Source organism: Lethenteron reissneri, chromosome 61 (assembly GCF_015708825.2).
Source record: "Lethenteron reissneri isolate LAM-NWPU_2019-01 chromosome 61, ASM1570882v1, whole genome shotgun sequence".
NCBI classification, from domain to species: Eukaryota; Metazoa; Chordata; class Hyperoartia; order Petromyzontiformes; family Petromyzontidae; genus Lethenteron; species Lethenteron reissneri.
Window position 1 is genome coordinate 2,405,826 of NC_083839.1, and position 142,719 is coordinate 2,548,544.

Sequence of the window (142,719 nt, forward strand, 5' to 3'; positions counted from 1 at the left end):
CCCCCCTCCTTGATGGTGTCACGCCGCTGCATGGAATAATCAGCTTCCGATAATTAAACTTTTAGTTAATTTAGTAAATGGAATTATAAATTATTTTAATGCTGATTGTCTTCTGCTGCTGCTGTGACCTGTACAGGGCTTTGAGATCCTAATTTAAAAGCGCTTTTGTCAATGGAATTATTATTATCATTTTTGAACGAATTACATTTTCTGGATGACGTCAAACCGCGGTTCGGGAACGATTTTGTTTTTAGCGAAATGACGTCATTCCTCGTTGTGCTACAAATGTCCAAATGATGGGCAACTTTGTTGAGCCGTCATTTGTGTCCAGGTCGTTTGAAAAAAAAAATTCATAGTGGACCTTGCCCCAAACGTTGCCTATTGTAGACTTTACCCATGAAATTCAAGGCAGCGTTATTGATGAACGTTTTGAACTGAGCTCATGTCCAGGTTTGCAACTTTGTAGAACGAAGCTTTCATCCAGCAGTGGATAAAACGCGGCTACGTACGGTGCCAAAGAAGTCCAACGCACAGCGATTTTATTGCTTGAAATAAGATGCGAAGGGAGATTCGAAATGACTCAGAGTGAGACAATAACGAACGGGTGTAACGCCCTTACATGGCAATGGTAGTGAATTGGAATGCCGGTCTCGATTGGCTTCCACCTGCATGGTGATAAAGGTTATCTATTTAAAGTGCTGGTTGTAGCATACTATATCCAAACAGAACATGCACTATATAGCCCTGCCGCTTAATCCTAACCACGTGCGCTCATATATTAGCAAACGATTATCATGGAGCGTCATTGTGGAGAATATAAGTAACACATAAGCAGAGCATACGCTTCATTATAAACTAAACTATAAGCAATTTTTATTAATATTACCAAGTGAGGCTCACTGAACTACATAGCTCTCTTTCAGAACCAACCTGACTATAAATACTAGTCTTTAGTTTTTTTGGAAAAGTCACTTTACCGAAAAAACAAAGACTAGTATAAAGTCTTCTTGGTTCTTTCGGTAAAGTCACGTAGAAGGGAATAAAATAATAAAAATAAAACATACTAAAATAATTCTCACGAAGTTTCGGCCACAACGCAAGCAGCCATCCTCAGGTGAAGAACAGGTCTGTCGAGGCGACGTGACTTTGCCGAAAAAACCAAGAAGATGAATCCCTGCAGTCACGAAAGCTTTAAATCGAAATTTAGTATAAAGTCACTTTACCGAAAAAACCTAAGAGTATGAATCCTTGCAGTCACGAAAGCTTCAAATCTCGAATTATAAATAATAGCTCAACGAAGTAGCTTATCACGTGGAATTTTATTGCAGCCATACTCTAAACGCAAATTTCTAAACGCGGGGTGAAAAACTTTAACACATCTCATCAGCCACACGGCCTTTTAGGCTTATCACTAACCCTAAAAAAAACTTCAGACACTAACACAAGCCCCTACCTCAGATTCTATCCACGTTATCTAAAATAATAACTTTCATCTAACTCTCCCCTCCCCACCCAAAAAAAAACGGCCGTCGTTAATCATCAACTCTATCCCTGTCCTTGGCACACGAGCCAACCAAATTATGTCGCTACCTTCTTCTTGGTTCTTTCGGTACAGTCACGTAGAAGGGAAGTAATAAAATAATAAAAATAAAACATAATAAAATAATGCTCACGACGTTTCGGCCACAACGCAAGCAGCCGTCCTCAGGTGAAGAATGAAACACCACCAAGCTTGGAGCGTATATTTAAGCTGGGTTGGAGGGGGGAAGAAGAGCGCCTTGACAAAAGAATTTGCATATCAAGAGGAATTTAGCATATTTATGGTAAATGCGTAGGAGGTGGGCGGGGGGTTTCATTTTATTATGTTTTATTTTTATCATTTTATTACTTCCCTTCTACGTGACTTTACCGAAAGAACCAAGAAGATAAATCCCTGCAGTCACGAAAGCTTTAAATCGAAATTTATGTCGCTACCCTTAACCCGAACTATCCAACAGTCGTCGTTGGCAGTCCCTCGGAGTTTGAGGATGACGCCCATCAGGTTTGCTGGTGGCTCTTGAGGTGGCCGAGGAGTCCAATTCTGGATCCGCAGATCTTCGGGGCATTGGAGGCACCACGCGGTGGTCCCAGGTGGAAGTGGAATCCGCAGTGCCGGGTCGGCTTCCTTTTCCTTTCTCTTTCGGGGCGGCGATTCGCTTCGGCGTCGAGACGTTGGGTCTCGAAATGGGCCCACGGGCCTGGTGGATGCAGCCATCGCCTGGTGGATTTCGCATCAACCGGAGCAACATATTTGTTCGGTTTAAGCACGTGACTGGTAATACACATTTCCAACAAAAACAATGTAGAACTGTTTTTAAGATTATTAATTTGGGCTTAAGGGAACATCAATGAGTTATTAATTCAGGTCAAAATCTCAGGTGCGCAATTAATCCGCAAATCGGATAAACCGCACACGGATAATCGAGACTACTGTACCTATGTTGTTGATACAGCGTTGTTATTGAACCATTGCATTCGGCCTGCAGTCGCTTTTCTCACGTGGCGCAGCCTAAACAGACTGAGAGTGGGTCTCGGCAGATGCAACTCTCTCAAGAAATCATGGGGGAAAAAACTTCAACACAACCGACCAATGTGCTTGTTAGAAGAAGCAGACCACGTGGATCATCTCCCAAGATGCCCCGCAGCACCACAATGCCACTCCTCAAGACTTGGCAATGTCAACACCAGAAGTGGCGGCCTGTGCAGACTATTGGGGGGGAAAGACCTATAGGTTGGTAAGGAGACGCAGCGAAGACTTTCCTTCGGAATAATAATCTCAAATACCACCCCCTCCCCCTTGTTCCGACAGCTTGAGATATACCGCGTGGAGAGTTCCCACCTGCCCTGGCCATCTCACAGGATCATCGTGTTCGTTGAGGAACGCCGTCCTGGAAAAAGGTGCAAGTCCCCCCTGGACATTAGGTGGCGAGATGTTAACTCCCTCGCCCGGTACACAGGAGTGCATGGATTCGATCCCGGTCCTGACGCTTGCTGTATATTGGAGTTTGCGGTGTCTCTCTCTCTCATCATCATAATCACGGTGGCTGGGAGATGTTAAATACCTCGCCTGGTATACAGGAGGTCGTGGGTTCGATCCTGAACCGGACGCCTGCTTTATATTTGGAGTTTGCGGTGTCTGTCTCTCTCTCATCATCATAATCACGGTGGCTGGGAGATGTTAAATACCTCGCCTGGTATACATGAGGTCGTGGGTTCGATCCTGAACCGGACGCCTGCTGCTGTATATTTGGAGTTTGCGGTGTCTGTCTCCTCGTGGTCGTGTGGATTTTTTACGAGCCCACCGAGTTTTTACCTCCACATTTAGCAACATGCGTTCAGAGTATTTGGCTGCGATAAATTTCCACATAAACCACTTCGCTGAACTATAATTTGTGATGGCGAAGTCGCTTCTGAAAAAGAGCTATAGAGCTCAGTGGAGCCTTCCCTGGTCAAATAAAAATAATAATAATAAAAAAAAATAAGAGCGTGGGTTTTCGTCATAATGTGCCACACAAGACAATGCTTTTGTATGTAATGTATGTTGAACTTCTTTCACACCGTACGTAGCTAACCGTGTTAATCAGAAGTGCAGTGTATGTAGCGTAGCCCTTCCCTCCACGTTTTACCAGATATTCTTTCCATAATTGTCCTGCCTTTTTGCACCTCGGCGGTAGATACAAAGGCGTGATTAAATGTAAAAAATGCATTCAAACTATACATTTGCCCTAGTTCAGTATGGCTTTCGCAGAGGCCATGTGCGCGAGCAGCGATCTGCAGAGAGGACAAAGCAATAACCCGTGCACGCGAAGCAGCCGCCCCGGCTGCAGAGAGAACACGAATCCGCGATCCAAACAGCTGTTCCAAAACATAACCCGTCAGGAGTTGTGCAACGCAGACGAGCTGCGGCCAAGGCGATGCAAGGAAACACTCTGCCAGAGATGTCCGTGCCAACGCGAGCCGCCTCCAGCTATGCGAAACACGGCAGACATTGACGGCGGCGTACGGGCAAGAAATGACAGCTGCTTCTTGTTTATTTTATTTTTTTTGACGGTATCCAAAAATATCTGGACCTTTCATCCGATGGTGCGTGCCAAGGGTTTCGAGTGACAGCGGGGTGGGTGGGATGGAGGGGGGAGGTTTAAAGAGGGACATCTAAAGGGAACGGCCCATAACCGGCAGCTAATATTCACGGGCCAATCTCAGGTCCCTTCTCTTAGCTGGGCCATCTATGCCCCCCCTCCTGCCCCACACTCTCCCGGGCCCCCCTCTCTGCGATGCGTGACGCACGTAAAAAAAAATCCAAACGGACGTAAACAGAAGTCTTGAAACAGCGTGACCGGCCGTGCCCCTGGGAATATATGTTGAAAAGCAGATCTCACGCCAGGACTAGTTTGGCATGCCGTACTCGAAGCCAGCTCAGCTGTTCGTGTCACAAAACGGAATCACGCGAAGGCGACGGTTATTTATTTATTTTACTTGTCCAGCGATGAGGGAATGGATGGAGGAGGGGCCGCAAAAGTACCGTTCATCTCCGTCGTATTTTATTTCAGGCAAGTCATGGCATGACTACGTGGCTATGGCAGGCCTGGCTTTTATTTTTTTTTAGCGCCTGCCCATGGCTAGGTAGGGTTCATGCGCAGGAAGTTGAGCACGCGTTGAACTATTGTCAGGACAGCGTAAACACCGAAGATCATTTAGGCGTGAAAAACAACATTTCTCGTGTGCACGTTACAGGCGTGTAACGATTCACTCTCAAATTTGACGTAACGTTGCGATTCTGGGTCGCGATTATATTAAGCAGATTTGCAGCTTAATTATACTACGAATGGTTTTAGAATTAATGTCCTTTCCGGCATGACTGCAAAATACAAATATATTTTTTTAACATTTTATATTAATTCATATTCTTTGTTCTTTCGGTAAAGTCACGTAGGTAAATAAATAATAAATAAAAATACAATACACATAAAGGATATAAATAACACAAATAAATACATTTTAATCACAAATAAATAACATTCATGTTTGTGCAGTATTAAAATTTTTTTAGAATCAAATGGTCTTTAACTACTCAGCTTTATATTTGGAGTAATCAGCTGCTACAATTTCCACGTGATGATATGCATACTTTGTGGAGCTACGATTTGTGATATAGTCAGATCGCTCCTGAAAAAAATAGAGCTATGCAGCTCACTGGACCTTGCCTGGCAAAACAAAGTTTAGTTTAAGTTCAATTTGCTTCGTTGTTGGATTTGTCTTTTATATTTCTTTTATCATTTCAGGGACCCTGGGTCACTGTTGAAAATTACACCATCCTGGTTAAACAGATTAAATGAATGACAAGCCAAAGTGCCACTGTCGTCATACAACCCAAACTATACGGACCACAAGTGAAACCCGTTGCAGCAGGCCTCGACATTGGCAGAGCTCCTGAACCCACTGCCACGCGCAAGAGTACATCGGCGTCGAAATTAAAATAAAACAACCCCAACCAGGCAGATTCATAACCGTCGGAGATAAATAAAAAAATGCAATTTAAGATCACGGCGTTTGTTCAAAGCACCAGTATGCACGAGTCTAAAAAAACACACAAAACTAACTTTTGGGGAGGTTTGCACGCACGGATTTGAAGTACCAAAGCACACGCACGGAGCCAACCTCCTGAAGGCATCTTTCATTGGTTCCTCGCGTCCAGAACGTACCACGGGGTCCAACGAGTGGGCCTAGAAAAGTAAAAAAGGACAAGACAGATCCCCCCCCATATAGCCTGAACAGACTATAGGGGCAAGTGCTGATTAGCGAGCACCTATGAAGGCCGGCACGGCACACGAGGGGGTGGGTGGCCAGCACCACGCCCGGCCGCCTTCGTCTCCCTAGCGGCGATGTTTACGCCACACCAAGGCACTCATTGAGGCCGAGTCGACCTAAGGGAGGCCCAGGACCGGTTCATAGAATCGGTCACCGATGTTGGCCGTGAGCGAGAATCGAACCCGGGTCGCCGTGAGCGGGAATCGAACCCGGGTCGCCGGGTTCGTAGCGCAGCGTAGCACTAACCGCTTGAAAAGTGACACCGATGGTGCGGTGCGCGCCGCACATAGCCAGCGTGCGCCAGCGTGGGTCAGTGTACCCTTGCCCGCTCGTGCTCCGTGTGCTTCTCCTCCCATGAAGGGAAGATCCAAGGTCTGGTGGCTTTGGCGCGCCAGCCACTCGCAGCAGCAGGACGACGCACCAGGCGAAAGCTGTCTGGACGTCGCGCATCGTGGCGGAGGCAGCGGTGCTGCTCCAAACATGGTTTGTGGGGGGTAGATTTGAAGCTTTCGTGACTGCAAGGATTCATATTCTTTACCGAAAAAACCTAAGAATATGGTTTGGGGGGTTGTCACAAGCAGGAATGCTGCTCCCCAAAATAAAATAAAAACATTTACAGAAGATTCCCACGGAAACGGGGAAAAAAATGTTCACTTTCAAATTACTGGAGTAATGTAATGTCGAAGGGCATGACACCAATCGGCTCAGTCTTGCGTGCTTCAGGACGCAAAACACAGACCACTCTACACAGCTCGATTCCCTTCCTTCACTCCCCTTCATTTCCTCGTGAGGTCACAAAACGCAGCTTACTTGCACGTGTGCCAGAGGTGGCAAACGGGTTTTGATTCCTTATCCGTACCCGGCCAAACCAGGGTCGCAAACAGGTACCCCTACCCGTACCCGGCCGGGTACGGGTAGCCGAGTATCGGGTAGGGTACGGATACCCGGTTGCGACCTCTGAAGTGTGCCCGTTCTGTCGCCACTTGGCTCACATTATACTTGCACGAGTCATGTTTGCATAGACCACAATACCTGCAGCCATAATGCAAACAAAAAACATAACTCTGATAATATATGCACTGTCCTTGAAGTTGATTGGTCCACACCCGAGGGTAAAAACCAATTATCATATTTTTTACTGGCAAATGAGGTTCCAATGGTGGAACCAATACTTCGTCAAAAGCACAATATTTTTGTGGAAAGAATAAAATACGCAAAAGCCAAATTAAATATGGTTGCTTACAAGCTCTATTTTTATTGGACATTTTCCACAAAGGGATTTTTTATGTTAGCCATTTCCAGAGTCCCACCACTTTAATAGTCCATGGACCTGACCGCACTCCGTTAGAAAAGACCGAGATTTGCTTAAAAGTCAATGAATGCCGACGATACAGAAAAGGATGAATTTACGAACAATTATGATGATAGTCGTGTGTGTGTGTGTCTGCAGACATTCAAGCTCACCGTTCCCAAGTCACTATTTTTCAGAGATTTCGTCACCGTAAGAGTGATTAACAGACATCACGAAATCTGTGCATTGCACAGGTACAATGGACTACCACCAAGACCAATATATACTTTCTCTAAGTGCAAATTGTCTATTATCTGTAACAGTGCCAATATTGCATTATAACATTATCACGAGAAAGTTCACCACAACTATTTTGACCAGTTATTTCACGAAATTTTCAGACAATGGATGGTGGTTTTCATCTGCTGCACAAAACACTGGAGCTGGATTTCAATGCCTGGAGCGTGTATCACGGCAACTCGACATTACATGGAACATGACGAGACAACGGATTTAAATTTGGATTTAAAGCTTTCGTGACTGCAGGGATTCATATTCTTGGTTCTTTCGGTAAAGTCACGTAGAAGGGAATAAAATAAAAAAAGATAAAACAATACAATCATTACTATTGTTTAAGATTTTTATTATTTTATTATTTCCCTTCTACGTGACTTTACCGAAAGAACCAAGAATATGAGACAATGGATGTTTGAAAAAGCCTTAAGAGACAGCCGGACGATATCACACAACGATAAAGCTCATCTAAAGCCAGGTCCACATCCAAGGAATCGCTCTCGAAATCTGACAACTTAAATCATCATCCCCACAACTGCTTTGTCCACGTCTGAAGGAGCAGTTGCACAACAAGGAAAATAAATTGGCTTGTTCAAGATAGTAACTACCAATCGTAGTTGATAAATGTCCACGTGACGAAATTCGTCCTTGCAAACTGTTGAGCAGATCGCTCGAAAGCGGTCCTCCAATGTAAGCAACGTGTTGCACAATTGCTCACAACTGGGGATTGCAGAACCGTAATTACAAGAGATTGTGTTGCGTGCAAACAAGAGTCGCGCAACCGATCACTCCGGTGTGGACCTGTGCCTTTAGTAGCACCCACATTAAACAAGCACACGGCACCAAATATCCCCACTTCCTGAAACAGAACGGTTTTACAAAAAATGCACATGAAACTAGTCTCAATAATTTTCCGTGCTTGGTTTGTGAAACGAGCACAAGCCGACTATGCCCTTCTTGGACACCAACACGAAGGATTTGTGAACAGCAAATGGGAATGTTAGCCTATTTATCTTATTCGTAACAAACTCTCTCAAAAGTGAATTCAAAAGAAGCCAGCAAAGCCACTCAAACCCAAAACAACAGTGCCAACAAAAAAAACACAAATAACAAGCAATCGTGCAAAAAGGCCGACAAAACATCAAACGTCAAACCGATCCGCGTCAAGCGTCATGCTTTCCACGTTGCCGACTCGAGTGGTCACCACGGGAGGAGCTGCGAACCTTGCTGCTGTTCCGGATGAAACCTTGGAACAACAACAACAACAATTCAAGTTAATACAAATCTCCTTTCCATGGAGGGGCCATTTCCCAAAGTATCACCACCCCCCCCCCCCCAAATACATTTAATTCCTTTTTCGAGCAGTTTTTATTCGTATTTCTCTTGCGCACACGATGGCAATATGTGCAGGAGCCAAATGAGAATATCAAAGTGTACTAGCCACGACGCAAGGGCTTCAGGAGAGCATTAGTGAGGTTTTACTATTCCTCCTCCATTGGAGGAGCGCAGGCTATGGTGGTTTACCATGCGCAGTCCATAGTTTGGGTTGCGTGGCCACAACATCGCAGGGCTGTGGTTTCTTTTTATTTTTCCATTTGTGAAGGAGATGTGGCGCATCAGCCCGTTGATGTTCCGATGCCATGTCATGGTTACACCGGTGTCTTTGAGGAATGGTTAAAGCCAAGAGGGGTACGATGATCTGTCGGTCTCTAAAATGAAGGCATTCATCTGTTGAGTCTGTGTTGTTTCCACGGTTATCCAGCAGTGTTCTTCTGGATCTGGGCGAGATTCAATCTAGGATGGTGAGAGGATCATCTCAGATTGGGGGGAGGGGGGTGGAATCAGGACTTGAGTTGGTGGCAAGGTACATTGTTGACGTCTTGGTTAATGGATGAATGTCAACAATGTACATCGCCACAGTCTTAGGGCAGTGTTATTGATCACAACAAAATTGTTCATACGCATGCTGAACGTCTTTTGCACCGTACGTAGCCAACCATGCTCATCGCAGGTGCGAGAAAGGAGAAACTCAACACAAAAAGCAGTTCTACAGAAACGAGCTTTCAATTTAGAATTTAAAAAGTGCATAGCTCCAGTGGCTTTCTAATAATTGGAAGAGCATTCCAAATGGCCACAGGAGCGCATCTGAAAGTGATTCATAATAAACGTTTTTGGGTTAGATCGCGTTATTTATAAATGTGTCGTAACCCTCCACCACCCGACACGGCCAATCGGCAAAAAAGTGTCACGTTGACAAAAGACAAATAGTTCACTACTTTAGCCCACCGGTGTGTTGAAGAGTGAATGCACAGCATTAACAATTTTTGAGTACGACGTTTCGCTGGTAATTACATCCGGCATCATCGAGCGATTCACCAGAATTGTGAAACCCTCACTTGAAAGTGTGCAATGCAGTGGCCATCTTTGTCCGATGGCCAGCCAAAAGGTCGCTGCGAGGATGCCTGGAGTTCATATGAAATCAGCAAGGCATTGCGATTCAATTGTGGCAAACACTTTGTGTGTAATGAGTGACCTTGCAACCAGTGGCGGCTCCTGCAAAATCTCTCAGGGGGGGGGCAAATGTTTGGATGATTGATAAGGATAAGGTCCACCCATGCAATGGATAAATTAACAGCTTAAGCATATAAAGGCAACTTCACTTCTTTAATATTAATGAAAAATAAAGTGACTCTTACAATACATCTTGTTTGTTTCTATACTCACTATTATTGCAATCCACTCAGTATCTTTTATTAAAGATTCCACTATGTAGCGACAAATAATATTGTTGACTGAAACGTGCTTACGTATGATGACGTAAGCACGTTAGGGCGAGCCCTCCCGGAAGCCATAGAGAATGCATTTCAGCGCCCGCCGTTCGAAAAAAAACATCTTTGAATGTAAGTCTATGGGAACACTCTGGGCGATTCTCAGCCGGAGTGAAATCGCCCAAAAAGAGGCGGTACTCCACAGAACGTGACATGACGCTGATTGGACTATATCCAGAGGCACAGTAACGGCTGAGATTGGTGGTGCGTCGCCCAATCGCCCTAATGAAGAAACCGCCCCTGCTTGCAACGTATTCGTTCAGCAACCGGATAGCACTGGACCACTGGATGGAATAAAAGTACTTTTGCAAACACTTTACCTACTGTATAAAATAAGCAGACTTTTTTTTTTATAATCGGCACAAAGCTTAATACTTTGTGTCTACACCTGTAATGTTTGCCAGTGAGAGAAGCTCTTTGGCCAGACTTTCATCTCAGAACACCGTTATGGTATTGATAATAAGCCCATAATAATTCAGCTGTATCGCCATTTGATAGATTGGCATTACTCGGAAACGCGATGATTCAAGGGATAATTCCAAGAACATTACGATGCAATGTAGCGCCTGCAGTGGTTAAAGGGTTCACGTATAATCAAGTCATAAGTACTTCTCCTGCTAAGCATTGAGGCAGTTCAAGTCCTGTTTACACCGCTGAATTGGTCACGGAAATTCCACATTCCTATGACAGTGGCAATTCTCTCCAAAGGACAACCACTGACGACTTCCCACAAAGCAGTGCTAATTTTATTGACACCGGGAGGGATGATGGGCTTAATGAAGCCCCAACCGGGAGTTAAACTCTCAACTTTGTGATTACGAGGCACTCACCTAAAGCGCGAAGCCACCTGGCCAATTTTTTTGCGAAGTTTTTTCAACATTGTCAACAGCGCTACACATCTGCCAGTCTCACAACCATAACCGTTTAACACAATTTAAGTAGTATTTCTGCCTGCAATTCATCTCTCAAAGTTGAAAATATGCACCCCCCCCCCCCCCCCCCAATTCATTTCCAGCTTTGACAACCCTCTACTTGACGAAGGCCTCTCCATCCCGCGTCAATCAAAGGGATTATTGAACCACACTTGGCAACATTGGCAAGCGAGGGTTGGAGAAAGATAACAAGCTAAAAAAAAGTACAGCAAAACCTTGGATTGCGAGTAACTTGGTCTTAGAGTGTTTTGCAAGACGAGCAATTTTTTTAAAATAAATATTAATTTGATAAACGAGCGAGGTCTTGCAATACAAGCAGTACGTGTACACGCTTTGTCTGCCGAGCGTCACGTGATCGCAACTGATATGCGAGTGCTTTGGATTACAAGCACGTTTCCGGGAAGAATTATGCTCGCAATCCAAGGTTTTACTGTATTTAAATTTGACCAGGTATGGCCCACTGAGCTATGCAGCTCTTTCTTTCAGAAGCGACCCGGCCACCAAAAATGATAGCTAAACGAAAAGGCGGCTTATGTGGAAATGTATAGCAGCCAAATACGTAACGTTTCTAAATGTGGAGGGAAAGACCAGAGGACCTGGTAAACAGAGATAAACAAACATACACATCGTACGTTCATGCTAAAATGTGGCGGGAAAAAGTGGAGGACATGGAGAAAAATCCAAGCGGCCACGGGGAGAACGTGCAAACTCAAAATATACAGACATCACGGTTGGGATCGAACCCAAGACCTCCTGTACACCAGGTGAGACAATTAACATTGCCACCACGGCGCCTATAATATAACTGCCCCGCCCTGCCAACTGCCACAAGTGGTTCAGACATCAAATGATCAAATTGCATGTCGTAGAATCCCAGAGCTTGTGGACAGGACTATAAATAATCCGACCCAATGAATGACAGTAGAATATTTGTCTTACTTCGGCGCGAGTATGTGCGTCTTGGCTCTGGAACGTGCTCGTAAGCCGTGGCGATGTCCTGCAGTCCGTCAGGCGACCCTTGCCGCGAGCAGCAACCTCCCCGCGCGCCCCCCCTCTCCTCGCCCCCACCAGCGCTCTCCACTGCTCGCCTGACGGCCAGCAAGCCTGAGCAAACACCACGCAGTACGTCAAGGGTGCCAGCCCTGCAACCGCTTGCTCCGGGCCATTGCTGGCAGGAGGACCGCCATATTTTAATACAGGGACTCTTCTACTTAAGAACATTCCACTTACGAACTTTCAGAGATACGAACAGCCCTGTCCGCAGAGGTTGCAAACAGGTTTTGATTTCTTACCCGTACCCGGCCGCACCATGTTCGCAAACGGGTACCCGTACCCGGCCGGGTACGGGTACCCGGTTGCAATCTCTGCCTTTCCGTATGTTCAGTTGCCCGTTCGGACCTGAGAGTCATAAGTTCAACCGTCGCGCAATAGATGGGCGGTGGTGGCATCTACATCTGCAGAACGTGAAGAAACAGTGGCATTTACGTCTACAGGAGATTACACAACTTTTCAAGCCATTCCCCGTGTTTAGTGTACATATCGTACAACATGTTTGGAATCGACAGGAGTAAAGTTGGACTTGCAAACAAATCGACTGGCGAACAGACCTCTGGAACCCAACTCATTCCTAAGTAGAGTCCCTATATTGTAAAACGGTGGGGAGGGGTGGTACACATACAGATATATTGCCAAAACAGTCTGGCAAATGGATTTAGTTTCAATACAACGCCAATTATTTTAGTAAAGGTAGGTACAGTATAAAGGTACACAGCCTTAATTGTTTGCTCACACCACCGCTAGGAGGAAGGAATGCAACCAAACAAAGCTCTGGAGGGAGCTCTAAATCACCTTTGAATGACACTGGCCTATTCTACCACGTTGGCGAGACATCTTGAAAGAGGCGAGAGGTACCACCCATACTTGATCCCTTGGGATCTGATGGACCGATGAGCAAAGCTTCATCATCAAGTTATACTGTAGGTTCCACCAGCACAACAGGGGATTATTGTGTCCGTCCGTCGTGCATCCAAAAATGGGAGGGGTGGGGCTGGGTGGAGAGGGGAGGGTGGGGAGGGGCTGGGTGGGAGGGGTGGGGCTGGGTGGGGAGGGGCTGGTCACCCCGTGGTGCCCTTATAAAACTGAACGTTGACCTACTCACGCCGGCGTGTGCCCGCCCTCACAGTCGGGCATATTTGCGGAATACACCATGCCGCCATTGACCCTGGCAATTGACCGAGCAACCCAACGTTCCTACCAGCTCCCTCTGCAGGAATGTGTTTAACAAGTAAGAGATAAATAGCACGATAGATTGTTTCTCTTCTCTCCTTTGTGAGCAAAGGGGAACTTTGAGCACGCGCACAAAAACTAATGAACGGCATTTGCCAATGGGGAAAGTGTGGTGAGCAACAAATCGTGTTATTGACATGTCAAGAGACTAAGTGTGGCTGTACCCCTGGGACACAGAGCTTCATTCAGCTGTGGATAGACCACGACCGACACTTACGACAAAGAGCAATGTGCGGAGATTTATCGCTCCAGCTCTGGCTTCGTCGTACCGGGCACAGACGTCGTGCTGCCCAGTGTTGCTCGCGCCAAGTGCCGCTGGCAGAAATGAGGTTTCACCGCCGCGATATCGTCGTCATTCTGGTCCTGCCCGTCGATATCGGTCTCCGCCTGGCCTGAAAAGAGAGACAGCAAGACACGAGTGTGTGTGTTGCGCAAGCATTCCAACCCTGTAACAGCGACCTAATTCAAAAAAGGGATGGGGAGATTTAGAAAAAGTCCGCTTAAAATTGGCAAACATTCCAGATATTTCTATCCCATTTTGACCATGCGCTCTCGACAGCATGTTCAGAGACAGAAACTAGCCCGTCTTTTTAACTGACATGCAGTAACGAATAAGGTCAACCAACCATCAAGCTTGGCACGTGACCTTCCCACGGACAATAAGCGCCTACCATCTCCCGTTAAGCCGTATTTGAATGCTGGGAAAACCACCATCAGAGAGCGCCTATCAAGGTCGGCATGGCGTACACACAACGGCGGTGCAACCCCTTGCAGTGTACCACGTTTCTAACGAGGAGGTATACAAAGAGGAGTGTTGATAACAAATGAAGGGTAACGCAAATTTCCCATGGCACTCAACGCGCATTCAACTACTGCACGAAAATCACACGAGTATTTCGTGGCCTTAAGACTGCATAGTTGTGTGGACAACGTCAGAGGCCTGTTATAAGGGTTTATTGACCACCATCCCACCCTCCCCCCCCCAACTGCATTCTTCCAGTACCATCAGCCAAGCCGCCCGGGTTTCTGTGCGGAGCACCGGCGGGGAAGCAAAGCTGCTTTTTCTGCCGGGCGTTTCCGCTGTTGGAACCACGCCGGCCCCGGCGCCTTCCGCCGTTGCCCTGGATGGCGGAGAGTTCGACAACGGACTCTGGCAGAGTGCCCGGCTCTATCAGGGCCTCGCGGTGCGCCGTGGGAAGGCCCGTACTGGGAGAGCGGCGGGTGGCCGACGTGCCACGGACCGACACATCGTCCATGTCCTTCTGCGCGTGACGGGGCACCTTAGAACGCCGCTCCTGAAATCGCGAAAAACAAAAAGCACGTCGAACGTGCGACCATCAACAGACCCACCTTGAGGGTGGGTGGAGCCCATCACTCTGCGCTCACGAATCTGAGATTTTGCACAAAAACTGATGTATTCTTAATCTCGTATAGAGCTACCTCCAAGAGCCCTTTCAGTGACTACTGGTCCACAAGGTGGATGAAAAGCACCTGCTCTACATAAGAGATTAATGTTCATCACATGACAATAAATCCGAAATTTCATTCATCAAGCTGGATTGAAACCAAATCAAGTGCATGACCAAATTTCATTCGTTTTTTCGTGTAGTTATTGGGACCTGGGCCATCAACACGTGACACTCAAGACCCGTTTAACCACGGGCGGCCGAAACCTGGAGGCCCTCATCCAGCAGTGGATTGAAAAAGGGCTACACAGGACATTATTCTTGAACAATTACAGGCATTCATTTTTAGAGTGAGCTTAGAGACTTAAAAAACTATCGAAAAGGTGTGCAAATGTGCGGAACATTATTACCAACTACAGCATTATATTCGTTCACACTTGCCTGAACGAATGGCGTCTTTGGGAACTGCTTCGCTGCAATTTTCTTAAGCACTGCGCCGGGCTTCCGATGTCTACGTGCCTCTTGTGGCAAGGCGCGAGTGGAGGCGCACGGGCTGGTCTGAACATTATCCCGGTGCTTCCGGCTCGCTGGCTCGTCCCCCCTCGTGTGCGATGGTACCACGCTTCCACAATTGCTCGGCAAGACCTGGCGCAATGGCGGCAGCGGCACCCTGCTCTCCGTTCGCGCGCTGGCCGCTTCCATCCGTGCAAAGTGGCGCTCGTCTGCACCAGCGACCGCCGGGCCTGCCTGCTTGTCCGCGTCGGCGCAGTGGTGAGAGGGGCGACGAGACTGCAACTGCGGTGGCGGCGAGGCAAGCTGCTGCATCGGTTGTTCGTAGCCTCCGCTTGCTCGCACTGGGCTGCTGGACGTGGCCACGTCACGATTTCGGACGATCGATGACCTTCGTCGAGTGAAGACTGCGGGGGACCAGGTTGGCAACTCCTGCCGAGGGCAGGGGGTGGCCTTCTGCTGCTGGCGGTCGTTCGCGATGCAGACGTTACCTCCCAAGTACGGCAACGCGCCCCTCATTCCATCGTAGTGCAGATGACCATGGTGGTGCTGAGAAATTTTCGGCAAAGGGACCAGTGCATCCATGCCATTGTAATTGCTGCCACTGTCCAATGAGAGCGAGAGGATGCTGGTTCTCTCCTTGCCAGTCCGATGCATATACTCGTCATCCATTCTGTCCAACCAGGCCCACGTGTTCACGTCCGCAGTCGATATGGCAGGCAACGGCTCTTCTGTGGACATGGAGTGAGTGGAGCTCTCTTCGTCGCCTGTGCAGCAGTTATCCCGGGACGGCTCCGGCCGTTGCTGTACGCCATGGCAACAATGCTCACGTGGACGTGGAGGTCTGTGGCAGCGTGGACAACCGTGAGAGCACACGGTACAAGTGCCCTCAGCGTGGCAACGCGGCTTGTCGCTCTCCAGTCCACCTCTTTCTTCTCCAGTCTGCGCACATCCTACATCCCGCGCCGTGATAGGCTTCTGGATGGCACGCGCCGCTACCATGTTTTCCGCTTCGTTACCCTCCAACGCAGCGTTGCGCGGCAGCAGGCGCTCGTCAATTAACTCGAGGTGAGCGAGAGTTGTCGAGGACGGCATGTACTCGTCATAGGTTAAGGACCATAGCTCGTGGGAGGAGACGTCGTTCTGGGAATTTCCTTGCATTCGCACACTGCCCTCCTGGCACACGTCGGCAGCCGGCAAAATCTCGATGCGCACAGGAATTTTGCTGGAGGCTTTGGCATCGTAAATTGGCACCGTGGAATGTGGGATGGGCCACACCGTGTGGATGGAACTTTCTTCGCAATTCTGCAAGCACGGGGTGATCCGTGGCCCACACAGTATCCTTCGTCACCGCTGCACCAGTGGTCGTACTTTTGGATGGCCGGCTCCCATCATGGTTTCTTTCCTCATCGCGGTTGCAATCGTTACCCATCCCACCGTCTCGACCGCCCTTTTTCAAAAGGTCGCCCTTGGCCGTTACAGGATTGACGACACCTGCTGCTGGTTGAGACGAGTCTGTATTATCTGGGACCTCCAGTAAAGTAGAGCTGGAGTGCATCTGCTCCTCTTGATCGGACGGCTCGGTGCTGGCTGGAAGGGAACCGATTCCGGATGACTGTTTTTTGGACATCGCGGCTCCGCAAATTGCATTTTCCCAGTGTCCTGGTGGCATCAGCCGCTGCGAATCCTGCTCCCGATCGCCCCCCGTCGCCGCCGCTTTCGACACAACCGGAACAATATCCAGGTCATCGGTGGACGTCTGAACCTCCCTTGTGATCACCGCAACTTTTTCTGCCGCCGATGCAGTGGTGGCAGCCGGTGCGGCGGCGGCGGCGGCTTTGTTGACAGGTGGCTTTTCAGAAGCAGCGTTGGCCGTGCGTTGTGCGCGGCGCTGGTAGGGGACAGGAGGGAACCCGTACGGATTTCTAAAATGCCTGTAGTAAGGGTGCATGATGGGCTGTTGATAGAAATTACGCCGTGCATCCTGCTGCGCAATGACATAAGGCGGCATGTATGGGAGGCCACCTCCAACGAAGCCTGCAAGGTACAACAAAAACAAGGTCAAGCGATCATAATGGGCCAATGTACTTGATGCCAAAGCACCACCTTGGCTCAACGTGTCAATCACCTAAAGGGCCCACTTAGTTCCTCTAACACCCCCCCCCCCCCCACGTAGCCTCAGACGTGCCTCTCTTATTCGGCGTAGAGGGCGTCCATAAATGACGTCACGCGATTTTGGACGATTTTTGACCCCCCCCCCCCTTCGTCACACGACGTCACAAAAAGTTAGACCCCGCCCCTCAAATATGACGTCACAAAGCTCTGCCCCTCTCCCAAAAAAACATGCTTCTAATCGCTTTAAACTATTGTCATTGTAGTGCGTATTCAATGTGGCGCTGCACTCTGATGTTGTAGGAGAAAGCATTTATTAAAAAGTCTATTTAATTAAGTAGAACGTGTTGTCTATATTTATTTAAAGTTACGCATTTTGATGTGAAGTCACATTTCTCTAACCCCCCCCCCCTCGTCACACATCGTCACAAATGTCTGACCCCCCCCCCCCCATGTGCGTGACGTCATTTATGGACGGCCCCGTAGTTGCTCCACGTGTCTGGCATCCCCTCGCAGCTCATCCACAGCTTTATTTCCTCCCTTCGCAACAACCCCCATCCCCCCCAAGTCCATATCAGAACCAGAATGTATATACTAGAGGAATCCGATGATCTATAAAGCTCTTGTCCACAAATTAAACCGAAGCAGAGCCTGTACCCGACTTCTGGCATGCCTTGCTCATACACACACTTTACACTTTTTCGATTTCGTGTTTACGTTTGTGTAGCACGAACAAACACGACAATGATGATACAAGCTTAGATATACATGCTTGGAATTAATATACAGCACACAGGAGGGGTAGGAAGAACACCGCATTGAAAGGCTTATATCAATTCTAGATTTGAAGCTTTCGTGACTGCAAGGATTCATACTCTTAGTTCTTTCGGTAAAGTCACGTAGGTAAAATTAAGTAATAAATATAGAAATAAAATAATTATATTAGGCAACACACACCGAATCAGGGACGGGTGTGTGGGTCTTCATCCAACAGCGAATAGACAATGGTTGACGAAAATTAGAGGACTTTCGACGGCTGACCCCCCCCACCCACCCCGGTCTAGTAGATTCCCTTGCCCGGAGAGGCTCGAGAATTGTGGCAGGGGAAATAGGCGAGGAAGGTCGTCCCGGTACTGGGGGGTCACAAGGCCTCGCATATACATGTCCTGTTGTTGAAATATAATCATCAAGTAAATGTCTTTATCAAGTTGTTTCAAGTTAATTGTGACCAATATTAAGTATCTCGTCATGAGATTACACCACAAGTAATAATTATTAATTAATAATTATTATACACAGTTGAGGCCTAGTGCACACAACCGCCCCCCGCATCACCTCCTGGATTCCCTACCCAAGGCCCCACGTCTCCCCGGGTAGGATAATCTAGGCAAGACCGGCGTCACGAAGTGGTCGATGAGGCCCACCACGTAATTAACTCCCGAGCGAGTTCAGCAAATCTCGCTGTCCCCCCCCGCCTGTTGTAATTACTGGCGAAACGTCGTACTCAAGATTGTAAATCCGTAATAGGGTGTTGTTGTTGTGAGATCGCGTAAATATAAATGTGTCGTTAAACCCGCCACCACCCGACACAGCAAAGGTTTGTCACGTAAACAGAACGTGGCCAATTCGTCACTAGTACAGCACCACCGGTTGTGTGTTGGAGAGCAAATCCACAACATTTACAATCAGAGTACGACGTTTCGCTAGTAATAACTAGCATCATCAGGGCGGGCAGCCAGATTTGTGACAAATCTTACTAATTAGCTGCGTCGGGAGGTGGCGGGTTTAACGACACATTTATAGATTTACGCGATCTAACACACGCACACAAACACGTCTATTATGGACGTTGAGCTTCTTTCGCACCCGTATGGCCAATCCGTGAAAAATCGGAGTGCGTGGGTGAAGGACAAACAAACTAAACGCACAATAAAAGCACTTCCTAAGAAATTCGTTTCCAAGATGGACACTGCGTGGTGAGGAATTCATCGAGCAGTGGATTGCGAATTGAAATGCATTCTCTACCAACTGAAGAATTACCATGTATGTGCATCGCCATCGTCAGCCATGGTCAATCAACTGCTGGATGATGGCCTCCATCACCATCAGCCATGGTCAATTCACTGCTGGATGAAGGCCTCCATCAGCCATGGTCAATCAACTGCTGGATGATGGCCTCCAAGCCTCCACCAGCCATGGTCAATCAACTGCTGGATGATGGCCTCCATCACCATCAGCCATGGTCAATTCACTGCTGGATGAAGGCCTCCATCAGCCATGGTCAATCAACTGCTGGATGATGGCCTCCAAGCCTCCACCAGCCATGGTCAATCAACTGCTGGATGATGGCCTCCATCACCATCAGCCATGGTCAATTCACTGCTGGATGAAGGCCTCCATCAGCCATGGTCAATCAACTGCTGGATGATGGCCTCAAAGCCTCCACCAGCCATGGTCAATCAACTGCTGGATGATGGCCTCAACCTCCACCAGCCATGGTCAATCAACTGCTGGATGATGGCCTCCAAGCCTCCATCAACCATGGTCAATCAACTGCTGGATGAAAGCCTCCATCACCATCAGCAATGGTCAATTCACTGCTGGATGAATGCCTCCCCAAGCCTCCATCAGCCATGGTCAACCCACTTCTGGATGAAGGCCTCCCCCCAAGCCTCCACCAGTCATGGTCAATCAACTGCTGGATGAAAACTTCTCCCCTCCAGCCCCAAGTCACTGCCACCACCTCTTACGATCCTGCGATGCAATGTATCCGCCTAGCACCCGAACCAACGTAAATCGTTACATCTCTCTCGGTAGAAGGTCCTCTCGGCCACGTTATAGTACACGTACTAACTTTAAAAGCTAATTATAAGTATTGTAATCCGTCATCTACATTATCGGCATTTCTAAAATTACAATACTGTACTCCAAACCGTGTTATCCAAACCTCTCATTTCGCTACACCTGTAATGTTTCCCTCGCTACAATACTTCAAACAGTGTTATCCAAACCTCCATTTCACTACACCTGGAATGTTTCTCTCGCTACAACACTCCAAACCGCGTGATCCACACCTCATTTCGCTACACCTGTAATGTGTCTCTCGCTACAATACTCCAAACCGCGTTATCCAAACCTCAATTTCACCACACCTGTAATGTTTTTCTCGCTACAATACTCCAAACCGCGTGATCCAAACCTCTCATTTCGCTACACCTCGATCCAAGGCCTTAATGATTATATATATATTGGGGGGGGGCGTACATCCCCCCCCCCCCAATATTCAGATATGCTCAAAATGTCCCCCCCAAATATATTGCTATAAAATATATTTCTGTTTATAGGATTGTGGTTATGGTTGTACTTTATTAATCCCTAATCTCTGCCATTAACATACAATGTAACAAGAAAAGGTAAAAAAAAGAAAAAACAACAATGTAATACAATACACTATTAGACATTGTAACAAAAAAGTCCATCCCATGTGTTAGCGAATTTTTTTATATTTTAGGCAAGAAATTCGTTTTAAAATTTAGATTTTTGGGGGGGGGACGACGACCCCTAGACCCCCTGAAAGATTTGGTCCCCCCAATATTGACTCCATGGCTACGGCCTTGCCTGGATCGCTTCCCTCATCCGACCTCATAGCAATCTCATTGCCCCCCCCCCCTCCCACACACACAGAGAAGTATTATGTCTGTTTGGCGCCCCATCACCAACACTGTTGGGGCCGAGTGTCGGTCCAGGTGACGCCACCCAGAAGCAGAGGAGCAGGGGGGGGGGGTGCCCAGCTGTTCCCCCGCCTCGGGGCCTCTACGGACCTTTGTGACGATCTGGCACGATCCTGGACCCCACGCCACACCGCCACCCTCACCACTACCACCAAATGTATCGATCTTCTCTCACCGGGCATGTAGTACGGGGCGTGGGGCATCTGTGCCCAGGGCGCCATGTAGCAGGTCTGGTAGACGGGCATCGGTGCGACCGGTGGGCCAGGCATGGCTGGAGGTGGTCCTCCACCGGGCTGCCACTCGCCCGGCGGTGGAGGTGGAGGTGGCGATGGAGGAGGAGCAGGAGGAGGCGGTCGAGGAGGTTGGGGGCCATAGCCGCTCATGGTCGGTGCCGCCAACGCACGAAGTTGGGAGAGAGGGAATGAAAACCGATGCGGCGGTGATACAATTTTTGGCAGACGGTCCCGTGCGATAAATGGGGCATTTGGCTTAGAACGAGTAGTTGGTGATGACGATGGTGGTGGTGTGTCTGTGAGCCAAACAGCGAGGATGAGGTAGTGGTGGTATCCAGGTAGGCGGCATTGGGAGTCGTGATGGCCCCAGGGGAAGGGACCCTGGGTCCTGAGATTGCCCAGAAGGGTTCCACGCAGCCAATAAATGAACTCGCGGCGAAGCTGAGCGAGACTGTGAAGCCACTCCCTGCCCCGTGGCAAGAACACCTGCCTAGCACCCCCCCCCCCCCATAACGTCACTCATCATCAACTTCATTAATTAATGGCGCCCTCCATTGTTCTCCAGATTGACTCAGATTTAAACAACAATAGAGGGTGGTCGGGGTGGGGTTGCTTGAGCGGTGGCGCAGCGGTTCGCGCACCCGAGTGAGATATGAACCGCGGACACCTGAGTCTGATTGCTGAGTGCGATTCCCCGCTCCTCCAACCTGCCCCCACCCACCAATCCCCCCCACCCACCAATCCCCCCCACCCACCAATCCCCCCCACCCACCAATCCCCCCCACCCACCAATCCCCCCCACCCCCAATGACCAGCGTGGTGAAGTCTGGTAAAGCAGCTATGAACAACAGAATGCACTGACAATGGGCTGTAAATTCATATGAGCGTATTCCTCCAATGATAAGGCGCACTGCACCTCCCCCCTCCCTGTATTTAAGAGAACACTTTGGTAGTGTGTCTTATAAATCCGGTAGGTGTGTGCGTGAAGGACGCTGCTGCTACTGGGCAGTTTTGACGCAGTCGCTCTCCAGCAACAACGGAGGGCAGAGGAGCGACGCTCACAACAACGAGCGGAGCGCCAGGTGGATAAAATACAGCAAGTTGGCACAGTCGGGGGTACAGCTTGGTGGTGCATCTACCGGTCATCTCAGTCAGCCAACCCATGGCACCTGCAGGGTCTGTCTCGAGACCTCCTCCTGCACCTAGTCTGGCACAGTAGGGGGTAGAGCTGGTGGTGCATCTACCGGTCATCTCAGTCAGCCAACCCATGGCACCTGCAGGGTCTGTTTCGAGACTTCCTGTTAGCGAGCCTTCCACACTTCACGTGGTAGCCTCAAAGTACACCTAGCCTGGCACAGGCGTCGTGGTGACGTCACCGTCGCTTAGTGGTGAATGGCGGTTGTTGGTGTTGGTGAGAGCGAGACCAGATCTGTGTGCCTATTTACACCGGGCACAATTTTCTGGGTTCATCTTACTTTCCCGAACCTCTTATGATCCAGAGAATGGGGTAGAATGGTTATTAGTGCATTAGTTAAAATGATTAATGTGGGAAGTAATCATCTGCTGATATGCGTTAATGAAATTAACCGCAATATCTGATGCAAGTCGCTGGCTGCAGTTGTTTAACAATTGCCAATTAAACAATGGGGTTTATTTTTATCCCAATTTTTAGCTCGAATAACTGGTTTGGTTTTTAATAGAAATATTTAAATGGAATTGTTTGAAAGAACAAAAAAGCATCCCTTGATTAAATTAACACGTGTAATTCCACTCTTGGCCCAAACCATTAACATTGAAACCAATTTGGAATTAATTTGTCACATTTAATGAATAATCCGAAAAAACATATTTTTGCAATTCCTATCAAATAATGGAAAATGTCCGAGTAGGCGTACTATTACGACTGTTTTATTTTTATTTTACCAGGTAAGGCCCACTGAGCTGTATAGCTCTTTTTCAGAAGCGACCTGGCCACAAATTATAGCTCAACCAAGTGGACTTATAATCATCGCGTGGAAGTGTATGGCAGCCAAATACTCTAAACGCGCGACGTCGATTCTAAATGTGGAGGGAATAAGTATAACCCGTAAAAACAAAGTTTTTCACTATAAATCCTTTATATGCGTGGCGGCTCGAGTCCTCTCGTCCTCTGGCTTGAGATGGCTTCCACCTATGGGTCAGATGATTGTCTGCCAGTATTAAGCAATTGGTAATTAAATATTTAATGAGTTTTCCCTAAACAGTGTAAAATTTTGGAAAAAAATTTTCACGAACATTAATTTTCTCGCACAACGAGTCTGTGTGCAAAATGTCAGCTCGATTGGATCACGGGAAGTGGGTTAAAAAACGACCGAAAGATTTGCACGGTCGTAAGCAAGCAAGCAAGCACGCAAGCGAACTTAATATAAAGAATTTTAAAAAACCGGAGGACCCGGAGAAAAATCCACGCAACCACGGAGATAGAGAGGCACGCAAACTCCAAATATACAGCAGCAGGCGTCAGGGTTTAGATCGAACCCACGACCTCCTTCATACCAAGCGAGGTAGTTAACAACTCCTAGCCACCGTGATGATGGTGATGATGAGAGAGAGAGAGACACCGCAAACTCCAAATATACAGCAGCAGGCGTCAGGGTCGGGATCGAACTCCCGACCACCTGCATTCCGGGCGAGGTAGTTAACATCTCCGAGCCACCGTGATGATGAGAGAGAGATACGCAAACTCCAAATATGCATCGCGCCAGGAGACTGAATTCTTGATTTCGAGTCATATTCAGCGAACCATTGCTCAAGCGCGCCTTTTGTGACATAATGATGACGCAAATCCCAGATGCGAAAAGGAAAAATGACAAATGAAATTCGCAAACACAAAATAATCTCATAATGGTTTATTTATACAAAAGATATGCCACAGCTTTTTGTTGTTGTTGTTGTTGTTGCAAACAGCAGCTACGGGTAAGGTACAGTGGATATTTAACGGGAGGACACGAAAAATGACATTTTTTTATTAACATCACATTTGCCTCACAACACCAACTTCGCTTTAGATAACGTCATCATCGATGCTGGTGGTTTAAGGCCGCAAAAACTAACGCACGTCAACTCCCACCCTGCATAGGAAAGTCGAGGCTTTACAAAGCACCGGACTAATATAAGTTTAGAAAAGAAACACAAGCTTCGTTATGCCGTCACATCACGACTAACATAGACCCACGTTTAACACAGTCGCTATCTTCAACGGGCAGGTAACAATATTAGCCCCAACAGTGTTCTGAGAGCAGAGGTCGCAACCGGGTACCCGATACCCGTACCCTACACGATACCCGGCTACCCGTACCCGGCCGGGTACGGGTACCCGTTTGCGACCCTGGTGCGGCCGGGTACGGGTACGGGTCTGCCGTGAGTCACTGGTGAGTAACTGTTTGTCACTCATTTCCCAACGTCTTGTCTCTTCTCACAATTCAAGTTCCTAGAATCAACCCACCCGCGCCTGCAACATGGCTTCATCCCAGAGGTCGCAATCAGGTACCCGATACCCGTACCGTACCGTACCCGTACCCGGCCGGGTACGCGTAGGGTACGGGTACAGCCGGGTACGGGTACGGGTACCCGTTTGAGACCTTGGTGCGGCTGGGTACGGGTACGGGTAAGGAATCAAAACCCGTTTGCGACCTCTGTCTGAGAGTTATTTTTGAACCTGCCACATAAGCCACATTAAATAATCGCGCCACGTTTTCCATCGAATTTTCTTTGTTTTATGAACGTGTTCATAGGATTATAGTCAAATAGGGTACAACAATATGGGACGGTATTATGATTACGGATGGACGTACGTTCTAGTCTAGTGGTAGTGCCTTACCCCGCAATCCCAACTGAAAACCAGCCTCGTGGCCAACAGCAGCGGCGTGAGATAACAATTGCAGAGCTGCGCCTTGACCTGTTAAGAGGTTTACGAACGACTGGCAGCGTGCCTTTCCCGCTTTCTATCAGGCATTCGTGTCACAGATTTGAGGCTTTCGTGACTGCAAGGATCCATACTCTTTGGCTGTTTTCGGTAAAGTCACGTAGGGCATGCTTTCCCACCTGATGACGGACGCTTGTGTTGCGCCCGAAACGTCGTGATTTAATTTAGTTGTTTTCTTTTAGTTTATTAAATTGTTTACCTACGTGACTTTACCGAAACAACCCAAAGAGCATTCGTGTCACACTGCGGTTATTTACGAACGAAGCAAGCGCCACTTCGGGACGGCGAGGAAGACTCTCTCGCAACTGCCGGAGGGCCCCCCCCCCCCCTGGGGGGCCATGCGAGGCTCGCTGGCACAGCAGTGGTGGTGGTGGCGCGTTCCCAAATAATTGCCGATGGGTAGAACGGCGTTCCCGAATAGTCGTGGCCGAAATCGAGCACCTTGGTCATGCGGAGCCCCGGTGGGGCACGACGGCTGCCACGTGTTGCAATTCGTGGATCGTGAGCCAAGGGAAGGGTGGTCAATTTTCGAGCCGACGCGATTTGCTCAGTCTCGGGTCATCGTCGTTGTCACCTTCGGTGCAAATGCTGTTGTACAATTATCACCCTTCCGACCCACCCCTGGCATTGCCATCGGGTCGTGGCCGTATCGAGTTTGCGTGGCTCCGCAATCTATTTTGATGCGTACATAAAAACAAATGTCGCCCTTTTCATTTGTGTCTTGGGATGTGGATGGGTCGCAGGGTCAGAGCTGGCATCGCTGAGATCCTCGAGACAAATCCTGTATGCGGGTTTCCGCTGCTTCATGTTTAAACCGGATACTCAAGTGCAGCCAGTCACCAATGATCGCTCCAAAAAAAAAACACATTTACTTCATTTGACAAGAATCCCAGCTTTTGACAATAAAACGATTAAGTTATCGTGGTGGCAGCAGTGTGATATCTCCGCAGCAAGGTGTATCGGCAAAGTGCTTTGTCCCTAGCGTGGACAAGCGGTCACTTGAAAGGATCCTGGAAGCAGTTCTGTGATATCAACTTCCGCGGGCCATCCTGTTAACACGGGGCGTCACGCTGCTCTGCGGCAGTTCCCCAAGGGACACTTCGTCTCAATGACGTTGACGACGGTCGGACAAGTGCCAAGAACACTGGGAAAAAGACAAAAAACCCCCCCACCCCCGTTTGTTTGGAGTTGAGTTTTGTGCTTATACATTGAGCTGTGGTGTGGATTAAATTAATGCAATGGCATTTCTGTGGTCTGAAAATGAATTCGTTGGCCTCCTGACCACCGACCCTACTTACTTAAAGCCGTACTCAATGAACGAACAGACGAATGATCAATCTGGCTTCATGAAGCATTATAGCATCTTCTTGGTTCTTTCGGGAAAGTCACGTAGAAGGGAAATAATAAAATAATAAAAATAAAACATAATTCTCACGACGTTTCAGCCACAACGCAAGCAGACGCTGTCTTTCCGACAGCCCTGTTCTTCACCTGAGGACGGCTGCTTGCGTTGTGGCCGAAACGTCGTGAGAATTATTTTATTATGTTTTATATTTTATTATTATATTATTTCCCTTCTAAGTGACTTTTCCGAAATAACCAAGAAGATGAATCCGTGCAGTCACGAAAGCTTTAAATCATTATAGCATCCTCGTCATCATCAGATAAAACACTCGGATTAACGTTACAAGCGTCACCTTATTTTACCGCTCAACTTATTCTTGTTCGCTCCGTTTCCTTTCAGGCCTCTCCGGATTCTTGCTGTAACCCGTGCCGCTCCCACAAGCCCTCCCTGTTGCACCGATGCTTTTGTGCCACCTGTTCCGCCAAGCCTCTACCCAGCGTTACGTGACAGGCAAGAGAGCCGAACAGTGGGAACGGGTGTACAAAAAGCGCCACGTGTTTGCAGAGGGCAGCTACAATCCCAGACGCTCAGCAGTGCAACCACACCAGGCACCAGGGACTGGAAGAGAGTCGGGCACCGGACCGCGAAGAGGAATCGGACAGAATGCCCCCCCTCCCTCATTTAAATTCCTTGCACTAGAATCAGATATTTTAAAAAAATTATCCTGGGGAAATCCGATGAGCTATGAAGCTATTTTCTTTTCTACAGAGAGCCCAGTAAGGGGACAGGTCAGAAAGTTACAACAACAACAAAAAAACGATAGGAGTGCAATGAATCTTTGAGCAAGAGAGTCCTAACAGGTTCTAGCAACAGGGGGCGATGTTGCTGCCGCTGTGTGTGCGTGTGTGGTCCCAATCGAGTTTTTTGTTTGTTATGTTACCAGATAAGGCCCCACTGAGCTACGTAGCTCTTTTTCAGATGCGACCTGGCCATCACAAGTGACAGCTCAACGAAGTGGCTTATCGTCGCGTGGAAATTTATAGCAGCCAAATAGTCGAAACGCACGTTTGATTCTAAACGTGGAGGGAAAAACCGGAGGATCTGGAGAAAAATCCACGCGGCCACGGGGAGAACGTGCAAACTTCGAATATACAGCAGCAGGCATCAGGGTCAGGATCGGGATTGAACACACGACCTCCTATATACTGGGCGAGGTCGTTAACATCTCGCCACCGCGGCGTGTAAATACAGTCACACCCCAAATTATGGTAATACCCCAAGAGGGACCGTGCCAACCACACTATACCACTGGCCCAACCGCATCCTGCGTTGGAAGTTCAGTTTGGAATGCACAGCATCTTATAAAGTAAAACAGAGGGGCGAGGAATGACTTTGAAACCAGGATGGGGGGTGGGGGGGGGAACATAGGGTGAGAACGGGGCATATTCCTTGCCAATCAAGACCACTCACGTACATTTTCGGTTAAATTATCCCCGCTGTGAAAACAAAGTAGAACGGCGAACTGTAAACACAAATAACCAAGCGGACGCGAAAGGCTCCTTGAACTAACACGCAACGTGGCACTAGCGCGGACCAGGTTCACCTTTCGCCGAACGGAATATACTCGTGGCGCGCAAAGAGGCCGCAGGGCGCCCACCGCCCCTTTCGCGCCGGTGTCGTCGGCGGAGCATTTTCTCGCGACGAAACCGAGCGCCGCGCGTAGCCGCAAATAAAAAAAAGAAAAGACGCGGCGGAGTCGAGAAAGCTTCCAGACGGCTGCGAGCGCGAGAAGGAAGGCCGCACGCAGGCCGGGAAAGGCCCCACTGCTGCCTCGCAAAAAAGGTCTTCTCTCACCAACGCCAATCCACAGCTCCCTCCCCCACCCCCTCGTCTCCTCCCCCGGCGTGTCCATCATCAGCACTGAAACGTGCATTTGTTCGGCTGGGAACACAGAGGGGAGAAGATGGTCAGCGGTCAGTCGTTCGCATCATCGATTCGCCCATCGATTCTTCCACCTCGTGGAGAGGACTCGGGTCTAAACCAAACCGACCGTTACGTCTCATCCGCGCTGTTTAGCCGCCTCTCCCATCGCCGCTCCCCACGGCTACTGATCCCGGGAGCTTCACTCGTTTGTTTAGATTGCTTCACTCACGTTGAGGGCTCAATCTAAACTGTTTCGTCTCACCCAGCGTCACACGTGCTGTGTTCATCTATGAGGCCCTATTTTTGTTATGTTTGCCAGTATCGAAAATAATAGATGTGTACCCTTTCCGGCAAATAATACAGGAGGTGTTAAGATGTGCCAAAACACCAAAGAGACGACACCCCCACCTCTAGCAAGGCATCATCCAGTCTGCACTGACCAGATGTCAAGCTCACGGTAAGTTATGCAAACAAACATGCTCTGATAATAAATGCAAACTAGTTGGCCTACATCAGAGACAGCCTTCTTCACGACCTTGTCTCACCAATGTTAGACGACCAAAGAACGACCAAAACGATAGTTAAGTCTATAAACCTATTATTGTTTTCATAATACTGTGTTCAACCACCCACACTGCAGGTCAAATAACTTCTCTTTATGCTTTTAGAAATAAAGTAGTAATAGGTTTGTTCTGTGTTTCCCGCCTATCTGATTACAATGCATAAACTCGACTATATTTGAACCACATTTCAACTTTCCAGCCCTTGTAAAAAATGATACTTCACATCGGTCACTCACGTTGGTCCCTAGCATCATGCCTTAACTAGGCCGCCCCTCCAGGCCTGTGTGCCCTGGTGCGGCTCCACCACCCGCACACTCTCAGTAGCGAGTCAAACGCAAAGTGGAAGAAGAGCAAGATAATGGGACGGTATTTGAGCGCGCGCTTTGAGGCTAACAACTAAAACACATTCCTGCGGAGGGAGCTGGTAGGAACGTTGAGTTGCTCGGTCAATGGCCAGGGTCAACGGCGGCGTGGTGTATTCCGCAAATATGGCCTACTGTGAGGGCGGGCACAAGCCGGCGTGAGTAGGTTCAACGTTGAGTTTTATAAGGGCACCATGGGGTGACCAGCCCCTCCCCACCCAGCCCCACCCCTCCCACCCCCCACCCAGCCCCACCCTCCCCACCCAGCCCCTCCCCACCCTCCCCACCCAGCCCCTCCCCACCCTCCCCACCCAGCCCCTCTCCACCCTCCCCTCTCCACCCAGCCCCACCCCTTCCATTTTTGGATGCATGACGGACGGACGGACACAATAATCCCCTGTGGGCTGGTGGAACCAGGTGGTTCCTACCAGTAATATCAACAACAAGGGCGTGAACGCAAGGCGCTTACAAATGGGCGGCGGAGGAGCTGGTTGCGGATTTGATGGAGAGTGTGTCCCTGGGCCAAACTGGACGCCACGTTCTGCACGGCACCGCAGTCGCAACGGTAGCCCTGGACACAGCACACACACACAGCGCACGCATCATCAGTCATCGTCGTTGTCATCGTCATCACCACTGTCAAGTTCAACGCACGTACACATCTCTTTGCTTTTATAATTGCTTTCCACAAGTGCCCAGGCATCGTGACTCACCCTGCGTCCTCCGTAGCACGTGCAGGTGCAGTCAAGGCCGCGGTTCTTGCGCATCCACTTCTGTCCCACGGTGTACTCCTTCCCACCCTCGTAGCACGTGTTCTCATCTGCGCGCAGAGCGTAGGTCAAAGCAATTTTATTTCGTGACACCTGACGTCGAGGGGGTTGATTGCAACTTTGTAACGCTGCGCCGCCACACCGCGTTCGACCCCCCCCCCGGCCCCTCCCCCTCGCCCCGCTCTCGTGGAGCGAGAGGGCGATGGCTCAGAGGCGCGAGGAAACGCGGACCAGCAGGAGGGCGTCCACACGATAGCCGGTGCCAACAACTGCCCAAGCTCTGCGGTCCCCTAAGCGTTGAGGTCTCATCGGCCGATTCATTCGTCTTTATACGTGAGAGGAAACGGAACAGGTGAAGTTATGTAACGCTGGTACAACCTGTGACCCCAGTGCGACCTGTGACCCCTGGACAACCCGTGACCCCAGTGTGACATATTAACCCGGCACAACCTGTGATGCCGGTTATGAACTGTAACCCCAGGTGCGACCTGTGACCCCAGTGCGACCTGTGACCCCTGGACAACCCGTGACCCCGGTGCGATCTGTGAACCCGGCACAAACCTGTGACGCCGGTCACGAACTGTGACCCCGGGTACGACCTGTGACCCCGGGTTCGACCTGTGACACCGTGACGGCGTACTTCCAGTCGGAATGTACCAACGTGTCACCACCCACCCGCCCCCCCCCCCCCCGCTGCAAACGGGGCTGATGGGACCCCCCCCCCCCCCGCGGCATCATTGCGCCCACCCACCTGGTTCACACTTGAACTGCCCGAGGTCGTTCCCCAGGCAGGTGCAGCTCATGCGGCGCCCCGTGGCTGTGGTGGTGCTCCACTGCTCGCCGATGCGGTAGTTCTGGCCGTTGTCATGGCACCATTCTGTGGGGGGGGGGGGGGTGGGGGTGGTGGGTGATACCAAAAAGAGAGGGGGGGTAGAGTGGGGGTAAAGAGAGAGAGGGGGGGGGGGGGGTAGAGAGAGTGGGTAGAGAGAGAGTGGGTAGAGAGAGAGGGGGTAGAGAGAGAGGGGGTAGAGAGAGAGGGGGTAGAGAGGAGGGGGTAGAGAGAGAGGGGGTAGAGAGAGAGGGGGTAGAGAGAGAGGGGGTAAGAGAGAGGGGTAGAGAGAGCGAGGGGGTAGAGAGAGAGGGGTAGAGAGAGAGAGGGGTAGAGAGAGAGGGGGTAGAGAGAGAGGGGGTAGAGAGAGAGAGGGGGTAAGAGAGATGGGGGTAGAGAGAGAGTGGGGTAGAGAGAGAGAGGGGGTAGAGAGAGAGGGGGTAGAGAGAGGGGGGTAGAGATACGGGTAGAGAGAGACGGTTATAGATAGGGTGGTAAGAGAGGGGTAGAGAGAGAGAGGGGGGTATAGAAGAGAGAGAGAGAGGGGGGTATGAGAGAGAGGGGTAGAGTGGTGAGACTGGTAGAGAGAGGGGGGTACGAGGAGAGACGAGGGGGTAGAGAGAGAGAGGGGGTAGAGAGAGAGGGGGTTTAGAGAGAGAGAGGGGTAGTAGAGAGAGGGGGTAGAGAGAGGGTGGTAGCAGAGAGATGAGGGGGGTGGTAGAGAGAGAGGGGGTAGAGAGAGAGAGTAGTAGAGAGGGGCTAGAGGGTTAGAGAGAGAGAGGGGGTTAGCGAGAGGGGGGGTAGAAGAGGACGGGGTAGAGAGGGAGGAGGGGGTAGAGAGAGAGGGGGGTGGTAGAGAGAGAGGAGGGTGGTGGTAGAGAGAGAGGGGGGTAGAGAGAGAGAGGGGGTAGAGAGAGAGAGGGGGTAGAGAGAGAGAGGGGGTAGAGAGAGAGGGGGTAGAGAGAGAGAGGGGGTAGAGAGAGAGGGGAGTGGTAGGGAGGAGAATCAGAGCATGCTTCTTCGTGTTGATGTTTGTGTCTATGAAGAAAGTAGCACAAATTGATTTTGTTTCACAATGGGAAAATACGTAAAATCTTTCATTTCCCATTGCTTTGCATATAAATCGAAACAATGGAAAAAAACTAAAAGAAAAACTAAATGATGAACGAAGCAAAGTGGCGACTAAACCGAGCATCTTCTTGCTTCCTCTGATCGTAAAAAAAAGAGAGAGAGACAGAAAAGAGAGAAAGCGTGCCCTAACTGCAAAAGAGAGAGATACAGAGATAATGTGGAATCACAGGACGAGAGAGAGAGTGAGAGAAAGAGAGAGCGTGGCCTCACTGGAAGAGAGAGAGAGATACAGAGATAATGTGGCATCACAGGACGAGAGAGAGTGAGAGAAAGAGAGAGCGTGGCCTCACTGGAAGAGAGATACAGAGAGATACAGAGATAATGTGGCATCACAGGACGAGAGAGAGTGAGAGAAAGGGAGAGCGTGGCCCTCACTGCAAGAGAGAGAGAGATACAGAGATAATGTGGCATCACAGGATGAGAGAGAGTGAGAGAAAGAGAGAGCCTGGCCTCACTGGAAGAGTCGCAGCGGATGTGCCCACTGCCGTGTCCCAGGCAACGACACAGGAACAAGAATCCGGTGTTGGAGGGGCGCTCCCACTCCTCGCCCACCGCGTAATCACGCCCCGTGTCCTCGTCCATGCAGCGGTCTTCCGTCGCGTCGCCCGTCAAGTTCATCGGCACTGTTGCGGGCGACAGCACGCGATAGATTCACGCCGTCACATCACTGCCACATCACCGTCACATCGCTGGCACACCGTCACATGACCGCCACATCACCGTCACACCGCCGTCACATTACTGGCACAGTGTCGCACGCGGCCCATCTGTTAACTGTCTCATCGCAGGACTTACGGGGGCGTCACGGTGGCGAGCTGTTAACTCCCTCGCCTGGTGTGCAGGAGGTCGTGGCTTCGATCCAGACCCTGATGCCTGCTGCTGTATATTTGGAGTTTGCGTGTCTCTCTCTGTGGCCACGTGGATTTTTCTCCGGCTCCTCTGGTTTTTCCCCTCGACATGTAGAATCATCGTCACGCGTTTAAGAGTATTTGGCTGCTTATAAATTTCGACGCGATGGTGATGAGCCCATTCCGTTGCGCTCTCATTTGTGGCCAGGTCACTCCTGAAAAAGGGCTACACAGCTCAATGGGCCTTACGCTTCACCCCGTTTGAAAAACGCCGATCTAGTCCATCACAGAGGCACTCGGCGAACAGCACTTGCCCCAACGCTCTGTTCGAAGCTACACGGGGGACCTTTGTAATTGTCCGACGAGAGCGGGCCCAGGACCAGCGGAGGGAGGAGGGGGCGGTGCGCGTACCGGTGTTGAGCAGGGTGATGAACTCCTCCAGCACCTTGTCTCGACGCGAGCCGTGCAGCGCCTCCACCACCACGCTGTACTGCGTGCCCGTCATGAGCCCCGTCAGCGTGGTGCTGCTCAGGCTGCCTGGCAGCCGCATCTGCGACGGGGGGGGGGGAGGGGGCCGGGGGGGGGGCAGATCCGTCACGGTTGCGTTCGGGCGACCGATCCTTCCGCTGTTTTCTCCGACCTCTCAACGCCTCCCGACCGATGGCGTCGTGACGCCGTGGGACCGTAGCCGTCAACCCATCACGGTTGGCCCCGTATTCTTGTGCAGGGCGTACAGCCGTTTCAATACGGGCAACAACAACTATATTTGTCTCTTTGTTTGTGTTTCTCCCGTGTGATGGGACTTTGTAGGATGAACGTTGGGATTTATAAGGTGCACGGGGTGACCAATAGGATCTGAATTGGTCTGTAGTAAGGTAGAGGCACGGATAAGGGGTTGACAGGTATGGATATATCTCCTCCAAGTCCCTCGGTCCATCAAGCCTGCAGCGTGCCGGGGTCGCGGTGATTCTCGTAACTATTACATTTGAGTTTCGAAAAGAACGAAATTTGAGTTTCAGGCTGTGGGCGGACGCTGCGCGGTTGACCCCAATGCGCCGTCGCCGCGTTTGGAAAGCCGGGAAATAAATTAGAACTTGCCGGGGGACACAGCCAGAAGTAAGTGGGGAGTGGAGGCCAATTTAAAGAGGCGAGTTTTACAAGACGGAGGACTTCTTCTTCATTCGTATGGATTTCATAGCAGCAGATTTAAGATGCAATTTTAGTCGATTGCCTGTTTAGAAGCAGAGTGGGATCTCGTCTGTCCCTCATCTAAAGGGGCGAAGACGGTGGCGGCGGAGTGTTTACGATGTGGCTGACGGTTTGGGATTCCGTGGCCGCACCGCTCGCAGGGCCGCCGAATCTTTGACGGCGCCATTCGTGGCAACGGGTGGCCCCATCGGCCACGCGGCCCCGGTCCCAATTCAGGTGACGATCGGCCTCTGGCGGCGTGGAAGGTTGTAAACCGGGAGGGTTCGACGGTAGGGACTCCTGTGTGAGATGTTTTATTATTTTTTGACAGGACTTAAACAGCCCTAACGACTCCGATTAGGCGCATTAACGAAGGGCAAAAGCGTCGTTCCAAAGCCTAGGAGCAGCAGGGCACAGTGCAGGCGAAAAGGCCGATCAGCCCAGGGACAGAGAGGGGCCTTGACCTTGGGAGTCCTTCGGAAGAAGTGCGATTCGAACATCTCGGGGACCTCGTTGGAGAACACAAACACGGATCGGTACATTTTTATGTTCTCCCCCCTGCTTGTTGTTCCCCACCTGGGTGGGGGCAGTGAGCCCAGTTTCCTCCCCCCCCCACACACCCCCCGTTTACTAAGGCCCTGTCGTGCCGACACCACCCCCCCCCCCTTCCCTGCCTTCGTTCAGTGACCGGCGGCTTCGTATTGGACTCACGTTGAGTTGGGATTTAAAAAAAAAAGAAAAAATATTATGAAAAAAAAAATACAGGGATTACTCTACTTACGAACATTCGACTTACGAACTTTCAGAGATACGAACAAAGCTGTCCATATGTGCATTTGCCTGTTCGGGCCGAGAGTCGTAAGTTCAGGCGGTGGTGGCATCTACATCTGCAGAACGTGAAGAACCAGTGGCATCTACATCTGCAGAACGTGAAGAACCAGTGGCATCTACATCTGCAGAACGTGAAGAACCAGTGGCATCTACATCTGCAGAACGTAAAGAACCAGTGGCATCTACATCTGCAGAACGTGAAGAACCAGTGACATCTACATCTGCAGAACGTGTTGAACCAGTGGCATCTACATCTGCAGAACGTGAAGAACCAGTGACATCTACATCTGCAGAACGTGAAGAACCAGTGACATCTACATCTGCAGAACGTGTTGAACCAGTGGCATCTACATCTGCAGAACGTGAAGAACCAGTGGTATTTACATCTGTAGAACGTGAAGAACCAGAGGCAACTATATCTACAGGAGATCACAAAACGTTTAAACCCTTTCCCCGTGTTTAGCGTACACGCCGCACGACGCGTTTGGAATTGACAGGAGTAAAGTTTGACTTACGAACAAATCGATTTACGAACAGACCTCTGCAACCTAACTCGTTCGTACGTAGAGGAATCCCTGTAACATTTCTATATTTTTTACCGATCGGTTCCTGTAAATATTGCCACGGGGCTAACAGGATGCGGCGCGCAGCGAGGGCCTTGGCGTTTGTTTTGGTCACCTGTATGGGCGCGGTGCCGTCGGCGGCGCCGACGGGGATGCACGACACCAGGTACTCCGAGGCCTGGTGGCGCGGCACCCACGTCACCTCCGTTTCGGTGAGGTGCTGCTCGAGATGAACCTCGGGGGCGAGGACAGCGGGCGCCACCAGGGCCACGCCATCCACCTGCAGCTGCATGCCGGCCTGATGGGACGGCAGCGATGCGCTGCGGGAGCGCAAGGCGGGGAGGTTGGGGGGAGGAGGTGAAGGAATGTAAGGGGGGAGGCATGGGGGGGGGGGGAGATCAACAATGCGCTTGACGAACACGTCCGGGGACGGTGAACGCTCAACGCGGGGTTGCGCGAGAGGTGACATTCCGTATGGGAAAAAAGAACGAGAATAGGGTTTTGTACCCTTTCTGATGATAAAACAGGAGTTGTGTTACGATGTTCGAACACCAAATCGGTACGTTTTGCAAGGAATGAAGTACTGCGTAAACCACACGTACTTGTGGTAACATGCAAATATATTATCAGAGCACGTTTGTCAGCTTAACGCTGTCGGCTTTCGCGACCAATATTATTCATGATAAAGGCTTATTTGGGGGGGGGGTTTGGATCTCGTAAACATAAATGCGCGTCTTTAACCCGCCACCAGCCGACACAGCCTGACGTCAGTAAGGTTCGTCACGCGAGCAAAACGTGCACAATTAGTTAGCGCTTCAGCTCTACCGGTGTTGTCAGGAGAGTAAAACCACAACGTTTCCAATCTGAGCACTGCGAAGACATTTCGCCGTTAATTCCATTCGGGCCTCTGCCGGGCCAAATTTTTCTTCGCCAGAATTGCAAAGAGATCCACCCGCGTCCCCGGTCTTAAATAATAGCAAACGAGGTGACCTCGTCTTCTTGGTTCTTTCGGTAAAGTCACGTAGAATGGAAATAATGAAATAATAAAAATAAAACATAATAAAATAATTATATGCAAATTCTTTTGTCAAGGCGCTCTTCCTCCTCCCTCCCAGCTTAAATAGACGCTTCAAGCCTAGGACGTGTCATTCAGACTCTGTCTTATCGACAGACCTGTTCTTCACCTGAGGATGGCTGCTTGCGTTGTCCCCGAAACGTCGTGAGAATTATTTTATTATGTTTATTTTTATTATTTTATTATTTCCCTTCTACGTGACTTTACTGAAAGAACCAAGAAGATGAATCCCTGCAGTCACGAAAGCTTTAAATCGAAATTTACGAGGTGACGTCGCTTTTACCCGGGGCGGAGTTCTGTCACGATCGTTTCCACGTGCCGCTGGCCGGCCCACGGTCCCATCTCGCGTCCTTCGAAGCGCGTTTCCGACGACAGGGGCGAGGTGTCCCCTCGCCGGGACGGGAGTTCCCGGCCCGCGGGAACCTTCGCGGGAGCGATGGGCGGCCGGGGTGCTGGCGTCGCCAGCAGTTCCGGCCTCACAGCCTCAGCTGCAAACCAGCGGCGTCGTGAGCAGGGCAGCAACTTGCACGTCATCATTAGCGCCGACGAGTCGAGACGATACAAACGTCCGGTCGCCGCCACGCGTCTGCACTATCGACATCAACCGATGTCGATTCCTAATTCTCGTCACCTTTTTCCAGCGGCATTCGGCGTTCTTTTGCGCCGTACGTAGCCAACTGTGCTAATTGGAGGTGCGGGGGAATGACAACAAACTAAACACCAAAAGCAGTTCTAAAGAAATTAGGTATCAATGTTAATTATCTCAAAGTGCATAGCTCGATCGGCTTCCGAATATCGGAAGGAAGAGCGTTCCAGACGGCCGCAGATGCACATCTGAAAATGCGCGATGCGGTAACCGTCTTTATTCGATGGCCAGCCAAAAAGCTGCTCCTCCTGCGAGGATGACCGGAGCTCGTGTAATGGTTTGTGCTCCTTGGGGCCAAGCAGGGCCAGGTACGGGGACGACGACACGTTGACAGCGCCAACCGTGCCATCTGTGCGCGTCTTGAATCGTTCACCGCGCGCTCGCGTGGATGTGGCAGTGGAAACGAGGATGCCGCTGGCTCACCGGTGCGGAAGGAGCCACGCAGAGGCTGGCTTCTCACGGTGTCCTGCACTGCCACGAGGCTGAACACGTACTCCGTGTTCGACTGCAGATCTGCAACGCGGATGTCAGCATACCTGTTAACCCCTTGTCAGTGCCTACCTTACTAAAAACCGGAGGACCCTGGTTTTTCTCTCCACACTAAGAATCAAGGCTGTACATTTCCACGTGATAAGCCACTTCGTTGCGCTATCATCTGTCACTTCTGAAAAAGAAGCGAATGGCTCAGTGGGCTTTAAGCTGGTAAGATAGCCCAATGACGTGGCTTGTCATGTGGACATTTCTAGCAGCCAAATACTCGAAACGCTCTAAATGAGGAGGGAAACACCAGAGGACCCAGAAAAAAAATCCACGCGGCCATGGGGAGAGAGAGAGAGACACCCAAACTCCAAATATACAGCAGGCGTCAGGGGCAGGATCGAACCCACGACCACCTGTAAACCAGGCGAGGTAGTCAACATCTAACAGCCACCGTGGCGAGATGATGGGGGGGGGGGGGTGGAGGGAATTGCAAGTAGAGCAGTGCGAGGGATACGGCAGAAGGAGAGGTTTGTTTTGTCGCTGTGACGTTGGGCATGAGCACCGCACTCGAGAACCGGGCAAATGAAAACCAGATGCCAAGCGGGTGTCTGATCCTGTGACTGAACTATGGTGACATCACCCCTAAGCACGAGAGCTGGGACCATCGTTGAATGACGCTTGAGTACCAATTTCAATCACACAGATTCGAACCCTGCATCTCGGCGGTGGTGGCGAGGGTGGTGGTGGTAATGGTGGTGGTGGTAATGGTGGCGGCGGTGGTGGTTGCTCGCTAACAGCACTTGCCTCAACAGTCTGTTAAGGCTATACGGGGGATCTTTATCTTTGTCTTTGTTTTCGGTGGCGGTGGTGGTGGCAGTGGCGGCTGTGGTGGTAATGGTGGCGGTAGTGGTGAAGGTGACGACGGTGGAGGCGGTGATGGTGGCACACCGCGCTCTGTGTACCGGTGATGGTGTACTGGGTCGCGCTGACGTCAGGCCTGTGCTCCCTGCGCGGGCCCTCCTCGGGCTGCCTGGCAGGTGAGCAGGTAGCCGGTGATGGAGGCCCTCGGGCGCGTCCAGCCCAGGGTCAAGCTGTCCTCCGAGGAGGTGACGCGCTTCAGGCCTGTGGGCGAGTCCACGGCTGGCAGGCCCCCGGAGCGCCGGAGAGAGAGAGAAACAGAGCGAGAAAGCGTCAGCACTCCCTCGCCTAATGGACAAGGGTTCCCCCTACGCGTGCCTTCCCCGTGTCTTGCGATGACTCGTGCCGATGGACGTTGCACCCATCAGTCACCCTCATTCCTCCTTCCCAAGCCCCTGCAACATCACGTGGCTCCTTTTCCAGCCCCTGTCCCTCCATCCCTTCCGTCACCTCCCTCACTGACAGCCGCTCCATCCCACACCGCCGCTCCCCCTTTGCCCATTTGTGTAACCCCCTACGTGACTTTACCGAAACAACCAAGAAGATGAATCTCTGCAGTCACGAAAGCTTTAAATCGAAACCCCCGTCGGTTTGCGTTGTAAAACGCCCTGGAAAGGGCGCTAGATATGAATTATAAATAGAATATAATCTATGTGCGTTGAACCTCTTTCACGGCGTATGTCGCCAACCGCGCTAATCAGAGGTGCGGTGGGAAGGACAACAAAACTAAACGCATAGATCTATTGTAAAGAAATTCGTTTTCAATTCAGATTTCAAAGTGCATAGGTGACAGTGGCTTCCAAATGAGGCCTGAGGCCTAGGCTATGATTTTGGCAAGCTAGGTTTTTACGTAAAGATTCATGGCTGAACTAAACAATTGTAATATTTCACCAGGTTAGGTCCCACGGAGTTGCAGCATTTTTTCAGAAGCGACCTGGCCACCCCAAGTGATCGCTCAACAAAGTGGCCCGTCATCATCATTGTTACGTGGCCATTGACAGCAGTAGCCAAATAATCGAAGTTGTCTCAACGCATGGGGGAGGGAAAAAATAATCCACGCGATAAAAACGCAAATCCACAACAACCGTTTCAATGTCGCGGTAGTGCTCAACTACCGGTGGCGGTGGTGACTGTGACGGGTTGACTTCTCCTGCCCCCACGCACGGCGTAGATAGAGATGACGTAGCGCACTCCAGGCTGCAACCCTGTCGACACGGGACACAACGTTCGTATCGCACGGGCTTCAATGGGGCAATCTAAGCAGGAGACGAATACCGCCCGCCAGCGCACGGATACTTCGCCTTATCGGTACCACGAGATGCGGCGCACGCCTCTTAGCGGTTCCGACACCTCCTCGCGTGACCAATCAGCGGCTAAGTCGTGTCACAACCGTTCGAGACAAGAGCTGTTGTCGAGAAATTCACCCTCGTCCGCCGTACAGATCGATCGGTACGGCTCAAAGGTGTGGCGCCGCCTTAGCTGGAACCAATCTCTGCCCTGGCCGTGGACTGTCACAGCGGTCGGCAATCTTACGGCTCCTGAGCCGCACGTGGCTCGTTAAGGACTCACGGTGTTCATCTTCTTGGTTCTTTTGGTAAAGTCACGTAGAAGGGAAGTAATAAAATAATAAAATAAAACATAATAAAATAATTCTCACGACGTTTCGGCCACAACGTAAGCAGCCGTCCTCAGGTGAAGACCAGGTCTGTCGGGGAGACAGCGTCTGACGGGGAGACAGCGTCTGACGGGGAGACAGCGTCTGACGGGGAGACAGCGTCTGACGGGGAGACAGCGTCTGACGCTGTCTCCCCGACAGACCTGGTCTTCACCTGAGGACGGCTGCTTGCGTTGTGGCCGAAACTTCATGAGAATTATTTTATTATGTTTAATTTTTATTATTTTATTATTTCCCTTCTACGTGACTTTACCGAAAGAACCAAGAAGATGAATCCCTGCAGTCACGAAAGCTTTAAATCGAAATTTGACTCCCGGTGTTATTTATCGATGACCGCCGCCTCCTATCCGCCACCACAGTGCACCGCTGCTCTTGAAATATTTGAGGTTTTGTTTTTTACCAAATTCGAACGAAAAAAATTGTCCCTTCCTTGTTGTTTCGGTTGCCGGCCCCTACTCTGGCACGGCGCGTGTGCCCGTTACCGGTGACGGTGAAGGTGCGCGCGCCAGGCGGCACCGTGTGCTCCGCGGGGCGCCCCCCGGCGCCCGCCGCCGCCGGCTGCACGACGATCAGGAAGCCGGTCAGCGGGTCGGGGCGCGAGCGCCACTCCAGCGTCACCGAGCCGGCGTGCGTCTCCGTCACCGACACCTTGGACGGCGCGGGGATGCCTGTGGGGGGGGGAGGGGGGGGGGTGACGATGGACGTATATACGTGTGTTGAACTTCTTTCATACTGCACGTAACCAACCATGCTCATTGTAGGTGCGGTGTATGTACGTGTGTTGAACTTCTTTCACACCGTACGTAGCCAACCATGCTAGTTGTAGGTGCGGTGTATATACGTGTGTTGAACTTCTTTCACACTGCACGTAGCCAACCGTGCTCATTGGAGGTGCGGTGTATGTACGTGTGTTGAACTTCTTTCACACCGTACGTAGCCAGCTATGCTAATTTTAGGTGCGGTGTATGTACGTGTGTTGAACTTCTTTCACACTGCACGTAGCCAACCATGCTAATTTTAGGTGCGGTGTATGTACGTGTGTTGAACTTCTTTCACACTGCACGTAGCCAACCGTGCTCATTGTAGGTGCGGGGGAAGGACAACAAACTAAGCACAAAAAGCCGCAACTTTGAATCGTAACTCTGGATAATTCCACGATTTCGGGCAGGTCATTGTTCGTAAAACACCACGCAGTGGATTTCTTTTACGTGGGCGGAGTGTGTCAGCCAATGAGGGCTGCAATCCGGGTAGGAGTAATGAATGGGTCCACCTCCGTTGATAAGGGAGAAACGGTCATGCGGACACTTAAGGTCAACCTCAGCGTGCCTCGAGGCGAGCTGACAGTGGCTCCTGACAGTGGCACTCTGCTTCTGGCATTGCGAGGCTCAGGAGGTGAAGCCCTCACCAAGGGGCGGTGCGGTGGACACGTGGTAGTGCAGGTCCAGACTTACTCTCCACGGTGCGCACGGTGCCCTGCAGGGGCTTGCTTGTCAGGGCGTCCTTGACGGCGTAGACGGACACGGCGTAGTCCACTCCTGCCTGCACCGTCGACGACGACACGGGGAACACCCTTCAAGAAAATGCTCTCATGCTCTCTCTCCGTCTCTCTCTGGGTCTCTCTCTCTCTGGTCTTTCTCTGTCTCTCGCTCTCTCTCGGTCTCTCTCCATGCGCGCACGCGACACACGCACGTGGGCGACGCTAGCGACGACGCACCGTGAGCCCCGTGACGGTGGTGGCGGTCGCGCGGGGCCCCTCGGAGATCTCCTTGCGCGAGGCCTTGCGGGAGCGCGGCTCGAACACGACACGGACGCCCGTGAGGCCGGCGTCGGGCCGCGGCGCGCTCCAGCGCACCGCCACCGAGTCCGCGCCCACCTCCGGGAACTCCAGCGCCGTCGGCGGCGGGATGGCTGAGCCAAGCGGGGGGCGGGGGGGCGCGTCAGGGTTAGAATCAAGAGGCACTGATCCCGATAGTTGCGGAGAAATAATACCGAGCAGCGAGAGCCATTCTCATCGTCGTGAGCGTCATCATCGGCCAAGTTTCAACCACGTTATGAGCTCTCTCTCTCTCTCTATACACACACACATATATATCTGAATAAGAATATTTATTTATACTGCAGGAGGAATCCGATGAGCTATGAAACTCTTTTTAAACAGGTGTCCAGTCGGGGCCACGGGGTCAGAACTTTAAAACGACAAATGAATACGTAAAACACGATAGCAGTGCAGAGTATAGGAAAGGTAATCAAACATGTGCAACTAAAACGGAACGGTTTTTATTCGCGCGTGCATCGCGGCGAGGAGCGGAGGTGGGTGGCGGTGAGCGACGCCGAGTTGGTGGCGAGCGGGCGCGGCAGTGAGTCGCGGCGATGAGCCCTCACCCGTGATCTGCGTGCCGGTGAGCGGCACGCTCTCGCGGTGCCCGTTCAGCGCGAACACGCGCACCGTGTACTCCTGGCCCGGCCGCAGCCCGCCGACGATCACCGAATCGGCGCCAGGTCCCGGCGCGGGCAGCACTTCGCGCGAGAATCCCCCGTCCTCGTCTCCCGCGCCCTGGAAGGTGACCCGGTAGCCCGTGACGCGGCCCTCCGGCGCTTGCCACGAGGCGACCATCGAGTCCACGCCGACGTCCCGGAACGTGAGGCCCCGGGGGCGGTCCACGCCTGCGATGGACGCGCGTTGGAATCGGAAATCGGAATCGTGGGTGTCGTGGGTGTCTTGGGCGTCGTGGTGTCGTGGGTGTCGTGGGTGTCGTGGTTGTGGTGCCGTGGGTGTCGTGGGTGTTGTGGTGTCGTGGGTGTCGTATCGTGGGTGTCGTGGTGTCGTGGTTGTGGTGCCGTGGTGCCGTGGGTGTTGTGGTGTCGTGGGTGTCGTATCGTGGGTGTTGTGGTGTCGTGGTTGTGGTGCCGTGGGTGTCGTGGTGTCGTGGGTGTCGTGGTTGTGGTGCCGTGGGTGTCGTGGGTGTTGTGGTGTCGTGGTTGTGGTGTCGTGGGTGTCGTGGGTGTTGTGGTGTCGTGGGTGTCGTGGTTGTGGATGTCGTGGTTGTGGTGTCGTGGGTGTCGTGGGTGTTGTGGTGTCGTGGGTGTCGCGGTGTCGCGGTGTGAGATGCGATGGCACCTCCGGTGCACACGCAGGGCTCTGGGCGTACCGGTCTGCACCGTGATGCTCGTCGCCTCGCTGTTTTGCGCGAATCCCAGGGCGACCACCTGGATGAGATACTCCGTGGTCGGAGACAGCGAGTCGATCGTAACCTCTGACTGACCTACGCGCGCACGCACACAGGAACGTGAACCAACACGAATGGACAGTGGATGGACTATGATTACAGGTGTGGTCGTATTAGCTCAGGTGTGGGTTGTACCGCCGTATTCTTCGCGTTGTAAGACTCCTCCGGAAAGATACGATGCATACCAAACGTGTGCCCGGTGTCTCATATTCATACAAATCTGATCGCACGCGACACCCAGCTACCGCACTGCAAGATGCGCTGGGAAACACGGCAGGGGGAAAGTGCAACTGCTAATCCGGAGGAGCGGCAACATCTGGGTACGGGTGGCCACATGTTCCAGGTTGCACGTGTGTTGAACTTCGTTCTCACCGTACGTGGCCAACCTGTGCTTATCGCAGGTGACGGAGGTTTTAAGGCACACGGAAGGAGTCCATGCTGTCGTTCACAACTTGGTATTTTTTTTTGCGCCGCCGTTTCCCGCTTTCCCGGTAACATGTAGCGGTTTCCGGATCGAATTTAGTCAAAGCCCCCTCTAAGTTTGAAAGAAAGGGGGGTGTGGGGGGGGGGGTGCGGTGCATGGCATCCCAGTTTCTGGAGCGTCTTATAATCCGCAGAATCCGGAACTCGTTCTTGGCTGTGTACCCTCCCCCTTTCCCGCTGGTGAGATGAATTTCCCAGATCCGGCGGTCACACCGCCGCCGTGCGTGCGATCTTTACCCCTGGAGAGGGTTTTGGCGATGGGGGCCCCGCCGTGACCCCCCGTGGGGGAGCAGGAGACCCGGTAGCCCTGGACGGGGGCGCGGGGGGCGGCCCAGCGCAGGAGGATGCTCGTGTCGCGCACCTCCACCGCTTCCACGTCCGTGGGACCGTCGATACCTGCGGGGCGGCACGGATACGGTGACCCCTCCCCCACCGGGCATGCCACGTCGTCACCAATGACTGGCCCACCCACCGGATAAGGCGTCACCGTGTCGGCGAGATGTTAACTACCTCGCCTGGTATACAAAAGGTCGTGGGTTCCATCCCGGCCCTGACGCCTGCTGTATATTTCACTGGCGTAGCTAGGATATTTTGCGCCCGGGGACGAACTATAAAATTGGCGCCCCCCCCCCCCCGTTTAATCACATATCAAAATGTAATGACATGACATGTAGGCTGTGTGTGGCGGGATATATAAACTTTAGGTTGAGGTGTAGATGTGTGCAGTAGTTTCAGGCTGCCGCGCCCGCCGCAACAAGTTATAATGTAACGTTGTAAGCCTCATTTTGGCGCCCCTTTTCCTTGGCGCCCGGGGACACGTGTACCCCCCTGCCCCCCCCCCTAGCTACGCCTCTGGTATATTTGGAGTTTGCGTGTCTCTCTCTCTCCCCATGGCCGTGTGGATTTTTTTCTGGGTCCTCTGGTGTTTCCCTTCTCATTTAGAGCGTTTCGAGTATTTGGCTGCTAGAAATGTCCACGTGACAAGCCACTTCATTGGGCTATCTTACCAGCTTAAAGCCCACTGAGCCATTCGCTTCTTTTTCAACGAAGTGGCTTATCACGTGACAATGCATAGCCTTGATTCTTAGTGTGGAGAGATAAATGAGAGAAGACCCTGGAGAAAAATCCATATGACCACAGGGAGGGAGACATGCAAACTCCGAATAAACAACAGGCATCAGGGTCAGGATCGAACCCACGACCTCATGTGTACCAGGCACCACCGTGGTGCACTCATGGAGGGAACCAATGGGTACAATTTCGACGTGACGTGTCACACGGGCCGAAGGGGGCCAGTGGCCCGTGCTATTCCCTTCGTCGTCATCGAAAAAGGAACCGCCTGACCGTCCAAACTGAACAAATTTGAAATGTCTTAACACATACCAGTTCAGCGTGAATTTCACCTACAGATGAAAACTAACTTGATTCTGTTTAACACGAAGCCTTTCGCGACAAATATTATCCATAAGAGGTGTATTCGGGTTAGACCACATATTCTAGATTTGAAGCTTTCGTGACTGCAAGGATTCATATTCTTAGGTTTTTTTTGTAAAGTCACGTAGGTAAAACATTTAAATTAATAAAAGTAAAATAAAAATTAAATAAAAATCACGACGTTTCGGAGGCAACACAAGCTTCCGTCTTCAGGTGGAACCGTCACAGCACGACTGCTGTATCAAGTGAGAGAAATTCCAAGAAAACAGTCCTTGTATATATACTGGTTGAGGGTGGGAGGAGCCTGTTTTCTTGGAATTTCTCTCACTTGATACAGCTATCGTGCTGTGACGGTTCCACCTGAAGACGGAAGCTTGTGTTGCCGCCGAAACGTCGTGATTTTTATTTTACTTTTATTAGACCACATATGTATGTTGATTACGCTATGAACAACCCATCCGGTAATGGATATCCATTGTTATGCATACGCATACATTACCCCTTCCCACACCCTCTGGCTGTTGCACACTGATTGGCTCACAAGTGATGACGTCACATTTATGCCCTCCGTCTATTTGAGACCGAGACGAGAGGAGGATTTCTCCACAACTCTGTGGCTGATGATGCTGCTTGCTGCTGTTTGTAATTACCGGTGAAACGTCGCGGTACTGGAATTGTAAATGTCGTAGTGGGTTTACTCTCCAACACACAACCGGTTTAGCGCTGTATTAGTAACGAATTGGCCACGTTTTGTTGACGTGACAAACCCTACTATAATTGGCTGCGTCGGGTGGTGGCGGGTTTAACGACACAGATTCATATTTACGCGATCTAACCTAAAAAAAAAAACCTCCTCTGTAGAACTTAATGTGACGGAAATGTACGGTTTCCGATCTACCGAATGAGCATTTTAAGGATGATTATGCGTATAGGGAAGGCGGGGGGGGGGGAGGGCAAAATTGTTCAAGAAATTTTTTTTTCAAATGTTATTGATCGATTGAGAGGTTCGAGTAAAGTTGGCCAGGGAATGCGGTCTCCCTTCACCGGGGGCGGTTACCCGTGGCGTGCGTGGTGGTGAGGGCTTCTCCCGCGGGCTGGTCTCCTCTCTCCGTGACCGCGCGTAGGCTGACCGAATACTCCGCGCCCGGCTGCAGGTCTTCGACGAGCACGGAGCTCTCCCGCCCAGACACGGTCACCTGACGCTCCGGCTGCCTCCCTGCGCCGAGGCCCGCCAACCAGGGTCAGGATATTTGATTCATTGCCGGAGGAGGAAAACGATGGGCTGTGAGGCTCGTTTGACACAACGACAAAGGAAATACAAACACGATAGGAGGGCAAAGTAGAGTAGAACCCATGCTAACGACCGTCCCTGTTAACGACTAATCGCTTCACGGCGGCCCTCCATAGAGCCAAATTTGTAGTGTATAGCGTAGTGTATAGTAGTGTAGTTTATATTGTAGTGTATAGTGTAGTGTGTATAGTAGTGTCGTGTATAGTAGTGTAGTGTAAAGTAGTGTAGTGTATAGTAGTGTAGTGTATAGTGTAGTGTATAGTAGTGTATAGTGCAGTGTATAGTAGTGTAGTGTATAGTGTAGTGTATATTAGTGTAGTGTATAGAGTAGTGTAGTGCCTCCATAGAGCCCAATGTGTTCACTTACCGACCATTCCCCTGTTAGGTACATTAACTATTAATTAATACATTGATTAACCACGATTATTTTAATGATACGGCAATGCTTCGCTGGCGATGTCAACAACGGCATCGTCAGGTGATTTCCGGAAATGTATTGCATTCTGGGAAAAAAATCGCGGATAATCTGGAATAATAGGAAGAAGCAGAGATGCGGATAACAGGGGTTCTGCTTCCCCCGCACCTGCGATTAGCACGGTTGTCTACGTACGGTGCGAAAGAAGTTCAACATACGTACACATATATAAATGCAAACGAAGAGGTCGCCTACCGTAGTGGTAGCTCACGATGTAGTTGGACACGTAGGTGGTGGGCGGAGTCCAGCTGACGAGGAAGCTGGTGGCCGATTGGCTGGTGACCTGGAGATTGGTGGGGCTGTCCACGGCTGTGGGAAGAGACGTCACGTGATCTACCGGTGTCTCGAATGGGCGGAAGGCGATGGTGGTGGTGGTGGTGGCTGTGGTGGAGATGGTGGTGGTGGTGGCGGTAGTGGTGGAGGTGGTGGTGGTGGCAGTGGTAGTGGAGGTGGCGGTGGTGGTGGGGGTGGTAGCGGTGGTAGAGGTAGTGGAAGTGGCGGTGGTGGTAGTGGTGGCGGCGGTGGTGGCGGTGGTGGTGGTGATGGAGGTTGCAGTGGTGGAGGTGGCGGCGGCGGCGGTGGTGGAGGTGGTGTTGGTGGTGGCGGTGGTGGTGGAGGTGGCAGGGGTGGTAGAGGTAGTGACGGCGTTGTTGATGGTGATGGTAGTGGTGGCGGCGGTGGTGTGTCAGCGGTGGTGGTGGAGGTGGCAGCAGCGGCGGTGGCAGCGGCGGAGGCGGTGGTGGTGATAGCGGCGGTGGTGATAGCGGCGGTGGTGGCGGCGGTGGTTTACGTGTGATCTGGCGACCGGTGAGCGGCCGCGACTCCAGGCGGCTGCTGGACAGCGCGTAGACGGCCACCGTGTACTGCTCGCCGGGCGCGAGGCCGCTGAGGCTTGCGGAGTGCCCGGGCGTCGGGACCCACTCCTCCCGGGGATCGGTGTGGCCCTCGCGGCCGAACCGCACGCGGTAGCCCTCCACGGGGGCGAGCGACGCCCGCCACTCGACGGTGAAGGCCGTCGGCGTCACGTGCGAGAACTGCAGGCCCGTCGGAGCGTCGGGCGCTGAGGCAGCGACGGCGAATCGCACGCACGCACACACACGCACGTGCACACACACATGCACACACGCACGCATGCAAACGCACGCACGCACACACGCATGCAAACACACACGCACGCACGCACACACAGACACGCGCACACACACATGCACGCAGGGTTTCATTTCAGCTCGCTCTGTCCACATCGGTGATGCACAAAATATTTGTGCGCCCGGCACACCACATCCAGGATGCCTCTCCTCTCAGTGGCTACTACTCATCACGTGCGGCACCTACTTCCAAATCGAACCAGCGACCTGGAAAGTACGTCCGCACTGGGCATACCACTTCGTCACCAATGACATCCCACCCAACGGACAAGGTGCAGGGGTGCCACGGTGGCTAGGAGATGTTAACTACCTCGCCTGGTATACAGGAGGTCGTGGCCCTGACGCCTGCTGTATATTTGGAGTTTGCGTCTCTCTCTCCCCGTGGTCGCGTGGATTTTTCTCCGGGTCCTCCAGGTTTTTCCCCTCCACATTTAGAATGGACGTCACCACGCGTTTAGAGTATTTGGCTGCTACAATAAATGTTCACGCGATGATGATGATGATGAGCCCACCTCGTTGAGCCATCATTTGTGATGATGGCCAGGTCGCTTCTGAAAAATAACTGCACAGCAGCTTAGTTGGACCTCGCCTGTTCGAGTAACAAAAAATGAACCCGTAAAAACAAAGTTTTTCACTATAAATCCTTTATATACGTGGCGGCCAGAGTCTTCTCGTCCTCTGGCTTGAGATGGCTGCCACCTATGGGTCAGATGATTGTCTGCCAGTATTAAGCAATTGGTAATTAAATATTTAATTTGTTTTCCCTAAACAGTGTAAAATTTTGGAAATTTTTTTTCACGAAAATTAATTGTCTGGCACAACGAATCTGTGTGGAAAATCTCTGCTCGATTGGATCACGGGGAAGTGGGTTAAAAAACGAGCGAAAGATTTGCACGGTCGTAAGCAAGCAAGCAAGCACACAAGCACGCAAGCAAGCAAGCAAGCGAACTTAATATAAAGGATTAAAAAATGTTTTGAGTCTTGTAGGTGCATGCTAGCAGGGATAAACACAAGAGGGGAATTGTGGCATGGTGGTTCTCGCCTGTGTACTGAGTGCCGGTGAGAGCCACGCTCTCCTGCCCGTCCAGGAGGGTGTGAACGAACACCTGGTACTCCGTGCCAGCCTGCAAACCTGTGAGACATGAGCAGAAGAGAAGAGACACCGGGAGATTAACGAGCAATTGACGACGGACCGCGCCGTTGCGAGCGCGTCGCTGGATATCGTACAGAAACCAGAATCTTTGTTTAGCCTGGAGGAATCCGATGAGCTATGAAGCTCTTTGTTAGAGATGCCCAGTAGGGGCGAGTGAGAAAGTCGGTGTTGCAGCTGCTACTACTGCTGCTACTTCTTCTGCAGCTGCTGCTACTGCTGCTGTTGCTACTGATGCTGCTTTTGCAGCTGCTGCTACTGTTGCTGTTGCTACTGATACTGCTGCTGCTGTTACTACTGATACTGCTGCTACTGTTGTTGTTGCTACTGATGCTGCTACTGCTGCTGCTACTATTACTGATACTACTGATACTGCTGCTACTGTTGCTGTTGCTACTGATGCTGCTGCTACTGCTGCTGCTACTGTTACTGATACTACTGATACTGCTGCTGCTGTAGCTGATACTACTGCTGCTACTGCTGCTGCCGCTGCTTCCCCTATTGTTGCTGCCGCTACCGCTGCTACTCCTGCAGCAGCTACGACCGCTGCTACCGCTGCAATCTGCCAGCGCGGAAGGCCGTCGATCGCAACCCCCCCCCCCCCCCACGCTGCTCCCGGCCCTCTCGGCGCGTCTCACCGCTCAGCACCGCCGTGCTGCTGCCGGCGGCGACGTCCACGTCGGCGCGGTCCCCGCCGTGGCCGCGGCAGCGCACCAGGAACTTGGCGGGCGTCGTCAGCGTCCCCGGGGGCGACCAGCTGAGTCGGAAGCCGTCCTCGCGCACGTGCGAGAAGCGCAGGCTCGTGGGGGGCGGCACGGCTGCGTCGCGGCACGGAGGCGTGGAGGAGGAGGAGGAAGGAGGAGGAGGAGGGAGGGGGGCGATTTTTAAAACCGGCGGCCGCTACGCTGCGCGACGGCGATTTTATTCCGCCGACGATCGTCGCTCCGACGGGTCGTCGCGGTCGAGCCGCGAAGCCGCCGCGCGCTGTTCGGTCACGCCGGGTGGCGGAAGGTTTAAAAAAAAAAAACTGCCCGAGCCGAAATAAACGAATGACGAGCCGCACCCGGGCGCGAAGTCATTCGTTCGAAAAACCGCGACGCCGACCGGCACGACCGCGAGAGAGACGCCTCACCCGTGCTGTGCCACTGCGCGGCCGGCAGGCTCTGGCCCTGCTCCGTGACCGTGGCCAGGGAGAAGTGGTAGTCGATGCCGGGCTCCAGGCCGTTCACCGTGTACCGCTCCGCGTCGGGCCCCAGCTGCAGACTCAGCAGGGGCTCTCCTCCTGCCGCTCCTCCGTGCTGCGGGCGGCGACCGGACGCGACGGGGCGGCCGGCGCTGTCCACGTGCGGCGAGCCGTGGTCCGAGCTGGAGCTTGGGGCGGCCACCGTGAGGCGGTACCCCGCCACGTTGGGCAGGTTGGGGTGCTGCCACTGCATCGTGACGCTGGTGTCGGACTCCTCTGAAAAGCGCAGCCCCTTGGGCGGCGGGATTTCTGAGGAATCGGAGCGAGAATGTTTCGCGCGCGGCCCTTTTCAAGGAACGGAACAAGGTGGAACTTTTTCACGAATCTGGTTGCCGTCCGCCCGATGAAGCCGGTTGCAGTTACCGGCGAAACGTCGTGCTCGCATTGTAAATGTTGTGGCTTGGCTCTCCCACACACTGTACTAGTACTAGGTGGTGCTGTACTAGTATACTACACACTACACTATACACTACTATACACTATACTATACACTACACTATACACTACACTATACACTACACAATACACTACACTATACACTATACACTACACTACTATACACTACACTATACACTACACAATACACTACACTATACACTACACTATACACTACACTATACACTACACAATACACTACACTATACACTACACTACTATACACTACACAATACACTACACAATACTATACACTACACAATACACCAGAGGTGGGACAAAGTCATTGTTATGCAAGTCCAAGTCGAGTCTGAAGTCATCAAATTCATGACTCGAGTCTGACTCGAGTCCAAGTCACATGACTCGAGTCCACACCTCAGAGGTGGGACAAAGTCATTGTTATGCAAGTCCAAGTCGAGTCTGAAGTCATCAAATTCATGACTCGAGTCTGACTCGAGTCCAAGTCACATGACTCGAGTCCACACCTCTGCAATACACTACACTGTACACTACACAATACACTACACTATACACTACACACTAGTGCTGTACTAGTGACGAATTGGCCACGTTCTGTTTACGTGACAACCCCTTAACTAGTTGGCTGTGTCGGGTGGTGGCGGGCTTGTTGAAGCCTCTCGGCACAAAGACAAAGATCCCCCGCATAGCCTCAACACAGGCTGTTGGTGCGAGTGCTGTTCGCGAGCACCTATGAAGGCCGGCATGGCATGACACACGAGGGGGTGCGTGGCCAACACCACGCCCGGCCGCCTTTGTCTCCCGAGTGGTGATGTTTACACACTGCACCAGGTACTCATTTGAGGCTGAGTGGACCTAGGGGCGGAGGCCCTGGACCCGTTCAGATAATCGTCACCGGTGTCGGCCGTGAGCGGGAATCGAACTGGGGATGCCAGGTTTGTAGCGCAGCGCGCTAACCCCCGCCGTCACGGCACACACACATACATACAGACACAAACATACACACACATGCACACAGACACGCGCACACACACGCATGCACACAGACACACATAGACACACACACACATGCACACAGACACGCACACGCGCAGGCATGCGCACACACACACACGCACACACACGCACGCACACACATACAAAGAACAAAGAACCTCCGTGTAGCCTTTAACAGACTGTTGGGGCAAGTGCTGTTAGCGAGCACCTATGAAGGCCGGAACGGTACACGAGGGGGTGGGTGGCCAGCACCACGCCCGACCGCCTTTGTCTCCCTAGTGACAATGTTTACACACCGCACCAAGTACTCATTTGAGGCTGAGTCGACCTAGGGGAGGCCCAGTTCAGATAATCGTCACTGGTGTTGGCCGTGAGCGGGAATCGAACTCGTGTCGCTGGGTTCATAGCGCAGCGCGCTAACCGCTGCACTATCGCTCCCCACATACACACACGCACACATACACACGTGCATACACACACGCACACATACACACGCACACATACACACACGCACACATACACACGGTCTGTCTGAATTGGCACCGTTGCTCGAACGCACCCCCCCCTCCCCCCACAATCAGCACCATCATCACCATCACCCCCATCATCTACATTTGAAGTTTTCGTGACTGCAGGGATCCATACTCTTTGGTTCTTTCGGAGGTCCATGGGGCTCCATGGTAGTCCATACTCTTTCAGCAAAGAGTATGGTCCCCCATCATCATCACCACCATCCCCCCCCCATCCGCACCCTCCGCCGCCTGGGTCCACGTACCCGGCACGACTGACGGTGGACGTAGGAAAGCTCTCGGCGTCCATCCCCACGGCGTAGACGCTCACGTTGTACTGCACTCCGGGCAGCAGGTGCTCGAACACGGTGTAGTTGTGTTGCGGTGACACCACCTCCTCCAGCACCTGCCGCGAGCCGCCGTGGCCGTCCGCCACGCAGGTCACGCGGTACGCCGTGATGGCTGCGGAGAGAGCGAGACACGGGGCCAGCAACGGAATATCGTGAGTAGCAAGTAAGTAGCACAGCGGTCGGGAACCTATGGCTCGCGAGCCATATATGGCTCTTCTGGTGATGGCATATGGCTCCCAGACAATTTTGAGTTGAAAAAAAATACAAAAATCAGTTTGGAACTGATTTTAAAATACTTGTGATATTGCTTAATAATACTGTGTCATTTTAAAGTAAACAGAAATTAGTTTTGAAGATAAATTTCACGGGTCACGGGGCCTCAACGCCTGCATGAAGCTCAACCTCACCACGTACGAACCAGACTACAAGGCCATCAGCAAAACCATGCAGCACCAGAAAGTCGCATTAAAAGTGATACATATTTAATGTATTATACGTTAAAAATACTATATGGCTCTCAATGCAATATATTTAGAAATATTTGGCTTTTATGGCTCTCCCAGTCAAAAAGGTCCCGACCCCTGAAGTAGCACAATATGACTTTGAGACCCCCCCCACCACCGACACCTACACATTCCACAAGTAGTGACTAATCCCATATCTGGATTTTCCATAAACATGCTAAATTCATCTGTTGATATGTCTGACTTTTTGTGACGCCATGTGACGACGGAGGGGGGGGGGGGTCAAAAATCGTCAAAAATCGCGTGACGTCATTTATGGACGGCCCCTTAACTTTCTGAGCCGCGTGACCGCTACTGGGCAAGCGTGCAAAAGAGCTTAATAGCTCATCGGATTCCTCCAGTATAAATACATATTCTTGTTTCATTTTATGTCACCGCTCGCTCGGTGGGCAAGAGGATTACTGCGAAATGTTTTTCTCTCTTCCCGTTCTTCTCTCGACGAGTCCGTATTTTTTTAAATTAAATTACTTAGCGCCAATCTGTTGCGAATTAACTCTCAAAACCATTTAGAACTCCGTTTTTAAAGGGGAGAGGGGGGGGGGGTCTGCCTCGTGGCAACACACAAAAAAACATCAATCTTAATTTGGAGCTTTCGTGACTGCAGGAATTACTCTTTGGTTCTTTCGGTAAAGTCACGTGTAAAGATAAAATAATAAATTAAATAATAGCATACTACGACGTTTCGATTGCAACACAAGCAATCATCATCAGGTATAAAAGAAATAGCAACAAAAATCTAACCAGAAAACTATAGACAGACATATAAGCAGGCAGATATCACAAAGATACATAGAGAGATCTGCCTGCTTATATGTCTGTCTGTAGTTTTCTGGTGAGATTTTTGTTGCCTATTTCTTTTATACCTGATGATGACGATTGCTTGTGTTGCAATCGAAACGTCGGAGTATGCTATTATTACATTTATTATTTTATCTTTATATACGTGACTTTTCCGAAAGAACCAAAGAGTAAAAAAAAACATCGTTCACGGTTGGACAGAGTGCTCCAAACGTTTAAACTAATCGTCCGTCCGTGCGTGCGTGCGGGTCCCACGTGGGTCGCGACGATTATTTTTGTTCCTGGCCTCTCGCATCGCTGGGCGCGTTTCCGAGTTGGATGTTTATTTATTTACGACAATCATTATTTTCGTCTTTTTTCAACAACAACAACATTGTTGATGACGAGTTCGAGGAGAGTAGGGCACCAGGGAAACGGCAGCGATCAGCAGTTTTGCTACTGCTGATCATGCTGATCCTGCTGCTGCTGCTCCTCCATCTGCTATTGCTGCTGTTGCTACTGCTACTGTTGCTACTGCTGCTCCTGCTGCTGCTATTGCAGCTGCTACGAGTGTTCCTGCTGCTGCTGCTCCTTCGTCTGCTATTGCTGCTGTTGCTACTGCTGCTCCTGCTGCTGCTATTGCAGCTGCTACTGCTGCTGATACTGCTGCTACTGCTGCTGATACGTCTTCTGCTACTGCTGCTGCTACTGCTCCTGCTGCTGCTATTGCAGCTGCTACTGCTGCTCCTGCTGCTACTATTGCAGCTGCCACTGCTGCTCCTGCTGTTGCTACTGCTGCTCCTGCTGCTGCTATTGCAGCTGCTACTAGTGTTCCTGTTGCTGCTGCTCCTTCGTCTGCTATTGCTGATGTTAATGCTGCTGATACGTCTTCTGCTACTGCTGCTGCTCCTGCTGCTGCTATTGCAACTGCCACTGCTGCTCCTGCTCCTGCTGTTGCTACTGCTGCTCTTGCTGCTGCTATTGCAGCTGCTACTAGTGTTCCTGTTGCTGCTGCTCATTCGTCTGCTATTGCTGCTGCTGCTGCTGATACGTCTTCTGCTATTGCTGCTGCTACTGCTGATCCTGCTGCCGCTATTGCAGCTGCTACTGCTGCTGATACTGCTGCTACTTCTGCTTTTGCTGCTGCTGCTGCTGCTACTGCAGCTGATACCGTTGCTACTGCTGCTATTGCTGCTACTGTTGTTATTGCAGCTACTACTGCTATTGCTACTGCTGCTACTGTTGCTATTGCTACTGCTGCTACTGCAGCTGATACCGCTGCTGCTGCTGCTGATACCGCTGCTGCTGCTGCTGTCAGCGAGCAGGGCACGCGAACTTCTGCGAGCTGGGGTGATGTGTCCGGGTCATGTTTTGGTATCGCATCCCTCGTGCGTCAGAGGAAGAGGCCGTTTACGTCGTTGGCAGCGTAGTGCGAGCACGCCGTGCACACAGCGGCGGCGGCTGGCGGGGGAGGGATAGGAGAGGGAAGGGCATTCCGGGGAGACGTGGGGTTCTTTGTGTTACGCTGAATTTCTTTCGCACCGTTACGAAGCCAACCGCAACGGTCGGACATGCGGGGGGTGGAGGGCGGGGGTAAGGACAACAAACTGAACACACGGAAAAGCACTTCCAGGGATAGTTTTCCATCTAGATGTATGGAGGCGTAGCTACAGCGGCTTCCTAATATCCCCAAGGAGAGCGTTCCAGACGGCCGCGGAAGCGCATTTGAAAGCAATAGTAGCAGCTGCAGTAGCAGCAATAGCAGAAGAAGTAGCAGCAGTAGTAGCAGCAGTAGTAGCAGCTGCAGCAGCAATAGCAGAAGTAGCAACAGCAGTAGTAGCAGCAGTAGTAGCAGCAGTAGTAGCGGCAGTAGTAGCGGTAGTAGTAGCAGTAGTAGCAGCTGCAGCAGCAATAACAGAAGAAGTAGCAGCAGTAGTAGCAGCAGTAGTAGCAGCTGCAGCAGCAGCGATAGCAGAAGAAGTAGCAGCAGTAGCAGTGGCAGTAGTAGCCGCAGTAGGAGCAGCAATAGCAAAAGAAGTAGCAGCAGCTTCAGCAGCAGCGATAGCAGAAGAAGTAGCAGCAGCAGTAGCAGCAGCTGTAGCATCAGTAGCAGCAATAGCAGAAGAAGTAGCAGCAGTAGCAGTGGCAGTAGTAGCCGCAGTAGGAGCAGCAATAGCAAAAGAAGTAGCAGCAGCAGTAGCAGCAGCTTCAGCAGCAGCAATAGCAGAAGAAGTAGCAGCAGCAGTAGCAGCAGCTTCAGCAGCAGCAATAGCAGAAGAAGTAGCAGCAGCAGTAGCAGCAGCTTCAGCAGCAGCGATAGCAGAAGAAGTAGCAGCAGCAGTAGCAGCAGCTTCAGCAGCAGCAATAGCAGAAGAAGTAGCAGTAGCAGGAGCTTGTGCGTGTACGAGCGTGTGCGCGTGCGTGTATGCGTGTGCGTGCACGTGCGTGTATGCATGCGCGTGCGTGCACGTGTAGGGTGCGCGTGCGTGCACGTGCGTGTATGCATGCGCGTGCGTGCACGTGCGTGTACGCATGCGCGTGCGTGCACGTGCGTGTACGCATGCGCGTGCGTGCACGTGCGTGTATGCATGCGCGTGCGTGCACGTGCGTGTATGCATGCGCGTGCGTGCACGTGCGTGTACGCATGCGCGTGCGTGCACGTGCGGTGCGTGTGCGTGCACGTGCGTGTACGCATGCGCGTGCGTGCACGTGCGTGTATGCATGCGCGTGCGTGCACGTGCGTGTATGCATGCGTGTGCGTGCACGTGCGTGTATGCATGCACGTGCGTACACGTGCGGTGCGCGTGCGTGCACGTGCGTGTATGCATGCGCGTGCGTGCACGTGCGTGTATGCATGCGTGTGCGTGCACGTGCGTGTATGCATGCACGTGCGTACACGTGCGGTGCGCGTGCGTGCACGTGCGTGTATGCATGCGCGTGCGTGCACGTGCGGTGTATGCATGCGCGTGCGTGCACGTGCGTGTACGCATGCGCGTGCGTGCACGTGCGTGTGTGTGTCGCCGTCACTCACCCTGCACCTCGCTGCTCTCCCAGGAGACCTGCAGCTCCCCGGGATTTCCGTTGGTCTCCACTTTGATCTCAGTGGGGGGAGGCAAGGCTGGGAGGGGGGGGGGCGAAGGGGAATGGTTCAGTGCCAGTGACCCACACGGTGGGGGGGGGGGGGGGGGCTCTCTCTCGATCGCCTTGGCGAGGGGGCTTGCGGCCCCCCCAGCAGCCCCTCACCGTGTGCGATGCCACACCGCGACATCGAAAACCGGTGCCACGCGGTGCGTGAAGCTGCGAGCGCGCAAAACGAGACTCGACGCGTTTGTCAATAACATTGTGTTTTTGTCCGTGTGTGTGTGTGTTGGACTTCTTTCGCGCCGTACGTAGCCAACCGTGGCTATTCGGAGGTGCGGGGAGGGGGGGAAGGACAAACTAAACACGCAAAAAGATTGAAAGAAATTAGTTTTCAATCTATTTGAGGATTTCAAAGTGCATAGCTCCAGTGGATCCCTAATATCGTAAGGAAGAAAGTGGGTGGGTGAGTGAGTGGGTGGGTGAGTGGGTCAGTAAGTGAGTGAGTGGGTCAGTAGGTGAGTGAGTGGGTCAGTAGGTGAGTGAGTGGGTAGGTGAGCGAACAGCAACCGAGGCAGTAGCAGTAGAACAGTGATTGAGTGGGTGGGTGAGCGAGAGAGTGAGTGCGTGAGTCAAAGGTTGAGTGACTGAGTGGATGGGTGGATGGGTAAGTGAGTGGGCTAATGGGTGAGTGATGGAGTGAGAGTGTGAGTGGGCGAGTGTGTGTGGGCCAATGAGTGAGTGATTGAGTGCATAAGTGAGAGAGTGAGTGGGTGAGTGAGTGTGTGGGTTAATGAGTGAGTGAGTGGGTCAATGAGTAAATGAGTGATTGGGTGGGTCAATGAGTGAGTGGGTGGGTCAATGAGTGAGTGTGTGAGTGAGTGGGTCAATTAGTGAGTGTGTGAGTGAGTGGGTGGGTCAATGAGTAAGTGGGTGAGTGAGTGGGTGAGTGAGTGAGTGGGTGGGTGGGTCAATGAGTGAGTGGGTGAGTGAGTGGGTGGGTGGGTCAATGGGTGAGTGAGTGGGTGGCACAATGAGTCAGCGGGTGAGTAAGTGAGTGGGTGAGTGAGTGAACAGTAACCGTGGTGGCGACGCCGGCCAGCGAGCGGTGGACGCGCGATCTCACCGGTCGTGACGTGGCGCTGGATTGGCTGCCCGCGCGGCTGCCCGTCGACAAGCACGCGGATGGTGACGGTGTAGTCCACGCCGGGCGTGAGGTCCTCGATGAGCAGGCGGCCCGAGTCCGACTCGAACTCCCGAGCGTCGCCACCTCCCTCCACGGGAGCCACTCTCACCTGCGCGAGCAAAAGCCCTGGTCGTCATTATCCACACCCCTAGCTGCCAGTGCTATTCAGTGGGCTAAAATAAAATGTTTCGCTCTGGATGATCGCTGCAAAGTATGACCTGCGTTTTGATTTAGTGTGCTGATCTTAAAGGTGCATTGAAAAATTATGATACTCCGACTGATGCTCCCTGCTGCTGTTGTGGAGTGACTCATGCAGCCAGCTATGGCTGCAGGGTTTTGGTGGTACATGTTGTTTATGTCGTTTATTGTGAAAATTCCGTCACAGTTCCTACGGTCACTGTTTCATTGCTTTCATGGCTTTATTTTGGTGATTTCGAAACGTTTTTTGGTTTGGCCATGTTTGTTTGTTGTAGTACGGAGTAAGACTGATGGCCTTAATCGAAGTTGTCTTGTGGTTGTTGTTGTTGTTTGACTTGCATCCCACTGGTATTTTTGCACACAGCGTTGATGACGACGACGATGACAACGTTGATGACGACGACGATGACGACGTTGATGATGACGACGATGACGACGTTGATGATGACGACGATGACGACGTTGATGACGACAACGCACCTTGATGGAGAGCCGGGGCACGCTGTTCCACGACACTACGATGGTGGACTCGGTCACCTCGATCACAAACTCCGACATCTCCCTCACCGACTCTATGAAGACAAGAAATTTAAATCGGCGGTCAACACGCCTCTTCTCCCTCCTCCCCCCTCCACCCCTCCCCCCACTCCCCACTCCCTCCTCCACATATATGCGTTGATATGGTGAGGGAGTGGGGGGAAGGGGGGCTGGGTATCAAGACCCCGTATCCGATCATCCACGGGGCTATCCACGATTTCTCACTTCTCTCGCCCAAGTAGAAAATAAATTTCGATTTAAAGCTTTCGTGACTGCAGACCTGCTCTCCACCTGAGGACGGCTGCTTGCGTTGTGGCCGAAACGTCGTGAGAATTATTTTATTGTGTTTTATTTTTATTATTTTATTATTTCCATTCTACGTGACTTTACCGAAAGAACCAAGAGGTAGAAAATTATCACGGACAATAGGAAGATTTTTCCACAACGCTCCTCGTATCCGCGAAAAAAAATTGCGAGGATTATAAAGCAATTTTACTTTGCATTATGGGTAAATGGCACGTGACATTTGCGCTAATACGGACTGGACTTCATGGACATGCACTCACCAGGGCGGTGAAGTATGGTCAACCCCCCCGCTGGTGGCTGACTTCGATTTAAAGCTTTCGTGACGGCAGGGATTCATCTTCTTGGTTCTTTCGGTAAAGTCACGTAGAAGGGAAGTAATAAAATAATAAAAATAAAACACAATAAAATAATTCTCACGACGTTTCGGCCACAACGCAAGCAGCCGTCCTCCGACAGAGACTCTGTCGCCTCGACGGACCTGGTTTTCACCTGAGGACGGCTGCTTGCGTTGTGGCCGAAACGTCGTGAGAATTATTTTATTATGTTTTATTATTTCCCTTCTACGTGACTTTACCGAAAGAACCAAGAAGATGGTGTCTGACTGTTGAGAATCCAGCAACATTTATTTCGCAACTCTAAGTCCGCTGACGAGACCCGGCATATTGAAATCGGAGCAGAGTGTGCCCACTTAAATGCTGCTTGGATCATACTGATCTGGAGAAATACCGATCCTGTTATATAAATACTATTTTATCTAAACGATTATTATTATTATTTACGAGTGTCGACCCGAACTGAGTTCTGCTCACGTTCCCTTTTCAGCTCGAGGCAAAATACTTTCACTTAACTTTTTTAAATATAAAAAAAATGCTACATGGTTGCGGTCTAGATCACAGAGGACCGGCTCGCCACGTGGGAGCGTTTAAATCCGGCGGCCGCCAGCAAACGACGCTTGTTTTTGACAGCCCAGAATGCCGCAATGCTCCACGAAATGTGGCCCCATTTTTGAGTTGTTGTTGTTGTTGTGGTGCGTGCGTTAGAACCAGAGGTCGCAAACGGGTTTTGATTCCTTACCCGTACCCGTACCCGGCCGCACCAGGGTCGCAAACGGGTTTTGATTCCTTACCCGTACCCATACCCGGCCGCACCAAGGTCGCAAATGGGTACCCGTACCCGGCCAGGTACGGGTTCCCGTTCCCTACCCGTACCCTACCCGAAATGAGTGACAAACGGTTACTCACCAGTGACTCACGCTCTACCCGTACCCGTACCCGGCCGCACCAGGGTCGCAAACGGGTATTGGGTAGGGTACAGGTATCGGGTACCCGGTTGCGACCTCTGGTTGGAACGCAGGCAAACTTTTGCCCTAAAAAGGACCACCCCCCCAACCCTGAACAATCGTAGCCACAGTGTGTGCGGCGTTAATCCTGAAAAGCGGAACTTGGGGAGTTGGTGAAAACAACCAACCTTTTTATTCACGTCTTTCCTTTTTCAATTTATCCAAGGAAACCTGAGAGCGAAGTTTAAATTGGCGTTGATTCGACCTCCGGCTACGACAGCATGAATGTATCACTAATCACCCATTGGAACGCACGTGGAGGATTTGTGCACTAAGGGCGGCAAGCACTATTGACACGAGGCTGCACCATCGTCTCTACAACAACGGTGGCACGGGCTTTTGTTTATAATTCCTCGTTTAACCACCTTTATATATTTTTTAATTACTGAAACATTATAGACTGCCAGTATGCTCACTCAGGTTAAGAACCAGGCTACAGTCTACATTATAGACTGCCAGTACGCTCACTCGGGTGGAGAACCAGGCTACAGTCTACATTATAGACTGCTAGTACACTCACCGAGGTTAATAACCAGGCTACAGTCTACATTATAGACTGCCAGTACACTCACCCAACAATAATCATTGCTTCAGTCTACATTATAGACTACCAGTACACTCACCGAGGTTAAGGACCAGGCTACAGTCTACATTATAGACTGCCAGTACACTCACTGAGGTTAAGAACCAGGCTACAGCCTACATTATAGACTGTCAGTACGCTCGTTCAGCTTAATAACCAGGCTACAATCTACATTATAGACTGTCAGTACACTCACCCAGCTTAATAACTAGGCTACAGTCTACATTATAGACTGCCAGTACACTCACCCAACTTAATAACCATTGCTACAGTCTACATTATAGACTGTCAGTACACTCACCCAGAGAAGAGTGGGGAGGGGGGGCAGGGGATGGGGGGAGAGGAGAGTGGGGAGGGTGGGTAGGGGAGGGGGAGCGAGGGAAGAGGAGAGTGGGGAGGGGGGGCAGGGGAAAAATGTAAAAAAAAAAATTACGAAATGATGATCGTAAAAAAAATAAAAAGGAGGGGGGAGCGGGAAGGGGGGGGGGGGGGGGTTTGGGGGGGGCCTGCAGGTGGAGGGGGGGGGGCACGTGAACGACGCTCGACTCACGCGTGGAGACGATTCCGCTGACCCCGGGGCTGCGCTCCTGGTCCCCGCGTGCGAGCGCGTACACCGTGACCACGTACTCGCTGCCCGCCCGCAGTCCGTCCACCGTGAAGCTCGCCACGTCGGCGCCCAGCTGGCGCTCCAGGGGCTCGCCGCCGTCCGTGGGCTCGCAGCGCACCAGGTAGCCAGCGATGGGCCCGCGCGGCGCTCGCCACGCCGCCGTCACGCTCGTCTCGCCCACCTCCACGAAGCGGACGTCCCGCGGAGCGTCCAGTTCTGGGGAGGGCCAGGGCCGGGGGTAAGGGGGGATCGAGACGACAGGGCCGTGAGGCAGGGATCGATCGACGCTGCCAATGGCGAAGCTGCCAACGCACTGCGCCTCTCTGCCGGGTCCTGCTGGACGTGCTCAGCTAATCTCGGTGCGGCAGATGGAACGGATGGAACGGAAGAGAGGAACTCCTGCAAACCAATTGCTTCAGCCGCTGGACGCCACGTGTACCGCGACGGACTCTAAATTAATGATAAATATTAGCAAACATTAAAAAATAAAGGATTTTATCTCGCCAGGTAAGGTCCACTCGAGTTATGTAGCTCTCTTTCAGAAGCGAACCGGCTATCACAAACGATGTCTCAGCGCAGCGGCGTAGCTGCCATGTGGACATTTAGAGCAGCCAGACGCTCTAGACGCGTGGCGATGCCGATTCTAAATGTGGAGGAACAAAACCGGAAGACCCGGAGAAAAATCCACGCGACCACGCGGAGAGAGAGACACGCAAACTCCAAATATACAGCAGGTGTCAGGGTCTCAACGTCACTTTTCCTTGTCGTGGCCCAAAGAGCACTTTCAATTTCCTTTTGGGCGAGGCCACGTGTTAACACGCGGGCCGCCGTCACTTCTGTCAAGAAATATAGTCGTGGGCCATGTGACATTCAATTTATGGGCCGCACGAAATAGAATCCGCGTTTCGTGTCTGTCCCTCGGACCGCGTGAAATACGGTTACTGGAGCCATATGAATGACGTCACAAGCTGTAACCCTTCCCACTGGCCATATGAAATGAAGTCTCAATTCCCGAGCTGTGTGCATCTTGTGGGCCATATGAAATGAGGTTAAAGGACCGTAAGAAATAATAATAATGATACGAAAAAAATTGGGCCATATGGAATGAAGTTGTGGGTTCTATCCGTCCCTTGGCATCCATCTCCGTGGGCCATATGAAATGAAGTCGCCAAGGTTCCAAATGTTGGCTCCACCCACACCACATGACTCTGGTCATCCTTGCAGCAGCAGCAGCGGCGGCGGCAGCAGCAGCAGCGGCAGCAGCGGCGCTTTCACGTCCACGGCCATCTGGAATGCTCTTCCTTCTGATGTTACGAAGCGAGAATGAAAGCTTAATTCTTTAGGAGCGCTTTTCGGTGCTTGGTTTGACCCCCCCCCCGCCCACCTCCAATTAGCACGGTTGGCTACATACGGCGCGAAAGAAGTTCGATATGCACAAAAGACAAATACACAAATCCCCCCGCCTATAGCCTTAACAGGCTGTTGGGGCAAGTGCTGTTAGCGAGCAGCACCTATGAAGGCCGACACGGCGCATGAGAGGGTGGGTGGCCAACACCACGCCCGGACGCCTTCGTTGGAGGAACGGAAGACGCAGAGGGGAGGGGAGGGAGTTGAGGGAGGGAGGGGAGGGAGTTGACAGAGGGAGGGAGTTGAGGGAGGAAGGGGAGGGAGGGAGGGGAGGGAGTTGAGGGAGGGAGGGGAGGGAGTTGAGGGAGGGAGGGAGGGAGGGGAGGGAGGGAGTTGAGGGAGGGAGGGGAGGGAGTTGAGGGAGGGAGGGAGTTGAGGGAGGAAGGGAGGGGAGGGAGGGAGTTGAGGGAGGGAGGGAGGGAGTTGATGGAGGAAGGGAGTTGAGGGAGGGAGTTGACGGAGGGAGGGAGTTGAGGGAGGGAGTTGAGGGAGGGAGTTGACGGAGGGAGTTGAGGGAGGGAGGGAGTTGAGGGAGGGAGGGACTTGAGGGAGGGAGTTGAGGGAGGGAGTTGAGGGAGGGAGGGGAACTCACTGGTGCTCTGCTCTCCCTGCAGCGGTGGGCTCTCCCCGCCGCCGGGGTAGACGGCGAACACCTGGAAGCGGTAGGTGTGGCCCGGCAGGAGGCCACCCACCTCCGCGTACAGGTCGGAGGTCACGGTCACCTCGCGGGTGGGGACGCGGCCCTGGCCCGGTGCGGCCGTCGCCACGACCCGGTAGCCGCGCACCTCCGCGGACGGCGGAGGGGCCCAGGTGAGCGTGGCCTTGGTCTCGCCCACGGTCACGAAGGTCAGGTCGCTGGGCGGCAGCGGCGGCCTTTGCTCTGTTGCAAAAAAGACAAAAAGGCTGGGGCGAAGATGCCCCGCCGTGCTGCGTTGACGGGGATGTTGCGGAGAGTGTTGTCAAGCGAGCGGCGGCAGCGGCACCTGGGAAGAAAGACGCCGCCGCTACCACCGCCGCCGCCGCGACTACTGCTGTCAATGCCAACACCATCACTGCCATCACTACCGCCGCCACTGCCACCAGCATCACTACCTCCACCACTGCCATCACCACCACGGCCACCACCACCGCCACCACCACTGCTATCAACGCCAACACCATCACTACCGCCACCACCTCCGCCACTGCCAACACCATCACTTCCGCCAACACCGCCACCACTGCCACCAGCTTCACTACCACCACTATTGTCACCACCACCACCGTCATCATTCTTGTTTGTTTGTCGTCGTCATCGTCATCACGAGCCAAGGTCAGTCCACTGCTGGGTTTTATCTGGTAACATAAAAATTGCTCAGTTTTATTCGTATCATTTTCATGTTTTCGTTTTGTGTTTGTCGTTGTAACGTTCTGACCCCGTGCCCGCTCACTGGGCATCCGCGAAGAGCTTCACAGCTCGTCGGATTCCTCCTCCGGTTTAAGTAAATAAAGATTCTGAACGGAATAAACCGCAGTCGCTCTGCGTGCCGACGGACGATTTAAAACGGCGCGCCGACAGGACAGTGAACGATGGCAGCAAGGGGAGCCCGCACCGCTAAGAGCTGAGACGCCGCTTAACCTCATCACAGCCAGAAAAGGAATGTGAGACAGCTACATTCCTCACTAGTGGCGGTGGTTGTGGCGGTGGTGGCGGCGGTGGAGGTGGTTGTGGTGGTGGTGGTGGTAGTGGCGGTGGTGGCAGTGGAGGTGGTTGTGGTGGCACGGTGGTGGCGGCGATGGTGGTGGTGGTGGCGGCGGTGGTGGCAGTAGTGGCGGTGGTGGTGGTGATGCTGGCGGCGGTGGCGGTGATGGTGGCAGTGATGGTGGCGGGGGATCAGTAGGAGCCCGGTCGAAATCACAAACAGATTGTGGTGGGGAGGGGGGTTGGTACAGAAACTCTGCAGACACGAGTTTGAGGGGCTGCACAGTTAATCTCCAGCTGATGAATTACAGTAGCAACGTTCCTTCGTCATGCGAGGAGGGAGGGAGGGAGGAGATGGGGGGGGGGTAAATCAAAAGAAATATTTTAAGCAGCCAGCCGTCACCAAGAGGCCATGACTCACATGGCCTAGATCAGGGTCTTCTCTGGGCGGTACCATCGACAGGCGCACCGTTGCGTGCCACCCATTGCTTTGCACGGCAGATAAAAGCGAAACGCGTGATGACGTCTATAACACTCGTAGGTCAGAGGTCAAGGGAGATCAGAGGTCGGAGCGCTGAGATCCTGCCTGTGGCAGAGGCGTGATGGGCCTGGCGTACGGCGTCATCCTCATGCCCACCTCCCCGCCGTTGCAGAGCGCTGCTCCGAAGAAGACGGTGAGAGCAGAGGTCGCAACCGGGTACCCGATACCCGTACCCTACCCGATACCTGGCTACCCGTACCCGGCCGGGTATGGGTATGGGTACCCGTTTGCGACCCTGGTGCGGCTGGGTACGGGTAGGCCGTGAGTCACTGGTGAGTAACCGTTTGTCACTCATTTCCCAACGTCTTGTCTCTTCTCACAATTCAAGTTCCTAGAATCAACCCACCCGCGCCTGCAACATGGCTTCATCCCAGAGCTCGCAATCGGGTACCCGTACCTGTACCCTACCCGTACCCGGGTAGCCGGGTATCGGGTACGGGTAGGGTACGGGTACCCGTTTGTGACCCTTGTGCGGCCGGGTACGGGTACGAGTAAGCAATCAAACCCGTTTGCGACCTCTGGGTGAGAGAGACGGGGGAGGGGGGGGACCGGAGGGCGTCCTCACCGATTTCCGCTGAGCCCCGGGTGGACACCTGCATGAAGAGAGGGGGGCTCTCAAGGTCTTCGGCCACGGAGAAGACGCTGATGTTGTAGGTGTGCCCCGCCAGGAGGTCCACGAGGCGCGCACGCGTCACGTCCGGCGGGAGGTGCAGGTCCGTGCTCTCTCCGCCGTCCACGTTGGGCAGGTAGATGATGCGGAACGCTGTGCCGGGAGACGGGACGCGACGTCGCAAAGATTAAGGTCCCCTTGGCCCCCCCCCCCGCCTCCCCCCTCCCGCCCCCCCCCTCCCGCCCCCCCCCCCCTGCCTCCCACCTCCCGCCCCCCCTCCCGCCCCCTAAAAAAATTATTAAAGCGTTTGTGACTGCAGAGATTCATCTTCTTGGTTCTTTCGGTAAAGTCACGTAGAAGGGAAATAATAAAATAATAAAAATAAAACATAATAAAATACAAAAACATAATTGTATTTTATTATGTAAATTTTTTATTACTTTATTATTTCCCTTCTACGTGACTTTACCGAAAGAACCACGAAGATAATTACAGGCTGTTTGGGGCAATTGCTGTTCGCGAGCACCCATTAACTCTTTCCTGTTCTGATGACGTACCCAAGTACGTCATCAGTTCGTCTTCCAACAACAGTAAAATAACTTCACCCTTTCCCGTTCCGAGACGTACTGCACATTGAATCTCGGAACGCTCGATCGGCTCGGCGTAAATTTTACATCGAGAGGCGTAGTAGCGGCGCCGTTGTTCTTAGAGGCATTGCTACTCACCGCAGAGAACCGTAGCGACACGACCGCCGCCACTCTGCGATAGCTGGCACCAACACTGTGCCACACGCCCTCCCGCATGGCCTTGTGGAAGCCTCGGTACCGATACGTTTTTGGTATTTTAGTTTTTCTTCCGGTTCCGTTCCGACGACGTGCACACGTAAGAAAATCCGATGACGTATTCGTATGTCATAGGAACGGGAAAGGGTTTAATTGTCCACCGGGGGGTTGTGGGAAGAGAGGGCCGCGGGGGAGACAGAGAGAAATAACACGACGGGGGTCAGCGAGCAATCGAGCGAGCGCGAGTCGTACCAGAGACTTGCGCACTGGGTAGCCTCCAGCGGATGACGATCGTTGACTCGGTGACTTCGTCGATCGAGTAGTTCTCCGGGGCGTCCGGGGCTGCGGGACCAGAGAAGCGGAATCAAGTTAGAGGGTCGGGAACTAAACAAAACCTGCTGGGCACACGGCCAGAACTACCTACTTACTCGCCCACTCACCCACTCACCTACTCACTGGCCCACTTATTCAGTCACCCACTCACTCACCCACTCACCTACTTACTCGCCCACTCACCTACTCACTCGCCCACTCACCCACTCACCTACTTACAAGCCCACTCACCCACTCACTCGCCCACTCACCCACTCACCTACTCACTGGCCCACTCGTTCAGTCACCCACTCACCTACTTGCTCACCCACTCATTCAGTCACCCACTCACCTACTCGCTCACCCACTCACCCACCCACCTACTCACGCGCCCACTCTGCCAGTCACCCACTCACCTACTCGCTCACCCACTCACCTACCCACCTACTCACTCGCCCACTAATTCAGTTACCCACTCACCTACTCGCTCACCCACTCACTCGCCCACTAATTCAGTCACCCACTCACCTACTCGCGCACCCACTCACCTACCCACCTACTCACTCGCCCACTCATCCAGTCACTCACTCACTTGCCCACTCGCTCAAAACCTGCAGGGTATAACGACCAGAACTAGCGGGGGGTTAATATCAGTTTAAGGAGGCGAGTTTTCAATACAGGACTTAAATACAGCTAACGATGCTGATTGTCTTATTAGCAAAGGCAAAGCATCGTTCTGAAGCCTGGAAGCTGCACAGTGACATAGTCCCGATCAGCCCAGGAAGGAACAGAACCTTGGTCTTGGAGTCTTTAGAAGAAGGCAATCCGAAGATATCATGGACCTCGTGATCTACTATTACTCCTACTAATAAATAATAATAACAAAAAAATAGGGTGAGATCGCGTAAATATAGATGCGTCGTGAAAACCGCCACCACGACACATTTATATTTACGCGATCTAACCCCAAAAAAAAAAAAACAACGAAACTTCATTCAGGACAACATTGGTCGCGAACGCCTAAGTGTTATACGACGACCCCTGCCACCGCTGCGACCGCTGCTGCATCGGCCGCGATCGCCCGCGGCACGCTCACCGGTCGTCTGCGTGGTGGTGAGGATGATGCGCTCCAGGCCACGAGCGCCCAGCTCGATGACGGTGACCGTGTACTCGCGACCCGGCAGGAGGCTGTCCAGCGTGATGGACGTCGCGGTCCCGGGAAGGTCTTGTAGCGTGCGCGGAAATTCGAACGGTGGGAAAAAATGTTTTCGTTAGATATTCCGTATCGCAGAGGCTCGTAGGGACCCATACTCGTACGTATGTTGAGATGTTTGTTGAACTTCTTTCGCACCGTACGTAGCCAACCGTGCTAAGTCGGAGGTGCGGGGGAAGAACAACAAATTATGGGTCTCTGTGTGAGTCTATGGGTCTCTGTGTGAGTCTATGGGTCTCTGTGTGAGTCTATGGGTCTCTGTGTGAGTCTATGGGTCTCTGTGTGAGTCTATGGGTCTCTGTGTGAGTCTATGGGTCTCTGTGTGAGTCTATGGGTCTCTGTGTGAGTCTATGGGTCTCTGTGTGAGTCTGTGGGTTTCTGTGTGCGTCTATGGGTCTCTGTGTGAGTCTATGGGTCTCTGTGTGAGTCTGTGGGTCTCTGTGTGAGTCTATGGGTCTCTGTGTGAGTCTATGGGTCTCTGTGTGAGTCTATGGGTCTCTGTGTGAGTCTGTGGGTTTCTGTGTGAGTCTGTGGGTCTCTGTGTGAGTCTGTGGGTCTCTGTGTGAGTCTGTGGGTCTCTGTGTGAGTCTATGGGTCTCTGTGTGAGTCTGTGGGTCTCTGTGTGAGTCTGTGGGTTTCTGTTCGAGTCTGTGGGTCTCTGTGTGAGTCTGTGGGTCTCTGTGTGAGTCTGTGGGTCTCTGTGTGAGTCTGTGGGTCTCTGTGTGAGTCTGTGGGTTTCTGTGTGAGTCTGTGGGTCTCTGTGTGAGTCTATGGGTCTCTGTGTGAGTCTGTGGGTCTCTGTGTGAGTCTGTGGGTTTCTGTGTGAGTCTGTGGGTCTCTGTGTGAGTCTATGGGTCTCTGTGGGAGTCTATGGGTCTCTGTGTGAGTCTATGGGTCTCTGTGTGAGTCTGTGGGTCTCTGTGTGAGTCTATGGGTCTATGTGTGAGTCTATGGGTCTCTGTGTGAGTCTATGGGTCTCTGTGTGAGTCTGTGGGTCTCTGTGTGAGTCTGTGGGTCTCTGTGTGAGTCTGTGGGTCTCTGTGTGAGTCTATGTATGTCTGTTGAACTTCATTCGCACCGTACGTGGCCAACCGTGCTATTCGTGGGTACGGGGGAAGGACAACAAATTAAACACACAAAAAGCGCTTCTCAAAGGAATTTCATTTACAATCTAGATTTGAAAGTGCATGTAGCTCCAGTGGCTTCCTAATATCGGAAGAGCTCCATAGTGCGGGCTCGCACGTTGTAAAAAAAAAAAAATTTGATCGGCGGATCTCCGCGCACGGTGAGTGAAATCGCAAAACGGCATCCCTCCGCGCTCGCTCGCTCGCTCGCACTCGCGACTTACTGATGATCTCGCGCGAGGAGCTGTCCTCCGTGAGCTCGTACTCGACGCGGTACCCGGACATGACCTCGCCGGCCGAGGCCCAGGCGACCACGAAGCTGTTGGACGTCACCTCGGTGACGGCGTCCGACACGCGCTGCTCCGTGCCAGGTAGCCGCTCCCTCTCGCCCTCCCACGGCGTCACTTGACGAACGCGGACGACGCAAGACGACACAAAGACACGACACGCGCAGTCACCACCGAACTATCGTGCTGTGACGGTTCCACCTGAAGACACAAGCTTGTGTTGCCTCCGAAACGTCGTGATTTTTATTTTATTTTACTTTAAATTTTTTTACCTACGTGACTTTACCGAAAAAACCCAAGAATATGCCGCATAATGTGTTTATTTAACTGTTTTAAGAAGGAAATAGTTGCACACGCACGCATGCAGAGGACGTTGGGAATATCTCCTACGCAACGGAGGTGTAATGAAGAATAGTCTCAGCAGGGGTGACTAATATTCACGAGAACTTAGAAGGTCTGGGCATGTGTTGACAAGAAACAACAAAGCTGCAATTATATAGACTCACACAGAGATCCACTGAATCTCATAGAGACCCGTAGACGCACACAGAGATCCACTGACTCTCACAGAAACCCGTAGACACACACAGAGATCCATAGACTCACACAGAGATCCACTGACTCTCACAGAGACCCATAGACTCCCACAGAGACCCATAAACTCACACAGAGACCCACAAACTCACACAGAGATCCACTAACTCACACAGAGACCCATAGACTCACACAGAGACCCACAGACTCACACAGAGACCCATAGACTCACACAAAGACCCACAGACTCACACAGAGACCCATAGACTCCCACAGAGACCCATAGACTCCCCCAAAGATCCACAGACTCACACAGAGACCCATAGACTCCCACATAGACCCATAAACTCACACAGAGACCCACAGACTCACACAGAGATCCACTGACTCACACAGAGACCCATAGACTCACACAGAGACCCATAGACTCACACAGAGACCCATAAACTCACACAGAGACCCACAGACTCACACAGGGACCCACAGACTCACACAGAGACCCACAGACTCACACAGAGACCCACAGACTCACACAGAGACCCATAGACTCACACCGAGACCCACAGACTCACACAGAGACCCATAGGCTCACACAAAGACCCACAGACTCACACAGAGACCCATAGACTCCCACAGAGACCCATAGACTCCCCCAAAGACCCACAGACTCACACAGAGACCCATAGACTCCCACATAGACCCATAAACTCACACAGAGACCCACGGACTCACACAGAGATCCACTGACTCACACAGAGACCCATAGACTCACACAGAGACCCATAGACTCACACAGAGACCCATAGACTCACACAGAGACCCATAAACTCACACAGAGACCCACAGACTCACACAGAGACCCACAGACTCACACAGAGACCCACAGACTCACACAGAGACCCACAGACTCACACAGAGACCCACAGACTCACACAGAGACCCACAGACTCACACACAGACCCACAGACTCACACAGAGACCCACAGACTCACACAGAGACCCACAGACTCACACAGAGACCCACAGACTCACACAGACCCACAGACTCACACAGAGACCCACAGACTCACACAGAGACCCACAGACTCACACAGAGACCCACAGACTCACACAGAGACCCATAGACTCCCACAGAGACCCATAGACTCCCCCAAAGATCCACAGACTCACACAGAGACCCATAGACTCCCACATAGACCCATAAACTCACACAGAGACCCACAGACTCACACAGAGATCCACTGACTCACACAGAGACCCATAGACTCACACAGAACCCCATAGACTCACACAGAGACCCATAAACTCACACAGAGACCCACAGACTCACACAGGGACCCACAGACTCACACAGAGACCCACAGACTCACACAGAGACCCACAGACTCACACAGAGACCCATAGACTCACACAGAGACCCACAGACTCACACAGAGACCCATAGGCTCACACAAAGACCCACAGACTCACACAGAGACCCATAGACTCCGACAGAGACCCATAGACTCCCCCAAAGACCCACAGACTCACACAGAGACCCATAGACTCCCACATAGACCCATAAACTCACACAGAGACCCACGGACTCACACAGAGATCCACTGACTCACACAGAGACCCATAGACTCACACAGAGACCCATAGACTCACACAGAGACCCATAGACTCACACAGAGACCCATAAACTCACACAGAGACCCACAGACTCACACAGGGACCCACAGACTCACACAGAGACCCACAGACTCACACAGAGACCCACAGACTCACACAGAACCCCATAGACTCACACAGAGACCCATAAACTCACACAGAGACCCACAGACTCACACAGGGACCCACAGACTCACACAGAGACCCACAGACTCACACAGAGACCCACAGACTCACACAGAGACCCATAGACTCACACAGAGACCCACAGACTCACACAGAGACCCATAGGCTCACACAAAGACCCACAGACTCACACAGAGACCCATAGACTCCGACAGAGACCCATAGACTCCCCCAAAGACCCACAGACTCACACAGAGACCCATAGACTCCCATATAGACCCATAAACTCACACAGAGACCCACGGACTCACACAGAGATCCACTGACTCACACAGAGACCCATAGACTCACACAGAGACCCATAGACTCACACAGAGACCCATAGACTCACACAGAGACCCATAAACTCACACAGAGACCCACAGACTCACACAGGGACCCACAGACTCACACAGAGACCCACAGACTCACACAGAGACCCACAGACTCACACAGAGACCCACAGACTCACACAGAGACCCACAGACTCACACAGAGACCCACAGACTCACACAGAGACCCACAGACTCACACAGAGACCCACAGACTCACACAGAGACCCACAGACTCACACAGAGACCCACAGACTCACACAGAGACCCACAGACTCACACAGAGACCCACAGACTCACACAGAGACCCACAGACTCACACAGAGACCCACAGACTTGCCGCCGCCGAACGCCGCTGCCGCCGAAACACTCACGGGGGACGGAGGCGGTGCTGAACTCGAACTTGCTGATGGCGGTGGCGCCGTGGGAGAACTGTGTGATGAGCTGGCCCTCGTACACCATGCCCGGCCGCAGGCCCGTGATCACGTAGGTGTTGCGCTGGGCCGGAACTCGGGCCTCCTTCCACGGGGCCTGAGAGCCTTTCTGTTTGTTCCCCCGGGGGAGGGCACGCGGCGCAGCGCGGCAGCACGTTGCGTGAGGTACGTACGGGTGTTGAGCTTCGTAGCCACCGCACGTGCGTAGCCACCGTAGCCACCGCACGTGCACCGACACCGCACGTGCGTAGCCACCGTAGCCACCGCACGTGCACAGACACCATACGTGCGTAGCCACCGTAGCCACCGCACGTGCACAGCCACCGCACGTGCGCAGCCACCGCACGTGCGTAGCCACCGTAGCAACCGCACGTGCACAGCCACCGCACGTGCGTAGCCACCGTAACAACTGCACGTGCACAGCCACCGCACATGCGTAGCCACCGTAGCCACCGCACGTGCACAGCCACCGCACGTGCGTAGCCACCGTAGCCACCGCACGTGCACAGCCACCGCACGTGCGTAGCCACCGTAACAACTGCACGTGCACAGCCACCGCACATGCGTAGCCACCGTAGCCACCGCACGTGCACAGCCACCGCACGTGCGTAGCCACCGTAGCAACTGCACGTGCACAGCCACCGCACATGCGTAGCCACCGTAGCCACCGCACGTGCACAGCCACCGCACGTGCACAGCCACCGCACGTGCGTAGCCACCGTAGCAACCGCACGTGCACAGCCACCGCACGTGCGTAGCCACCGTAGCAACCGCACGTGCACAGCCACCGCACGTGCGTAGCCACCGTAGCCACCGCACGTGCACAGCCGCCGCACGTGCGCAGCCGACCGCGCTCATCGGAGGAGCGGACGACGGAAAGTCCTCGGGCGTCGTCGCAGCCGGGGGGTTTTGCAGCATTGCACAACGGGTGTCCAATATCGGTACTAAGATATCGGTGTTAAATACTGCGCCGAAACAAATGTTGACTTGACTGTAAAATTAGAGGGGAGTAGAGTGAGATGGGAGTGGAGAGGTAGGAGAGTGCGTGGAGGGGAGTGTAGTGAGATGGGAGGGGAGAGGTAGGAGAGTGCGTGGATGGGAGTAGAGTGAGAGGCAGGAGAGTGCGTGGAGGGGAGTAGAGTGAGATGGGAGGGGAGAGGCAGGAGAGTGCGTGGAGAGGAGTAGAGTGAAATGAGAGTGGAGAGGCAGGAGAGTGCGTGGAGAGGAGTAGAGTGAGATTAGAGTGGAGAGGCAGGAGAGTGCGTGGAGGGGAGTAGAGTGAGATGGGAGGAGAGAGGCAGGAGAGTGCGTGGAGGGGAGTAGAGTGAGATGAGAGATGCGGATGTCTCCCGAGTGGAGTGGGGGGGGAGGAGCATCTCCTCCGCCACCACCTTGCCTCTCACTCTCCGCACTCACCAGGCGCCATTTGAGGAAGTACCAGTTGACGGGGCGTCCTTGCGTGTTGGTCCACTGCAGCTGCTGGGAGTGCCGGTGCTTGTTGTCCTCTTTGATGGTGACCTGTACGGGGTTGTTGGAGGCTGCAAAGACAAAGATCCCCGAGCGTAGCCTCAGCAGACTGTTGGGGCAAGTGCCGTTAGCGAGGAGCGCCTATGAAGGCCGGCGCAGGGAGTGGCGACTCGTTCGACGCATTCGTTACTTATCGCAGTAAATCAACGTATTGATCAACACAGGTGTACAACTGATCTGGGCAGCTAAATGCATTGATTAATACAGGTGTACTGATCTGGACAGCTAAATGCATTGATCAACACAGTTATACAACTGATCTGGGCAGCTAAATGTATTGATCAACACAGGTGTACAACTGATCTGGGCAGCTAAATGTATTGATCAACACAGGTGTACTGATCTGGGCAGTCAAATGCATTGATCAACACAGGTATACAACTGATCTAGGCAACTAAATGTATTGATCAACATAGGTATCCTGATCTGGGCAGCATAATGTATTGATCAACACAGGTGTACTAATATTGGTAGCTAAATGTATTGATTAACACAGGTGTACAGACTCGGGGAATAAGAACCGAGTATAATACACGATCCGTACCGATCTCCGTGGTTTGCGGGCGGCAGTTCCACTCGCCCACGGAGTTGCCGTAGCAGCCGCAGATGTACGCCGTGCCCTTGTACAGCTTGTTCCACGTCTCTCCGATCTGGTAAAACTGCATCAGCTCCAGGTCTTGGCACTGGTCTGCACGACCGCCGGGAGAGAAACGCAATCGTCATCGGCCAAGCGATGAGTGTTTACACGTGGGTGGAAACCGGGGCGGGGTGGGTGGGTGGGTGGGTGGGCGGTGAATAAGCCACGCATGTGCGAGGGGGAAACGCTCAATCCCGTAGAGACGAAACGCCTTGGGGGTCCACATGTTTGTTCTGTATTCCCTTCTCCTTGTGGGGGCCGGAGCATCGGTTTTGCTTCTTGAGTGTTAGTCTCATCTTCTTGGTTCTTTCGGTAAAGTCACGTAGAAGGGAAATAATAAAATAATAAAAATAAAACATCAAATACGATTCTCACAGTGAGAATTTATTATGTTTTTTTTATTATTGTTTTTACCGAAAGAACCAAGAAGATGAATCCCTGCAGTCACGAAAGCTCAGGTGAAGACCAGGTCTGTCGGGGAGACAGCGTCTGTCTCCCCGACAGACCTGGTCTTCACCTGAGGACGGCTGCTTGCGTTGTGGCCGAAACGTCGTGAGAATTATTTTATTATGTTTTATTTTGATTATTTTATTACTTCCCTTCTACGTGACTTTACCGAAAGAACCAAGAAAACGTAACCCTTGCCCGTTCTCGCTTAACCCTCCATGAAAGGAGTCTGCAGTGGATTACTGCGAGGTTCCGTTATTTTTGGCTTGCATGCGCCACGATTGCGCGCCGCTGAGGACTATGACTGTTTCACCAGGTGCAAGGCCCCCCTGAGCAGCCGCGTGGCTCTTTTTCAAAAGCGACCCTGCCCCGTCACGAATGATGGCTCAACGAAGTGGCAGGTTATTATCGTCGTGTGCAAAAAAATTTGAAAGCAGCCGAATACTCTGAACGCGTTGACGTTGATTCTAAATGTGGAGGGAAGACGCCGGAGGACCCAGAAGAAAAATCCACGCAACCAACGGGGGGAAGAGAGACACGCAAACTCCAAATATGCAGCAGGCATCAGGGTCGGGATTGAACCCACGACCTCCTGTATACCAGGCGAGGTAGTCAACATCTCCTAGCCACCGTGATGATGATGAGAGAGAGAGACACGCAAACTCCAAATATGCAGCAGGCGCCAGGGTCGGGATTGAACTCATGACCTTTTGTATACCAGGCGAGGGAGCTAACATTTCTGTAAAACTAAAAACGATTTCTTGACTTGAAGCTTTCGTGACTGCAGGACTTCATATTATTTGGGTCTTTCGGTAAAGTTACGTAGATAGGTTCAAAGAAAATAACAAAAACCTACGACGTTTCGATCGCAACACAAGCAGTCGTCATCAGGAAAATTGGGGTTAGCCTCTAAAGGAAAACTGTTTATAAAGGTTTGAAAAAAAGTTTCAAAACCTTTATAAGTAGTTTTCCTAATGACGACCGCTTGTGTTGCGATCGAAACGTCGTAGTTTTTTTTGTTATTTTCTTTGAACCTATCTACGTGACTTGACCGTAAGACCCAAATAATACAAACTATTGTTATTTCACCAGGTGTAAGACTCCACTGAGCTGCTACGTCGCACCTTTTCAGAAGCGACCCAGGCAGCAGCTCAACAAAGTGACGGCTTTTTCATCGTCGTCATCATCATCACGTGGACATTTAGAGCAGCAGTCAAGCACCAGAGGTCGCAACCGGGTACCCGATACCCGTACCCTACCCGATACCCGTACCTTACCCGATACCCGTACCCTACCCGATACCCGGCTACCCGTACCCGGCCGGGTACGGGTACCCGTTTGCGACCCTGGTGCGGCCGGGTACAGGTACGTGTAGGCCGTGCGTCACTGGTGAGTCACCATTTGTCACTCATTTCCCAACGTCTTGTCTCTTCTCACAATTAAAGTTCCTAGAATCAACCCACCCGCGCCTGCAACATGGCTTCATCCCAGAGGTCGCAATCAGGTACCCGATACCCGTACCCTACCCGTACCCGGCCGGGTACGGGTAGGGTACGGGTACGGCCGGGTACGGCTACCCGTTTGCGACCCTGGTGCGGCTGAGTACGGGTACGGGTAAGGAATCAAAACCCGTTTGCGACCTCTGCCATCACGTGGACATTTAGAGCGGCAGCCAAGCACTCTGAACGAGTTGGCGTAGGAGGTGTGCGCATCGGACCCCGCCGACGTTCCGACGTGGTGCGGGGCTGGGGGAGGAGGCAGTGGGGAGGGGGGGGGGGGGCGGTGATCTTACCGATGGGGTCACAGGCCCAGCGGCCCCGGCCCTGGCCGAAGCAGGTGCAGTTCATCATGTGGCCCTCGGCGTGCTTGCGCGAGAACGTCTGGTTCACGTTGTACTCCGTCTCGTCCACCACGCAGCGATCTGTTGCACGGCAGAGATCGCCCAGACACCCGCGCCCCCACCCCCGTTCGGGTTTAGCTCTCAACGGAGTTTCGATTTAAAGCTTTCGTGACTGCAGGGATTCATCTTCTTGGTTCTTTCGGTAAAGTCACGTAGAAGGGAAGTAATAAAGTATTAAAAATAAAACATATTAAAATACAATTCTCACGACGTTTCGGCCACAACGCAAGCAGCCGTCCTCAGGCGAAGAACAGGTCTGTCGGAAAGACAGCGTTGTGGCCGAAACGTCGTGAGAATTATTTTATTATGTTTTATTTTTATTATTGTCTTATTTCCCTTCTACGTGACTTTACCGAAAGAACCAAGAAGACTCAACGGAGTTGTCGAGGCGAGCGCTGTCGGCGAGTTAGCAGCCGCGATGCCACGCCTGTCAACCCCGTGTTCTTGTACAGGGACATTGGGTTTTCAGGTCCGTACGGCATACAGCCGTTTCAATACGGGCAAAACTCTTTTTTGTCGTCTATTTGTTTGTGTTTCTCCCTTGTGATGGGGTTTTGTAGGATGAACGTTGAGATTTTTAAGGGGTACTGGGTGACCAATACGTTCTGAATTGGTCTGTAATAAGGTAGGGAACTGGTAAGAGTTGACAGGTATGTACTCGTGTAGTGTATAGTGTAGTGTATTGTATAGGCGAATGTATAGTGTAGTGTATAGTGTAGTGTATTGTATAGGCGAATGTATAGTGTAGTGTATAGTGTAGTGTATAGTGTAGTGTGTAGTGTAGAGTAGTGTATAGTAGTGTATAGGCGAATGTATAGTGTAGTGTATAGTGTAGTGTATAGTGTAGTGTGTAGTGTAGAGTAGTGTATAGTAGTGTATAGGCGAATGTATAGTGTAGTGTGTAGTGTATAGTGTAGTGTGTAGTGTAGAGTAGTGTATAGTAGTGTATAGGCGAATGTATAGTATAGTGTATAGTGTAGTGTATAGGATGAACGTTGAGATTCATAAGGGCACGGGGTGACCAATAAGGTCTGGATTTTGCTGCAATAAGGTAGAGCACTGACAAGGGGTTGACAGGTATGGATGCATTTCCTCGGAGAGCCGTGACGACGATTAAAGAAGTGGAGCGGGTTTACGGGGGGTAGTAGTCGGTAGTGGTGGTTATCAGAACAGTGCAATGAGTCCATTAGGTCGATAATTTAAACTGTTTATTTTATTTTACCACGTAAGGGCCACTGAGCTACGTAGCTCCTTTTCAGAAGCGACATTGCCACACAAAATGATCGCTCAACGAAGGGGATCATCATCACGTGGAAATTGATAGTGGCCAAGTACTCTAAAAGCACGTTGATTCTAAAAGGGGAGGGAAAATTTGGAGGACCTTGAGGAAAATCCACGCGACCACACGGAGTAAGAGACGAGCAAACTCCAAAATATACAGGCTTCGTCAAGGTCCGGATCGAACCCACGACCTCCTGTATACCAGGCGAGGTAGTTAACATCTCATCACGGAGAGAGACACGCAAACTACAAATATACAGCAGGCGTCAGGGTCGGGATCGAACTCACGACCTCCTGTATACCAGGCGAGGTAGTTAACATCTCGCCACCGTGACGCCCCGTAAATAATAATTGAAAAGCATTATTAAGATCATTATTCTTGTGAGGCCAGCTTGTCGCGGTTTGGTTCCGGCTGGGCTCGGCAAAATAGTCGGTGGTGGTTAGTAAAAAAGGAACGCCCGTACCATGATGAGCCCTGAACCTGGCTCGGCTCGGCTCGAATATGCCAGTGGAAAAAAAAATACGAAATGGGGTTATCAGCCTTACCCAGCAGCTGGGCGTAAGGAATGCAGTTCCATTCCCCGCGGCCGTTCCCGTTGCAGGTGCACCGCATCATGTGCCCCATCTGATGGCGCTTGTCCCACTGGTCGCCGACACGGTACTGCACGCCCTGCGACGAGCAGACCTCCTCGTGGGCTGCACAAAGACAAAGACCCCCCGGATAGCCTCAAGAAACTGTTGAGGCAAGTGCTGTCAAGTGACGGGCGGCTACGGACGAAGACCGTCGCGGCGCACGAGGGGGTGGGTGGCCAGCAGCCTTCGTCTCCCTTGTGGCGATGTTTACTGCACACCGCACCGGGTTCTCGTTTGAGGCTGAGTCGACCTAGGGAGGCCCAGAACCGGTGCAGATAATCATCACCGGGTGGTGGTAGTCGCCATGAGTGGGAATCGAGCGCGGGTCACCGGGTTCGGAGTGCAGCGTAGCGCTAACCGCTGTGCCACCGCTCCCCGCTCGTGGGACGCACCTCCGATTAGCCACGGCTGGCTACGTACGGTGCGAAAGAAGTTTAACACGCGTACACACAGGCTTGGTTTAACACGTCGGCTTTCCCGAACAAAATTCGTGCTCAAATTGTCAATGAGAGCCCCGGAGAAAAATCCACGCGACCACAGGGAGAGAGACGCGCAAACTCCCAAGTAAACAACAGGCGTCAAAGTCGGGATAGAACCCACGATCTCCTGCATACCAGGCGAGGTGGTCAACATCTCCTAGCCACCGTGGCGCCCCTTTGATGCCGGCTTCAGGCACCAGCCATGTAACGCCCAGTGCCGGATTATGCTCGTAGCAAAAGTAGCTACAGATGCTACGGGCCCCGCACTTTCAAGGGCCACGCGCGAAATGATATCAATTCTGGTTCGGTGATTCTGCATTTGCTCTATTACTATAGTATATACTGCCTTAAATTTTTATGAACGACTGGGTGTTTAAGGTTTGTGATTTGTCTTATTATCTGGCTGTATAGCAAATGAAAAAAATACAATTACTTTACTTTGCAAGTGTTTTAATATGTATGTGCTTTTATTTAGGGCCCCTTTATAACATCATTTGCTATACAGGCCCCGCACTTAGCTTCATCCGGCACTGGTCACGCTACAGCTGGCGCTTAGGGGGCAATCGGGTGGGAGGGCGAGGGGGGAGCGGGGCCGGGGGGTGAGGGCAACGCACCCTCCATGGGGCAGAATCCGAACTTGCGATCTTCGTCGTAGTGCTCCGTGGTGCTGCACCACTTCATGGCGTCGGGCCGCCCCTCTGCGGTGCACTCCGTGTAGCTCCGCTGGTTGTACTGGAAGGGGAAGTGGCAGAGGGCTCCGTGCGAGTTGCCGCCGCGCGTCTGGATCACAGCTGTCGGGGGACGAGTGGGGATTAAAACAAAAATTTAAACATTTTTCAAGATAAAGACGCAGGAGGATCCCCACAAAGCTCCACGTTCCGACCCCTAAAATCCACATCATCCGCTGCACGGGCCATGGCGGATGGCGGATTTCTGAACGGAATATAAAATAAACTCTCCAGTCGTGGTGCGACCGTGGTCATCCAGAACGGACCGTATAACGACACAACGCCCCGACCCACAACCACGAAGAAGGAGACTTCGCAGCGATGCGCTCCGCTCAGTGCCGGATTATGCAAGTAGCAAAAGTAGCTACACGTGTAGTAGCTACTACTACACGTGTAGTAGCTACTACTACACGTGTAGTAGCTACTACACGTGTAGTAGTAGCTACTACACATGTAGTAGCTACTACTACACGTGTAGTAGCTACTACACGTGTAGTAGCTACTACATGTGTAGTACATGTGTAGTAGCTACTACACGTGTAGTAGCTACTACTACACGTGTAGTAGCTACTACATGTATAGTACATGTAGCAGTAGCTACTACTACATGTGTAGTAGCTACTACTACATGTGTAGTAGCTACTACTACTACATGTGTAGTAGTACTACATATGTAGTAGCTACTACTACATGTGTAGTAGCTACTACATATGTAGTAGCTGCTACACATGTAGTAGTAGTACTACATATGTAGTAGCTACTACTACATGTGTAGTAGTACTACATATGTAGTAGCTACTACTACATATGTAGTAGCTACTACTACTACATGTGTAGTAGCTACTACTACACGTGTAGTAGTAGCTACGGGCCCCGCACTTTCAAGGGCCCCGCGCTAAATGCTTTCAAGCTAGCAATTCCGGTTCAGTGATTCTGCACTTGCTCTATTACTATAACACTATACCGCCTTCGACTTTTATGAACGACTGGGTGTTTAATGTTAGCGATTTGTCGTATTATCTGGCTGTATAGAAAATAAAAACATACAATTACTTTACCGTGCAAGAAAAAAAATGTGTTTTAATATTTCCGTTTTATTTTATTTAGGGCCCCTTTCTAACATCATATGCTTCAGGCCCCGCACTTAGCTTAATCCGGCACTGGCTCCGCTGGCTTCTTGACAGCGGCAATCTGGGCTTGACCACCTGAATGTAATTAAAGTAATTATTTTAATACACGTAGGATGCCGGATTAATTATTGAATTTATGTATTTTTACAAAATTGCTGCCAAAGGGATTTCGCATCACCAAGTGCCGGGGCTTTCTGGGTCAGGGGCCGCACGTTGAACGTTTGCTTTTTTCTCTCTCTTTCTCAAGGTTTCTTTTTAGGCCGAGTCGACCTAGGGGAGGCCCCACGACCGATTTTATTTGACTCGGTTGTTGCACATGCACAAGAAGCCACGCGATGATGATGATGATGATTTTTTTTTTGTTCAAGACTCAAATGCTTTGCGAAGGGCTGGAAGGGAGACTCCTTCCGGCTGGCCAAGGCTTCACTTGGTTCGTTTACCGAAGCCTCCGGCAGTGTTGACAGGAAAGAGAGGAGCCGTTTAAACCCGGGACACGGCGACACAAAAAAATCACCAAAATGACAAGAAGAGACATTTCTTGTTAGTTTTCTTCTAAATCGGGGGGAGGTAAAAAAAAAAAAACACTTCAATATTTCAAGAGCGGCAGTGCGCGTGGTGAATAAAATAAGGCTCACGAAGTGGGTCACCTTAAAGAGCCGCATGCTGCTCCCGGAACCCAACACAGCGCCATCCCAACCCTCATCCAGAGTCACCCGCCTGCCCACCGCTAAGGAATGGGGTCATTTGGGGTCGGTGGTGGTGGTGGCGGTGGTGCGAAGGAAGTTTCCAATTGGCAAAAAATCGAACCGCGTGCCAGGCTCGGAAGCACAGAGCCGCTTCCGAGATTTTTCGCCGCTTACACCACCGATGGGCGACTTCTTCCGCGCGACCTCCTGCCGCCACCTCGGGTCGTAACTGCCGCCGCTGCACCATCGCTGTTAACGTCTCAAGCCTGGCCCCGCTGGGGGGAGCAGGCGGTGGGGAGGGGGGGGGGCAAGGCCGGTCTCCAGGAACGCGTGAACAGCTCGCAGCTCACAATTAAAGCATTGTGGGGCGTCGTGCCGACCGAACATTCCAGGCATTTCACGCGGACCGCCGGGCTGCCGAGGGAACGCCGCGCTTGCAAAAAAACAACCAACACGGCGCGGATTTTTTTCCCAGATTTTTTTCCAGATTTTTTTCTCTCTCTCTCTCTCACGGTTTGCTGAGCAAAGGCCGAACGAAGTTACCCAAATCTCGTGCCTGACGAGCACAAAACACCCAAATGTAAGACATATTCCTTAAATGCCCCCCCCCCCTTCTCTGCACCCAGCAGCACAAACGGGTCCAACACAGTCGTACGATCGGCAGGTTGCGTGTGGTGGAATCACATGTGACTACTCCCCACGTCTCCCAACAGGCCTTGCCCCGTGTCGACGAGTAGGACAATTGCCCCCGAGAGGGAGGGCAGCTCCCGAGAGCTTCCTACAGTGGAGGGGGCGGGGAGGGGGGCTTCAGCCAGCAGTGGCACGAGCAAGCGACTGCAGGGCTGCTCCTTTATCTAACGTAGGGCGCCACGGTGATCTGCAGGAGGTCGTGGGTTCGAACCCGACCCTGATGCCTGCTGTACACTTGGAGTTTGCGTGTCTCTCTCTATCTCCGTGGTGAGATGTTAACTACCTCGCCTGGTATACAGGAGGTCGTAGGTTTGATCCCGACCCTGACAACGCCTGCTGTATATTTAGAGTTTGCGTATCTCTCTCCACCCATGGTCGCGTGGATTTTTCTCAGGGTCCTCCGGCTTTTCTCCCCTCCACATTTCGAATCAACATCGCGCGTTCAGAGTATTTGCCTGCTGTAAATTTCCACACGATGATGATGATACGCCTGCTTTCGTTGAGCTATCATTTGTGATAGCCAGGTCGCGTTTCTGAAAAAGATCCGCATAGCTCAGTGGACCTTACCTGGTAAAATTACTAAAAAATGTGTTCAAAATAGTTCACCTGAGAACAAGGCCCACGATGTTACAGTTGCCACGCAAATCCTTTGGAATGCACCTTGGCCGGCCTACAACAGCAAAGCTTTGCTGGCTGGCACACGCACCTCCCGTGCACGCGACTGGCAACGGAATGACCGTATGGTCCCAATAAACACGGGAGCGGCAGCGTGCGGTGGTGCCGGGTCACGGAGGGGTCGGAGAGCTGAGCTGGCACGGCTGAGGTCCTGGCCTTCGAATGTGGGCAGCCGCCCGCGGATTAAACGGCCTTCTCAGGCGGAGCCAATTGAACATTTCAGGCCGGTGACAACTGATCGTGAAAAAAAGGATTCCCTCCAAGCTACCACCACCATCGTCACCATCATAGTCGGCGGGCATGGTCGATCCACTTCTGGATGAAGGCCTCCCAAGGCCGCTGCAGCCGCCACCATATTTCACGGGCGCTTACATCCGTGAAATATTGTGCGCGTTATCATACCTGTCAACCCCTTATCAGTGCCCTACCTTCTTACGGACAAATTCAGAGCTCATTGGTCACCTGGTGGCCCTTACAAATCTCAATGTTCACCCATCAAATTCCCATCACAAGGGAGAAACACAAACAAATAGACAATTTATTAGTTTTTTGCCCGTGTTGAAACGGTTGTATGCCATGTGGACCTAAAAACTCAATTTCCCTGTACAAGAATACGGGGTAAACTGTGATGGGTTGACACGGTATGCGTTACAAACTGTTCGCGATTATAACCCGCTCGTGTTATCCGTAGACAGGTTTCTCGCGCTCGATGCGAGTTTGGTTCACGCGATTTCGCGCTGCATGTGCGGCGCTAATGCTACTTGTACCAAAAATCCGCTCCACGATGCGGATTGGATTCACTCTGCATGTGGCTGTGCGGTCGGACGTGGGGCGACATTTAGTAGTGTGTGCACCGTGTGTGGAAATGTATCGCAGCCAAAAACTCTAAACGCATGACGTCCATTTTGAATGTGGAATGAAAAACCGGAGGACCCAGAGAAAAATCCACGCGACCACGGGGAGTCAGGGGTCGGGATCAAACCTACGACCTCCTGCATACCAGGCGAGGTAGTTAACATCTCACCACGGTGAGAAAGAGACACGTAAACTCCGAATACACAGCAGGCATCAGGGATCGGGATCGAACCCACGACCTCCTGCGTACCAAGCGAGGTAGTGAACATCTCGGGAAACCATGGACTGGCGGCTTACCGGACTCGGAGCGGCAGAAGGTGTACTTGCGGTCCTGGTCGTAGTTCCCCGTGGTGCTGCACCACAGCTTGCCGTCGCTGCGTCCCTCCCCCACGCACGCCGTGTAGGAGAGCCCCGTGTACATGAAGGGGAAGACGCATGGCTCCCCCGGCGCGTTGCCCCCGTACGTCATCACACCTTCACGCAGCACGCAAACGCACAGCCCGTTAAAATCCTGTTGGGGCAATTGCCGCTAGAGAGCTGCACCTATGACGGCCGGCACGGAACACGCGAGGAGGGGTGGGTGGGTGGCGGGCACCACGCCCGACCGCCTTTGTCTCCCCAGTGGCGACGCTTACCACACACCGAGTCGACCTAGGGGAGGCCCGGAATCGGTTAAAATAATCGTCACTGGGTGTTGGCCGTGACGGGGAGTCGAGCTCGGGTCGCCGGGTTCGTAGTGCAGCGTGCTGACCGCTACACCACCGTTCCCCGGCACACCACACACTCACGCCAGACAAAGGTTGCCCGTATAGCCATTGATGTCGTAAGACCCTCCACCACCCGACGCACATTGCTAGTTGCGCTCACGCACCATCGCATCGATCGCGCGACTGCCCGACGAGCATGACGCAATGAATGAGAATCCTTACTTGTACCGAAGGAATCCGATGAGCTATAAAGCTCTTTTCTCCATAGATGTCCAAACAAGGGGGACACAGGGTCAGAACGTGACACCAACAAACAATACGAAAACACGACAGGTAAAAAAAAAATATACAAATAAAATTTGACTAATTTATATTTCACCAGGTAAGGCCCACTGAGCTATTTGCTTTTCCAGCAGCGACCTGGCCGCAAACAACCGCTCAAAGAAGTGGCCTATCACGTGGAAAATTTAGCCGAATAATCCAAAATAATCACGATGCATTTTATCACATCGCGCCTGACCGGCGATGCCGAGACGGTGAAGACTCCAGCAGCAGCAGCAGCACGACGGGGACCCCACTCCACACGACAGCCCCGAGCTCCCCTCCCGGGGCCTCTCTTTTATTGCCAGCGTGGCCTGGCTCCGCCCCCGGACACGCCCTCTTTTCGAGAACCTACCAGCGGGTTCTTGGTGTGCCCCTTCTGTGACCTTTTCCCTAGATCCCCCTCTGGTCTATCACGTGACCTGCTGCAGTCAGGGCTGCCGTAAGCCGCAGACTCCCCTCCCCGCCAGCAGCCAGCGCTATGCCGCTACACGACGGATTCTATGTCACTACACAAGGATCGTCCTAAAACCGACGCGGTGGGGTCACGGTGACCCCTGCGTGCGTGTGCAGGGGTGGGGGGGTTGGTGGGTGGGACTGACCGGACGTCTGGCAGCTGACGCCGTTGCCCAGGCAGGTGCAGAGCATGCGGTCGGTCCCCTTGCATCTTGAGCCACTGCTGCCCCGTGGCGTAGGTGGCTCCGTTGTCCAGCTCGCACTGCGCCGACGGGCGGAACTGCGCCTCCTCCACCCCGGCGAACTCGCCTGCGCGCACGCGGAGACGCGCAAGAGGTAAAGTCTCACCGGTGTGTGTCGCGTGGTGGGCGAGTCTGACGGTGCGTTCCGCGTGGTTGTGTGAGTCTCACGGTGCATGCTTCATAGTTGCGCGAGTCTCACAGTGCATGCCGCGTGAGTTTCACCGGCGCGTGTTGCGTGGCTGCGTGAGTTTCACCGGCGCGTGCTGCGTGGTTGCGAGAGTTTCACTGGCGCGTGCTGCGTGGTTGCGTGAGTTTCACCGGCGCGTGCCGCGTGGTGCGTGAGTTTCACCGGCGCGTGCCGCGTGGTTGCGTGAGCCTCACCGGTGTGCACGGCGGCCACTGCCGTGCTGTGCACCTCGCACTTCCACTCCCCGCGCCCGTTGCCCGTGCACACGCAGTGGAGCAGGTCGCCCGCCGCGTCCGTCTTCGTCCACGTCTCCCCGACGCGGTACGAGCTCTGGCTGTCCTGGTCGTTGCAGCGATCTAACGCGCCACAAAGACAAAGTCCCCCCCAACGTCCGTGTAGCCTTAACAGACTGTTGGGGCAAGTGCTGTTAGCGAGCAGCACCTATGGAGGCCGGCACTGTGGCACACGAGGGGGTGGGTGGCCAGCACCACCACGCCCGGCTTGCCTTTGCCTCCCACGTGGCGATGTTTGCACACCGCACCAGGTACTCATTTGAAGCTGAGTCGAACTAGGGGAGGCCCAGGACCGGTTCAGATAATCGTCACCGGTGTTGGCCGCGAGCAGGAAGTGAACTCGGCTCGCCGGGATCCTAGCGCAGCGCGCTTAACCGTTGCGCCACCGCTCCCCGTATGCACACGCACGCGCACACGTGTTTCAAGTTATCCGCTTGATTTTGTGTTGACCCGGGTGACGACTAAAGGAGGCCCAACCGTCTCGAGCCCCGCGATCGCGAGCCGTGACCTGGGGCCGCCCAAATTACGGAGGCCAAACGAAGACCCCTCAACCCCATGGGCGACGAAGACGACGACGAGTGGTGAGCAACAGCTGTGCCCACTTGGCCTGGCGCAGATGTCGGCTAGCCCCCGCGGCCAGTGACCCGTGAGATCAAATGCTGTTGATCGTGGTGATGATGGTGGTGATCGTGGTGGTGGTGATGGTGGTAGTGATGGTGGTAGTGATGGTGGTGATCGTGGTGGGGATGATGGTGGTGGTGATCGTGTTGGTGGTGGTGGTAATGATGGTGGTGATGATCGTGGTGGTGATGGTGATGGTGGTGGTGATGGTGGTGATCGTGGTGGTGATCGTGGTAGTGATCGTGGTGGTGATCATGGTATGATAAAGATGGTGGTGATTGTGGTGATGATGACATTAGTGGTGATGATGGTGGTGATCGGTAGTGATTTTTGTAGTGGTCATGGTGGTGGTGATGGTGATGGTGGTGCTGCTCGTGACGGTGGTGGTGGTGGTGAAGATCGTGGTGCTGATCTTGGTGGTGGGGGGGGAGGGGGCAGGGTGGAGGATTGCCAAGCCGGGAGATCGAATCATTACGCAACCCCACGACACGCACAACAGCTGCTGCTGCTGCTAGCGCAATGTCCCTTGGCCGTCTACCCACAATTAAACAGAACACGGTGGTGCGGAAAGACCGCCAAGAACGAGAGAGAATCGGGGGGGAGTTGGCGGGGGGCAGGCGGGGTGGGGGTTGGTGGGGCTGGCACGCACTTTTGGAGGAGCAGGACACTTGGCCGAGGCCACCACCCAAGCAGGTGCAGTCGACGATCATCCACGTGTGGTAGGGCCGCTCCCAATCCTCACCCACAGCGAACGAGGAGCCCAGGACGGAGTCGTAGCAGCGCTCCGCCGCCCCGGCTGCACGAGCACACACACACCATGTACACACACACACACACACCATGTACACACACACCATGTACACACACACACACCATGTACACACACACACACCATGTACACACACACCATGTACACACACACACCATGTACACACACACACCATGTACACACACACACACCATGTACACACACACCATGTACACACACACACCATGTACACACACACACCATGTACACACACACACCATGTACACACACACAGCATGTACACACACAACACCATGTACACACACACACCATGTACACACACACACACCATGTACACACACACCATGTACACACACGCACCATGTACACACACACACCATGTACACACACACACCATGTACACACACCATGTACACACACACCCATGTACACACACACACCATGTACACACACACACCATGTACACACACACACCATGTACACACACACCATGTACACACACACACCATGTACACACACACACCATGTACACACACACACACCATGTACACACACACCCATGTACACACACACACCATGTACACACACACACCATGTACACACACACACCATGTACACACACCATGTACCACACACACCATGTACACACACACACCATGTACACACACACACCATGTACACACACACACCATGTACACACACACACCATGTACACACACACACCATGTACACACACACCACCATGTACACACACACACCATGTACACACACACACCATGTACCCACACACCATGTACACACACACCATGTACACACACACACCATGTACACACACACCATGTACACACACACACCATGTACACCACACACACCATGTACACACACACACCGTGTACACACACACACCATGTACACACACACACCATGTACACACACACCATGTACACAACCACACCATGTACACACACACCATGTACACACACACACCATGTACACACACACACACCATGTACCACACACACCATGTACACACACACACCATGTACACACACACACCATGTACACACCACACACCATGTACAACACAACACACCGTGTACACACACACCATGTACACACACACACCATGTACACACACCATGTACACACACACACCCATGTACACACACACACCATGTACACACACACACCATGTACACACACCATGTACACACACACACACCATGTATACACACACACACCATGTACACACACACACACACCAAGTACATACACACACCATGTACACACACCATGTACACACACACCATGTACACACACACCATGTACACACACACCATGTACACACACACCATGTACACACACACCGTGTACACACACACCCATGTACACACACACCATGCACACACACCATGTACACCACACACACCATGTACACACACACCATGCACACACACAACATGTACACACACCCATGCACACACACACACCATGTACACACATACACACCATGTACACACACACACCATGTACACACACACACCATGTACACACACACCATGTACACACACACCATGTACACACACACCATGTACACACACACCATGTACACACACACCATGTACACACACCATGTACACACACACCATGCACACACACCATGTACACACACACACACCATGTACACACACACCATGCACACACACACACCATGTACACACACACACACCATGTACACACACACACACACCATGTACACACACACAGCATGTACACACACACACACCATGCACACACACACACACCATGTACACACACACACCATGTACACACACACCATGTATGTACACACACACACCATGTACACACACAGCATGTACACACACACACACCATGCACACACACACACAGCATGTACACACACACACCATGTACACACACACACCATGCACACACACACACACAGCATGTACACACACACACCATGTACACACACACACCATGTACACACACACCATGCACACACACCATGTACACACACACACCATGTACACACACACACCATGTACACACACACACCATGTACACACACACACAGCATGTACACACACACACCATGCACACACACACACCATGTACACACACACCATGCACACACACACACCATGTACACACACACCATGTACACACACCATGTACACACACACACCATGTACACACACACACAGCGTGTACACACACACACCATGCACACACACACACACACACCATGTACACACACACCATGTACACACACCATGTACACACACACACACCATGTACACACACACAGCATGTACACACACACACACACCCCATGACCACACACACCATGTACACACACCATGTACACATACACACAATGCACACATACACACCACGACCACACATACACACCGTGACCACACATCACATACAAAAAACACATCACACACACACACATCACACACACAATGCACACATACACACCGTGACCACACATTACATACAGAACACATCACGCACGCATCTCACACGCACACACAATGCACACATACACACCGTGACCACGCATCGCACACACTGCAATGATTGCATACATACACACCGTGACCACACACACACAGACACAATACACACATACACACCGTGACCACACATCACATACAAAAAACACATCACACACACATCACACACCCCACACATCTCACACACATCTCACGCACACACAAACCCAGGAGGATGTCAGCAGTGATGGCCCGTTGCTTTGGCCTCTGAGCCTCTGAGCCAAAGCAATCCCTTGAACGTTTGTCCGGTACCGCGTAGAAAAACTTAAAAATTAAAACCCTTTGACCTTGCGATAATCAAGAGGGCGTGCGGATCACCTCGCGACCATCGCTGGCCACCGAGAGCGCCGTGCGTGTCCATTCTGTCCGTGCCAAATACAAATAACAAACCCCCCAAAAATATAATGACGGAACAAAGTGTCCTGTGTGGATGTCAGTGCCGACTATAGCACCACGGGGGGGGGGGCACAACCACCCCTGGGGTGTCTCACGGGCAACCCCCCCCCCCCCCCCGCGCAGGTACCCACCGTTAAAAGGCACAAAACCAAATTGCGCGTTGTTTTTTTCTTATTTTTGTTAAATGTTTCTATAACCTTATGCAGCGAGCACTTAAAGTGAACTTCATTTAGTCCGTCGGTTTGCAAAAAATAAAAATAAAAACCCCCCAGGATTTTACCATAAGTTCCAAGCGAGAAAATTAATAATCCGGTTCGGGCTCGCTCGCCAGAAAGCATTTCAGTTTTGTGGTTGTTATTTTTTTTTGCGTCTAAAAAAAAAAATAATGACACAAATATAAATAATTAAAGAAAGGGGGCCACGGTTTTGCATCTGTTGCTCGTTATGCGTCGGGTTGACTTAGCCCCGTAATTTTTCAGCGTATTTCACGGGCCGCAAATAACCACTTCTAAACACAATAGACTCGTCGGCGATAGTGACGTCTCCGCGTGCGTCGTTGTGCACGTCCCACCAAAACATTGTTGCACCACTGCCGACATGTGGGGCCCCGTTCTGTTTTAAAAGCTGTTTTTGCGTCGCCTTTTTCGTCCAACGGTAAAAAAAATCAAGAAAATGCCATTTCATCGTTCAAACGCGACCGGGCGTGCCTTGTGGATGATCAGACGACGGATCTCGACAGACCTCGAAATCTGAGCAGGTTCTGAGCCCCGCTCAGCTCCTCTTATCCGCAAATATATAAACATATAATCGGGAAAATTGAAGCCGTTTCCGCACTAAACTATGGGGAGAGAAAGTAAAAACGTGCGGATGATCGCACACTCGGGCGAGGAATTCCTCACCTGAGTGTGCGATCATCCCCACCGAGTCTCAAGACTCGTTTTCAGGAGGGTCCTGCCAAGTTTTCACAGGAAAGGCGGGGGGGGGGGGGGGCGGTGATGTCGTTATCGTCCCAAATGAGTAAATCCGATTCCCGTGGTTGTCTACGTACAGTTGTGACAGAAGGTAAATGTTTCAGTCATCGGGACGCTTGGCAAATGCATCGTGTGTTGCGGCGTTCGTCACTCAATTTCAGAGTGGGGTGGGGCCGCTTTCGCCGGTGAGACATCATCAGTGTGAGGAGGGCCGCCACACAATTTTAAACCATCGTTGGGGTTTGACAGCAGCACGATGATGATGATCATGATGGGGTGGGATGTTGTCACTGTTCGTTGTCGGAGGGGTCCCGCACGTCAGGGGCCACACTAAAGGCCACCAGAGGCCGGCCAGTGACCCCCGCGGTGCATAAAAATGAAGAACCACTTGCCACGTTGGTTTAATATCTAGGAAACCGGAGAACCCGGAGCCAACCCATGCAGAACAGGAGAGGCGGGGTGGGGGCGTGCGGGGGGATGACCATACAAACTCCACGTAGAAAGGCGGCCGAGTCGGGGATATCGAAACCCACCCCACGGGGCCCCTCCTCGTCGCTGTGAGGCCGGCGAGCGTTACCACCGCGGTGCCACCGCTGCCACCAAGTTGGATAGACGGGCGACAACGTGGGGGGAAGGTGGGGGGGGGGAGGATGACGGCTCACCCACGGGGTTGCACGTCCACTCTCCCTTTCCGTTGCCCAGGCAGACGCACTCGAGCATCTGACCGTCCGTGCTGTGCGGCCGTTTCCAGCGCTCGCCGAGACGGTACGACTGGCCCTGGTCGTGGCACCGGTCTGCAAGGTTCATGGCGGTGGCGGCAAGGGTTACCGGACGGACACCACGGACATCATCACGGACATCGTCACGGACATCGGAGCTTCGTAGCTCGTCGGATTTTTCCCGGGTGAACCGAAATTCCGGTTCAACGCACGTGCGGACATTCGCAAGGGAGGCTCGTGCTGCCCGGTGACCTTTAACACGAGGTGCTTTGTCTGTCACGTGACAGGCAGCCTACACTCGTCGCGAGTGGGTGAGAAAGGTCGAAGGTCGTACGCGGCCCTTCGTTGAGATGCCGCACCCAGGCGGTGCCGAGTTAAATTTGTTGTTTTTGCCGCTGCTGTGGCTGTTTATAATGATTCTATCGTCGCCACTGCCGTTGATGACGACGACGACGATGGTAACAATGGTAACCGTGGTAATGATCAGTGACGGGCTTGGGACTAAAAAAATCGGCCCGGGGCATTCGTAAACACACCGGCCCAATTTAACACGTAGGAGGCTTTAGCAACCAACATCACCCATAACGCAGCATTTATTTTCGGGTGAGGTAGCATGAATATCAATGTAGTCGTTAAACCCGCCACCACCCGACGCAGCCAAATAGGAAGGTTTGTTACGTAAACAGACTGAAAAGGTTTGACACGTAAACACCGGTCCAAATTCGGGATATGGAATTTTTATTTATTTTCTAAACGTGTTGTGCGGCAAGCTAGCAGCAATACGTTGCCCTGTGGCAATGTGTCAGCGTGATTTCGCCGTGCAATCTCACTGACCCATTTGAGGCTGGGTCCAAAAAACAGATGGGGGCGGGGGGGGGGCAGGAGGGGGGGGGAAGTTGGGGGGCCGCCGGGGAGGAAAACTCTTTGAGGGGGGCTGCCAAATATACGGTGACATAGCGCCAACCGAGAGCGTAGATCAAGAATGCAATGTGCACATTAGGGGCCGTCCATGAATGACGTCACGCACCTAGGGGGTGGAGGGGGTCAGACATTTGTGACGATGTGTGACGAGGGGGGGGGGGTTGAGAAATGTGACGTCACATCATAAATGTTTTCTCCTACAACATCAGAGTTGAGCGCCACATTAAATACGCGCTACAATGACAATAGTTTAAAGCGATTTGAAGCATATTTTATTTTTAAAATGTAAATATGGTTTTGGGGGGAGGGGGGGCAGAGCTTTGTGACGCCGTGTGACGAGGGGGGGGGGGATAAAAAATCGTCCAAAATCGCGTGACGTCATTTATGGACGACCCCCTTCGAGCTAATAAAACATATTTTCAGAAATTATAAAAATGCATGAAACGATCGGTGGCGACGCGCCCCGGGTGAACCTACTCTCGGTGGAGCAGCTGATCCGTCCGATGCCCGCGCCCAGGCACGTGCAGTCCCACACCATGCCCTTCCTAGGCCGCTCCCAGGTCTCCCCGACCGAGTAGCGTCGCCCCGTGTACTGGTCGAAGCACACCTGCTCGCCGCTCGCTGCGCACACGCCGCCACGCACGTGAGAGTTGCCGCAGCCGTCGAGGGACGGCCCCTGGAACGTTTCGAGGGCGAGGTTCGAAGCGACGCGCGATCCGAGGAGTCGAGTTCGTGCCAGGGGCTCGAACGACGGCGTTCGGCCGCTGTTGAGTCGTGCCGCGGCCAACGCTGCGGCGCGTGGCGGAATGCATCGACAAGGCTCGCAGTATTCCAACTCGCTGCTCTACGGGACGTCTGGCAAAAATCATTACCAAGCTGCGATTTGTGTGCAGCATTCTCTGGCACGTGGTCGTGACGGGTTCCTGCAAGATCCGACACAGTGTCCGTCCAGTGCTCGCCAAGCTGCGTTGGCTTCCGATTGCCGAACGAATCGACTGTGAGGCCGCGCTCATGACACACACAGGCACACAAGGTGCTTGACACGAGTGAATCACATTACCTCGCTGATATCGTCAAGAGGCATAGACCCATCACGTGAACTCGGGTCATCCTCACGGCAGCTTTTGGCTCGCCATCGAACAAAGACGCTCACCGCATCGCACGGCGCTTTCAGACGCGCTTCTGTGGCCGTCTGGAACGCTCTTCCCTTCCGAAGTTAAGAAGCCACTGGGGCTGTGCACGTTTAAATCTAGATTGGCAAACAAATTAATAATTTTATTAATTTTTATTTCATTTTTTACCTACGTGACTTTACCGAAAAAACTAAGAGTATGAATCCTTGCAGTCACGAAAGCTTCAAATCTACAATCCTTTAGAACTGCTTTTGTAGTTTGTTGTCCTCCGAGTAGCACGGTCGGCTACGTACGGTGCGAAATTCGACGGACGTGCGTACAAAGCTGACCACTACAGATCCTCCGCGCAGGAGATGTTGATTGTCTTTGCCGTCTTTCCACTGGATTCAAGCGGAGTGTGGCGAGAGAGGGGACCGTGACCCCGGGTTAAAATTAAGGCAACCGCACCAAATGACAACAAAAAATAAAATGTCGCTTGGCACTCATCCTGCTTCGTCCATGTCGCTGCGTTCGAACAATCTCGCTGCCGCAAAGAGCATGGGAACTGTGCGATCCCTCGCGCGGATCCAAACACCACCATCGCCGCCCCCCTCCCTGCCGCCCCCCCCTCAATGCAACAGTCAAGTCAGGATATAAGGCTTCCTGTTTAGAATAAGCAGATGGCATTGCACAATTCCGCCCCCCCCCCCGTTGCCCCCCCCCCCATGGCCCCCTTCCCTCCATACCCCGTGCTAGCGGGGGGGGGGCCTCAACGTTAAAGTGAAATACAATGCGCTGGAATACCTGCGATCCATCGCAATAACACGTGGCACCGCAGAGAATGTCCGCTCCATGGCCCATCCGGCGAGCACAATGTGTTGTTCGCATACAACCGAGGCGGCGGCGGTGTCGGCAGCTGTAGCAGATTATTAATTATTGTTATTTTTTATTGTTTATCGGCAGAGTCATGCGTTCGTAATGTTGAACGCGCGCCCAATTTCCACGGATTGTTTAACGTTCAAGTCTGTCCGGCTTAACCGTTAGAACCACGCGTATGGGTTTTCTCTCTCCGCCCCCCTCCCACCCCACCTCGCATCCCGACCACTTTACTTTACGACTGTTCGTCCGAGTGGAGTTGCTGCTGTTGCTGTTTCGATTGTAAACACGCGATGAGCTGCACTGGACAGCTGACATGGTGCAGGCGACTGCTGAGATGTCAACTTCCTCGCCTGGTACGCAGGCGGTCCGGGGGTTTCATCCCGACCCTGACAGCTGCTGTATGTTTGGAGTAAAGCCCCTCTCTGTACCAGCGTGGACGGCACCCTCGTGTTCACCTTCTGAAGCGCTCGCTCGTCACCGTGGCGTGCGCGATGACCACCACCATCACCACAACCACCACCACCACGTGACTTTTCTTTCGTGTTGTGCGCGGTGCTTTTAGCACCACAGCGCGTGGATTTGTAGCGTTTATTTTCATTTGTTTGCTGGTGACTTTGTGTATTTCACATCGAAATCGCCTCCAGTGCTGTTGCTGCTGGCGGCAATAAAAGTTGTTTAAAAAGTCAAAAATCTCTCCGTGGTCGTGTGGATTTTTTTTCTCCAGGTCCTCCGCTTTTTTTCCTCCACGTTTAGAATCAACGTCACGCGTTTAGACTGTTTAGATTATTCTGGTGCAATAAATGTCCAAACGATGGGCCCACTTTGTTGAGCTATCATTTGTGGCCGTCTCGCTTCTGAAAAATAAGTTAATAGCTCAGGGGGCTTGGTAGGATGGGGGTGGTTTAGTGATGTATTTGTGTATGTTTGGGTGGTTTGTTTACCTTTCTTGTACTTTACACTCCAACCGTGTTTTCGTTACTTTTTGTTGCTGTAACGTTCTTAAAAAGAGCTTTACTGCTCATCGGATTCCTCCAGTATGAATAAATATTCCGATTCTGACTGCTACTCTCCCACCCCCCCCCCCTGCCCCCCCCCCCTCTTTGCCATCGCTTTCACTGAACAGTTACAAGCTATAAAAACTAAACTACTTTTAATTTGACCAGGTAAGGCCCCACTGAGCGCCCGGCCATCGCACACGACAGGTCAAAAAGGTGGCCCAATCACCGTGTGGTCATGCACAGCGGCTCACTGCTTCAGGGCGCTTTGACATTCCTTCGCTGGGAGTGGGCTCATCCCATTTTTTGCGGGGAAAATCAACAGTGGCCGGGTGTACGTTGAGCTTCTTTCGCACCGTACGTAGCCAACCCTTGCTCACCGGAGGTGCGGTGCATGCACGTCTGTTGAACTTCTTTCGCACCGTACGTAGCTAATCGGAGGTGCGGGAGAAGGACGAGAAACTAAACACAAAAAAGCAGTTCTAAAGAAATTAGTTTTCCAATCGAAATGATTTAAAAGTTGCGTAGCTCCAGCGGCTTCTTCGTGTTGTCGGATAGGAAGAGCGTTCCAGACGGCCACAGAAGCGCTGCTGAAAGTGCGCGACGCGGTGACCGACTTTGTTCGATGGCCAGCCAAATCTTGTCCTCCGGACATCCTCGCCTCTGCCATAGGAATGAGGATTTTCCACGACTGGCCTCAGGGCTGTCAAAACCCTGAGTCGCGACGCCAACTCGAGTAGGAAAATCACTTCTACGTGGCTTTACCAAAAGAACCAAGAAGAGGAAAAACACTTTCTGTGCTAACGCGGCGAGCTGCGCTGCGCAACGTTAGCACAGAGGTCGCAATCGGGTACCCGATACCCGTACCCTACCCGATACCCGGCTACCCGTACCCGGCCGGGTACGGGTAGGCCGTGAGTCACTGGTGAGTAACCGTTTGTCACTCATTTCCCAACGTCTTGTCTCTTCTCACAATTCAAGTTCCTAGAATCAACCCACCCGCGCCTGCAACATGGCTTCATCCCAGAGGTCGCGATCGGGTACCCGATACCCGTACCGTACCCGTACCCAGCCGGGTACGGGTACGGTACGGGTACGGCCGGGTACGGGTACCCGTTTGCGACCCTGGTGCGGCCGGGTACGGGTATGGTAAGGAATCAAAACCCGTTTGCGACCTCTGCGTTAGCGCCTCCGGCTGCCGCGTTCTCGCCCGCTATCGCCAACCCAACGTCCCTCGGCAGCGACCCAAGACGGCGCTTTTGGGCGCTCAGCCCGCTTGTCACGAATGCCTCGGACACGCCGCAGATGTCCTCGTGCGATAAAATAAACACGCGCGCGCAGATTATTTTATCGCTCTTGGGCTGCATTCAATGTCTTCGAAAACAAAAGAACAAGTATATAATAAAAGCCTTAAACCGTCGGAGGAAAACCATCAGGGCCCGTCTCCCCTCACTCCGCCTCTAAGCGGATGGATAAAACAAGTCAACGGACACCATTGCGTTGCTTTCCCATAAAAAGTTTTAGTTTTTTTCCCTTTTGCGCAGGTCAAACTGCACGCAAAATGTAACTTTCACTGCCTTCTCGGATCGCTCTGAGAGCACCGGGCCGGCACACGTCTCCCCACGATGGGACGATGGGCGATGGACGACAAGAAGAGGAAGAATGACAACCTGGAGTGGCAGCCAGTGGCTTCCTAATATCAGAAGGAAGAGACCCATAGAAACCCACAGAGGTCCAAAGACTCATATAGAACCGTAGAGACCCATAGAGACCCACAGAAACCCACGCAGAGACCCGTATGTGGGGGCATGACAACAAAGTAAAAACAGAGAGAAAATAGCCGTTCTAAGGAAATTAGATTTCAATCGATACTATTTAAAAGTGCATACCTCCGGTGGCATCCTAATATCTCTGTGACTCTCTATTTATCCCTATGAGTCTCTATTTATCCCTATGAGTCTCTCCGGATCTCTAGCTCTACGAGTCTCTATGTATCTCGCTATATCTCTATGTGTCTCTGTGGGCTTCACTAATAGGGGTGCGTAGCTTTGGTTGCGTGGCCACCACGATAGCACTGCCTGGGGCTCGACAACTATCATGGTTCGCTCGTGAAAGTGGAGGAGGAGGTGGAGCAGGAAGAGGCGGAAGTTAGAGGAGGAGGTGGAGGATGATGAGGTGGTGGAGGAGGATAAGGTGATGCAGGATGAGGTGGTGGAGGAGGAGGAGGAAGGTGGAGGAGGAAGTGGTGGAGGAGGAGGCGGAAGGCGGAGAAGGAGGATGAGGAGGTGGAGGAGGAGGATGAGGTGGTGGAGGAATAGAGGGAGGAGGAAGGTGGAGGAGGAGGTGGTGGAGAAGAAGGTAAAGGAAGAGGAGGTGGAGGAGGAGGCGGAGGAGGATGAGGTGGAGGAGGAGGATGAGGAAGATGAGGAGGAGGAGGAGGAGGTAGAGGAGGAGGTGGAGGAGGAGGAGGCGGAAGGCAGTGGAGGAGGATGAGGAGGATGAGGAGGAGGTGGTGGATGAGGTGGAGGAGGAAGCGGAGGCGGAGGAGGAGGTGGTGCGGTGCCGTCGATGCGACCGTCGCTCACGCTGCTGGACGGCTTCGCAATCCAGCGCCTGGCCGCCCAGGCACGTGCAGCGCAGGGCGCGCCCGTGGTACGTGCGCTCAAACTGCTCCTGCAGATGGTACATCCTGCCATTGTCCACGCAGTCCTCTGTGTGGGGCCGCAGTGGGGGCAGGCAGGGGAGGGGGGGATTTGGGTGGATTCAGACGACGGGACAGAGAGAAACATCAACAAGTCAGCGGAGGGAGCGGGCTCTCGCGGTCAGAAGGTCGCGGGGTTTCGTTCGTCGTTGGTGGGTTGACTCTGACCATCGTCTCGCTCAATTCCGTAGAGAATTAAAGGTCCCCCCTCCCGACATTCAAGGCCCCGAAGGACCGCGTGCCTCTGCGTGTTAGGGAGCTGCTGCTGCAGTTATTATTGTTGTGCCAATCAACCAGAACCTTCCTCTGCATCCCTAGAACGAATATCAAGTTCCTGGGCAGCGGTGATCTCTGGCTGGGCCTCCCTCGGCACTCTTTCTTCTCACTCCAACCCTCCCCCGTTGTCATTGATGTCAGGAGTAGGAAGAGGACCTTTGCGCTCACCACAAATGAACCGCGGCACCTCGCCGATCTGGTCAAAGAGCGCAAACCATCGCCGCGCGAACTCCGTCCATCACCCCCGCAGCGGCGCTTTCACGACGCGCTCCTGCGGCCGTCTGGAACGCTCTTCCCTACCGATATGCGGAAGCCACTGGGAGCTGTGCACTTTTAAATCATCATCTCGACTGACAAATTCATTTCTTTAGAACCGCTTCCTGGGTTCGGTTTGTTGGCATTCCCTCCCGCACCTCCGATCAGGACGGTTGGCTACGAGCGGCGCGAAAGAAGTTCAACGCACGTACACACACGCGCCCCTCCGCTCCGAAACGTCTCACAAACGACGCGCGCCCCACGCCGTTAGCATCTCGGCCATCCTCTGGCACTCTCTCACCACACTGCCCGACTCTATCAAACACTCTGTACTGTCTAATCGCAGCCTCTACCATCTGACCGTACTCTCTAAAACTGACCGCGGAGAGACGGCCACAAGTTTACTTGTGAGGGGGAAATGTGCGGGAAGGACAGACACTGACTAAAAGAAAATCGAAGCAATGTTTTCAAAATTAAAAAAAGGGGTCTGAATAAATTAACCCCCCTGCGCCCCCCAGCCCGGATGAGGCTGACATTGAATCTGAGAGGCAGAGCCATTGCACTTCTCAGATGTGGTGTCCGCACCCCCCCTCAACACCCCTTGTCTTCCCACCTTTATCTCCCCCACCCCTCTGGTACACAGGAGGTCGTGGGTTCGACCCTGACGCCTGCTGCATATTTGGAGTTTGGGTGTCTCTCTCTCTCTCCGTGGTGAGATGTTAACTACCTCGCCTGGTATGCAGGAAGTCGTGCGTTCGATCCCGACCCTGACGCCTGCTGCATATTTGGAGTTTGTGTGTCTCTCTCTCTCCGTGGTGAGATGTTAACTACCTCGCCTGGTATGTAGGAAGTCGTGGGTTCGATCCCGACCCTGACGCCTGCTGCATATTTGGAGTTTGTGTGTCTCTCTCTCTCCGTGGTGAGATGTTAACTACCTCGCCTGGTATGCAGGAAGTCGTGGGTTCGATCCCGACCCTGACGCCAGCTGCTGTATACTTGGAGTTTTCACGTTCTCCGGGTCCACCGGTTTTTTGCTCCACATTTAGAACCGACATCACGCGTTCAGATGATTTGTCTGCTGCTCTACGTGTCCACGTGATGATAAGCCACTTCGTTGTGCAATCAATTTGTGGTGGCCAGCTCGCTTCTGCGTCAAGAGCTACGTAGTTAGCTCAGTAGGGCCTTGTCTTGTATAATAAAAATAAAACTTTAGTTGACAGTTTGAGGGTTACCCCATCGCACACGTGCGGGTTTTCTCCACGTTCTCCAGTTTCCTACCACATGCGAAAGGCTCCTTTAAAAAAAAAAGCCTAAATAAACACGTAGCCAATGCATATCCTTCTACGTACATGTGCTATTTTTTTAAATAAGAAAATACAAAGTACGTGTAAAAAAATACAATGAGAGAAAAATAAATCTTGCACAACCCATTACCTTACACACACGGCCTTCTGAGAGGTCCATCATTTCAGCAGCATTGTTGCAGGCGAACAAACACTCACCCGGCTGGTGTTCAACATTTAGAGTGTCTCGTTAAAAAAATAACAACAAAACATTTGAAATTGGCGAAACTGCGCGGTGGAAGGGTGCACAGTAATGATGATGATGCTGACGAAGATGATGACAATGATGATGATCGCTACAACATCGCTGACTGCTCCCACAAAGACAACACTGGTCAACACACTTTTTCTGGCATAAGGTATTCCAACGGTTTTAAATGTAATTTTGGGGTGCTGATTCCAAATCTGGCATCAGTTTTTGTCTACCACATCAGGTTTTTGAGATATCAAATATTGAATTTTCAATAAGAACTGCAGAAGAAAAATATTAAATAAATGTGGATATCTACATAAAATGATATTATAAACACACTATCCTAAAAATACAGCACCATGTTTTAACACTAAAGCAGTCACTGACTCGCAACAACTTGCAATCATAAGTGACAGAGTTAATTTCGGGTAAAATAAATGAAAATGGGGTATGCCGATAGCATAAAAATGAGATGTGGTAGAGCAAATCTGAGATCAGATTTGGAATCAGCACCTTGAAATTAGTCTAAAACAGCTGTAAAAGCCCAGGCCAGAATTGTTTTGTTGTTGACCAGTGTGATTATCTACCTCTCTCTCTCCGATGCAGCAGTCGCGTCGAGTTCCGGATCCTATTCCCGGGGATCCCAAATCACGGAAAGCAAGTTCATGGCTAACGGGGGAACACTGCATTCCTTACCGAAAGACCCAAAGAGTATGCATTCTTCTTGTCCTCCATCATCTTCCAACGAGGTGTGTGTCCCGTTGGTTGTTTTTTTCTTTCCATTTCGCAAAGTTGGCAACCATCACACGCGCCGCACGGGCAGACGCACGGGGAATTGAAACCGAGAAGTGTTTCTTCTGTCGTGCATTACCACCACCACTACCTCCACCACCACGACTACCTCCACCACTACTACCTCCACCACCAACACTACCTCCACTACTACCTCCACCACCACTACCACCACCACCACTACCTCCACCACTACCTCCATCACTACCACTACCTCCACCACCTCCACCACCACCAACACTACCACCACCACCACTACCTCCACCACTACCTCCACCACAACCACTACCTCCACCACCACGACTACCTCCACTACTACCTCCATCACTACCACTACCTCCACCACCTCCACCACCACCAACACTACCTCAACCACCACTACCTCCACCACCACCACTAACTCCACCACTACCTCCACTACCTTCACCACCACCACCACCACCACTACCTCCACCACCACCACCACTACCTCCACCACTACCTCCTCTACCTTCACCACTACCACTACCTCCATCATTACCACTACCTCCACCACCTTCACCACCACCACCACTACCTCCACCACAACCACTACCTCCACCACCTTCACCACCACCACCACTACCTCCACCACAACCACTACCTCCACCACCTTCACCACCACAACTACCTCCACCACCACCACTACCTCCACCACTACCAAAACTACCTCCAACACCACCACCACTACTACCTCCACCACCACCTGCACCATCACCACCACTACCTCCACCACCACTACTACCTCCACCACCACCACTACCTCCACCACCACTACCTCCACGACATCCACCACCACCACCTCCACCACCACCACCACCTCCACCACCTTCACCACCACCACTACCTTCACCACCACCATCACTAACTCCACCACCACCACTACCTCCACCACCACCACTACCTCCACCACCACTACCTCCACCACATCCACCACCACCACCACCTCCACCACCACCACCACCTCCACCACCTTCACCACCACCACTACCTCCACCACCTCTATCTCCAGCATCTCCACTAACTCCACCACCTTCACAACCACCACCACTACCTCTACCACCTTCACCACCACCACCACCACCACCACCTCCACCACCACCACTTCCACCACCTCCACTACCCCCACCACCTGCACCACCTACACCACCACCTCCACCACTACCACCAAAGACAAAGACCCCCCGTAAAGCTTGAACAAGCTGTTGGGGAAAGCACTGTTAGCAAGCACCTATGGCCAGCACCACGCCCGGCCGCCTTTGTCTCCCCAGTGGCGATGTTTACATTCCCCAACAGATACTCATTTGAGGCTGAGTCGACCTTGGGGATGCCCATGACCGGTTCAGATAATTGTCACTGGCGCTGGGTTCGTAGTGCAGCGTAGCGCTAACCGCTACACTACCACCACCTCCACCGCCACCACTGATCCTTCAGAGTGCACGTGGAATCGGGCCAACACAAACACACACACACACCCCATGGTCTTTACCAAAGCCAAGCCGCAGCGCATTTTTACTGAAAAGCTGCAAAACTAGTTTAGGCTTTTTTTTCTTTAACATTTCTGAAGGCAAACGTTGAAAGGGGGAATATTACATCTCCCAAGTTTTTCCACGTTCAATCGGTGCGACAGGAAAACAACGATCGCTTGCATTGTGATCGAAACGTCGTAGTTTTTGTTTATTTTATTTTTATTAATTTGAACCTATCTACGTGACTTTACCGAAAGACCCAAAGAACAGGTGTTAGGATGTTAGGGGCCATCCATAAATGACGTCACGCACCTGGGGGGGGGGGGGGGTCAGACATTTGTGACGATGTGTGACGAGGGGGGGGGGGTGATAAATGTGACGTCACGTCAAAATGGGCAACTTTAAATAAATATACAATTGTTATAACAACACTAATTGCTATAACAACACTTCTACAACATCAGAGTGCAGCGTCACGCACTACAATGACAATAGTTTAAAGCGATTTGAAGCATGTTTTTTTTGGGGGGGGGCAGAGCTTTGTGACGTCATATTTGAGGTGGGGATCTGATTTTTTGTGACGCCGTGTGACAAGGAAGGGGGGGGGGTCAAAATCGTCCAAAATCGCGTGACGTCATTTATGGACGGCCACTTCAAACAGTGCTGTTCGCCTTTTGGCATCCTCTGGTCTGACACCGGTGACGCTAGGCCATCTGGTGTAGACAATCATTTTAAAAGACAATGCGAGTATTATACCAGAACATGTTTGTGTTTCATATTCACCACACGTACTGCAGTACTTGATTCCTAGCAAAACAAAAGCTTCTTATTTGGTATTCTTAGGTTTTTTTTTGGTAAAGTCACGTAGGTAAAAAATTAAAATTAAAATTAATAAAAGTTAAATTAAAATAAAATAAAAATCACGACGTTTCGGAGGCAGCACAATCCTCCATCTTCAGGTGGAACCGTCACAGCACGATTGCTGTATCAAGTAAGTCTTACTTGTAAGTCTTACTTGTAAGTCTTACTTGTAAGTCTTACTTGATACGGCTAAGGCGAAAAGTCGTGATTTTTATTTTATTTTTATTTTACTTTTAATAATTTATTTTTTTTACCTACGTGACTTTACCGAAAAAACCTAAGAATATGAATCATTGCAGTCACGAAAGCTTCAAATTTCGAATTCTTACACCATTGGAATCTCATTTGCCAGTAAAAAAATATGATAATTGGTTTTTACCCTTCTATCTGGCAACAAAACTGACACCTTTTTTACAAGGAGTCATGTTTGCATAGACCACAATACCTGCAGCCATAATGCAAACAAAAAACATAACTCTGATAATGTATGCACTGTCCTTGAAGTTGATTGGCGCCATCTGGTCCAACACCAATGGAGACTAGGCTCTAAGGAAAGCTGTCTCGGGTGTGGACCAATCAACTTCAAGGACAATGCACATTATCAGAGTTATGTTTTTTGTTTGCATTGTGACTGCAGGTATTGTGGTCTATGCAAACATGACTCCTTGTAAAAAAAGTGTCAGTTTTGTTGCCAGATAGAAGGGTAAAAAAACAATGATCATCTAAAATTCTTATTTGGTGTTTGAACATCTGAACACACCTCCTGTTCGATTGCCAGCAAGGGTAAAAACTATTCTTATTTTTAATCCGTTGATATTGGAAACAAACAAACAAAAAGGGCCCCATGATAGAGAGAGAAGGGGCCGTCTGTATATGGTCACGTTCGGTGGGAATAACAGCAGAAGTAAAATCATTCTTGAACGGCTGTTCCATGACTCTTACACCACAGGGCGAGTGCCTTTACCGGTCACTCATATTTCTCCCCCTTGTGCCCGGTGTTTTGTCTTTATTTGGACCTCAATTCGTTTCATTTTTGGGGGCATTATCATCCCCGTACAGACACACACGGCAGGGATGGGCTCCTGTCCACGGAGAGATAACAATAAAAAAATAATTAAAACGGTAACTATGAATTTAAACAACTCCACTTGCCCTCCCCACCCCACCCCCAACGGGCCTATCATGATGAGCCATGATCTAACCACTGCTGGATGAAGGCCTCCTACAAGGAACCTTCGTAACGTTCCACCCATGGTCTCGAGACGCAGCGACTCGGCTAGCCCCGGCTACGCAAGCCGATCGCTGATCCTATCGCTCCATCTCCCTCTTGGGTGAGCCGCGGTGGTTAGGAGATGTTGACTGCCTCGCCTGGTATACAGGAGGTGGTTGGTTCGGTCCCGAACCTGACGCCTGCTGCTGTATATTTGGAGTTTGCGTGTCTCTCTCTCTCTCCGTGGTGAGATGTTAACTACCTCGCCTGGTATGCAGGAAGTCGTGGGTTCGATCCCGACCCTAACGCCTGCTGTATATTTGGAGTTTGCGTATCTCTCTCTCTCTGTGGTGAGATGTTAACTACCTCGCCTGGTATACAGGAAGTCGTGGGTTCGATCCTGACCCTGACGCCTGCTGCTGTATATTTGGAGTGGTGCGTATCTCTCTCTCTCTCTCTGTGGTGAGATGTTAACTACCTCGCCTAGTATGCAGGAAGTCGTGGGTTCGATCCCGAGCCTGACGCCTGCTGCTGTATATTTGGAGTGGTGCGTATCTCTCTCTCTCTCTCTCCGTGGTGAGATGTTAACTACCTCGCCTGGTATGCAGGAAGTCGTGGGTTCGATCCCGAGCCTGACGCCTGCTGCTGTATATTTGGAGTGTGCGTGTCTCTCTCTCTCTCCGTGGCTGCGTGGATTTTTCTCCGGGTTTTCCCTCTACGTTTAGAATCAACATCGCGCCTGTTAGAGTATTTGGCCGCTATAAATGTCCACGCGGTGGCAAGACACTTCGTTTTGCTGTCATTCGTGGCCAGTTCGCTCCTGAAAAAGAAGTTGTACCAGTTGAAAGGGTAAAAACCTATTACTATATTTTGCCACTGGTAAAGGAGGTCTCAGTGTAGATGATTACCCCGAGCTCTCAATACTCTGATAGTGCGCTGTTTTTGAGTTGTACGCCTTTTGGCGTCATCTGGTCCAACACCAATGGAGACTAGGCTCTAAGAAAAGCTGTCTCGGGTGTGGACAAATCAACTTCAAGGACAGTGCATATCATTATCATTATCAGAGTTGTTTCTTTTTGTTTGCATTTTGACTGCTTGTGTTGTGGTTATTGCAAACATGATCCCTTGTCTAAAGGTGTCAGTTTTTGTGCCAGTTGAAAGGGTAAAAACCTATTACTACTAGAAGTTATGTAGCTCAGCGTGCCTTACCAGGTACAATAAAAAATAGTTTCGTTTTTTAACGCGTCCTATGACATTCCAATTCGTGATGTTGGTGCCACACGTTGCCACGGATAAGCAGGGTTGCGTGCAACGTCACAAAGAAGTCCGAGTGATTTTCTTTTCGCGAATTTTCGTCGAGGCGGCACTCCAGCGAGGCTGTTTATGGTCTTGAGCAAGCGGCGGAAATTCCACGTTCCTGTTGCAGGGGCGAGTCTATCCATAGGACAAGCACTGCTGGCTTCCTTACAAAGCGGTACTCATTTTATCGACCCCCCCCCCTTCACCCACATGGGTGATGGGCCAAGTGACCCCCCCCCCCCCCAAACCAAGATATGAACTCGCAACCGTCCGAGCCGCTCAACTCTGCCGCTGAACCATCTTTAAAAACAAATTTTCTAATTTAAAAAAACCCAGCCCCGCCGTCACGCATCATCCTGCATGTGTCTCGGTGAAGACAGCCGGCGAACGTGCAAAGGCGTTAAAAATATTCACAAATAGGCTTTACCCTTTCATGGAAATAAAGAAGGAGGAGCTGTTAAGATGTTCAAACCCCAAACAGATACCTATTGCCAAGGCGTCAAGTCTGCGTTAACCGCACGCAACTTGTGGCAAGACACACAAACAAACGTACTCCGATGATATATGCATTGACTTTGAAACCGATTGGCCTACACCAGAGACATCAGTCGTCATGGCCTAGTCTCACCAGTGTTAGACCAGAGAGCACCGAAAAGCGAGCAGTACAAAGGCAACGCCACGCGTATCAAAGTATCGATAGCTCGGATTTAGCTGTGAGATTTACGGGAACCTTTTTGCTCGGATGAAAATGATGAAATAAAATCTTAATTTGGAGCTTTCGTGACTGCAGGAATTACTCTTTGGTTCTTTCGGTAAAGTCACGTATAAAGATAAAATAATAAATGAAATAATAGCATACGACGTTTCGATTGCAACACAAGCAATCATCATCAGGTGTAATGAAATAGCGTCACAAAATCAAACTACGCATCTCTTCGTACTCATTGACATGTACATTTTTTCTCTAACCCCTACCTCTCTCTGCCTCCGGCCCCCTCTGTCTATTTAAGGCCACCCCACAGAGACGATCACCCCTCTCTGTACCTGTGTTGCTCTCTCTATGTATCTTGGTGATATCTGTCTGCTTATATGTCTGTTTGTGGTTTTCTGGTTAGATTTTGTGTCGGTATTTCATATATACCTGATGATGATTGCTTGTGTTGCAATCGAAACGTCGTATGCTATTATTTAATTTATTATTTTATCTTTATACGTGACTTTACCGAAAGAACCAAAGAGGATGATGAAAAAAATTACGACTAGGCTTTACCCCAATCCTGGCACTAAAACACGACGTGTTAGGATGTTCAAACACCAAACAGACGCCTATTGGCCGAGGCATCAAGTCCGCCGCGTTAAACCGCGCGCAACTTGTGGCCAAACTCGTGCAAACCGAAAACGACAAAAAAAACAACACTCCGATAAATATGTACGGCGCTGTCATTAAAACCGATTGGCCCACACCGTGACGGCAGCCTCCAGCGTGGCCTCGACCTCGCCGAACGGTGCACGAGGTGCCCCCGGGAGAGCGCCAACAACGGGGCGAGCAGCGGCGAGGTTCGAGACCGCGCGAACACGGGGGATGGTGGGCGTTAAGGCGTCACTCACTCTGCACCACGGCTTCACCGGTCGCCTCCACTGCCGCGACCCTCTGCGCCTGGGGCATCGTTTTCGCGCGGACGGCGCCCGGCGCGGTCGCAGCCACGCACATCAGCAGCAGAAGCGGAGCCGCCGCCGCCGCCGCCGCCGCTGGGACGTGCATGCTGATCGCTGACGATCGAAGATTCGTCCTTGCAGGTCCACGGATGTAGCGCTGCCGCTGCTGTGGCGCACACGCAAGCACACACACAAGAGTTAACAGACTGTAGGGGCAAGTGCTGTTAGCGAGCAGCACCTATGAAGGCCGGCACGGCGCACGAGGGGGTGGGTGGCCAGCACCACGCCCGGCCGCCTTTGTCTCCCCAGTGGCGATGCTCACACATCACACCAGGTACTCATTTGAGGCTGAGTCGACCTAGGAGAGGCCCAGGACCGGTTCAGATAATCGTCACTGATTTTGGCCAGTAACCACGCCACGGCCGCCTTTGTCTCCCCAGTGGCGATGTTTGCTACACACCGCACCAGGTTACTCATTTGAGGCCGAGTCGATCAAGGGGCGTCCCAGGACCGGTTCAGATAATCGTCACCGGGTTCGTAGCGCAGCGCTAACCGCTGCACCACCGCTCCCCACGCGCAAACACACACACGCGAGCACGCACGAAGCATGGGGAGAGACGAGGATTTGGAATAAAGCTCGTGACAATGGTGGTGGTGGGAGATTATTTCACATTCCAGGTGCCGTGATCCCACAGTCAAATCTGCCACTTGTTGCCATTGAGCGTGTCCAACGGCCCTGAACCGGGCGGTGGAAATTCCACATTCCTAGGAGGACGGCCGTTGTGAGCCCGCTCCATGAACATCTGTAAAATTGTTGACGCACGTTGATTCCTCCGGCAGTGTTGAGGACTCGGTCTGTACCTGGCGCTGACTGGTTTGTCTCGCATGCGCTGTGTTGAACACTGCAGGTTTCAACAACACACTCACACACCCACCCACTCATCCACTCACTCACTCACACACCCAATCACTCACTCACCCGCTCACGATCTCGCTCACCTACTCACTCACTCAATCACCCACTCACTCACTCACTCATCCACCCACTCACTCACTCACCCACTCACTCACTCACCCACTCACTCACTCATTCACCCACTCACTCACTCACTCACCCACCCACCCACTCACACACCCACCCACCCACCCACTCACTCACCCACTCACTCACTCATTCACGCACTCACTCACTCACTCACCCACCCACCCACTCACCCACTCACTCACCCACCCACCCACTCACTCACCCACTCACCCACTCACTCACTCACTCACCAACTCACCCACCCACCCACTCACCCACTCACTCACCCACTCACTCACTCACCCACCCACTCATTCACTCACTCACCCACTCACTCACACACCCACCCCCCCACCCACTCACTCACCCACCCACCCACTCACACACCCACCCACCCACTCACTCACCCACTCACTCACTCATTCACGCACTCACTCACTCACTCACCCACCCACCCACTCACCCACTCACTCACCCACCCACCCACCCACTCACTCACCCACTCACCCACTCACTCACTCACTCACCAACTCACCCACCCACCCACTCACCCACTCACTCACTCACCCACTCACTCACCCACCCACCCACTCACTCACCACTCACTCACTCACCCACTCACTCACTCACCCACCCACTCACTCACTCACTCACCCACTCACTCACACACCCACCCCCCCACCCACTCACTCACCAACTCACCCACTCACCCACTCACCCACTCACTCACTCACCCACTCACTCACCCACCCACCCACTCACTCACCCACTCACTCACTCACCCACCCACTCACACACCTACCCACCCACCCACTCACCCACCCCCCCACCCACTCACTCACCAACTCACCCACTCACTCACTCACCAATTCACCCACCCACCCACTCACTCACCAACTCACCCACTCACTCACCCACTCACCCACCCACCCACTCACCAATCCACGCTTGTATTCAACCACCACCACTCCCGCACGTGGTGTACAAAAGATCAGTGTTTTTTTTTAAATAAAAAATAAACAAACAAACCACAAGGTATAATTACAACATCTTACAAACACTGTATCTGTGTGTCTATGACATGGAATGTCTCAGTTAACCAGTAGAGCAATTAAAACGTTCACAGTGACAGCACTCGAGACGCGGCTGCAGCCTGGAATGCAATAACCCCAACGCACGTCACGAAACACGGCAGTGTCCCGCACCCCCCCACCACCCCCCACCACCACCCCCCCACCACCCCCCCACCACTCCCCCCACCACCCCCCCACCACCGCGAGCAAGCCGGATCATGTTGGCGGCGCCTCAGTCGTGTCGGATGCACCACAAAGCCTTCAGAAGAAAGTCCATCTCGCTTTGGACGGCTCTCCCCGAGGCATTAGTATTTCTCGTCAAAGCCACCACCACCCCCCTCCTCAACGAATCAATCTTTGCTCCGCGTGATGATGTTCCTCCTTCTCCACTGCTGCCCCCCCCCCCCACCACACACACACGAACACCGTTGTCTGGAATTACTTTGCATCGTCAACTCTCCCCTGCAGCCAGCCATGCCCACGGCATGATCAAGTCCAGCGGGGTCAAACCGCGGAACGTCGGGCCCGATGGTTGGCATGTAGATTGGAAGCGTTGGTCAAACTTGTGACTCAACGTTGGTTTTGATCGTTGGCCTGACGTCCCCTGAACGTTGACCCCAACGTTCCACGTTAAAGCGTGCAGTCTCAAAACTTTCCTCCTGTGCGCCTACGACCTTTATTTTCTATATCGTCCTGGGTGTGTGTGTATATATATGCAGGTTCCTCCTGAAAGAATAAGAAGTAAAAAAAAACAGTCTTGAGATTCAGGCTAATAAAAAAAAGGGGGGGGGGGGTTAATAAATAAATCGACAAACAATGCGATGCGTGCAGAAAATAAAAGACGGCCGAAAAAAAAAATTCCGCATTCCAGGCGAATGGTTGGGGCGCGTTGTCAAATCCGCCGGGCGATTTCAGAATGAGAACATCTCGGAATGTTGATTTACATCAACGGGTGGAATCCCATGAGCTATGAAGCTCTTCTTCATAGATGTCCTTAGATGGGGGCGGGGGGGGTGCGTTCACGGGGTAAGTGCGTTGCTGATCACACTCAGGGCAGCCCCCCTCCCGAGTTGGCAAGCGCACAGAGAGAGGGGGGGGCAGGCAGCCTCCGAGATGACTGCGAGGACCAGGACACAAAATGCCAGAAAGGGCAGAGAGAAAGAGAGAGAGCGAGAGGACAGGGAAATGTTGAAATGTGTGTGTGTTTCTGCTCGAACAATAGACAAGGCTTGAGCTCCGAGCATGGCTAGAAAGCTTTTGGCCCACTTTCTGTTGCTTCAACTCTTCAACAAAGAATAAAAACCCCAGAGCGTCTCAGAGCTATCTGGCTCTGACGAGGTGGGAGGCGGATAACGGAGCATCCATGGAAAACGACGATTGCACTCTTTCGTGATGGATGCATGGATGTGTGTTGAACTTCTTTCGCACCGTATGTAGCCAACCGTGCTAATCGGATATGCGGGGGAAGGACAACAAGCGATGGGTCTCTGTGCGAGTCTATGGGTCTCTGTGTGAGTCTATGGATCTCTATGTGAGTCTATGGATTCCTCTCTGAGTCTATCGGTCTCTGTGCGAGTCTATGGGCTTCTGTGTGAGTCTATGGATCTCTGTGTGAGTCTATGGGTCTCTGAGTCTATGGGTCTCTGTGTGAGTCTATGGGTCTCTGTGTGAGTCTATGGATCTCTATGTGAGTCTATGGATTCCTCTCTGAGTCTATCGGTCTCTGTGCGAGTCTATGGGCTTCTGTGTGAGTCTATGGGTCTCTGTGTGAGTCTATGGGTCTCTCTCTGAGTCTATGGGTCTCTGTGTGAGTCTATGGGCTTCTGTGTGAGTCTATGGGTCTCTGTGTGAGTCTATGGGCTTCTGTGTGAGTCTATGGGTCTCTGTGTGAGTCTATGGATCTCTGTGTGAGTCTATGGGTCTCTCTCTGAGTCTATGGGTCTCTGTGGGAGTCTATGGGTCTCTCTCTGAGTCTATGGGTCTCTGTGGGAGTCTAAATATGTATGCTGCTGAATTTCTTTCACACCGTACGTAGGGAATGAACCATTTTGGACACCCCCCCCCCCTCCCCCAATGCCGGAAAATCGTAGTAGCACAAGTAGCTACATCAGCTACGGGCCCCGCACTTTCAAGGGCCCCCGCGCTAAATGCTTTCAAGCTATCAATTCCGGTTCAATGATTCTGCACTTGCTCTATTACTATAGTACTATACCGCCGTCGACTTTTATGAACGACCGAGTGTTTAATGTTAGCGATTTGTCGTTTTATCTGGCTGTATAGCAAATTAAAAAATACAATTACTTTACTATGCAAGTAAAAAAATGTGTTTTCATATTTACGAGTTTTTTTTATATTTAGGGCCCCTTCATAAAATAATTTGCTACAGGCCCCGCATTTAACTTAATCCGGCACTGCCCCCCCCCCCCCACCAAGTTAAACCGAAAAAGTAATAATTCTGTGGGCCTCCACTCCCCTCCCTACCTCCCTCCGCTTCCTGCACCCTGTCGATTTACAAACTCCTCCTCGTGAGATGACAGAAGAGATTGGAGGCACCTCAATACAGTACAACCGGAGCCTGAATCTTGATTTACACTGGAAGCAATCCTATGAGCTATGAAGCTCTTTGTTTCACAGATGTCCAGTTCCACCGTTCATGCAATGTTCCAGCAAACGCTTTGGAATGGTATCTCTTCATACAGATGAGTGTGTTTAGAAGTAATACAGTGCAGTTTACAACCCTTATCTAAGCTGTCTCTCGTCTGGCCTCTATTGCTATTAAGAAGGGGCGTTGCCCGGAACGTCGCCAAGTACAAGTTTTCCGCTTAATAAAGTTGTGTTCAGAAGTGATTATGGACAAGTCAATAATCAAAAGCGACGTCCTTTCCACCTGAGCGCCGAGGGTGATGTTCACCTCTCCCGAGCCAATGGTGGAAACTCCACGTTCCTATGGCGGGGGCCGAGTGTATCCAATAGGAGAGCCACTGGTGACCTCACCCAGAAAGTGGCAATCACGGAGACGGGATGCCGAGGCGTAGCGGGACGGGAAAAGTGTCTGCAAATGTCGACGTGCAGCAACGGATATGCAAGATGCACGATGGAATTCAGACAGACGCAGAGACGCAAACGTGGATTTGGACGCGAGGCGAGAGACGCAGACGAGAGGTAGGCACGAGAGACCAACTGCCTTTTTTCGAAAAACAAATGTTAATCGTGAACTTGAGTTCGAGATGCTGGTTGGTTCACCCTCAAATTATCGTGGATTAGTGCTCCCCTTGAGCAATTTTGGTGACACTTTAGCTTTGTAAAAGTAACTTTTATTAATTTAATTTTTTTACCTACGTGACTTTACCGAAAAAACCTAAGAGTATGAATCCTTGCAGTCACGAAAGCTTCAAATCTAGAATGTTAGCTTTGCTTAGTTTCCCTGGTATATGTCTGGCGTCCAACAGCTACGTCTTGTTTTATACACAGGAGTTTGTACGCTATGTATATTGAACTTCTTTCGCACCGTACGCACCCCAGCCGCGCTCTTCCTATGAGTGCAATCCTACAATCCGCGTTTACCTGCAGAGGGAGAGTCACACAGAAGCGGTTTTTTTTATGTCCGTGATTTAAAAATGAATTTTAAAACTCATCCTACAATCCGTATTTTTTTTATTTTCTCGCGCGTTCATTTCCGCCGATGCACTGCAGACGGCAGTGATCTCATTTGTCGGAGTTTCAGCGCATTTAAAAAATAATCTCGGAAAACTTTCACTGCAGATGTGCACGATGTATCATCATGCACGCGGTGTGCGCGTGGTGTGTGTGCGTGGTATGTGTGCGTGGTGTGTGTGCGTGGTGTGTGTGTGTGCGTGGTGTGTGTGCGTGGTGTGTGTGCGTGGTGTGTGTACGTGGTGTGTGTACGTGGTGTGTGTGCGTGTGTGCGTGGTGTGTGTGCGTGGTGTGCGTGCGTGGTGTGTGTGCTTGGTGTGCGTGCGTGGTGTGCGTGTGTGTGTGCGTGGTGTGTGTGCGTGGTGTGTGTGCGTAGTGTGCGTGTGTGTGTGCGTGGTGTGTGTGCGTGGTGTGCGTGTGTGTGTGCGTGGTGTGTGTGTGCGTGGTGTGTGTGCGTGGTGTGTGTGTGTGTGCGTTCGCGTGAGATCTACACGCCTCAAATGAGTACTCGGTGCGGTGTGTAAAGCTTCGCCGCTGGGGAGACAAAGGCGGCCGTGGCGCGGTGCTGACCACCCACCCCCTTCCCCTCGTGTGCCCTGGCGGCCTTCATAGCGGGGCTGAACGATTAATCGATTTCAAATCGAAATCGCAATTTTAAACAATGCGATTATCAAATCGCAAAGGCTGCGGTTTTTTGCGATTTGAAAAATCTGATTACTTTCTTATCGGAATTGTTTCATATTTGTATTATTAGAACTTTATTTACTTAACTTAACAATTGTTCTATGATTGTTCTATTTCAAGTAAAACATTTTAATAAATACATGTTGAAAGCAATTCATATTTTTTAAGTTCTCATCCTTGCATTAGAATATATAGAGCAGTTCATATGTTGATGGTATCATGTGGAAATGCTCCATCGCATGTTTTAAATCTATTACGCAGCGAATATTGAACTGAAGCTTAACTTGCAAAAAAAAAGTATCGCAAATCAAATCGCGATCGCAATATCTGTCAGAAAAATCCCAATTAGAAATTTTCCCCCCAAAATCGTTCAGCCCCTGATTTCATCTCTGCTACTCGCGGCCAGCACTTGCCCCAGCAGTCTGTCACGAGCTACACCGGGGTGACCGTTGCCTTAACCTTTGTCGGCACTGTTATAGCTGCGTGCGGGGAGCGGTGGTGCAGCGGTTAGCGCTACGCTGCGCTACGAACCCGGCGATCAAAGGTATCGATTCCCGCTCTCGGCCAACGCACACACGGACGATTGTCTGAACCGGTCACCTGGGCCTCCCCTAAGTCGACTCGGCCTCAAATGAGTACTACGTGCGAGGCGTAGTAAACATCGCCACTGGGGAGACAAAGGCGGCCGGGCGTGGTGTTGACCACCCACCCCCTCGTGTGTCGTGCCGGCCTTTATAGGTGCTCGCTAACAGCACTTGCCCCTACAGTCTGTCAAGGCTATACGGGGGATCTTTATCTTTTTTTCCGTCGTAGCTGTGAACCCCTTATCAGTGGCCAAACTTGTTCCGGACCAATTCACACCTCATTGCTCACCCCCGTGCCGCGTATAAATATCAACGTTCATCCGACAGAGTCCCGTCGCAAGGAGAGACACACAAACACGCAGACAGCACATTTGTGTTGCTCGTAGTCAAACGGCTGTACGCCGCGTGCGCCTGGAAAACTCAATGTCCCTGTACAAGAATGCGGGGTACACCGTGATGGGTTGACGTTATGCTCCTCGCTGGTGTATGCCATGCGCACACGCGGAATGCGTGCAGCATGTTGTGTGAGTGCGTAACACGATGCAGTGCGTAACACGATGCAGTTGCGTACTCTGTTGCACGTTGTGTCTTTGTGTGTTTGTGTGTGTTTGTGTCTTCGTGTCGGTGTGTCTGTGTATTTGTGTTTGTGTCTTTGTGTCTGTGTTTGTGTTTGTGTCTTTGTGTTTGTGTTTTTGTGTGGTTGTGTGTGTTTGTGTCTTTGTGTATGTGTGTTTGTGTCGGTGTGTTTGTGTCTTTGTGCTTGTGTATGTGTGTTTGTGTATTTGTGTCTTTGTGTTTTTGTGTCTTTGTGTTTTTCTTTTTGTGTCTGTGTGCTTGTGTCTGTGTGTTTGTGTCTTTGTGTTTGTCGCTCTTTAAAGTTCTGACCCCGCGGCCCCCACACCCCTCCTGAGCAAAACAAAAAGAGCTTTACAGCTCCTCGGATTCCTCCCGCAGTATAAAAGCAATATTCTGATTCTGACGCAGTATACCGTGGGCATATGCACGGTCACGTGTCCATGTGGGGTTTAAACATCGGTGTGTACGCCGATGTTATGCGGAGCGGTGGTGCAGCGGTTAGCGCTACGCTGCGCTACGAATTGGATTCCCGCTCACAGCCAACACCGGTGACGATTGTCTGAACCGGTTACCTGGGCCTGCCCTAGGTCGACTCAGCCTCAAATGAGGACCTGGGTGCGGTGCGTAAAAACATCGCCACTGGGGGAGACAAAGGCGGCCGTGGCGTGGTTGCTGGCCACCCACCCCCTCGTGTGCCGTGCCGGCCTTCAAATGTGCTCGCTAACAGCACTTGCCCCAACAGTCTATCACAAGCCAGTGGCATATTGCGAGAGTGTACAATGTTTTGCGGCTATCCCTCCACACTCACCTCTTTCTCTCTCTGTCTCTCTTCCTCTGTATGCCGATCCTGAGCTCAGCGCAGCAGTCCCCCACGGCTCCCCTTCGCGTCTCCGTGCATCAACAGCGGCGCGCCGGAGATTAAATGAAGCAGCTCCCTTCGCCCCCTCCCTCCCTCACTCGCCCCGCCGCAAACCCTCAACCACAATCCTCCTCCTATTGCCCCCCCTCCCCACTCTCACTCACGTCAGCCCCCCCACCACCACCACCAACCCCACCCACCCCACCCACCTACCCGGGAGACTCACTTTCGCCCACCCTTCATCGCGTCGTCCAAGCCCACTCCAACCCCTTGGCCCGAAACCAAACTCCTCTATCAATATTCACCACCGGGACGCGAATCCTTTACCCCCACCCCCCACGCCCCCCCCCCCCCCAGTTTTTCTTTTCGCTGCGAGCCACCCAGACCGCAGCAGCAGCAGCGACCACCACCCCCCAAGCCACCTCCCTCTGCGGCCGTCTGGAACGCGCGCGTACTTTCGATGTTAGGAAGGACACTGCACGCTGTGTACTCTTGAATCGTAGCACGTCGAAAACGAACTTTCTACAGAACCGCTTTTTGTGTTGAGTGTGTTGTCTATCCCACCCCGCACCTCCGATTAGGGCGGTTGGCTACGTACGGTGTGAAAGAAGTTCAGCAACATACATACTTAGACTCACACGTGAAACCCATAGATTTACACAGAGACCTATAAACTTACACAGAGACCTATAGACTTACACATGAAACCCATAGACTCACACAGAGACCCATAGACTCACACAGAGACCCATAGACTCGCACAGAGACTCACAGACTCACACAGAGACCCACAGACTCACACAGAGATCTATAGACTTACACAGAGACCCATAGACTCACACATGAAACCCATAGACTCACACAGAGACCCATAGACTCACACATAAAACCCATAGACTCACACAGAGACCCATAGACTCACACAGAGACCCATAGACTCACACAGAGACCCATAGACTCACACAGAGACCCATAGCCTCGCACAGCGACCCACAGACTCACACAGAGACCCATAGACTCACACAGAGACCCATAGACTCGCACAGAGACCACAGACTCACACATAAAACCCATAGACTTTCACAGAGAACCATTGCCTCACACATAAAACCCATAGACTTTCACAGACACCCATAGACTCACAGAGACCTACAGACTAACACATACAACCCATAGACTTTCACAGAGACCCATAGACTCGCAGAAACCCATAGACTCACACAGAGACCCATAGCCTCGCACAGAGACCACAAACTCACACATAAAACCCATAGACTTTCACAGAGAACCATTGACTCACACATAAAACCCATAGACTTTCACAGAGACCCACAGACTCACACAGAGACCCACAGACTCACTCAGACACAGAGACTCACACAGAGACCCATAGACTCGCACAGAGACCCACAGACTCACACAGAGACCCACAGACTCGCACAGAGACCCACAGACTCACACAAAGACCCACAGACTCACACAGAGACCCACCGACTCACAAAAGAGACCCATAGCTTGTTGTCCTTCCCCCGCACCTCCGACAAGTTGGCTAGGCACGGTGCGAAAGAAGTTCTACACAAACTCCCCCATCTCCAACCACAACTTACACTCACTGACCCTGACCGCAACTCTCCACGCTCAACATTCGTGCGTCACTCTTGCTCGCTCGCTGACCCAGATCACAACAACTTACACCGCCACCACCACCACCACCATCATCACCACAACCACCAAAGACAAAGATACCCCGTATAGCCTGTGACTTGCTCGCTCGCTGACCCAGATCACAACAACTTACACCGCCACCACCACCATCATCACCACAACCACCAAAGACAAAGATACCCCGTATAGCCTGTGACTTGCTCGCTCGCTGACCCAGATCACAACAACTTACACCGCCACCACCACCACCACCATCATCACCACAACCACCAAAGACAAAGACCCCCCGTATAGCCTGTGACAAACTTTTGGGGCAAGTGCTGTTTACGAGCATCTAGGAAGGGCAGCACGGCGCACGAGGGGTTGGGTGGCCAACACCACGCCCGGCCGCTTTTGTTTACTACAAATCGCACCAGGTACTCATTTGAGGCCGAGTCGACCTAGGGGGGAGGGTGGCCCAGGCCCGTTCAAAATATTCTCCATTGGTCGTGAACGGGAATCGAACTCGGGTCGCCGGGTTCGTAGGGGCATCGCGCTAACCACACCGCCACCGCTCCCCACCACAACCACCACCACCACCCTTTCCCTCCGCCCGTAATCTGCTGCCGTGCCGTGTGTGAGCTCCCTCCCCGTGTCTGCTTCTTGCCACTCCTCTCTCTCTCTCTGTGCGTCACTCTCCCTTGGTTCATGTTTTGTGTGCGTAGTGCGGAGCGGTGGTGCAGCGGTTAGCGTGCTACGCTGCGCTACGAACCTGGCGACCCGCGTTCGATTCCCGCTCACGGCCAACACCGGTGGTGACGATTATCTGAACCGGGTTCTGTGCCTCCCCTAGGTGGACTCAGCCTCAAATGAGTACCTGGAGCAATGTGGGGAGACAAAGGCGGCCGGGCGTAGTGTTGACCATCGTGTGCCTTTATAGGTGCTCGCTCACAGCAATTGCCCCAACAGTCTGTCACAGGCTATACGGGGGATCTTTGTCTTTGTCTGTCTGAGCGTCTGCGTCTGCATGCGGTGCCCGTGGACACCTGATGGACGAGTGAAATGTAACGCTGCCTCCCCTAGGTCAGTTCAGCCTAAAATAACAACCAGACACATTCGTCAAGAGGCATTAAAAGGACAAATATATAATCGACGACGTTTCGGGACGTAACCTTTCAGGCGCATACTGACATCCTGTGAGGAATAGCAATTGAAGGGCCATTGCCCGAAACGTCGCCTATCACGTTTCCTTTGAAGGCCGCAGTCTTATTATTATCGTTATGTCCTGGACCATCTGTGAAAAAAGCTTTACAGCTCATCGGATTTCTCCAGTACAAGTTTTTTTGTAATTATCAGCGAGTACGCAGACGAAGCATCATTCAGAAAATAAGCAGCTTCGAAATGACAACTGCGTGCGTGTAGTTACCATGTAGAACTCGTGTGTGTGGTTACCATGGGGACCTCGTGTGTGTGGTTACCATGTAGACCTCGTGTGTGTGGTTATCATGTAGACATCGTGTGTGTGGTTACCATGGATACCTCGTGTGTGTGGTTACCATGTAGAACTCGTGTGTGTGGTTACCATGGGGACCTCGTGTGTGTGGTTACTATGTAGACCTCGTGTGTGTGGTTATCATGTATACATCGTGTGTGTGGTTATCATGTAGACCTCGTGTGTGTGTGGTTATCATGTAGACATCGTGCGTGTAGTTACCATGTAGAACTCGTGTGTGTGGTTACCATGGATACCTCGTGTGTGTGGTTACCATGGGGACCTCGTGTGTGTGGTTACCATGGGGACCTCGTGTGTGTGGTTACTATGTAGACCTCGTATGCGTGTGGTTACCATGTAGACCTCGTGTGTGTGGTTATCATGTAGACATCGTGTGTGTGGTTACTATGTAGACCTCGTGTGTGTGGTTATCATGTAGACATCGTGTGTGTGGTTACTATGTAGAACTCGTGTGTGTGGTTACCATGGAGACCTCGTGTGTGTGGTTACCATGTAGACCTCGTGTTTGTGGTTACCATGGGGACCTCGTGTGTGTGTGGTTATCATGTAGACCTCGTGTGTGTGGTTACCATGTAGACCTCGTGTGTGTGGTTATCATGTAGACATCGTGTGTGTGGTTATCATGTAGACATCGTGTGTGTGGTTATCATGTAGACCTCGTGTGTGTGGTTATCATGTAGACATCGTGTGTGTGGTTATCATGTAGACCTCGTGTGTGTGTGTGGTTACCATGGGGACCTCGTGTGTGTGGTTATCATGTAGACATCGTGTGTGTGGTTATCATGTAGACATCGTGTGTGTGATTACCATGTAGACCTCGTGTGTGTGGTTACCATGTAGACCTCGTGTGTGTGTGGTTATCATGTAGACCTCGTATGTGTGGTTACCATGTAGATCTCGTGTGTGTGGTTATCATGTAGACCTCGTGTGTGTGGTTATTATGTGAGTCTATGGGTCACTGTGTGAGTCTATAGGTTTATATGTGAGTCTATGGGTCTCTGTGTGAGTCTATGGGTCTCTTTGTGAGTCTATGGGTCTGTGTGAGTCTATGGGTCTCCGTGTGAGTCTGTGGGTCTGCGTGTGAGTCTATGAGTCTCTGTGTGAGTCTATGGGTTTATATGTGAGTCTGTGGGTCTCTGTGTGAGTCTTGGTCACTGTGTGAGTCTATAGGTTTATATGTGAGTCTGTGGGTCTCCGTGTGAGTCTATGGGTCTCCGTGTGAGTCTATGGGCCTCTGTGTGAGTCTGTGGGTCTCTGCGTGAGTCTATGGGTCTCCGTGTGAGTCTATGGGTCTCTGCGTGAGTCTATGGGTCTCTGTGTGAGTCTGTGGGTCTCTGCGTGAGTCTCTGTGTGTATGTTGAACTTCTTTCGCACCCTACGTAGCCAACCGTGCTAACCGCAGGTGCGGTGAGCAAGGCAACAGTATGCGTGCCCATGGACGCATAAGTGGCAATTGAAATCGGATGCTGACCAGCTGTGCCTCCCCTAGGTCATCTCAGCCTAAAACTACTCCTGGAACGCAGTGGTCATTTACAACGATGTCGCCGTCGTTGTTGTTGTTGTTATAGTCACGGGCAGTGAGTGATCACCGCCTTGTTAACGTTTATCGGTGTCTTCGGCCTTTCGCTGACTACGTGTCTCCGTGTCCCACGTGTCCCCGTGTCTCCCCTTTCTCTCGGCGGCTACCTTCCTTCCGATGTGGCATGCCGAGTGGGATTAATGCAGCACGCGGGCAATCATCGCCCGAGACTCGTGGGCACAGTCGTGTACACGGGTCACTCTTGCGAATGAGACTCATTCCGGCCTCTGGAGTTCCCAGCCGGTTAAAACTAAGTAAACAGCGAAATTTGAGAGTAATCACTGAGCCCTAACGTTCTGCTGTAAGTGGCTATGAGTGATTAATCATCATCATAATCATCATCATTATCGTCATCAAATTTCGCTCATTAGGTACTTGACCTCTGTTAAAGGTCTCAGAGACACGTGTGTGGGTGAGTGAGTGTGTGTGTGTGAGTGTGTGTGAGTGTGTGTGAGTGAGTGTGTGTGTGAGTGTGTGTGTGAGTGAGTGTGTGGGTGAGTGAGTGTGTGAGTGTGAGTGAGTGTGTGTGTGGGTGAGTGAGTGTGTGAGTGTGTGTGTGGGTGAGTGAGTGTGTGAGTGTGTGTGTGAGTGTGTGTGTGGGTGAGTGAGTGTGTGAGTGTGTGTGTGGGTGAGTGAGTGTGTGAGTGTGTGTGTGAGTGTGTGAGTGTGTGAATAAGTGAGTGTGTGTGAGTGAGTGTGTGAGTAAGTGAGTGTGTGAGTGAGTGAGTGTGTGAGTGAGTGTGTGAGTGAGTATGTGAGTGTGTGTGTGAGTGAGTGTGTGAGTGAGTTTGTGAGTGTGTGAGTGAGTGTGTGAATGAGTGAGTGTGTGAGTGAGGGTGTGTGTGAGTGAGTGTGTGAGTGAGTGAGTGTGTGAGTGAGTGTGTGAATGACTGAGTGTGTGAGTGAGTGTGTGAGTGAGCCAGTGTTGTGTGTGTGAGTGAGCAAGTGTCGTGTGTGCCAGTCTGAGTGTGTGTACCAGTCTGTGTGTGTGTATCCAAGTCTGTGTGTGTATCACAGTCTATGTGTGTATCCCAGTCTGTGTATGTGTGCCAGTCTATGTTGTCTGTGTGAGTCAGGGGGGAGCGGTAGTGTAGCGGTCAGCGCGTTGCGCTTCGAACCCCGGCGACCCGAATTCGATTTCCGCACACGGCCAACACCTGGTGACGATTATCTGAGCCGGTCCTGGCCCTCCCCGAGGTCGACTCAGCCTCAAATAAGTACCCGGTGCGGCCGGGCGTGGTGCTCGCCACTCACCCCCTCGTGTGCCACAGTGCCGGTAGCCTTCATAGCTGCTGCTTACTCGCTGACAGCACTTGCCACCAAGAGTCTGATAAGGCTACACGGTTGGGGGGTGGGGGTCTGTGTGTCTGTGTGTGTTGTGTCTGTGTGTGTGTTGTCTGTGTGTGTGTGTGTGTTGTGTGTGTGTCTGTGTGTTATGTGTGTGGTGTGTCGGTGTGTGTGTTGTGTGTGTGTTGTGTCTGTGTGTGTGTGTTGTGTGTATGTGTCTGTGTGTGTGTGTTGTGTCTGTGTGTGTGTGTGTTGTGTCTATGTCTGTGCGTGAGTCAGCGGCTGCTCTCGTGTCCCCAGCACCCTGGGCCACTCCGTGTCGCGCCCACGCATCCGGCCACGGCGAGACATTTGGGGGGGTGGTGGTGGTGGTCGTGGTGGGTGGGTGGGTGGAGGAATGTGACCCCCCCAACTTCACAGACACTGATTATTCCACTCCGTTCTGTTCGCCTCTTCTCTTGCTGCGCAGACAGCTGCACTCTGCTGCGGGTGTCTCCCCGGGCGAGTTTGCTGTTGCCAGCCGATGCTGCACACAGCTCTCACTCCCTCCCCCTCTCTAAAAAAAACATATTTTTACGATCAGAAGAAACAAGATGACGCTCGGTGTAGTCGGCACTTTCGATGTTTTTGTTTTCCTCTCTCTCTCTCTCTCGCGTCCCTCGGATGGTGTTTCCGTCCCGTGGTGTTTTTGTTGTTGTTGTTGTTGTCCTGTTCGGCACGACGTGCGACGTTTCGGCGCCGAGGGCCGATGCAGGGGGGGGGGGTGGGGGAGGGGGGGCGAGCGAGGCCACTGCATTCGGGTTGTCTGGATGGTGGTGGTCTCGGGTTGGAACCGTGGCACGGTTCCAGTGTCGCTTTGCGCGGTGCCGCGAGCGCGCTCACAACCAGGCAGAGGTCGCAAACGGGTTTTGATTCCTTACCCGTACCCGTACCCGGCCGCACCAGGGTCGCAAATGGGTACCTTTCCCTACCCGTACCCGTACCTTACCCGAAATGAGTGACAAACAGTCACTCACCAGTGACTGTCTACCCGTACCCGGCCGCACCAGGGTCGCAAATGGGTACCCGTACCCGGCCGGACGACATTCGCAGTGGTACTGTATAACTCGCCCCTGCGTCAGACGTCGCAGCGAAACGTCGAATATCCCACGACGGTAACACAAATAAACCAGAGCAGAGAGAGAGAGAGCTACACGGCTGCGTGTTTTCTCTCGTTGGCTCTTCACGCCGATACAGCTGTGGTCATCAGCATCATCATTACATCGTCACCAGCCTTGGTCAATCCACTGCTAGACGAAGGGCTATCATCCCCCGGAGCGTTGCGCCATCGTGTCTCGCGATCCTTCCCGATGAACAATTCAACCGGCACCGCCTGCATGTCAGAATAATTCATCGCTCCATCTCCTTGCTAGGTTTCCATCTCGGACGGGGTCTATACCGTCAGCTGTTAATGTCATTATTCTTGCCCACCGGCCATCATTATCATCATCATCATTATCATCATTATCATCGTCATCATTATCATCATTATCATCATTATCATCAGGTGCGCTTCTGTGGCCGTCTGGAACGCTCTTCCAATATTCTGTAGGCACTGGAGCTTGCAATTTTAAATCTCGATTGAAAACGAATTTCTTCAGAACTGCTTTTTGTGTGTGTTCAATGTGTTGTCTTCCCCCCGCACACTCCGATTAGCACGTCTGGCTACGTACGGTGCGAAAGAATTTCAACATACATACATAGACTCCCACAGAGGCCCATAGACGCACACAGAGACCCACAGACTCGCACAGAGACCCATAGACTACTCGCACAGAAACCTATAGACTCACAGAGAGACCCATAGACTCACACAGAGACCCATAGACTCACACAGAGACCCATAGACTCGCACAGAGACCCATAGACTCGCATAGAAACCCATACACTTACATATAACCCCACAGACTCCCACAAAGACCCATAGACTCACACAGAGAGACACAGACTCGCACAGAGACCCATAGACTCGCATAGAAACCTATAGACTCACACAGAGACCCATAGACTCACACAGAGACCCATAGACTCACATATAACCCCATACACTTACATATAACCCCACAGACTCCCACAAAGACCCATAGACTCACACAGAGAGACACAGACTCGCACAGAGACCCATAGACTCACACAGAGACCCATAGACTCACATATAACCCCATAGACTTACACAGAAACCCATAGACTCACACAGAGACCGATAGACTCACACAGAGACCCATAGACTCACACAGAGACCCATAGACTCACACAGAGACCCATAGACTCACACAGAGACCCATAGACTCACACAGAGACCCATAGACTCACACAGAAACCCATAGACTCACACAGAGACCCATAGACTCACACAGAGACCCAGAGACTCACACAGAGACCCATAGACTCACACAGAGACCCATAGACTCACACAGAGTACCCATAGACTCACATAGACACCCATAGACTCACATAGACACCCATAGACTCACCCAGAGACCCATAGACTCACACAGAGACCCACAGACTCACACAGAGACCCATAGACTCACACAGAGTACCCATAGACTCACATAGACACCCATAGACTCACACCGAAACCCATAGACTCACACAGAGACCCATAGACTCACACAGAATACCCATAGACTCACACAGAGACCCATAGACTCACACAGAGTACCCATAGACTCACACAGAGACCCATAGACTCACACAGAGTACCCATAGACTCACATAGACACCCATAGACTCGCACAGAGACCCATAGACTCACATAGACTCACACAGAGACCCACAGACTCATATAGACACCCATAGACTCACACAGAGTACCCATAGCCTCACATAGACACCCATAGACTCACATAGACACCCATAGACTCACACAGAGACCCATAGACTCACACAGAGACCCACAGATTGCTGACCTTCCCCCGCATCTCCGATTAGCGCGATTGGCTACGTACGGTGCGAAAGAAGTTCAACATACGCGCACATCATCATCGTCCGCCTTGTGGCCGTGACGCATCCTGCCCTGGCCCCACTCACTCGTCCTCACAGTTTGAATGATGATGCTGATGATGGTGGTGGTGTCATTGAATCCACATGGGTTCTCAAAGCCCATTCGGTTCCTCTTCCTGTCCCCTTAATGTAATTCTAAGCATCGGTATCTCTCTCTGTCTCTTGTTCCCACTCTCTCCACGCGTTCCCTCTTTTTCCGGAGCGGTGGATTTTATTTTCTTTCGCCTGCCCTCGACAACCAAATATTAACTTGGGGGGGGGGGGGGGGTCTTCTTTTGATGACGACTCAACGTTGCAATGGTGACCTCCCCCACCTCCCCTCCCCACCGCCCTACCTACCGGCGCATTTCTTTCGCGGTGAATCATTGGAAGCGTAAATCTTACAACGTGAAAAAAATTCTGTCCGAGACCGGACTGATAGTCAATGATTTCCAGGACATTCCCCAAAGTGTCCAAGCATCGACGCTGAACCACGTCCGCTCGCATTTTCAAGGTGTGTGCGTGTGTGCGTGTGTGTGTGCGTGTGTGTGTATGTGTGCGTGTGCGTGTGTGTATGTGTACGTGTGCGTGTGTGTGTGTATGTGTGCGTGTGTGTGTGTGCGTGTGTGTGTGTATGTGTGCGTGTGCGTGCGTGTGTGTGTATGTGTGCGTGTGTGTGTGCGTGTGTGTATGTGTGCGTGTGTGCGTGTGTGTATGTGTGCGTGTGTGTAGCAGTAGTGTAGCCGTTAATGCTACGCTGCGCTACGAACCTGGCGACCCGAGTTCGATTCCCGCTCACGGCCAAAATCAGTGACAATTTTCTGAACCGGTCCTGGGCCTCCCCTAGGTCGACTCGGCCTGAAATGAGTGCTTGGTGCGGTGTGAAAACATCGCCAATGGGGAGACAAAGGCGGCCGGGCGTGGTGCTGGCCACACTCGGTCTTTGGTCTTTACGCTCGGCTTCGTGGGTCAGGCAGTGTGTTAGCGGACTGACCCAGTTATGCAGTTACCCCGTTGTGGTCTAGTTAACCCGTTGTACGCTGATGTAGTTACCCTGATGGGGTGTGAGAATAAGCGTGTTGCCTCCAAGTTCAAGTGTGTGCCTCCGTGGAACCCACTACACCTCTACCGCAGACGTTATCAGCTGTGTGGGTGTCAACGTGGAAGCGTAGCGTGGATGATAAAGACACCCCCGTGCCCGTCCACCCGTCTAGCCTTTGCAGGCGGTAGGGGGCAATTGCTGCTAGCGAGTAGTACCACCTATGAAGGCCGGCACAGAGCGGGTTTCTGCAATTACCCCCCCCCCCCCCCCCGTGCCTATGTCTACCCAGCGGTGTGAATGGGAACGCCTGCAGGTCGCTGTGTGGTGGGGTAAAGCGTGGGTACGTGAGCAGCAGCAGCAGCAGCAGCAGCAGCAGCAGCAGCAGCAGCAGCAGCAGCAGCAGCAGCAGCAGCAGCAGCAGCAGCAGCAGCAGCAGCAGCAGCAGCAGCAGCAGCAGCAGCAGCAGCAGCAGCAGCAGCAGCAGCAGCAGCAGCAGCAGCAGCAGCAGCAGCAGCAGCAGCAGCAGCAGCAGCAGCGGGGGGGGGAGCAAAGCGATAGACGTTTTGATTCTTTCTAGATTTGAAGCTTTCGTGACTGCAAGGATTCATACTCTTAGGTTTTTACGTAGGTAAAAAATAAAATTAAAATTAATAAAAGTAAAATAAAATGTTGATTCTTCCCGTCGATCACTTTTTTTTATTCCTTCCCACTGCACGCGTATTCCCACTATAACGAGCAAATCGGCAACCTCCCCCCCCCCCCCCCGTATCGTTTCGCCACGACAAAACAATCATATGAATTACATGACATCGTGTGTAAAATAACAACAACAACAATCAACACAGAGGCCTTCTGGTGACTCATCGCGATGCTGCTCGACACGGGGGAGCAGCAGAAATCGCAGTTCCCAGAAATGCCAGAGTCCGCTGCGGATGATGATGACTCCAACTCATCCATGTTGCCGCCGTGACGAGAGATGCAGCTGTCACTGACGAAGACGTTCCCACGTTCGAAGGCATCGAGGGGATTGAAGGGTTCACAACGATGCTCTTGATAATTGTTTTTTTACCCTTCTATCTGGCAACAAAACTGACACCTTTGTTTTACAAGGAGTCATGTTTGCATAGACCACAATACCTGCAGTCATAATGCAAACAAAAAACATAACTCTGATAATGTATGCACTATCCTTGAAGTTGATTGGTCCACACCCGAGACAGCTTTTCTTAGAGTTATGTTTTTTGTACCTATGTGGTGGACATAGGTTTGTGTAGGCACGTCCACATCCTCCAACAACACGGTCAGCTTAGGGTGGAAGAGGAGACCAAACACCCCCCCCCCCCACCCCGCTAGACGGAGCTCTGTAGAGCTCAGTCTGGTAAAGGGATTCTTTTTGCCGGCAGTGGTGAAAGGGCACGAACATAATATTGCTTTAATCTTGAGTTAAAGTCTTAACTGACTGTGATGTTTCCATCCAGACTGCCCATGCCAGCTGCTATTTCCAACTCTCTGTGTCTCTCTCTCTCTGGCTCTCTCTTAGATCTCTCATGCTCACATGTACTTTGCATTGAACTCTCATGCCTTTGGATTGCACTCTCATACTCACATGTCCTTTGGATTGCACCCGTTGGGTTGCACTCCCTCGTCGAGGAGGCCGCTCTCATCCTATCTTACAGTTAAATGCTAATTTCTCACATTAACATCATGGTAATTTCTCACATTAACATAGCCACTTCCGTGCCCTCTAATTTCTCACGTTAACATCATGCTAATTTCTCACATTAACATCATGCTAATTTCTCACATGAACATCACTAGCCCCGGCCACTTCTTTATGACCCTTGGGCTACACCCATTTCAAACATTTTAAAACAGTCTGCATCAGCAGCAGACCATGCTGTCCCACCTGATGACGGACGCTTGTGTTGCGCCGGAAACGTCGTGATTTAATTTTATTTTATACCTACGTGACTTTACCGCAAGAACCAAAGAGTATAATATTGCTTTATTGTGATATAATATATTGTAACATATGTACCATAATATTGTAACGTAATATCGTAACGTAATACATGACGTAATATTACATATAATCAGAAATATAACATATATTATATTGTAAGATACTATTGTAACAATATTATGTAACGTATTATTAAGTAACATAATATTGCTGGATTGTCTTCAAAATGTAACAATACGTAATTTGGGTTTCCTGCATTTAAATGGCAATGTGTCTCGTCTTCTTGAGCCATGAGTGAGGGGGCTTTTAAACTCCTCTGGTGGAGACAAATAAAGTCACAGGGCAACCGGAGCCGACCGTCTCACACATTGGTACCTATTTTATCGACCCCCCCCCTCCTCAATAGATGATAGGCTACATCGAACCACCCACTCACAACGGTGACCGAATGCCGCTCAACACACCCGTTCGGGTTGTATTTTGGAAGCTCGGCAGGTTCGAGCCTGCTTTAGTATTCGGATGGAAACCATCCCTGGATCACCAGGTGGTATAGGCTTGGGCTGCGAGGGTGGTCTTCAGCGTTGCCTTCTTCTTGTATCGATCTTTGTGGAGCTCGGAGCATTACCCCCTCGTTCCGTGTGTGGTGAGTTTCTTCCGGGGCATGCTGGATTCCAAGAATAGGCGTTTGCCCTTTCTGTCTCTAAAACAGGAGGTTCGATTATGTTTAAACACAAATTAGATACATCTTGCAAGGCATCATGTCTGCATTAACAACACGGTACTAGTGGTAAACATGCAAACAAATATGCTCTGATAATAATGATGTATACATTGTCTTTGAAACGGATTGGTCTACATCAGGGACATCTTTCTGTAGGACCTCGTCTCACCAGAGTCAGATCAGAGATCGGCCAACAGTACAAACGTATCGGAGGGGCCGTCCATAAATGACGTCACGCGATTTTGGACGATTTTTGACCCCCCCCCCCCCATCGTCACACGGCGTCACAAAAAGTCACCCCCCCTAAAATATGACGTCACAAAGCTCTGCCCCCCCAAAAATAAATTAATATGCTTCAAATCGCTTTAAACTATTGTCATTGTAGTGCGTATTTAATGTGCCGCTGCACTCTGATTTTGTAGGAGAAAACATTTATTAAAACGTCTATTTAATTGAACGTGTTGTCTATATTTATTTAAAGTTGCGCATTTTTATGTGACGTCACATTTCTCAAACCCCCCACCCTCGTCACACATCGTCACAAATGTCTGACCCCCCCCCTCCCCTAGGTGCGTGACGTCATTTATGGATGACCCCAGAGCATTAATGATAATTTTTCACCCTTTGATACCGGCAAAAAAGTCCCGTGATATTCTGGAACTCTTCCACGCTCGTGAGCGGAATTCGTGGACAAACATCCCTCAAATGTAGGACCCTCCTGAAAGCCAGCATTGGAAAGCCACTCACTGTGGCTTTCCTGGGTAAACAGAGGGGCATTTTTTATAATTATTGCTGCTGCAGGATTATTTTTAACGCACCACCTGGCCAAATAAGTCATGTTTACTCATTCAGACGGGAGGGTTTTAGTTTTTTTGGGGAAGGGGGGAGGGTAACGCAGCCACGAGTTTGTGACACCGCATGACAAATTCATCATCAATCATCACGAGCCATGGTCAATCCGCTGCTGGACGGAGGGAGGCCTGCTCAAGTCACCACCGTCACCTCTCGCGATCCTGCGATGTTAAGTCTCATTATAATAATAATGACCCACACAAGTTGAAACACACTCGTTCCGACGGCTTGACAAATAATTCGAAAGAGTGAAAAACGCGCGCTGCAACAACATATTTGTTTAAGCACTCACAGTTACTCACAATACAGCATCTGTGTGCTAGGGCCATGCTAAACAGACGTGACCATGCAGGCACTAGAAGAACCAAGCAGAGGGGTGTTCATTATTAATTACATCATTTCCCGGAATAGTAACCGATACGGAGTTAGTGGAAGGCGGCTGGATGTGGTGACGAACGCTCAAGGTATAGATGCGAAACAGCTGTGCGGGCGACTCGCACGTGCAACACAATTCCCCCCCTCCCACCACCACCACCACGACCTCCACTCTGTTCACGTGGGATGGGGGAGTTTAACGCATGCGCAATGCCCGCGATGTTTCAAGTAAAAAAAATTCTCGGTCTTTTTTTTTTTACAAAGAAATGAATGGAAATGTTTTTTTTATCCTTTATATTAAGTTCACTTGCTTGCTTGTTTGCGCGCTTATGACCGTGCAAATATTTCGGTCGTTTTTTAACCCACTTCCCGTGATCCAATCGAGCTGACATTTTGCACACAGACTCGTTGTGCGTGACAATTTATTTTCGTGAATTTTTTTTTCAAAACTGTACACTTTTTAGGTATTTTTTTATATTTAATGACCAATTGCTTAATGGTGGCAGGCAATCATCTGACCCATAGGTGGCAGCCATCTCAAGCCAGAGGACGAGAGGACTTTAGCCGCCCGTTTCAAAGACCAATGTGGGCTGGGTTGTGGCCCATTGAACACGCATATAAAGGATTTATAGTGAAAAACTTTGTTTTTACGGGTTAATTTTTTAAACAAAGAAATGAATGGAAATATTTTTTTTTAATATATATACACACACACTTCCACCGTGACTTGGCTTACGTACGGCGCGAAAGAAGTCCAACATGCGAGTGTAGCGGCGTGCGTCTCCGCTTAGCCCTTACAAATATCCCTCGACACTTGGGGAGATTCACGTGATTCCGTTGCAGTCTGCAGAGCCGTGGAGCGCGCGGTGCTATTGCCAACGGGTTTCGATGAATCGATGCATTGAATGGAATGTTGGATCCTCTGTGTGCGGCTTTGGTTCGTCAAGGGTCCCATTGGGATCTACCACTCAGGGTGGCGAATGCTGGAAGACTTTGCTGTTTCTTTCCTGGATTTTTCTGTTTGCGCGTAGTTTCTTGTCTCCCCGACAGACCTGGTCTTCACCTGAGGATGGCTGCTTGCGTTGTGGCCGAAACGTCGTGAGAATTATTTTATTATCTTTTATTTTTATTATTTTATTATTTCCCTTCTACGTGACTTTACCGAAAGATTCAAGAAGATGAATCCCTGCAGTCACGAAAGCTTTAACTCGAAATTCATGTTTTTGTTTTTTGTTTGTTGCGGTTGCACCCGATTCAAGAGCCGAATGGCTCACAGGGCTATCCCTAATCAATGAACTGAACTGACCACGTGTATTCTTCCGAGTACCGTTATCTCGGGAGATCTCGTCTGCGTTACGATATCAAGGTCAAAGTGGGAACTTGTGTTTGTGTTTTTTATTTTTACGAGAAGTGAATGCCGTTAAAGAAGATTGTCGTGAAAGAAAATTCACAACATTTTCTTTCTAGATCTGAAGTTTTCGTGACTGCAGGGATCCATACTCTTTGGTTCTTTCGGTAAAGTCACGTAGGTTTAAAAAATTTTTTTTTAATAAAATACTATTTTATTTTATACCTACGTGACTTTACCAAAAATGTTCTTTCTTGCACAAGACCAACCAAAAAAAAACCCCAACGTGTGTGACGTGAAACATCTACGGAATGAGAGATAAATTAGGAAGCGCGTCTGTAAAACAGACGCGTTTTAAGGAGAAGATACCCTTGGTAGGCACTGCCAGTGGTGGTGGTGGTGGATTCTTTGTTTTGTTTTTAAAGTTGTTTGTATTGACAAGACGATTGAGGTGTACACAACACAGAGGAGATGAAATGGGGGAGTTTGGCTCGCGCACTCACCACACGTGACGGATTTACGGTGCAATGGAAACCTGCCTTAAATCGCGCGTTTCAATAAACCGTTTCAATAAATCTTCTTGGTTCTTTCGGTAAAGTCACGTAGAATGGAAATAATAAAATAATAAAAATAAAACATAAAAAATAATTCTCACGACGTTTCGGTCACAACGCAAGCAGCCGTCCTCAGGTGAAGAACAGGTCTGTCGGAAAGACAGCGTCTGAATCTATTCAGACTCTGTCTTCTGAGGACGGCTGCTTGCGTTGTGGCCGAAACGTCGTGAGAATTATTTTTTTATGTTTTATTTTTATTATTGTATTACTTCCCTTCTACGTGACTTTACCGAAAGAACCAAGAAGATGAATCCCTGCAGTCACGAAAGCTTTACATCGTTTCAATAAACTCGACAATTCCCTGGTGCCTTCCTAGGCTCCGATACCCCTGGATGAGAAGAGAAAAACACGGGGGGCGGCAGAAAGAGGAGGGGGGCTGAATGCCCCCCCCTCCATAAACCCTCTTAAGAATCAATGCCCACTGCTAGAGAGGTATTGACGGGCGGTTCCACGTTTGGTGGTAAGCTTCCTCCCCTTAAATCTTGACTTAAAGCTTTCGTGACTGCAGGAATTCATATTCTTTGGGTCTTGCGGTAAAGTCACGGAGATAGTTTTATTTCGATTTAAAGCTTTCGTGACTGCAGGGATTCATCTTCTTGGTTCTTTCGGTAAAGTCACGTAGAAGGGAAGTAATTAAATAATATAAATGAAACATAAAAAAATAATTATCTTATTATGTTTTATTATTTTATCATTATTTCCATTATTATTTCCATTCTACGTGACTTTACCGAAAGAACCAAGAAGATTTGTTGTTCATTTTACACTGTTATTGTGAAACATATTTCAATTTGTATCTTTGGCGACCACGTGCGAGGCAAGGCCACCCCCCTCCCCCCCACACGCCTTGCTACGCAACTGCCCCAGTGGACATCCAGAGTCATGGTCTCAGTCACGGCTCGGTTCTGGCTCGGCTCCCAACACTCCATTGCTTCCAAAGGCGCGCGGAGTGAACGAGCGAGCGAGACAGAGAACGACCCGTTCAACCATGGCCTGGCTTTGAGCCGCGGGTCTCACTAAATTGAGCCAGACCTGCGGATAACAATTGGGCCTAGAGACGTGATAGGTATGGCTTACGCCCCAGTATTTTTCTCCACGGGTTCTACGCGGTATGAATTTTTTTTGCACGAGTAAAGTTTCGTTTTAAAGTGCTCAAGATATGTGGTGTTTTAAACGCTTGCCCCGCTGATGTGTATATATATTTAGCGCTTGGCACAACTGCCTAAGCTGGCACGCTGCGTCTTGGCAAAGTCGAGTTTAATTTGTATTTGAGTTTATTGATTCAGTCTACACTGGACCATTGTCCCGTGGTGGCAAATAACAACAAATGAACTCTACGGCGGGACCCAGGGCTCCCGAATAAACGGAAGTCAAAATCGTAATTAATTTACTTATGGCGACTCCGTCCCACCGCGCATCATAAACTTCGTGACCCACCTGGCACGGAACGTTCGGTTGATGTCGTGTCGTGTCCAAGCGCAGCAGCGAGGACGAATGCGCAGAAGAGCTGAACAAGCGAATGCACTCCACGCCCAGGTATGGGCAGGATCATAATAAGTCTTCTCCAAAGCTGCTCAAACTGCCTACACGACTTAATTCCTTTATTAAATCCTTTATATTAAGTTCGCTTGCTTGCTTGCTTGCGTGCTTGCTTGCTTGCTTACGACCGTGCAAATCTTTCGGTCGTTTTTTAACCCACTTCCCGTGATCCAATCGAGCTGACATTTTCCACACAGACTCGTTGTGCCAGACAATTAATGCTCGTGAAAAAAATTCCCAAAATTGTACACTTTTTAGGCAAATTTTTTTTATTTTACATATATTCAAATATAACTCATTCTTGGCTTTGGCTGAACGTCAGAGTGTAAGAGCCCAGAGCGTAACCCCTCCACAGGCCGTGGCGGAGTAGCGCAGTTGGTAGCGCCCTTGCTTCCCATGCCAAAGGTCGCGGGATCGATCCCCGCGTCTTCCACAGGCGAATATATTTTTAAATCCTTTATATTAAGTTCGCTGCCACGCATATAAAGGATTTATAGTGAAAAACTTTGTTTTTACGGGTTATACTTATTTATCATCACGGTATGCATCATACAGTAACACTGCTCTCTTAACTTCAGTATTATTTGTGACCTACCAATGTCTGCAGCCAGGATCAATCGATGAAAATCCTGATACCTGCAGATATTTAACAGATGAGATGCATTGCACCGTTAATTCCTCCTGTTCGATAATACTTCTCTTACTTGACTTGAAGCTTTCGTGACTGCATGAATTAGTCGTTGGTTCGTTCGGTAAAGTCACGAAGAAATAAAATAAATCAAAGAATAAAATACGACGTTTCGATTGCAACACAAGCAACCGTCATCAGGTAGAACTAAATTTGAGAGAGAGACAAACACAGACACGGAGACACGCAGACAGACACACAAGCAGAGAAAGACAACACAGAGACACACAAACACACATACATAGATACACAGAGAGAGAGACACAACACAGACACAGAGAGACACACACAACACAGACACACAGAGAGAGACACACAGCATAGACACAGAGAAAGACACACAACATAGACACACAGACAGACACACAAGCAGCGAGAAACAACACAGAGACACAGAGAGAGAGACACAACACAGACACAGAGAGAGAGACGCACAACATAGACACAGAGAGAGACACACAACATAGACACACAGACAGACACACAACATAAATGCACAAAGAGAGACACACAGACAGACACACAAGCAGAGAGAGACAACACAGAGACACACAGAGAGAGACACAACATAGACACACAGATAGAGACACACAACACACACACACAGCGAGACACACAACATAGACACACAGAGACTCAATGCCTCTGTGTCGAGGCCTTAAATAGAGAGAGAGGGGGGGGGCAGAGAGAGAAGTGGGTCTGCTGGGTCAGCTGCTGGACCAGAGAAATTAGCATGTCAATGAAAGACCCAACACGACTGATACATTTTAGAGAGAGTTGCGTGGAAATCCACATACCACTCGTATCAATGCGGATAAGAGGAGCGGCGACCCACTTCTCTGTAGAGTAACATCGGTATAAACGCTTGTTACAATATGAACAGCGCATTGAAAACGCGTACTATTTTTACGTTTTACGTACCGTTTACAAAGTGTGCTCACAAATCCACACTGAGAAACACGATGATTGACAGAGGGGTGTAAATTATATTTTCGATAGTGTATTTAAATAGAGGTACTGCAGGTAAGTAGTTTTCAGTTTTAAAGGCATAGTTTAACAAGACAACACCTGCCACCATCCTTCAAACCCATTGGTGAAAAGAGCAAAGTTTATGTTGACATTATAATATAATGTTTATGGGAAGGCCGGGGGCTTATGGGACCCCGGGGTCCCGCCATAAGGTTTAAATGTACAACATACATAATACTCTTTGGTTTTTTCGGTAAAGTCACGTAGATGAAAACTAAAAATAAAAGATAAAAATAAAAAATAAGAATAAAAAAAACTAAATAAAATCACGACGTTTCGATTGCAACACAAGCAATCATCATCAGGTGTGAAAATCACAGCTAGATTTAATTTAGTTATTTTAGTTATTTTTTATTCTTATATTTTATTGTAATCTTTTATTTTTTGTTTTCACCTACGTGACTTTACCGAAAGAACCAAAGAGTATGGATCCCTGCAGTCACGAAAACTTCAAATCTAGAACATACATAATGTATCGCACGTGATACTCTGAATCGCACGTTCTTTGTTGAAATAGATTGGTTGACAAATCCGCTGCTATGTCACGCGGTGAGCTCTTTCCACTCATTGGCCGTACGGTATGTAAACACAGCGTGCTGTATTTCTCCCCCCCCCCCTATCTCACACAGTTCAAATGTTTTTCTTGTTTTTTGTTTTTGTATATAATCATGGTCCAATAAAGCAACGTGATCTGGCTGTTGAATGCCAGATTCAGAATATTGATTTATTACTGGAGGAATCACAATGTGTCAATCAAATTCAGCCCAGCCTCTCTCCTTGGCGTAGATTCTTGCGCCTGTACGGATGGACGCCACAGCGGTGAGATGTTAACGACCTCGCCTGGTATACATGATATTCTTAGGTTTTTTCGGTAAAGTCACGTCGGTAAAAAATTTAACTTAATAAAAGTAAAATAAAATACATGAGCTCGTGGATTCGATCCCGACCCTGCTGTATGCTTGGAGGTTGCGTGGTTTTCCCCGTGGTCACGTGGGATTTTCTCCAGGTCCATGCGTCTAGAATGTTTGGCTGCTGCTATAATTTTCCACGTGATAAGCCACGTTCGTTGAGCTTATCATTTGTGTCAGGTCGCTTCTGAACAAGCCCTATAAATGTCGATTTAAAGCTTTCGCGACTGCAGGGATTCATCTTCTTGGTTCTTTCGGTAAAGTCACGTAGAAGGGAAATAATAAAATAATAAACATAAAACAATAAAAATAATACAAATAAAACATAATAAAATACAATTGTATTTTATGTTTTATCTGTATTATTTAATTATTTCCCTTCTACGTGACTTTACCGAAAGAACCAAGAAGATGAAGCCCTATAAAGCTCTGTGGGCCTTACCTGGCACTATAAAATTAGTTTAATACTCTTAGGTTTTTTCGGTAAAGTCACGTAGGTAATAAATAAATAATAACATTTTATAATAAACATGATAGAAAAAGATATTTATTATTTTATTTATATTATTATTTATATTATTTATTTTTAATTTATTTTTTACCCACGTGACTTTACCGAAATAACCTAAGAGTATGAATCCTTGCAGACACGAAAGCTTCAAATCTAAAATTAGTCTAATAGTTTATAGTTTAGGCAGGTGTGCGGCAGTGCTTGCGGTGCGACGTTGGTTTGAAATGTGCTCAGTGGCAGTCAGTGGCTTCCTTGTCACAGTGGGCCTTACTTGGTATAAAAATAATTAACCCGTAAAAACAAAGTTTTTCACTATAAATCCTTTATATGCGTGGCATCGGTTTTATTTTATTATTCATTTCTGTTTTTCTTGAGTAAGAGTTTCATTTTTATCACATTGGTATTTTAAATTAAATATGAAAAAAAAAATTCCCTAAAAAGTGGAAAATTTTGAAATACATTTTCACGAAAATAAATTGTCATGCACAACGAGTCTGTGTGCAAAATGTCAGCTCGACTGGATCACGGGAAGTGGGTTAAAAAACGACCGAAAGATTTGCACTGTCGTAAGCGCGCAAGCAAGTGAACTTAATATAAAATATTTTTTTAAAAAGAGTTGTATGTAGAACTTCTTTCACACCGTACGTAGCCAACCGTGCTAATCAAAGGTGCGGAGGAATGGCAACAAACTGAACACGGCAAAGAGCAGTTCTAAAGAAATGAAAAGTGCCCGCAAAACCCGGCTCAGCATCCCGTGTTCACAACGACTTTCCACCACCAATTCACATCGACACATCTCACAGCCGCTATTCGCCACGTGTTGCGTTTTTTTGTTAAATCCTTTATATCAAGTTCACTTGCTTGCTTGCGCGCTTACGACCGTGCAAATCTTTCGGTCGTTTTTTAACCCACTTCCCGTGATCCAATCGAGCAGACATTTTGCACACAGACTCGTTGTGCGTGACAATTTATTTTTTTTCCAAAATGTTACACTTTTTAGGATTTTTTTTTATATAATGGTGGCAGGCAATCATCTGACCCATAGGTGGTAGCCATCTCAAGCCAGAGGACGAGAGGACTATAGCCGCCACGCATATAAAGGATTTATAGTGAAAAACTTTGTTTTTACGGGTTAATTTTTATCTCTCTATTTTCACCGTCCTCGTGTTTTGTTTTAACGACGACTTACTTTTTTTATCCAACTGATTGTTTTTGTTTGTTTTTAAATCGATAAGTAGTTAAGATCCGTTTGCAATTCAAAAAAATCGTGACATTTCATCAAATTGTCAGAGATGATAATCATCAGAGGCCTTGTTGTTGTTGATGTAGTTATGTAACTTCCCACGGCTGGATAAAAGCCTCCCCCGTTATCTTCAATTCCCTCCTTCCCTTTGTGAGTCTATGAGTCTCTGTGTGAGCACACGTGTCTCTACAATAGTCTGCGAGTCTCTGTGGTAGCCTATGAGTCTCTGTGCGAGTCTAGGGGTCTCTGTGCCAGTTTATAGATGTGTGTGCGAGTTTATGGGTCTCTGTGTGAGTCTAGGGGTTTCTGAGTAGATGGGTCTCTGCGTGAGCCTATGGGTTTCTGAGTAGATGGGTCTCTGTGTGAGTCTATGGGTTTCTGAGTAGATGAGTCTCTATGTGAGTCTATGGGTTTCTGAGTTGATGATTCTCTGTGTGAGTCTATGGATTTCTGAATAGATGGGTCTTTGCGTGAGTCTATGGGTTTCTGAGTAGATGGGTCTCTGCGTGAGTCTATGGGTTTCTGAGTTGATGGGTCTCTGCGTGAGTCTATGGGGTTCTGAGTTGATGAGTTTCCGACTTACTAACCCCACGACCCCTAAATTGCCCCCCATCTAACCACGACCATTCCCACTCCTTCTTCGTAATCTCTCTCCCTGGCAACCACCGCTAATTCCCCCGTCCATCCAATCCACTCACCGCTCATTCGCTTTAATCGAATTTTTCTTTTCAGCGCACAGCAGATGCGGCCCCACCATTGCGTTCCGTGGCGTCTACTTTAATCACCCCCCCTCCCCAACATTCCGCCAGCCCTCCACATTCGCGCACGTGCATCGCTCGTGATTTATCCTGCAAAGCGCACTTGGGTCAAGGTGCTCTACCACGACATTACATCAGTGATTGATTTTTGTTAATAGCAAAAGTAGCTACTACACGTGTAGTAGCTACTACACGTAGAGTAGCTACGGGCCCCGCGCTTTCAAGGGCTCCGCGCTAAATGCTTTCAAGCTATCAATTGCGATTCAGTGTTTCTGCACTTGCTCTATTACTATAGTACTATACCGCCTTCGACTTTTATGAACGACCGGGTGTTTAAGTTTCGCGATTTGTCGTATCATCTGGCTGTATAGCACGCGAAAAAATACAATTACTTTACTATGCAAGTAAAAAAAGAAAATTAAAGTGTTTTAATATTTATATATATTCAATGTAGGGCCCTTAATAACATATGCTACAGGCCCGCACTAGCTTAATCCGGTACTGCATTACATGAACGTTCAGATACGACGAACGGAGGGGGGGGGGGGGGGACGGAACACCCAGCCCCCCCAAAGACCCCCCCCCCCCCCCCGCTATGCGTTCTACAGTCTGTCGGGGGTAAATGTTGTTAGCGAGCACCTATTAAGGCCGGAACGGCACGCAATGGGGGGGGGGCAACACCACGCAACGGCCCGCCTTTGTCTCCCTCGTGGCGATGTTTACACATCGCGTCGGGTACTCATTTGAGGAGGCCTGAGTCGACCTAGGGGAGGCCCAGGACGAGTTCAGATAATCGTCACCGGTGTTGGCCCGTGAGCGGGAATCGAACCCGGGTGGCCAGGTTCGCAGTGCAGCAGGCGGCCGCTTAACCGCCACACCACCGCTCCCACCCCACCACCCGCTCCCCACCACACCACCACACCACCGCTCCCCACCCCACCACACCACCACACCACCACACCACCACACCACACCACCACACCACCGCTCCCACCACACCACCGCTCCCCACCCCACCACACCACCACACCACCACACCACCCCACCACACCACCACTCCCCACCACACCACCACACACCGCTGCCCCACCCCACCACACCACCACACCACCACACCACACCACCACACCACCGCTCCCCACCACAACCACCGCTCCCCACCCCACCACACACCACCGCTCCCCACCCCCACCCACACCACCACACCACACCACCGCTCCCCACCACACCACACCACCGCTCCCCACCACACCACCGCTCCCCACCACACCACCACACCACCGCTCCCCACCCCACCACACCACCACACCACCACACCACCACACCACACCACCACACCACCGCTCCCCACCACACCACCGCTCCCACCCCACCACACCACCACACCACCACACCACCCCACCACACCACCACTCCCCACCACACCACCACACCACCGCTCCCCACCCCACCACACCACCACACCACCACACCACACCACCACACCACCGCTCCCCACCACACCACCGCTCCCCACCCCACCACCACACCACCGCTCCCCTCCACACCACCGCTCCCCACCATCGCTCCCCACCCCACCCCACCACCACTCTGCTCCCCACCCCGGAGTAACAAGAAGCAACCAGCATGGGTTTGTTCATAGCAGCTGTGCTGTGCACTGAGACTGGAATGTGGCTCTGAAAGTTGAGACGCCTCCCACCATGATGATGGTGGCAGTGATGGTGATGGTAGCGGTGATGATGGTAGCGGTGATGATGATGGCAGCGGTGATGATGATGGTGGCAGTGATGATGGTGGCGGTGATGATGATGATGGTGGCGGTGATGATGATGGTGGCAGTGATGGTGATGGTAGCGGTGATGATGGTGGCGGTGATAATGATGGTGGCGGTGATGATGATGGTAGCGGTGATGATGATGGCAGCAGTGATGGTGGTGACGGTGATGATGATGGTGGCAGTGATGGTGATGGTAGCGGTGATGATGATGGCAGCAGTGATGATGGTGGTGACGGTGATGATGATGGTGGCGGTGATGATGGTGGCAGTGATGATGATGGTGGCGGTGATGATGGTGTGGCAGTGATGGTGATGGTAGCGGTGATGATGGTGGCGGTGATGATGTGGTGGCAGTGATGGTGATGGTAGCGATGATAATGGTGGCGGTGATGATGGTGGTGGCAGTGATGGTGATGGTAGCGGT

At 51.3% G+C, this 142,719-nt stretch overlaps 1 protein-coding gene across 1 annotated transcript; it reads right to left on the bottom strand.

The window, feature by feature from the left end:
* Window positions 1-24,343: 24,343 nt before the first annotated feature.
* Window positions 24,344-117,943, bottom strand: LOC133358303 (fibronectin-like). Its single transcript, XM_061576559.1, is given in 51 exon segments — window positions 24,344-28,720; window positions 30,097-30,198; window positions 30,341-30,447; window positions 31,149-31,274; window positions 32,813-32,980; window positions 33,617-33,755; window positions 35,903-36,107; window positions 37,146-37,350; window positions 37,932-38,021; window positions 38,951-38,996; window positions 38,998-39,128; window positions 40,022-40,111; window positions 41,064-41,249; window positions 42,033-42,120; window positions 42,296-42,489; window positions 42,964-43,245; window positions 43,731-43,844; window positions 44,529-44,687; window positions 46,783-46,941; window positions 47,687-47,800; window positions 48,282-48,551; window positions 49,682-49,771; window positions 50,428-50,607; window positions 50,922-51,281; window positions 52,275-52,280; window positions 53,225-53,413; window positions 57,634-57,720; window positions 58,807-58,975; window positions 59,545-59,636; window positions 62,380-62,652; window positions 64,436-64,723; window positions 66,631-66,828; window positions 67,710-67,799; window positions 68,866-68,994; window positions 70,331-70,510; window positions 73,452-73,620; window positions 74,928-75,049; window positions 75,583-75,726; window positions 77,915-78,043; window positions 79,850-79,999; window positions 81,030-81,206; window positions 85,477-85,653; window positions 86,810-86,867; window positions 86,869-86,972; window positions 87,287-87,448; window positions 88,656-88,802; window positions 93,390-93,521; window positions 94,845-94,988; window positions 99,939-100,064; window positions 109,379-109,592; window positions 117,830-117,943. Coding segments are annotated over 50 exon segments (7,428 nt in total). The 5' UTR covers window positions 109,533-109,592; window positions 117,830-117,943; the 3' UTR covers window positions 24,344-28,693.
* Window positions 117,944-142,719: the final 24,776 nt, after the last annotated feature.